Source organism: Euphorbia lathyris, chromosome 2 (genome assembly GCF_963576675.1).
Source record: "Euphorbia lathyris chromosome 2, ddEupLath1.1, whole genome shotgun sequence".
Classification (NCBI taxonomy): Eukaryota; Viridiplantae; Streptophyta; class Magnoliopsida; order Malpighiales; family Euphorbiaceae; genus Euphorbia; species Euphorbia lathyris.
In genome coordinates, this window is record NC_088911.1 from 111,598,255 (window position 1) to 111,740,064 (window position 141,810).

The 141,810-nt window shown below is 37.3% G+C and overlaps 11 protein-coding genes and 2 long non-coding RNA genes across 27 annotated transcripts in view; 7 read left to right on the plus strand and 6 right to left on the minus strand.

Annotated features, from left to right (window-relative positions):
- The first annotated feature begins 39,532 nt into the window (after nt 1-39,532).
- LOC136219455 (short-chain dehydrogenase TIC 32, chloroplastic-like) lies at nt 39,533-43,317 on the plus strand. Its single transcript, XM_066006867.1, has 8 exons — nt 39,533-39,926; nt 40,876-41,107; nt 41,279-41,358; nt 41,508-41,661; nt 41,796-41,874; nt 42,035-42,119; nt 42,188-42,234; nt 42,317-43,317. The coding sequence occupies exons 1-8, from the start codon at nt 39,821-39,823 to the stop codon at nt 42,479-42,481; spliced, it is 948 nt and encodes a 315-aa protein (XP_065862939.1). The 5' UTR covers nt 39,533-39,820; the 3' UTR covers nt 42,482-43,317.
- Nucleotides 43,318-44,710: 1,393 nt separating this feature from the next.
- LOC136219456 (short-chain dehydrogenase TIC 32, chloroplastic-like) lies at nt 44,711-46,595 on the plus strand. 2 transcript variants are annotated; one of them, XM_066006868.1, is made up of 8 exons: nt 44,711-44,827; nt 44,926-45,156; nt 45,287-45,366; nt 45,538-45,691; nt 45,836-45,914; nt 46,022-46,106; nt 46,180-46,229; nt 46,303-46,595. In XM_066006868.1, the coding sequence occupies exons 1-8, from the start codon at nt 44,718-44,720 to the stop codon at nt 46,465-46,467; spliced, it is 954 nt and encodes a 317-aa protein (XP_065862940.1). In that variant the 5' UTR covers nt 44,711-44,717; the 3' UTR covers nt 46,468-46,595. The 2 variants fall into 2 exon arrangements, with proteins under 2 accessions (XP_065862940.1, XP_065862941.1); XM_066006869.1 differs by having other exon boundaries at nt 46,022-46,094.
- A 4,569-nt stretch (nt 46,596-51,164) lies between these two features.
- LOC136219457 (uncharacterized) lies at nt 51,165-53,688 on the minus strand. The gene is made up of 4 exons (XM_066006870.1): nt 53,381-53,688; nt 52,228-52,298; nt 51,668-51,803; nt 51,165-51,449 (listed from the first exon to the last, which is right to left on the minus strand). Exons 1-4 carry the CDS (start codon nt 53,535-53,537, stop codon nt 51,373-51,375), a joined length of 441 nt encoding a protein of 146 aa, XP_065862942.1. The 5' UTR covers nt 53,538-53,688; the 3' UTR covers nt 51,165-51,372.
- Nucleotides 53,689-65,544: 11,856 nt separating this feature from the next.
- On the plus strand, nt 65,545-66,958 carry LOC136216477 (uncharacterized). Its single transcript, XM_066002988.1, has 2 exons — nt 65,545-66,075; nt 66,643-66,958. The coding sequence occupies exons 1-2, from the start codon at nt 65,626-65,628 to the stop codon at nt 66,730-66,732; spliced, it is 540 nt and encodes a 179-aa protein (XP_065859060.1). The 5' UTR covers nt 65,545-65,625; the 3' UTR covers nt 66,733-66,958.
- Nucleotides 66,959-74,362: 7,404 nt separating this feature from the next.
- LOC136216513 (uncharacterized) lies at nt 74,363-75,744 on the minus strand. The gene is made up of 3 exons (XM_066003047.1): nt 75,404-75,744; nt 75,136-75,315; nt 74,363-75,035 (listed from the first exon to the last, which is right to left on the minus strand). Exons 1-3 carry the CDS (start codon nt 75,665-75,667, stop codon nt 74,697-74,699), a joined length of 783 nt encoding a protein of 260 aa, XP_065859119.1. The 5' UTR covers nt 75,668-75,744; the 3' UTR covers nt 74,363-74,696.
- Nucleotides 75,745-78,316: 2,572 nt separating this feature from the next.
- Nucleotides 78,317-89,626, minus strand: LOC136219461 (uncharacterized). 8 transcript variants are annotated; one of them, XR_010684171.1, is made up of 7 exons: nt 89,480-89,626; nt 80,945-80,994; nt 80,740-80,833; nt 80,449-80,561; nt 79,736-79,795; nt 79,081-79,164; nt 78,317-78,581 (listed from the first exon to the last, which is right to left on the minus strand). It is a non-coding gene; the product is annotated as an uncharacterized lncRNA (long non-coding RNA). The 8 variants fall into 8 exon arrangements; XR_010684165.1 differs by having other exon boundaries at nt 78,317-79,164; nt 80,740-80,811; XR_010684167.1 differs by having other exon boundaries at nt 78,317-79,164; nt 80,740-80,826.
- LOC136219458 (short-chain dehydrogenase TIC 32, chloroplastic-like) lies at nt 81,862-83,670 on the plus strand. The gene is made up of 7 exons (XM_066006871.1): nt 81,862-82,026; nt 82,114-82,345; nt 82,443-82,676; nt 82,748-82,826; nt 82,901-82,982; nt 83,066-83,112; nt 83,184-83,670. Exons 1-7 carry the CDS (start codon nt 81,921-81,923, stop codon nt 83,346-83,348), a joined length of 945 nt encoding a protein of 314 aa, XP_065862943.1. The 5' UTR covers nt 81,862-81,920; the 3' UTR covers nt 83,349-83,670.
- Nucleotides 86,598-89,231, plus strand: LOC136219460 (short-chain dehydrogenase TIC 32, chloroplastic-like). The gene is made up of 8 exons (XM_066006872.1): nt 86,598-87,233; nt 87,440-87,671; nt 87,848-87,927; nt 88,046-88,199; nt 88,339-88,417; nt 88,568-88,649; nt 88,716-88,762; nt 88,834-89,231. Exons 1-8 carry the CDS (start codon nt 87,128-87,130, stop codon nt 88,996-88,998), a joined length of 945 nt encoding a protein of 314 aa, XP_065862944.1. The 5' UTR covers nt 86,598-87,127; the 3' UTR covers nt 88,999-89,231.
- A 1,785-nt stretch (nt 89,627-91,411) lies between the features above and the next one.
- LOC136219463 (uncharacterized) lies at nt 91,412-96,497 on the plus strand. 2 transcript variants are annotated; one of them, XM_066006878.1, is made up of 8 exons: nt 91,412-91,859; nt 91,994-92,063; nt 92,231-92,286; nt 92,610-92,685; nt 92,827-92,863; nt 93,735-93,849; nt 93,936-94,140; nt 96,270-96,497. In XM_066006878.1, exons 1-8 carry the CDS (start codon nt 91,561-91,563, stop codon nt 96,303-96,305), a joined length of 894 nt encoding a protein of 297 aa, XP_065862950.1. In that variant the 5' UTR covers nt 91,412-91,560; the 3' UTR covers nt 96,306-96,497. The 2 variants fall into 2 exon arrangements, with proteins under 2 accessions (XP_065862950.1, XP_065862949.1); XM_066006877.1 differs by lacking the exon at nt 96,270-96,497 and having other exon boundaries at nt 91,413-91,859; nt 93,936-94,328.
- Nucleotides 94,634-96,945, minus strand: LOC136219464 (uncharacterized). The gene is made up of 2 exons (XM_066006879.1): nt 96,327-96,945; nt 94,634-95,145 (listed from the first exon to the last, which is right to left on the minus strand). Exons 1-2 carry the CDS (start codon nt 96,755-96,757, stop codon nt 94,989-94,991), a joined length of 588 nt encoding a protein of 195 aa, XP_065862951.1. The 5' UTR covers nt 96,758-96,945; the 3' UTR covers nt 94,634-94,988.
- Nucleotides 96,946-98,419: 1,474 nt separating this feature from the next.
- On the minus strand, nt 98,420-104,054 carry LOC136219462 (glutamyl-tRNA(Gln) amidotransferase subunit B, chloroplastic/mitochondrial). Of its 4 annotated transcripts, XM_066006876.1 has the most exons (10): nt 103,881-104,033; nt 102,917-103,624; nt 102,454-102,662; nt 101,712-101,852; nt 101,400-101,603; nt 100,833-101,030; nt 100,265-100,333; nt 99,720-99,836; nt 99,546-99,635; nt 98,420-98,657 (listed from the first exon to the last, which is right to left on the minus strand). In XM_066006876.1, exons 2-9 carry the CDS (start codon nt 103,548-103,550, stop codon nt 99,555-99,557), a joined length of 1,653 nt encoding a protein of 550 aa, XP_065862948.1. In that variant the 5' UTR covers nt 103,551-103,624; nt 103,881-104,033; the 3' UTR covers nt 98,420-98,657; nt 99,546-99,554. The 4 variants fall into 4 exon arrangements, with proteins under 4 accessions (XP_065862948.1, XP_065862946.1, XP_065862945.1 ...); XM_066006874.1 differs by lacking the exon at nt 98,420-98,657 and having other exon boundaries at nt 99,365-99,635; nt 103,977-104,054; XM_066006873.1 differs by lacking the exon at nt 98,420-98,657 and having other exon boundaries at nt 99,365-99,635.
- A 20,488-nt stretch (nt 104,055-124,542) lies between these two features.
- On the plus strand, nt 124,543-125,749 carry LOC136216775 (uncharacterized). Its single transcript, XR_010683371.1, has 3 exons — nt 124,543-125,033; nt 125,276-125,354; nt 125,484-125,749. It is a non-coding gene; the product is annotated as an uncharacterized lncRNA (long non-coding RNA).
- Nucleotides 125,750-126,764: 1,015 nt separating this feature from the next.
- Nucleotides 126,765-141,810, minus strand: part of LOC136219465 (DNA mismatch repair protein MSH1, mitochondrial) — an 18,047-nt gene continuing 3,001 nt past the window's right edge. Inside the window, exons 7-23 of one of the 3 annotated variants that reach the window (XM_066006880.1) lie at nt 140,595-140,642; nt 138,984-139,048; nt 138,467-138,552; nt 138,169-138,333; nt 136,210-136,319; nt 135,942-136,047; nt 135,786-135,861; nt 135,259-135,317; nt 134,487-134,554; nt 133,278-133,451; nt 132,545-132,748; nt 130,572-130,828; nt 130,287-130,430; nt 129,752-129,809; nt 128,341-128,640; nt 127,489-128,208; nt 126,765-127,395 (exon numbers count right to left, since the gene is read on the minus strand). In XM_066006880.1, the coding sequence (XP_065862952.1) occupies nt 127,168-127,395; nt 127,489-128,208; nt 128,341-128,640; nt 129,752-129,809; nt 130,287-130,430; nt 130,572-130,828; nt 132,545-132,748; nt 133,278-133,451; nt 134,487-134,554; nt 135,259-135,317; nt 135,786-135,861; nt 135,942-136,047; nt 136,210-136,319; nt 138,169-138,333; nt 138,467-138,552; nt 138,984-139,048; nt 140,595-140,642 (2,868 nt within the window). In that variant the 3' untranslated portion in view covers nt 126,765-127,167. Of the gene's footprint in view, nt 127,396-127,488; nt 128,209-128,340; nt 128,641-129,751; nt 129,810-130,286; nt 130,431-130,571; nt 130,829-132,544; nt 132,749-133,277; nt 133,452-134,486; nt 134,555-135,258; nt 135,318-135,785; nt 135,862-135,941; nt 136,048-136,209; nt 136,320-138,168; nt 138,334-138,466; nt 138,560-138,983; nt 139,049-140,594; nt 140,643-141,810 lie in introns of those variants that run through there. The other 2 variants (XM_066006881.1, XM_066006882.1) reach the window with 2 other exon arrangements.

Genomic DNA, 141,810 nt, shown 5'->3' on the forward strand with positions numbered 1-141,810 from the left:
TCGAGCATGCGCTGTCAATATACCACATCTTTGACTTCTCAGCACACCTCAGGCTTACCTGCATTATAACTAGTTACTTTTAGGTACCCAATTCTTTTTGGGTCCTTGCTTGTTAGGTTCAACAGGTAAAACATCATATTTTATTTTATTTTATGGCGGCATACATGGATAGTATGGCCATTCTTTCCACAGAAGTCACAGCTGACCTTCCGTTTAGGATTTCTCACTAACTGATCAGTACCCCAGTGCTGAGCGTGCCAGCACACCTTTGTGGTGTGTCCTTTCTTCCCACAGAAGTCACACTGGACATTCCACTGGGGATTCCATCTCTGCTGACCAGTACTTCGGTACTTAGCATTCAGAGGAATATTTCTTTTGTTTTGAACCTTTAGTTGGTTCTGGATATTTGTGACATCCTTTCTCAGTTTCTTTGAATCTGATTGGACTTCAGAGACATACTTATGTATGATCTCCATATTATCATGCAAAGTTGAGTTGTCCTGAAGAAGGAATCTGAGGTCACTTAGCTTGACCTCTTCAACCTCGTCACAGCGCCTGCTGAGTGCTCTAATTTTCTTATTACACTTTCTGACAAGTGTATAGAGGTCACTCAGGGCATTACCCATTTCGTTTCTGAGCTGGGAAAGTGATATTACCTCATTTGATTGCTCCTCATCATCAGATGCAATAGAGGGGTCAGCATGCTCAGAGACGCACGGCTCAGCAAGTTCGTCAGCCATGAAGCATATCTTCGCTGACTCGGTGGCCTCAGCTTCTGTTGATGAAGACTCATCACTGTCGCTCCATGTTGCCACCATTGCCTTTTTGCCGTTCTTCTTTTCTTTCCTCAGCGTGGGGCAGCTTGACTTGATATGGCCAGTTTGATGACATTCAAAGCATGTAATGGGCTTTGAGTTGTCCTTCTTGTATTTGCTGTCGCTGGACTCAGCTTTATACTTATCAAACTTTCTGTAAGGGTTCTTAGAATATTTGTCATTATTTCTGAACAGCCTTTTCATCTTCCTTGTGAACATAGCCATCTCCTCATCATCTGTTGAGCTCCCATCAGTGGAGTCAGCTTTCATGACAAGAGATTTTTGCTTCTTGTCTTCAGACTTTTCCTTCACCTCGAAATTCTTCATCGAGATTTCATGGGTCAGCAGCGAGCCGATGAGCTCATCATATTTGTAGGTGGTTAAGTCCTGAGCTTCCTCAACAGCGGTCTTCTTTGCTTGCCAGTCTTTGGGAAGGCTCCTGAGTATTTTCTTGACTTGTTCTTCCTCAGTGAAGATCTTCCCAAGTCTCTTGAGCTCATTAATGATGTTTGTAAACCTTACATTCATGTCAAATATTCCCTCATCATTGTTCATTTCGAACAGCTCGTACAGTCTCATCTGCTGGTTCACCTTGGACTCCTTTACTTTATTGGTTCCTTCGTAGGTGACCTCCAGCTTCTTCCAGATCTCTTGCGCCGACTCACAACCTGAGATTTTATTATATTCTGCAGCATCGAGCGCACAGTGAAGCATGTTTATAGCCGAAGCATGATTTTGTAGCTTCTTGAGATCATCCTCTGTCCATTTGGCCTCAGCTTTAACAACTGTTTGGCCAGCCACAACTTCGACAGGTACAAATGGACCTTGGACTATGGATAGCTGATGCGGTTTCTGCGAAACCTCACTAAGGGATAAGTGTACCCCGTCGTTATCAAGTAATAAATTTCTGGTTTAAGTCCAGGTTATCGTCCACAGGATTTATTTCTGCAAGTATCAAGCTACTCGATCTCGGATGTTATCTAGGCTTAGGGGGTTTTGAGTTTGGTTTGTTTAATTAATCTACTCCTAGGTTGAATTATGCTAATCCTAGCTAAGTTATCTAATTCTAACTAAGTTATCTAATTCTAGCTAAGTTATTCTAACCCTAACTAAGTTACTCTACCCCTAATTGATCTTTTACCAAAGCAATTAACTGAATGAACATGAAGGAATACGATGATAACAATGATAGAATGTTTAAGCAATTGAATTGAAACTAAGTCGCTTGTGTCCAAGGCGATTAACCCGACCTATCCTCCTAAAGTCCCTAGTTCGTGATTCCCTTGTAAGGCCGAAACTAGCTCTAAGGCTCAGTAATTTGGGCTTAATCTTCTATAGGGTCGTCAATCCTATAGGCACTGACTAGGTCAGATTCAGCTCGCAATATGTGCCAACCTAATTTTGGGATTATCGAATGAGTTAAACCAATCAGACAAAGCGTGAGACAAAGATTAAAACATCAAAACAATTGAATGAACAAAAACTATATTATATATCAAAGATGAATGTATTGTCACGAAGTTACTATAAACCTAGAATTCATAGCATGTATCAGAGGCTAGACAGAATATAAAAGAAGAAAAATCCCTTTCAGGGAACCTGTCTACCAATGCAGGCGTCTTTCTAGGATTTAAGGATGGAGCTTGAGTAATCCTCGGTGAACGGAGCTTCGAAGGTATCTTCAATGGAGGTTTGAAGGATATGGAGGAGGTGGAGAGGATTTCTCAATGTGGAAGCTAAGCTAATTACAAAAGTAAAAGATTGATAATTTACAATGGAAAAATCCTATTTATAGACGCGTCTCGGGCCTCGTTTTGACCTATTTTCGTGTCCTTATTGGTGTAGGAAGACGTGGGGCCGAACGTGGCTTCGTGGGGGCGGAATTGGTCTTTTTGACCAATTCCCGCAGGGCTGCTCGCCGAGCAGGGAAGGCTGCTCGGCGAGCAGGGCTGCTCGCGTCGAACAGCCCCCTGCTCGCCGAGTAGGCGCCTGGTGGCCTTCTCGGTGAGCAGGCTCCTGCTCGCCGAGCAGGCCTCTGGCGGCCTGCTCGGCGAGCAGGCCACCAGGGGCCTGCTCGGTGAGCAGGCCTCCAGGGGCCTGCTCGGCGAGCAGAAATGGCCCGTGGGGCCCTGCTCGCCGAGCGTTTTCGCCCGAAGCGTGCTCGATTCATACCGAGTGACTTCTATGCCCTTTTTCGTCCAAACTTACACCTGCACACGCATAAAAACTCCAGAAAACATTAGTCCAAAAGCCAAATTGATCCGTCAATCGCCTATTTTGAGCAAACGCTTCGTTTGGTGCGACTTTTGACGGACCAATTGATCCGTCAATCGCCTATCTCCAGAAAACATTAGTCCAAAAGCCAAATTGATCCGTCAATCGCCTATTTTGAGCAAACGCTTCGTTTGGTGGGACTTTTGACGGACCAATTAGCTTCAAAAGATAACGGAATTCTATTATGCATGCTATTGCGGCCCTATTTGCCTAAATTGATCATAATACGAGGCTAAACGATGAAAAGTAAATAGAACGTTTCCAATTCCTAACTAACTCACACAAAAGCATTTAAATGCGAGAATTGCTCGCTTATTAACCAAATAACTCTAAAACCCGTCCTAAAACCGTACCCAAAGATAGGGGTTTTTGACCCCTATCAATAGCCAGGCACTCATATTTGTAGCCTGAATGAAATTTTTCATCCTATTCTTCCAGAAGGTGTAGTTAGACCCGAAGAATAGGGGAGGCCGAGTAATGGACAGCCCCTCAGGTAAGATCTGAGTTGTTTGGTTTCCTGGGAGAAACCGAGTGCTGTTTTTGCCCATAGTGGGGATCAGCTCAAGGTGGTTAAACCTTTTACAGTGAGATTTTAGGCTCTGATACCACTTGTTGGTCCCTTATAAGGTTACAAGTATAGTTCCTAGGGGGGGTTAGGAACTATTTAAAAATTTTAAGCTAGGGCATACTTCTTTTTCGTGAGAAAAAGGTTTGGACAGCGGCACTGAGTGAATAGCAAGATACTGGCTTAGTCAACTAGTGACTAGGTCAGTTTCTTTACTTGAGTTAGGAGATAGCACTTAGAGTCTATTCCTGAGCTCAGATATTCAATGCGCACAACTCAGCTTTGTTGGTCCCTTGTAAGGTTGCAAATATAGTTCCAAGGGGGGGGGGTTAGGAACTATTTGACCTTTTTAAAGAATTAGGGCAAACTTCTTTTTTCTTAAGAAAAGAGTATATGACAGCGGCGCTGAGTAATCAGCAAGACACTGGCTTAGTCAATTGGTGACTAGGTCAGTTTCGTTGCTTAAGTCAGGAAATAGCACTTTGAGTCTATTCCTGAACTAAGTCGTTTGCAGCGCACAACTCAGCTTGACCTCTTTACTTGGTCAGTTTTTAGTTTATATTAAGCAAGCAATATATTAAGGAGTTAAGGGTTAGAAATACTTCACTCAGTGGAGTTATCCAGGTTCGGCTTCTTCTAAGCCTACGTCCTGTCCCCGGAACACGTTCCGAGCTTTCAAATTCACTACTGAGCTCTTTAAAGGTGGAGACTCAAAAACCCTTTACAAATCAGAAGCTGAGTATAACAAGAGTACCTTCCTCTATACCTCTACTCACTTCTATTCTAATTCACTAAGTACTAAAACCGAGTACTCAGCTTCTCCTTTCTAATTCTAGAAATGATTAAGATTTGTCCTAAACAACAATTGCTAGAATACCTTAGATGATTGAAGATCAATCACTCTAGACTTTTACACAGATATGAAATTGTAGTGTAAGATTTGCTTTGCTTTTGGATGCAGAACTTTTTTATGCTTTTGGTCAGCGTAACGGCTTTTGCTTAAAGTTCTGTGTGTAATGAGGATTCTGAAAGCTTTATTTATAGAGAGCTGTGAGGGCATCTGGTTATTTCGAATTTCGAAATAACCGTTGGAGGGAAACGGCTTCATGTCGTTTTCACTCAGTCTGTTCAGCAGTTCTCTTAGCCAATCAGATTCCAGCATCTTCTGTTCTTCGGTCAGTATGGCAGTATGTTCCTCCAATTCAGGTAATGTCAAACAGACAGCTTCCTGCATCTTCTGTTCTTTACTGAAAGAGGAAATACTTTGTCTGGAAGTTGCCTTGTGCTCAGCGGCTGTCTTGTACATTTTGTCGAGACAGCTCAGCAGCTTCTTACCGAAGTTGTCTACGTGGATCTTCTGGATCCTTCTTTGCTCAGCTGCGTTTCAACACTCAACGGCAGCGTTTTGTAATACACGTGCTGAGTGGTCTTGGCCTTGTTTGACTTGGGCTTTGACTTTTATATAGGGCTTGGGCCTTATGATCTTTATGTCTTATAACAATTATAAACTCAACATTGAACAAACACATTAGTAACAATAAATCAAAGCATTTAGACTTAGTGTGTTACACAATATTTAATTGTACTTAAATAATTTTGTCAAATCAAAATCCTGTGGAAAGGTGTTTCAACAAACTCCCCCATTTTGATGTTGGCAAAACTATTCAGCAAGGAACTCAGCATTGAGCTCCCCCATGACAGTTGACCTATTTGACTAAGTAAACTCCCCCGTCAGGGCTGAGCTATTGACTTAGTTTTATTCTAAACATTTTAAGGTTTAATTGAATAAGTCTAAGGTCAGTTTTCAAGTATAGGTCAGCTTATGAGATATATTCTATTTTACTCAGTCTTTAGCGGAAGATTTGTATAGTAAAAGAGCACTGAGTAATTAATTTGTTCAATTGTTCATTTTAGACAAGTTCAAACATTGTTTTTACGCAGCATACATTTAACAGGTATTCTACTCATTTACTGAGTTTAATTTGTACTTAGAAGATGCATTCATAATACTTAGCATGGAAGGATAAATAACACAAGTTGAGTTAATAATGCAAGTATTGTATTAATAGCATAGAACAGTCAGCATACATAATACATATTACACGAAGAGAGAAATAAGCTAAGTGTAGACTAAGTTTTAATGGCTATCTATTTCTTCTTCTTTTGCTGACTGTTGCCTTCAGCTTGAGTTCTTCGCTGATCTTTCTTCTCCCCCGTTTTGCCAGCACCGGGTGGAGGCAGCTTGAAGGAGTCCAAAAGAACAGCTCTGGTGAGCTCAGCAGAGAAGGTCTTCAATCGATCAACACGTTCGTCTAACCCATCGAAAATAGGAGCACCGTTGCTAAGGACATCAGGATGAATACCAATGTCAGCAACGCTAAGCATACTGAGGACATAGGCTTGGCCTTTTCCCAGCCATGTGATTGTGTCTGTCAGCGCAGCAAAGGAGTTGTGGAAGGTTTTGAGAAGTGAAGTATCATAGTGCTCGTGCTGAAGATTAGTGTGTCTAACATGGTCAAATATCTTCTGGGAATTGGTCAGTATTTGATCCTGTTTGAGCTGGTCGGTGTCCATTTCTTCTTTATGCAGATTGAGTAGACGAACTGCCTCACTGAGTTGCTCCATCGAGCATGGAGATGTGTTTGCGAGCTGTGCATTGGTCTTGTTCTGTTCAGTGTGAAGCTGAGCAAACAGCATCTTTAACTCAGAGGAAGTGGTGAGATTTGGGTTCACAGCTGACAGATTCTGGATTTGGGAAGATAGTGAAGTGAGGCACTGTACCGTTGTCAGCTGGATCTCAGCCAGCTTAGCAATTGAATCCTGCCTAGCTTGCTGTGCTTGTGAAGATAGTAAAGTACTCAGCAGATCCTTGAGTTCCTTAACTTCATTGAGAAGTTGAGTTACTTGAGAAGGCTGAGTAGTTTCGACGTGTGGGATGGCAGCAGCAGGAGGAGTGGAGTGCTGAATATCTCTAATCAGAGCCTGTACTGAGTCAATGATTCATTGACTAGACTCAGTGACATTTACAGTGGCCTGAGAGATTGGATGGATAGTAGTTTGACCGGATAGAGAAGAAGTTGCTGGGTCAGTGACTGGAGTTATTATTGTGTTCTGCACATGTGTTGATTGTGTGGTTGTTGGGTCAGCAGGTACAGTCTCAGTTGTGCAGTCAGGTTGGATAAGGTCAGAATTGACTGGTACTGAGTTGTCTTCGAGATTTTGCTCGGTTTGGATTGGTGGGTTTGCAGAGAGAGTTTGTTCAGCTTGTTCCTGAGTAGAAACAGAGGCTTGTTTTTCTGCTGCTGGTGAAGGCTGAGTAGATGGTGCAGAAGGATTTGGCTTTCGGAAGAATGTCATTTTGACCTTTGAAGGATCATTCACTGAGGCGCTGACTGGTTGGTCTAGGATGCCTGCCTTTACCAGTCTTCTTCTTGTCTTCTGTACAAGAGGAGGCTCAGCTTGATTTACATTAGCTTGAGATGGAGAACCTTCTACATTCTGATCAGCAGTGTGCTGGTCAGATTGTTCTTGTTGTTGTTCAACTCCATCAGCTGACTCAGTGTGAGCTTGGTCAGCTTGATTATCTGCACTAGATGTCTCTTCAGAGTCAGCTTCTTCCTCTTGCTCTTGTGCATTCCCTTCATCCTCAGTATCGTCGTTCTCAAGCTCTTCCTCGAGCTGAGAGATGAAATGTTCATCTAGGTCCACTTCATCTTCCCGTTGTTCAGTTTCTTCAGCATGATGCTGAGCATAATGCGAGTCCGTGGTGACAATGAAGTCAAGTGGAAGGACATTGATGGGTGAAAGGGTAGAAGTCTTCTGCTTCTTTTGAGGAGGATCAGTTGTATCCTCAGTTGCAGGCTCATCTTGGCTGCTGCGTTTTTCGGCTGACTGCGTATGGTCTTAATTTGACTCAGCAGCCGATTTGGACTTCTTGGACTTAGGCTCAGCTTCCTTGGATGGGGTACCAGTAGGCTTCCTTTTTCGGATAGCTGGAGCTTTTGTCCTTTTTCCTTTGGCTGGAACAATTACCTCAGCAGGTAGCTCTTCTTCAGCTTGCTCTTCTGGCTACTCAATGAATTTTCCCTTCTTTAAAGGCTGATTGAACTTGAGAGCACGCAGTGATGCTGCTGTGATCTCAGATCCCTTTACACAAGTTTCTCCTTGTAGGTCAACCTTATGGTCAACTAAGATCTTAGTGATCAGTGAGCCTAGCCTAAGATTATTTGTGCTGCGCAGGAATCCAGCTACTCGAAACACTGGCATGTTGATCGGCTTGTAGGTCAGCATGTGCCATATGAAGCACATCTCGAAGTGGGACGCTGAGCTGGTGCAGTTGACCTTCTGGTAGATCAGGTGGACCAGCAGGAAGTGGGCCATCTTCTGATGCTGACCCATAGACGAGCTGGATACTTCTCCAATGTACCCAGCAGGCTTACAGAAGGTTTCATCATAATAGATGTCCTCCTGGTCACCATTCCTTCTTAACTCAGCACCTTCAGTCTTGAGGCTGAGTAGGGATCCCAAATAAGTTGGGTTGATGAAGATGGTCTTTCCCCTAACTTTAGTGACTGGATAGTCATGGTCTTTTGCATCAGCTTTGAGGTTATGGTAGAATTCCATAACCAAGTCAGGGTAGGTTGGGAACCGTAGGGAGAATAACTTAGTCCAGCCGTTGTTCTTGATCCACTCACAGAACGGTTTTTCTGAGTCGATGAAGGTCTGGGATACCCAGCGAGAAGGTTCCACTTTCCATTCTCGTACATTCTCGAATACTCGAATGTATTGTCTAGGTTTAGCTGGTTTCCTGATAGGGGTCAAAAACCCCTATCTTTGGGTACGGTTTTAGGACGGGTTTTAGAGTTATTTGGTTAATAAGCGAGCAATTCTCGCATTTAAATGCTTTTGTGTGAGTTAGTTAGGAATTGGAAATGTTCTATTTACTTTTCGTCGTTTAGGCTCGTATTATGATCAATTTAGGCAAATACGGCCGAAATAGCATGCATAGTAGAATTCCGTTATCTTTTGAATCTAATTGGTCCGTCAAAAGTCGCACCAAATGAAGCGTTTGCTCAAAATAGGCGATTGACGGATCAATTTGGCTTTTGGACTAATGTTTTCTGGAGTTTTTATGCGTGTGCAGGTGTAAGTTCGGACGAAAAAGGGCATAGAAGTCACTCGGCATGAATCGAGCACGCTTCGGGCGAAAACGCTCAGCGAGCAGGGCCCCACGGGCCATTTCTGCTCGCCGAGCAGGCCCCTAGAGGCCTGCTCGCCGAGCAGGCTATGCCTGCTCGCCGAGCAGGGCGCCAGGCGCCTGCTCGCCGAGCAGGGCGCCAGGCGCCTGCTCGGCGAGTAGGGGGCTGCTCGACGCGAGCAGCCCTGCTCGCCGAGCAGCCTTCCCTGCTCGGCGAGCAGCCCTGCGGGAATTGGTCAAAAAGACCAATTCCGCCCCCATGAAGCCACGTTCGGCCCCACGTCTTCCTACACCAACAAGGACACGAAAATAGGTCAAAACGAGGCCCGAGACGCGTCTATAAATAGGATTTTTCCATTGTAAATTATCAATCTTTTACTTTTGTAATTAGCTTAGCTTCCACCTTGAGAAATCATCTCCACCTCCTCCATATCCTTCAAACCTCCATTGAAGATACCTTCGAAGCTCTGTTCACCGAGGATTACTCAAGCTCTATCCTTAAATCCTAGAAAGACGCCTGCATTGGTAGACAGGTTCCCTGAAAGGGATTTTTCTTCTTTTATATTCTGTCTAGCCTCTGATACATGCTATGAATTCTAGGTTTATTGTAACTTCGTGACAATACATTCATCTTTGATATATAATATAGTTTTTGTTCATTCAATTGTTTTGATGTTTTAATCTTTGTCTCACGCTTTGTCTGATTGGTTTAACTCATTCGATAATCCCAAAATTAGGTTGGCACATATTGCGAGCTGAATCTGACCTAGTCAGTGCCTATAGGATTGACGACCCTATAGAAGATTAAGCCCAAATTACTGAGCCTTAGAGCTAGTTTCGGCCTTACAAGGGAATCACGAACTAGGGACTTTAGGAGGATAGGTCGGGTTAATCGCCTTGGACACAAGCGACTTAGTTTCAATTCAATTGCTTAAACATTCTATCATTGTTATCATCGTATTCCTTCATGTTCATTCAGTTAATTGCTTTGGTAAAAGATCAATTAGGGGTAGAGTAACTTAGTTAGGGTTAGAATAACTTAGCTAGAATTAGATAACTTAGTTAGAATTAGATAACTTAGCTAGGATTAGCATAATTCAACCTAGGAGTAGATTAATTAAACAAACCAAACTCAAAACCCCCTAAGCCTAGATAACATCCGAGATCGAGTAGCTTTATACTTGCAGAAATAAATCCTGTGGACGATAACCTGGACTTAAACCAGAAATTTATTACTTGATAACGACGGGGTACACTTATCCCTTAGTGAGGTTTCGCAGAAACCGCATCATTTCCCTTGAGCTTGAATGGCTTTTTCTTTGCCATGACCAGCAGCTTTGGAGGGTGAAAGCTGAGTTGAGGGATTGTTGGTTGTTTGTTCATCGGTGGTGGTCTTGGACCGACCGGCACCGGAGATGTTGAAGGAGGCTTTAGTCATTTTGGGAGAGAAGTGTTGTGAATTTTGGACTTACGTTCTTAAGGAATTCTGAAGCTTTTGAAAGTTCAGTACGCTTAAAGAGAAAGTAGTGGGGAAATACCCACTATTTATAGACTTTACAATTAGGGTTTCCGTTTGAATTTAGGTCGGTTTTACCCTTGGGTTGTCCAATCGGCAGAATTCCTGACATTTATGACACTTTATGACATATACGGCGCATGCGTTGTACAAGTGTCATTACGCGTGCGTTTGTATTGAATGCTAATGATTACTTTTACTCAGCATTTGTTGTTACAAACGTTCCATATTCTGAGTAGTCAGTTTTGTGCAACTGATAGTGAGAGTAATTAGTTACTCGGTCTGAGATAACTTACTCAGTGTGCATTAGTTACTTGGCATGTGATAATCTTTAAACACTCAGCATGTTAACATTCAACATGCATTATATCACATTTGTACTTAGGAATTTAAGACAGTGGATTAAACATACCAATGGCTTCTCTCAGTATGCTGAATTGCTCTCGTGCTAGAGGCTTTGTAAAGATATCAGCAAGCTGCTCATCTGTTGGCACATAGGTCAGCTTGATTTCTTCCTTGAGTACATGATCTCTGATGAAGTGATGTCTTATGCTGACATGCTTCATCCTGCTGTGCTGGATTGGGTTCTTTGAGAGGTCAATTGCACTTTTGTTGTCGCATTTAACTTCAATTCTCTTTGTTTGAACACCATAATCTTCAAGTTGTTGCTTAATCCATAGGACTTGAGCAACACAGCTTCCAGCAGCAATGTACTCAGCTTCAGTGGTAGACAGGGCTACTGACGCCTGCTTCTTGCTGAACCAAGATACAAGACAGCTTCCTAAGGAATGGCATCCTCCAGAGGTGCTTTTTCTTTCCAGCTTGTCCCGTCCATAGTCAGCGTCAGTGTATCCGATGAGTGTAAAGTCATGAGTATTTGGATACCACAAGCCTGCATTCACTGAGCTTTGCAAATATCTAAGGATCCTTTTTACAGCTATGTAATGGGATTCCTTAGGGTTAGCCTGATATCTAGCACAATAACATACTGAGAACTGAATGTCCGGCCTACTTGCTGTTAAGTAAAGTAAAGAGCCAATCATACCTCGGTACAACTTGCTGTCTACTGACTTACCATTTTCGTCAGCGCAGAGGACAGTGTCAGTGCCCATAGGAGTGGATATTGGCTTGCAGTGTTCTAGTTCATATTTCTTCAATATCTCCTTGGCATATTTGGTTTGACTGATGAAGATGCCATTCTTTCCTTGTTTGATTTGAAGTCCAAGGAAGAAGTTGAGTTCTCCCATCATTGACATTTCGAACTCAGTCTGCATTTGCTTACTAAATTCCTTGCACATAGATTCATTAGTAGCACCAAATATAATGTCATCTACATATATTTGAGCCAGCAGGGTATCTTTACCCTTTCTCTTAATGAATAAGGTTGTATCAGCTTGACCCCTGACATAGTTTCTAGTCAATAAGAAGTTGGTCAGCCTCTCATACCAAGCACGTGGTGCTTGCTTGAGGCCATACAGAGCCTTTTTGAGTTTATAAACGTAGTTTGGGAACTTAGGATCCTCAAACCCTGGAGGCTGATTGACATAGACTTCCTCGTTTATCACTCCATTAAGAAATGCACTCTTAACATCCATTTGAAACAGTTTAAAATTCATATAAGATGCATATGCACATAAAATCCTAATTGCTTATAGCCTTGCCACTGGGGCAAAGGTCTCACCGTAGTCAATACCTTCTTGCTAACTGTAGCCCTGAGCTACAAGTCTTGCTTTGTTTCTGACCACGTTTCCCTGTTCATCCAGCTTATTCCTGAAGACCCATCTTGTTCCATGGTCTTTTGGCTCCTTGGATGTGGCACTAGCTCCCATACATTATTCCTCCTGAATTGGTCGAGTTCCTCTTGCATGGCATTCATCCAGAATTCGTCATGCTCAGGTTCAGCAAAGTTCTTCGGCTCCTAAACTGAGACGAAGGCTACATTGCCGAGATACTTCTTGAGTTGATTCCTTGTTATAAGGGTATTTCCAGTAGAGTCAAGAATTGCATTTTCTGAATGCCCTCTTGGGACTCTTATCTCCTTGGGTAGATTCGTGTCTTGTTCTATTCGTGTTTCAACATTCTCTGCAGAAGTAGATTGGTCAGTGAAAACAATTTTAGGTTCACTCTTACTCTTGGTCAGCCGTTTTGTGAAGGACTCAGTAGCTGGTTCTTGATCAGCAGGTGCTGAGTTTGGTTCATCTTCTATCAGCGGCTGGTATCTTCTTGCAGGGTCAGTTTCATCGAATTGCACATGTATAGACTCTTCTAATACTTGGGTTCTCTTATTAAAAACTCTGTATGCTTTGCTGTTTGTTGAGTAGCCTAGAAAGATAACCTCATCAGCTTTTGAATCAAATTTGGCTAAGCTATCTTTGGTATTTAAAATGAAACATCTACAGCCAAAGGCACGAAAGTATCCAATATTGGGCTTTCGTCCTTTCCAAAGTTCATAAGGGGTTTTCTTAAGTATAGGTCTAACTAGAGCCCTATTGAGAATATAGCATGCTATGTTAACAGCTTCTCCCCAAAAATACTTTGGAAGCCTATGCTCATCCAGCATTGTCCTGGCTATTTCAACCAGAGTTCTGTTCTTCCTTTCTACAACCCCATTTTGCTGAGGTGTTCTAGGAGCAGAAAAATTGTGGTCAATGCCGCTGGCTTCACAGAATTCAACAAACTTTTGGTTTTTGAATTCTCCACCGTTATCACTACGGATATGAGCTAATTTTAGGTCTTTTTCATTTTCAATTTTTCTAACCAAATTTGAAAATGTCTCAAAGGTCTCATCCTTGCTGGTCAGCAAGATAACCCACGTATACCGAGAGAAGTCATCTACAATGACCAGGGAAAATCTTCTTCCACCCAGACTCAGCGGCTGGACTGGACCAAAGAGATCCAAGTGTAGTAACTCTAACGGACGTTTAGTTGAGACAATGTTTTTACTATGAAAAGATTGTTTGGTTTGTTTTCCAGCTTGGCAAGCGTGACATAGTTGATCTTTTTGAAATTTAAGTTCAGGCAGTCCCTCAACCAATTGCTTTCTTGCTAATTTGGCCAGGAGGTCCATGCTTACATGACCAAGTCTCCTGTGCCATAGCCAGGAATTTTCTTCCTTTGTGACTAAGCATACAGTTTTTGAAAATTTCTTTTCTAGGTTCAGCATAAAGACGTTATCTATCCGAGGGGCAGTTAAAATCAACTCATTTGTTTTTCCCTCATATATTTTACATCCAGTATCATCAAATATAACTTTTCTCCCATTGTCACATAGCTGAGCTACGCTGAGTAAGTTATATTTGAGTCCGCTGACTAGGGAGACAGATTCAATAGTGGGATTACCTCCAACGGTGCCTGATCCTACTATCTTACCCTTTCTGTTGTCTCCAAAACTTACGCTTCCTCCTCGTTTACGTTCAAACGTGATGAACTGAGTTTCATCACCCGTCATATGCCTTGAGCATGCGCTGTCAATATACCACATTTTTTACTTCTCGGCACATCTCAGGCTTACCTGCATTGTGATCAGTTTCCTTTAGGTACCCAATTCTTTTTGGGTCCTGGCTTGTTAGGTTCAATAGGTAAAGCATCATATTTTATTTTGTGGCGACATATATTGATAGTATGGCCACTTTTTCCATAGAAGTCACAACTGACCTTCTGTTTAGGATTCTTTACTGACTTGTCAGCACCCCAGTGCTGAGCGTGCCAGCACACCTTAGTGGTGTGTCCTAACTTCCCACAAAAGTCACACTGGACTCTACGCTGGGGATTTCGTCTCTGCTGAGTACCTGGGTACTGAGTACCTTGATACTGAGTTCTCAGAGGAGAATTGTTTTTGTTTGGAACCTTTAATTGGTTCTGGATGGTTGTGACGTCCTTCCTCAGTTTCTTTGAAACTGACTGGACTTCAGAGACAGACTCATGAATGACTTTCATATTTTCATGCAGAACTGAGTTGTCCTGAAGAAGGTATCTGAGGTCACTTAGTTTGACCTCTTCTACTTCATCACAGCGCCGGCTGAGTGCTTTAATCTTCTTGTTACACTTTTTGACAAGTCTATAGAGATCACTCAGGGCATTACCCATTTCATTTCTGAGTTGAGAGGGTGAGATTACCTCCTTAGATTGCTCTTCATTATCTAACTCATCAGATTGGTCAGCATGCTCAGAAATGCATGGCTCAGCAAGTTCGTCAGCCATGAAGCATATCTTCGCTGACTCTGTGGCCTCAGCTTCAGTTGATGAAGAATCATCACTGTCACTCCAGGTTGCCACCATTGCCTTCTTGCCATTCTTTTTGTCTTTCCTCAGCGTTGGGCAGCTTGACTTGATGTGGCCAGTTTGATGGCACTCAAAGCATGTAATGGGCTTTGAGCTGTCCTTTTTGTATTTACTGTCGCTTGAGTCAGCCTTATACTTATCAAAATTTCTATAAGGCTTTTTGGAGTATTTGTCATTTCTTTTGAATAGCCTCTTCATTTTTCTTGTGAACATAGCCATCTCCTCATCGTCAGTTGAGCCATCATCAGTTGAGTCAGCTTTCATGACAAGTGACTTTTGCTTCTTGTCTTCGGATTTTTCCTTCACCTCGAAATTCTTCATAGATATCTCATGGGTCAGCAGTGAGCCGATGAGTTCATCATATTTGTAGGTGGTTAAATCCTGAGCTTCTTCAACGGCTGTCTTCTTGGCTTGCCAGTCTTTAGGAAGACTCTTGAGTATCTTTTTGACTTGTTCTTCCTCAGTGAAGATTTTTCCAAGTCTTTTGAGCTCATTTATGATGTTGGTGAATCTTGCATTCATTTCAGAAATCCCCTCATCATTGTTCATTTCGAACAGCTCGTACAGTCTCATCTGCTGGTTCACCTTGGACTCCTTCACCTTGTTGGTTCCTTCGTAGGTGACCTCCAGCTTCTTCCAGATCTCCTGTGCTGACTCACAACCTGATATTTTGTTGTATTCTGCAGCATCCAGCGCACAGTGAAGCATATTTATAGCCGAAGCATGATTTTGTAGCTTCTTGAGATCATCCTCTGTCCATTCAACCTCAGCTTTTAAAACTGACTGGCCAGCAACAACTTTCACAGGTACAAACGGGCCTTGGACTATAGATAGCCAGGCACTCATGTTTGTAGCTTGAATGAAGTTCTTCATCCTATTCTTCCAAAAGGTATAGTTTGACCCGAAGAATAGGGGAGGCCTAGTAATGGACAGCCCCTCAGGTAATATCTGAGTTGTCTGGTTTCCAGGGAGAAACCGAGTGCTGTTTTCGCCCATGGTATGGATCAACTCAAGGTTGTTAGACCTTTAGCAATGAGATTTTTGGCTCTGATACCACTTGTTGGTCCCTTGTAAGGTTGCAAATATAGTTCCAAGGGGGGGGGGGTTAGGAACTATTTGACCTTTTTAAAGAATTAGGGCAAACTTCTTTTTTCTTAAGAAAAGAGTATATGACAGCGGCGCTGAGTAATCAGCAAGACACTGGCTTAGTCAATTGGTGACTAGGTCAGTTTCGTTGCTTAAGTCAGGAAATAGCACTTTGAGTCTATTCCTGAACTAAGTCGTTTGCAGCGCACAACTCAGCTTGACCTCTTTACTTGGTCAGTTTTTAGTTTATATTAAGCAAGCAATATATTAAGGAGTTAAGGGTTAGAAATACTTCACTCAGTGGAGTTATCCAGGTTCGGCTTCTTCTAAGCCTACGTCCTGTCCCCGGAACACGTTCCGAGCTTTCAAATTCACTACTGAGCTCTTTAAAGGTGGAGACTCAAAAACCCTTTACAAATCAGAAGCTGAGTATAACAAGAGTACCTTCCTCTATACCTCTACTCACTTCTATTCTAATTCACTAAGTACTAAAACCGAGTACTCAGCTTCTCCTTTCTAATTCTAGAAATGATTAAGATTTGTCCTAAACAACAATTGCTAGAACACCTTAGATGATTGAAGATCAATCACTCTAGACTTTTACACAGATATGAAATTATAGTGTAAGATTTGCTTTGCTTTTGGATGCAGAACTTTTGTATGCTTTTAGTCAGCGTAACGGCTTTTGCTCAAAGTTCTGTGTGTAATGAGGATTCTGAAAGCTTTATTTATAGAGAGCTGTGAGGGCATCTGGTTATTTCGAATTTCGAAATAACCGTTGGAGGGAAACGGCTTCATGTCGTTTTCACTCAGTCTGTTCAGCAGTTCTCTTAGCCAATCAGATTCCAGCATCTTCTGTTCTTCGGTCAGTGTGGCAGTATGTTCCTCCAATTCAGGTAATGTCAAACAGACAGCTTCCTGCATCTTCTGTTCTTTACTGAAAGAGGAAATACTTTGTCTGGAAGTTGCCTTGTGCTCAGCGGCTGTCTTGTACATTTTGTCGAGACAGCTCAGCAGCTTCTTACCGAAGTTGTCTACGTGGATCTTCTGGATCCTTCTTTGCTCAGCTGCGTTTCAACACTCAACGACATTGTTTTGTAATACACGGGCTGAGTGGTCTTGGCCTTGTTTGACTTGGGCTTTGACTTTTATATAGGGCTTGGGCCTTATGATCTTTATGTCTTATAACAATTATAAACTTAACATTGAACAAACACATTAGTAACAATAAATCAAAGCATTTAGACTTAGTGTGTTACACAATATTTAATTGTACTTAAATAATTTTGTCAAATCAAAATCCTGTGGAAAGGTGTTTCAACAAGCTTGACCTCTTTACTTGGTCAGTTTTTTTGTTTAAGAAAGTAATAAATATATAAAGGAGTTAAAGGTTAGAAATATGTTACTCAGCAGATTTATTCAGGTTCGGCCTCCAAGCCTACGTCCTGTCCCCGGAACACGTTCCGAGATTTCGAATTCTCTACTGAGCTCTTTAACGGTAGAGCATCAAACCTTTTACAATCTTAGCAATTGAGTATAACAAGAGTACCTTCCTCTATACCTCTACTCAATCCTAATCTCTCGTTGAGTACTATAACCGAGTACTCAGCCTCTCCTTTTTAATCTCTAGAAATGATAAGTGTTTGTCCTAAACAACGATTGCTAAGACACCTTAGATGATTAAATAATCACTCTAGACTTTTACACAAAAGATATGAAATTTAGTGTAAGATTGCTTTGCTTTTTCTTGCAGAACTTTGCGTAGAAATTTGGTCAGCGTAATGGCTTGATCAAGTTCTGTGTTGAATGAAGCAACTGAAGGGCTCTATTTATAGAGACGTCTGAGGTGTCGGTCATTTCGAATTTCGAAATAACCGTTGGAGGGAAACGGCTTCCTGTCGTTGTCATCCTGTCTTGCTCAGAGCTCTCGGCCAATCAGATTTGAGTATCTTCTGTCCTCGGTCAGCTTTTGGTCAGCTCGACAGAATGTCTCTCCATTTATGGTAAGGTCAACTGGACAACATACTGTGTCTTCTGAACTTTACCCAAAGTGGAAACACTTTGTCTGGAAGTTGTTCTTAGCCAGCTGCTGTCTTGTACTCTTTGTCGAATCAACTCAGCAGCTTCGTCCTGAAGTTGTTCCACGAAGGTCTACTAGATCCTTCTTCCGCTGAGTTGCGTTTTGAACATAACGACAGCGTTTTGACATACGCAGGCCGAGTTGCCTTAAACTGTTTGACTTGGGCTTTGACTTCTGTATTGGGCTTTGGGCCTTTTAATCTTTGTGTCTTATAAACAATTTAACTCAACATTGAACAAACACTTTAGTAGAATAAATCAAAGCATTTAAACTTAGTGTGTTTAGAATATGTTTTTAATTATACTTAAACAATTTTGTCAAATCAAAATTATGTGGAAAGGTGTTTCAACACATCTCTCTGGTCCACTTTCTTCATTGGTAAGGCCTCCACCCATTTCGTGAAGTAGTCTGTTGCCACAATCATAAAGTTGTGCCCTTTTGATGATGCAGGATAAATTTTCCCTATCAAATCAATTGCTCATCCTCTGAAGGGCCATGGTTTGACGACTGCGTACATCTCATCTGCAGGAACTCTTTGAATCTGCCCATATCTTTGACATTGGCGGCATCCTTTTGCATAAGACATACAATCCTTCAGCATAGATGGCCAGAAGTACCCATGTCTCCTGATGAGCCACTTCATCTTGATGCCTGCCTGATGAGCTCCACATACTCCTTCGTGGACTTGTTTCATAACTTCCATGCTGTCTGGAAATCCTAAGAATTTCAACAAAAGTCCATCTACATTTTTGCGGTACAAGTCACCTTCCATCAATAAGAAGTTCAATGCTCTAATCTTGAGGGAATAAGGTACTCGTCTTCCTGGGTTCGACAAATACTCCTTGATGGGACTCCTCCAGTCACTAGCTAGATTGACATCTGTATTGAATGTCTCCACTTGAATTCCCCTCTCCATGATGGAAGGATGTCTGAGCTTCTTGATCATTATCAACTTATGGGTGAGTTCTTCTGACATTTTCAAACCAAAGGCTATTTGAGCTAGCTTATTAGCCTCCCAGTTCATCTCTCTTGGAACATGAAGAAAGGAGAAGTCATTGAATTCCTGCAGTAGTTGAACAGCGGCTGTATAATATGGAGCCAAGCTGAGACTAGTGCATTGGTATTCTCCTGATAGTTGCCTCAGCACGAGTTGGGAATCCCCTTGGATCAAGACTTCATCTGCTCCTAACTCCCTCAATATCTCTAGGCCAATGACCGCAGCTTCATATTCAGCCTGATTGTTCATACATTTGAAATCCAGGTTGAAAGACATTGTTGTTTTGGTTCCCACGGGGGATATAATGACTATTCCTGCTCCTGCAGAAATCTCGGTGCTAGATCCATCAAATTTCAAAATCCAGCGGGATTTTTCAACACTGAAGATTGGTAGATCTTGATCTATTTCATCCTTCACATCAAGACATGGGTGATCTACAAGGAAATCTGCAAGTGCTTGGCCTTTCACAGATTTTTGAGGATAGTACACCAGAGTAAACTCTGCCAAAGCCAGCGACCACTTTCCAATCCTCCCAGTTATGAGCGGCTTATTCAATATGTACTTGATCAAGTCAGTCTGAGATACCACCAACACCCTTGCCCCAATCATATAATGCCGCAGTTTGGTACAAGCAAAATACAATGTAAGGCAGAGTTTCTCAATTGGTGAATATTTTACCTCAGTTGCATTCAAGAATCTACTCAAATAATATATTGCCTGCTCATATCCTTTGGAATTGTTTTGTGCTAACAAGCATCCAATGGAATCATGAGCGGCAGATAGATAAAGTTTCAGAGGTACACCTAGCCTTGGCGGCATAAGTACAAGAGGTTTGCATAGATACTCTTTGATACTCTGGAAGGCTTGCTGATGGTGTTCCTCCCATTTGAATTCATCTTCTTTCTTTAACCGCAGCAAATCAGAAAATGTCTTAGATTTTCCAGCCAAGTTGGAGATGAACCTCCTGAGATAATTCACTTTCCCCAAGAACCGCTGAAGCTCCTTTTTTGTTTGAGGGGATTTGGACTCCATGATCGCCTTGGCTTTGTTCTGATCTATCTCCACGCCTCTTTGGTGCACCAAGAACCCAAGGAAGTTTCCAGCTTTCACCCCAAAAGCACACTTGAGGGGATTAAGTTTTAGTTGATGCTCCCTCATCCTTTGAAAACCACATCTCAAGTGATCTATGTGCTCCATTTCTTTTTTGGACTTTATGACGATGTCATCGATGTAAACCTCAAGATTTTTTCCAATCATATCATGGAAAATGGCATTCATTGCTCTTTGGTAGGTAGCACCTGCATTCTTCAAGCCAAAAGGCATGACCAGCCACTCAAATGTCCCAATAGCTCCTGGACATCGAAAGGTGGTCTTTGAAGTATCTTCTTCAGCAATGGCAATTTGATTATATCCTGCCACACAATCTAAAAAAGATAAAAGCTCATTGTTAGCTACTGCATCCACCAACATGTCTGCCATGGGCATCACATACACATCCTTCGGAGTTGCTGTATTAAGGTCTCTAAAGTCCACACAAACTCGTAGCTTGCCATTCTTCTTTACCACCGGTACAATATTAGATAACCATTGAGCATACCTGATGGGTCTTATGAATCCAGCTTTCAGCAACTTTTCAATTTCTTCCTTCACCTTCAATTCTACCTCTTTGGACATTCTTCTGGGAGGTTGTTTATAAGGTTTGAATTCTGGCTTCATTGGCAGACGATGCTCCACCAACTTTCTACTGAGTCCAGGCATCTCATGATACTCCCATGCAAAGCAATCCTTGTACTTTTGCAACAATGCAATGAGTCTCTCTTTGATGTGTGGATCCAAAAGACTACTGATGTATGTACATCTTGGGTTCTCAGAAGTTCCCAAGTTCACTTCCTCCAATGGATCTCTGGCCAATGATCTGTCATCCTCTAGTGGTGAAGGAGCTGGTTTCAATTCATCTATCTGGATGACGTTTTCACTTTCTTCTTCCAGAGGCTCTTCTTCATAGATTACTTCAGCACCTAGAGCCTTCAGACCTTCTTCCTTCTGCAATTCCTCCAACACCTGCTGCACTTGGGCTTTTTGTATGGCAGCGGTAGCTACTGCCATTTCTTTCTCATTATGCTTACTAATCATCGATTTCTTTGATGATCGGTTCTCCCAACGCTCCCCAAGCTTTGGATGGAACGATGGCTGATGGTTGGAGGATAGCTTTCCCTTTGTTCTGACATTGCTTCTTCCAGGTGATACTTTTGGGTCCTCCTCTCTTGCTTTCACCTCTGAACTCTATTGGACCCACAGCTCCATCATAGTACCTTACCTCCACAGAATCAGCTTGAGTTGTAAATGGTTTCCCATCTGCCCAGACAACTTCTACTTCATTTCCTTTCCAAAAAAGCAAGAATTGATGGAGTGAGGACGGCACACACCAATTGGCATGAATCCAGTCTCTCCCTAGCAAGATTTGATAGCTTGATGTTGAATCAACAACGAAGAATGCTGCCATAGATGTGTTGCTTCCCACAGTAATATCTACTGGAAGAACTCCTAAGGTTTTGGTGGTTTCCCCTGTGAAAGCTGACACCATAACCTCTGTGGCAATTAGATCTTCTATTGACTTCCCCAGGGTCTTCATCATCCTAAATGGCATGATATTCACTGCAGAGCCATTATCGATCAGTACTTTTGATACTGGCTTGCCATTTAGATGTGCCTTGATGTAAAGAGGCCTGATGTGTTTGGTCATGCTATCTGCAGGTTTCTCAAAAACCACTCTTTTTGGTTCTCCCGGGCCACTCGATTGAATTGAGACCCCACTGGTGAATGAATCTCTCTTCTCAGGAATAGGTGAACTTTTCTCCTCTTTAACATGATGATCCCTTGAATTTCCTAGGAAATCAGCTGGCAATGTCACTGATGCCGTTGCACACCTGATCGTATCACCATGTCACCTATTCGCACATTTTGAATGATTTCCTCTGGCTCCTCCTCTGAAACTATTGGTTCTGGCTCACCAGCTTTCACTTCTTCTTTTTCTGCCGGTTCCCCTACTTCCTCTTTCTCATCATGGTGTCTTTCAACAGCTACCCTCTTACGTTGCATCCTTCTCTTCTGTGTTCTTGTAAGAGGTTGGGGGAACTTTTTATGGCGCACCACGCGCCACTTACCAGAAGTTTCTGCTTGAGGCACCACAAAATGAGGCCTCCTCTGATTGGCAGTTGGGGAATACTTCTCTCGGTGAAATTCACTTCTTAGAGGTTTTTGATCCCTCTCAGTCTGAACTCTTCTTTCATAATGATTCCCTCCGATGCTCTTCACTTCTACTCGAATTTTTGACTTCTGCCCCCCTTGCTCACTAGTGTTAGCTTGAAGTTCATCAGGACCTCTGAGATACTCCTTTGGGATCCAAGTATGGTAACTTCTGCCTTTCCCCTTCTTGGACTCTCTAAGTTTCAAACGAAGGTCTCCCTTCTTCCTATTAAGGACATCTCACATATCCACTGCCACCATGTTCATAGTCACCACCGGTGGAAAAGGATCTTCATCAACCAACATTGCTTCTTTCTTCTCTGGGAACTGATGCGGGTTCCGCGAAGAACCCGATCTGAGGGATAAGTGTACCCCGTCGTTATCAAGTAATAAATTTCTGGTTTAAGTCCAGGTTATCGTCCACAGGATTTATTTCTGCAAGTACCGAGCTACTCGATCTCGGATGTTATCTAGGCTTAGGGGGTTTTGAGTTTGTTTGATTAAATTAGTCTACTCCTAGGTTGAATTACGCTACTCCTAGCTAAGTTATCCAATTCTAACTAAGTTACTCTACCCCTAATTAAGTTAAACTACTCCTAAGTGATCTTTTACCAATGCAATTAACCGAAGGAACATGAAGGGATACGATGATAATGAAAATAGAATGTTTAAACAATTGAATTGAAACCTAAGTCACTTGTGTCCAAGGCGATTAACCCGACCTATCCTCCTAAAGTCCCTAGTTCGTGATTCCCTTGTAAGGCCGAAACTAGCTCTAAGGCTCAGTAATTTGGGCTTAATCTTCTATAGGGTCGTCAATCCTATAGGCACTGACTAGGTCAGATTCAGCTCGCAATATGTGCCAACCTAATTTTGGGATTATCGAATGAGTTAAACCAATCAGACAAAGCGTAAGACAAAGATTAAAACATCAAAACAATTGAATAAACAAGAACTATAATATATATCAAAGATGGAAACATTTTCACGAAGTTACAATAAACCTAGAATTCATAGCATGTATCAGAGGCTAGACATAATGTAAAAGAAGAAAAATCCCTTTCAGGGAACCTGTCTACCAATGCAGGCGTCTTTCTAGGATTTAAGGATGAAGCTTGAGCAATCCTCGGTGAATGGAGCTTCGGAGGTGTCTTCAATGGAGGTTTGAAGGATATGGAGGAGGTGGAGAGGATTTCTCAAGGTGAAAAGCTAAGAAAATTACAAAGGAAAAAGATATCTAATTTACAATGGAAAAATCCTATTTATAGACGCGTCTCGGGCCTCGTTTTGACCTATTTTCGTGTCCTTGTTGGTGTAGGAAGACGTGGGGCCGAATGTGGCTTCGTGGGGGCGGAATTGGTCTTTTTGACCAATTCCCGCAGGGCTGCTCGCCGAGCAGGGAAGGCTGCTCGGCGAGCAGGGCTGCTCGCGCCGAGCAGCCCCCTGCTCACCGAGCAGGCGCCTGGTGGCCTGTTCGGTGAGCAAGCCTCTAGCGGCCTGCTCGGCGAGCAGAAATGGCCCATGGGACCCTGCTCGCCGAGCGTTTTCGCCCGAAGCGTGCTCGATTCATGCCGAGTGACTTCTATGCCCTTTTTCGTCCGAACTTACACCTGCACACGCATAAAAACTCCAGAAAACATTAGTCCAAAAGCCAAATTGATCCGTCAATCGCCTATTTTGAGCAAACGCTTCGTTTGGTGCGACTTTTGACGGACCAATTAGCTTCAAAAGATAACGGAATTCTACTATGCATGCTATTTCGGCCGTATTTGCCTAAATTGGTCATAAAACGAGCCTAAACGACGAAAAGTAAATAGAACGTTTCCAATTCCTAACTAACTCACACAAAAGCATTTAAATGCGAGAATTGCTCGCTTATTAACCAAATAACTCTAAAACCCGTCCTAAAACCGTACCCAAAGATAGGGGTTTTTGACCCCTATCAAACCTCCTCGCACTTAAAACTTTACTTGTCCCCAAGTAAACTAAAAACTAAACCCGCCATCACAAGCAAGCTAGAAAACCTCCCGGTTTGACTAGGTGCTTGACACAACTTCGAGCATCTGTAATTACATGCATTCGGAAATACAAAGTAGAGACACGATATCCAAAAGCCGCATTTCAATTATCATGGGTCATAGTTTTAAGCAAATGGACACATGTTCAATTAAACGAGTTTAAGGGGATCGCTAAGTAAAACACCTCACCATAGGTAGTTCACTCATTTAACACAATTTTTGGTGGCTAAGGTGTTTACTCTCGGCTTATGTCCTTGCTTAGGATTACGTTGATCTTGCACGTTCATCCGCGTTCCTCTACTATGCTATATGATTCCGATGATATCAAAAACAGCCTCTAATCGGGGTTGTAATGTGGTTAGAGGGTTAAAGGTACAACAAGGGTTATTAGTTCTAGCGCTATAAAAACAAAGTTTAAATGGCTTTAGCAAATATGAAGTGACTGAGCTTTTTATTCATCCCTTATTATTTTCTTTTTGGGATGTTTCCTTGAGACGTTTTTTATTTTTTTAAGAACTGGGGAATGAAGTTCTTCCCTTTTGTTCGTCTCTTTTCTTTTCTTTTTTTCTTTTTCTGTTTTTCTGTTTTTCTTTTTGGGATAGATGCTCATTCACTTCTTAGCCTTTTGGCTTGCTACTGTAATGCCATAAACAAAGATAAAGCGCTAGAAGAAAACAAAGGCTCTATTTGAGCTTTGCAAAAGAAATTGGGTTAAATAGCAAACCAAGTTGTGGTTTGCAAAAACAAGTTAGAACGAAAGAAAAATCTATAAACTACAAAAAACGTAGGCTCAAAGGGGCTTCCTAGAGTGGATGAAAAAGAAGAAATAAGGTAAAGAAAAGGGTTAATTCTAATGAGGCTGATTCATCGTTTATCATCTCAAATCATTGCATGTAGGTTCAACACAGTATTAGGTGCAAAATCTGTAATCTTTCCACAAGTCAAAGCATTCACACAAAAATGTCAAGAAAAAGAGCTTTTTGATGTTCGCTCTTAGGCTCAAATTCAACTCACAATTCTTTGGGTTTCAATTTTGTGTTTACTAGTTCTCCCCAAACTCAAGTTTAACATCACATGCCTTCAATTCTTAAGTTATCTACCTAAGTAATGATTTTAGCATTTCTTCAAAAGTAGGGTCTAAATGCAAACTTTAGCTCATGCTTTTACAGATACAAGGATTGTGTCCTACACCTAAACTAGTTGTCATGCAATCTTAGATTCGGTTCTCAGCCCTCAAGGACAAATAACGAAGTTTAGATTCGAAGGAGGTTCACGGTTTTAGGTCCTAAACATGCAAAAACATAAATAAAACCCGAAAACGCTAAACTAAACTAGACACGATGCCACAAAAATTTAAAAATTATACAAATTTTTGGAAGTTTGTCTACCCCTCCTCCTCACACTTAAAATATGCAATAAGTTCCAATATTGCATCTAAAACCATCAAGCGCATGTGCAAAAAGTTAGGGTGGAGAAGACAACTTACTAACCAAAGTTAAAAACAGAAATCTATAATTGAATTAAAAAGAAAAACAAACCTAGAAAAAGTTTAATCCAAACTTGGGTTGCCTCCCAAGAAGCGCTACTTTATAGTCGGTTAGCTCGACATGGAGTTCTTTCCTAGGTGTAAGCTTCTACTCTCGAACTCCTTGAGAAATAACCCGTACCTACAAAACGGATTAAGAGCCTCTAATAAGTTTAATGAAAGCAGGAGGTCGAATTTAAACATATTATGAAAAAGTTTGGTTTGCTCCCTTTTGGATTCTCTTGGTAGGTCGAAGAGAATGAAAACTTCTGAGCATGAAGCAAACCTAAACTTTTCTAATTTTTGAGGAAAAGGTAGTTGAGATACACAAGTTTTGATTTGATCTTTATCTCTATCACATGATTTAGAATTTCAGATTTTGAACCGGGGTTGCTTACCGCTTCCGGTTCCTCACTTACCTCGAGTGATGCATGTGATAGTGGACTTGGTTCTACCTTTTTGTCATTCCTCAAGGAGATGGCTTGAGCTGATTCCCTTTGTGGGATTTCTATGTTTTCCTTTATGCCTGAGAGAGCATCTCGGGATTGCTCTTGCATCTCATGGTTTATTTGAGCCAATTGGTTGCTCAAGTCCTTGCAAACCTCCTCGTTGATTGTAAGTCGGGCTGATATTCCTTTCAAAAGGGACAGCACCTCATCTCGTGAGCTAGAGGGTTGTGGAGGAACTTGGCTTGCTTGTTCGTAAGGGAACATTCCCAATTCGTTTTCCCTGTGCTCATTAACAAACCTATTTGGAGGCCTCAACATGTTAGGGTTCCCGTAGGACAGATTTGAGTGTTGAGGTCTCCTCCAATCACTACCATAAAAGCTGTAAGAATTGGGGTTAGAATTATACCTTTGGTGATTACCCACAAAACTTACACTTTCATTGGTGTCGAGGCTCAGATTTGCCATCAAGATATCCATTTTCTCATTTAAGTCGGCCATGGAGGGATTGGGAGCCTCATTCTCCAGGGTATGAATGTATTGTCTTGATGGGATAGTAAACTTTTGAGCTTGCCACTCGACTTTTTCTTGCCAATTCATTGATCAGAGAATGCTGAGAAAAAGTGAAGTTCTAGCACAAAAGTTGATAAGTAACAGTATACAGATATGAACAAGTATAGAAAAGTATAAAGAAATCATATATCAACAAGTATAAACGATATAAACAAAGATATTCACAATGAATGCCTAAACTAACAAATCAACCTTTGGTTCGATATTGCAGAAGAAATAAATCCCTGGCAACGGCGCCAAAAACTTGATGCGGGTTCCGCGAAGAACCCGATCTGAGGGATAAGTGTACCCCGTCGTTATCAAGTAATAAATTTCTGGTTTAAGTCCAGGTTATCGTCCACAGGATTTATTTCTGCAAGTACCGAGCTACTCGATCTCGGATGTTATCTAGGCTTAGGGGGTTTTGAGTTTGTTTGATTAAATTAGTCTACTCCTAGGTTGAATTACGCTACTCCTAGCTAAGTTATCCAATTCTAACTAAGTTACTCTACCCCTAATTAAGTTAAACTACTCCTAAGTGATCTTTTACCAATGCAATTAACCGAAGGAACATGAAGGGATACGATGATAATGAAAATAGAATGTTTAAACAATTGAATTGAAACCTAAGTCACTTGTGTCCAAGGCGATTAACCCGACCTATCCTCCTAAAGTCCCTAGTTCGTGATTCCCTTGTAAGGCCGAAACTAGCTCTAAGGCTCAGTAATTTGGGCTTAATCTTCTATAGGGTCGTCAATCCTATAGGCACTGACTAGGTCAGATTCAGCTCGCAATATGTGCCAACCTAATTTTGGGATTATCGAATGAGTTAAACCAATCAGACAAAGCGTAAGACAAAGATTAAAACATCAAAACAATTGAATAAACAAGAACTATAATATATATCAAAGATGGAAACATTGTCACGAAGTTACAATAAACCTAGAATTCATAGCATGTATCAGAGGCTAGACAGAATGTAAAAGAAGAAAAATCCCTTTCAGGGAACCTGTCTACCAATGCAGGCGTCTTTCTAGGATTTAAGGATGAAGCTTGAGCAATCCTCGGTGAATGGAGCTTCGGAGGTGTCTTCAATGGAGGTTTGAAGGATATGGAGGAGGTGGAGAGGATTTCTCAAGGTGAAAAGCTAAGAAAATTACAAAGGAAAAAGATATCTAATTTACAATGGAAAAATCCTATTTATAGACGCGTCTCGGGCCTCGTTTTGACCTATTTTTGTGTCCTTATTGGTGTAGGAAGACGTGGAGCCGAACGTGGCTTCGTGGGGGCGGAATTGGTCTTTTTGACCAATTCCCGCAGGGCTGCTCGCGCCGAGCAGCCCCCTGCTCGCCGAGCAGGCCTCTGGCGGCCTGCTCGGCGAGTAGGCCTCCAGGGGCCTGCTCGGTGAGCAGAAATGGCCCGTGGGGCCCTGCTCGCCGAGCGTTTTCGCCCGCAGCGTGCTCGATTCATGCCGAGTGACTTCTATGCCCTTTTTCGTCCGAACTTACACCTGCACACGCATAAAAACTCCAGAAAACATTAGTCCAAAAGCCAAATTGATCCGTCAATCGCCTATTTTAAGCAAACGCTTCGTTTGGTGCGACTTTTGACGGACCAATTAGCTTCAAAAGATAACGGAATTCTACTATGCATGCTATTTCGGCCGTATTTGCCTAAATTGGTCATAAAACGAGCCTAAACGACGAAAAGTAAATAGAACGTTTCCAATTCCTAACTAACTCACACAAAAGCATTTAAATGCGAGAATTGCTCGCTTATTAACCAAATAACTCTAAAACCCGTCCTAAAACCATACCCAAAGATAGGGGTTTTTGACCCCTATCAGGAACTTAAGAATTCCCTTGTTGATTCTTTCCTGAACTGCATTCTTGAACCCCCAACAATTGTTGGTTGCATGATTCCAGGAATCGTGATACTTGCAATATGTCTTCCCTTTGATTTCCTCTTTTGTTGGCAATTTATGACCTGCAGGAAAAGTAATAAACTTCTCCTTTAAGAGAAAGTCAAAGAGAGCATCACTCTTGGACACATCAAAGCTGAATTGCGGAGGTTTATCATTGAAAGATATCTTTGCTACATCATGTCCTCCGGTGGAGTGGAGTAAGGGGCAAACATGAGTCCCTGTACTTTTAAGATCTGCCACTGCAACCTCGTGGTATATTTCTTGGCAATAAGTTCCCATGGCACTCTTCTTTCTATGACTCCCTTCCCTCAATAGATCTTCGTACTCTGTCACCTTGGCAGCTAACTCATAAAAGTCTCTGAACTCCATTCCTTGGAACTTCTTCCTCAGCTTGATGTCAAGTCCCCTCTGGGCCATCTTCACGTACTCCACCTCTGGGAGATAGACATTGCATCTGTTCCTCATCTTCTTGAAACGAGAAATGAATTGGTCTGCTCTTTCACCTCCCTTCTGAGTAAGCCTAGAAAGTTCTGCAACACATACTTCTGGCTCTGCTCGGAAGAATTGAGTGTGAAACTGCCTCTCCATATCTTGCCAACCGTGGATGGAGTCCCTAGGGAGAGTAGCATACCAAGTGAAGGCTGGTCCCATCAGAGAATTTGGGAAGAGCCTCAACTTGAGATGGTTGAAGTTAGGGTAGTTGGCAAGTTCCCCATATTGGATCGTGAACCTTGCTACGTGCTCCAAAGTTGACAAGCCATCTTCCCCAGAGAATAGGGAGAAGTCAGGTACTCTGTATCCCCTTGGGTAAGGATTCTCCATGTCAATCGCATGAGGGTAAGGCTTGTGGAACTCAGGACGGCCAACTTGACGAAGGCCAGGCCCATACAGCTCTTGGACAACTTCTCTCACAGCCTCGATATTGAATGCTGGAACTTGTTGAGGCATGCCATTCTGATGGTGACCATAAGGCATATGAAGAAATCCAGTGTTCCTTCCATTGCCTCTATAGTTGCCCCCCATGTCCCCAGTGATATGGTGGCCTCCTGCCTCCTCATGATATAAAGCTGTGTGGGAGGTAGGACTAGTGTTTCCAAAATATTGAGAAACGGGTGACTTACCAGTATTTTCTCGGCCTGCTGAACTAGCGGCCTTCTGCAAGACAACGTCGTCCCTCAAGGGTGGAATTTGATACTTCTCAGCGCCGGACGACCCACGTCCCCCATTGGAATCTGGGGAACCTTGAGGACCATGGTTTTCTCCATTCTTGATTACCCCTGGTTCTGACAGCTTCTGGAGTATTTTATCCATCTTCAAATCTATGTCACTCCGCAGAGCTTCCATATTCTTCTCGATGGAACTGAAACGCCTCTCCAAGAATGGTGAATTTTGGATCTCTGTAGAGATCCATGATTCTCCTCTGGGGTTAGCAACCTTTTCCGCTTCAATTCGTTCCACCATATGCGGAACATTGCCTGTTGCCATGACCTCCTCTTCTTCAGAACTTGCAACTACAGGATCTTTGTTGCTCTTATCACTTTTCTTCGACGGCATTGTGATTGTGTCCCACTGGGCGTGCCAATTTTTGTTTGGCTCTTTCGTGGGAAATTGCGGGTGTGCCAGATAATTATAGTATTATCAAACTGTGGAGTGAAATTTAGTGCGCTTGCTAACTTCTAATTATCAAAACGATTGTAAGGAATAAAGAGACCGTAAAATTCCTAAGATTCGATTATCAAAACGATACCGACCTTACAGAAAATGGTTGAACAACAAATAAAATAAAAATGTACTGGAAGCTGGAATGAACTTTGCACTTGAAAATTAAATCTAAGGAAACAATCGAGAATTGTAAAAATGCTGAAGTCTAGAGACAATTTGCTAGAGTTTTGGGTAGTTGTTGTTGAGTTGATTGATCCCTTTTTCCATCATGATTTCTTCCTTTAATAGACGTTGGAGGTAACTTCCACTAATCCATGTTCTCCACCATATTGAGTAACCGCTCCACTTTGAGTTCCACGATGAAATTGATTTTCACGCTTTCTATTTTTCTTGCTTTTCAATTGGCTCAAAAATACACGTTAAACTATTAATTGGCTATTAGTTCCCTTAAGTTTACTTCAAGTTTTTCCAGATATCCACTTTAGAAAAATATACCTAGACGTAGCCAATTAATATATTAAAAATAATTAAAAGCTAAAAAATTAAATTATGGTGCAAACACATGCTTTCAAGATTTGTTGTTCATTCAATATTGGAAACAATAAATAGCATGTCTATATCTAAATTAGATTTTTCAAATCTTTACATTAAATTCTATATTTCATTTGCATGTTCGAAAAATAAATGCTATTAAGATTTATAGCGTCTTTTCGCTCATTGCCAAATCTTGACTTTAATTTCTACATTTGAAAGTCTTTGCAATAAATGGGATGATCGGCAAATGTTATTTACTATTCAATATTTTAAAAAGATTTTATAACATCTTTTCATTCATTGACTCAATCTCAAACAGATTCTCTAAATCTTGACATTAATTTCTACATCTGAAAAAAATATTTCATCCATATTTGAAATCAATACTTAACTTACAACCATTTCTTATTTTTAAAGATTTCAAAAAGACTTTATAACATTTTTTCATTCATTATCAAATCTTAACATTAATTTTTACATCTAAAAATATATACTACAAAATTGCAAACAATGATTTGAAAATCTTTGTAATAAATGGGCTCATTTATAAACTATTTATTATTCAAGATTTCAAAAAGATTTTATGACATCTTTTCATTCATTGCCTCAATGTTAAACAGATCGATATCTAAACATCAATTTCCTCATCTGGAAAAGATCTACAAATTTGAAATCAATGTTTAACCTTTATATTAATTATCATGCTTTCAAGATTTGTGTGCATTAAATGTTAGAAACAATAAATGCTATTTATTGTTTATATCTAAACTAGATTTTTCACATCCTTACATTAAATTCTATATTTCATTTTGTATGTTCGAAAATAAATGTTGTTTATGATGAAACTATGTTACTCACAAAAAGCATCAATAAAAGTCACAAAGTAAGGATAACTAAGTTTAGACGTGATAGGACAAGGACCCCACACATCAATGCGTAGTAAATTAAAAGCAGACTCAACATGTTTATTTATTCTAGAGGAATATGACAATGGGTGTTGTTTAGCAAACTGATAAGCTTCCCATTTCGAAGTAGAATCCCACTGAAGACTAGGACATAATTTCTACACACATGAAGGCACAGATGACAAAACTGATAATGAAGTTGTATCAGAGAGGAGTTTGTGCATGCAATTGATTTTGACATCACTATAAAAGAGTCAAGAACATACACGCCGTTCACTAGTTTCCCTATACCAATAGTCTATCTCGTCCTAAGATCCTAAAAGAGGCAATAAGTGGGAAAGAAAACAATACAACAATAAGGGTTTTAGTGAGTTGGCTAACAGATAGTAGATTAAAAGGAAATTGAGATAAACACAAAACAATGGATAAAGAATTATGGAGGTTGAATGAGTTGTTCCATGTCCATTTGATGGGGATGTTGCTCCATTAGCTAAAGTAACAGATGTTAGATTGGCAGAAGTATGAACAAAAGAAATAATACATGTGTTGCTAGTCATATGATCTATAAAACCAAAATTAATAACCCAACTACGTGATGATATGTAGAGGAATGTAGCATGATTACCTATGTCAGCTAGGGTAGTAGTGGAAGATTGTGGTACACCATGATCAAGAGAGAGTTGTTGAAGTCTAGCATATTCATTTGCTAAAATCGTGATAGTTGGAGCAGAAGATTGAGGAGATGGTAGGATACCATCATGAGTAGCCATGTTGGAAAATTTCTTGATAGTATCATATTAGGAGTGCTGCGAAGTCCTACGTCTAACTTCCAACAGTTTTTCTTTATCAAACACTTTGCTATTTCCATTGAAATGGTTTGCATATTTAATTTAGAACTTAATTTATACCCTATTTATAACTTACCAAAAATAAATAAATTATTGAATGGATAAAGGAGATTGGGTAAGTTAATTAAATGGCTCGGTGAATATTTGACATGATTTGGCGAGATATTGATAGATTTTCAAGGGATTTTAGCAATCAGGGAAGGTTTGACTAAAGAGCGAAGTCAGTCCAGCATGCTAGCAGCCATTCTGGCCTCCAGCTCGATGAGCTAGAGGGAAACAACTTCCTCCCAACAATTATAATGGCCAGCTCGCCAACTGGCCTTGAAAACTGCTCATCTTTAACTGATTCTTCCTATTTCAAATATGTAAATCAATCAGAACATCTCATAACTGATTTTTAGTTTTTAATTTTCTATTGAAAGACCTTGAATGTTCATTTCCAAAGCATTCTGGAATTAATTCGATTCATTCAGAAAGGTATCTAGGATTCATTTCCAGTATTCGGTATTCATCTAGAATCTAGTATGCAGAGATAAATCCATTTATCACCAGCAATCAAGGTTCATCCTCATATTCATCCATTGTAACTCTAAATAAAAAATAGCTATTGCGAAGAATAAAGTGGGAAATAGCCATGAATTATACAATGATTCTCCAGCTTTGTTAAAGATGAAAAAAGACCCTCCGTATATATCAAAAACAAGTATAGAAAGATGGGACTCTCTAACAGAGGCCATATTAAGGGAAATAGGACCAGCTATGTGATTCACATTGACAATATGAATCACTTTACTAACGCATTGCATCACCATACGAATCAGACTTTTCACAAACCCGAGCTTCTGAATCATCCTTCTTAGAAACTCCCACTCCACTATGCCATAGGCTTTCGACATATCAAGCTTGAAAGACACATACCTATATTTGCCTTACTTTTCATGTGAAGATAGTGGTTAACTTTAAAGGCTAGCATCACATTATTAGAAATCAACCTACATGGGATCAAAGCACTTTGATCAAGAGAAATAATTAAGTGGAGGACCTCTCTATTAGCAAGAGTTTTTGATATAATATCTCATAGATGACATTACAGAGGAGAGCTATTGGCTTTAAATTATATTTCAATTCTGGTTTGGATTTCTTAGGGATTAAGACCAAAACTATATCATCAATTTTATCAGGTAAAGATTTTGAATTTAGCGAAGAAAGACATGAAGAAGTAACGTGATTCCCAACCACATCTTAGTGTTTTTTATAGAAGAAATGATTGAAGCCATCCGAACCAGGATTTTATCCGGATTCATAGAGAAAATAAGTGATTTGATTTCATTAGTAGTAAATGACTTTACAAGCTCTTACTTGACATCCTAATTAATCTTAGAATCCACATTATTAATGACATTATCAAGCAAACAACTGTATATATTGTTAAAGTAATGCAGTAAAACAAAGTCAAGACATGAATCCTAATTCTGCCATTCACCAGACTTATCCTTTAGCTACACAATCTGGTTCTTCCTCTTGCGGGTTGTGGCTGACATGTGGAAATAGTTATAATTGAGATCACCTACCTAGTCGAAGCCAGAGTTTCTTTTGACGTCAGTAAATTTCTCATTGAAAGAGTAAAGTGTCTAACCTTTCACAAGTTTCTAAGAGCATTTCCAATAGAGATTGTTTTAAAGAATGCCAATACTTAACACATGATACTAAAGTATAATACTTTATTTCCTCAATCATCCATACCAATTTTGACAACTTTTGTTAAAAAATGATCTAATAGTAAGCAACTTTAAAAGTTGATACAATGGTCCCATAAATTATTATTTTATATATAGATTATTTTAATTATAAATATTGTCATAAATGTACACCAGTAGTAAGCAACTAAATCACTTGTTTATTTTTTTTTAAAAATTGGCAACCTTGAGCAATGTTATAAAAAAGTGGCAACATTGCTTCAAATTTTTAAGCAACCACCCTTACTCAAATAGATGACAACCCTCAAAAGTTGTCAAAGTCATTATCACCTTACAAAACACTCAATCAAATACCCTCTATTAGAGATGCCCTAAAAACAGCAACTGAGAATTAATATCCAATCTATTATTCCATTGATTTAAAGCTTCTTTACAACTTCGAATTTGATCCTTAAAAGGATTTTTCTAACTAAGCCCGAAAATCATTGAAGTCACCTTTGATATTCTAAGGTAAGGAGTCAACGTGCATAATAATAAAATATTTAGTGAGACTTAGACTTGTTCTTTATTACTTAATTTGAGTATTAATCAGTTCAGTTTAATAGCATTCAGTTTATTTGAGTAATTTATCATTACTTATTATAATTATAATTATTTTTTCTTTATTATTTTTATAAGATTTTTATTTTAATTATTACTATTTTTAAAGGATTATATTATTATGGGTAAATTACAAAACTAGGTCAAATGGGAGATCCATTTACATATTTAACCCATTTACTCAATCTACCTCATATCTAGACTGTTTTTGTGTGATTTTCCTACAATACCCTCAATATTTACGCGCGTCTCCGTCCCTCCCATCTGACTTCGCAGATTCGATCATATGTGAAGCCTGCGAAGCTAACCGATGGGTTTACTTGATGAATTTAATTAGCATATGCGAAGCCTGTGAAGCTAATGTTTGGTTTACTTGATGAATTTAATTAGTATATGCGAAGCCCGGATGTGTTTTGAAGCTAATTCATGAAGTGGTATGTAACAAAAAATGCCAAACAACAACAGATTCTAACATTAAAATCATAACATTATCAAAATTTACAACAAGATTGCCACAATAACAACATTAAAATCATAACATTATCAAAATTTACAACAAGATTACCACAATAAACTCCTAACAAATCACTTCAAAGTGAACCTGACTAATCTGGATGAAAATTTCTCTCTCTACAGGAAGTCCAGACCTTTTGGGATGGACGTGTCCCATGGTGCACACCAAGATTGGCACAATCTCTCCTAACCAATCATTTCAAAGTGAATGTGCCAATCTTGAGGGAAATTTCTCCCTATACAGGAAGGAAAGTCATCTCCTTTGCAGCCCAATATGGCATCTTCCAGAAAGGGATGTTATGTAATCAACCACCTTCAGGAAAAATTAATCGTGTTAGGCAGGGAAAAAAATGATTTTGGCTTCGCGAAATGAGGATTAGCGAAGCATGCGAATGTAAATGTGCAGGAAAAGAGATGATTTTACTTCGCTAACCGATGTTTTTGCAAAGTATGCGAGGTCTGAAACGTGACAATCTACGTCGCATATCGATGCTTTTGCGAATTCTGCGAGTGAAATCATGAACTTTTCTACTCGCAGACTTCGCGAACTAATCGATTCGCGAAGTAGATCGTCACGTTTCAGGCTCTTTCTCTTCGCAGATCTTCGCGAAATCATCAACTACGCGAAGTGTATTCATTGAAAAACACAGAAAAAATAGCAGATACTTACATTTTTCATGCCTTTCACCCTTAAAAGCGACAATAACAATATGATAAACTGGGAAAAACGATGGAAATAACGTAGAATAACCATTTCTTTGATGGTAACAAGAAGAAAGAAACCAAGTAACGAGCAGGAACAGGAAGATGAAGAACCATGACTTCGTTTTCTAGGATTAGGAAGTTGCAGAATCAAGAGATGAAGAGAGAAAAAAGAGAAATATACTGTGATTTGGAGAAATGCTGCAGATTTCTTGCAATTTAAAGGAAAATAGGAAGATCAAAAGTCTTGGAATCATTAATGGAGGAGCCAACAACCGTTTCGCGCACCCAAGGAAAAGAGGGGAGAGAACGTTCACGTAAGGGGAAGTGAGAAGGTTAGGGGTATTATGGGAAAGTCATACAAAAACAGTCTAGATATGTAGTAGGTTGAGTAAATTGGTTAAATATGTAAATGAGCCTCCCATTTGACCCATTTTTATAATTTTTATTATTATTATTTCAGTTTCAGTTTCAGTTTAATAATATTCAGTTCAGTTCAGTTCAATTTTTTTGAGTAAAAAAGAACAGAGCCTTATTACTGAATTTAAGCATATAATATGAAGAAAAAATGTTAATGAGGTGAGAAGAAAAAATAGGTTTAACTTTTCTCCAAAAAGAAAAAATATAGGTTCAATTTTTCTTGGGTTAAGGTGCAAAAATACCCCAAACATTTTGGTTCAGGAGCAATTTTACCTCTAACGTCTAAAATGGTGCAATTTTACCCATAACGTTGGGAGCCAAGAGCAATTTTACCCCTAACGTTAATAAATTGGATCAATTTGAGAAATAATTCATCAAACTGTCTTCTCGGTCATGAATCTCGTTATCTACACTTCATACGTATGTCATTTTATCAGTAACAAATAACAAACATTCGTTGGGATGTGAAAAAAATAAAAAAAATATATTGTCTTTTTGTACGGATTAGACAAAAAGAATTCAAAAAATCCACCGAATTTATAAATATTAATCTCAAATTATATTATTAAATTATAAATAACATGAAATCCTTTTTTTAGAACGAATTATTATGCAATTGGCGTAGAATAATGAACAAAAATATATGTGTTTTATAATATTAGTGTCTGAAATTGATCCAATTTATCAATGTTAGGGGTAAAATTGCTCTTGGCTTCCAACGTTAGGAGTAAAATTGCATCATTTTAGACGTTAAGGATAAAATTGCTCATGGCCCAAAACGTTAGGGGTATTTTTACACCTCTAACTCATTTTTCTTTCAATGAGAGTCAGCAAAACCAAATTGGAAATAATAATAAAAAATTTGAAAAACAAAATTGAATTAACCCACATTAATCGAATACTACATTTGTTCCATTTTCAATTTTATGATATTTTCGGCCGTTTTTTCAATTATTATAAAAATTGGAAAATAGTGAAATGTATGAACTTTTTTATATGTTTATCTGATTGTTCGGTTCGAAGTTTGTCAGACACTCTTTAAATGAATTTTTTTTCAATTAAAGCTTTCTGCATTCGTTGTGATTAAAATTCGAGATTCAACTTAAACAATTTATTATCCTTAACCTCTCAAGCAAACCTTAATTAATAACTACATCATTCTCTTAATCAGTAAACTTTATTATCTATTAATTATATTATTATATATTTATTATATATGATTGTATAATTTATGTATTTGGTTGGTAACTCTCTCTTTTTTTCTTTCCTTATGGTTGGAGTAGTTAGGAATGTCGCCTAAACTAATTTAACTACTCTCATACTAGCTACAACCCTTTTAATGATTAGCTACAAATGCTCATAATTTAGATGAGTCCTACATGTTAATCGATTTTTTTATCCTCTTTATTTTATTCAATTAACTATTTTTTTTATTAATAAAATAATTGATTAATGGACAAAAAGTTATTGATGAAATAATAAGTATTAATTGAATAATAATTATTAATTAAATAAATATTTTTAATTGAAAAGTACTCAAACTCAAATTTCTTTACGTATTTAACTCAAATTTCTTTACGTATTTAAAATTAAAAAATATGATAAATAAATATATATGGAGTTGAAAAAAACATAAACATACTTTCTTGTCCAAATTTTATCCAAATTTTCTTCAAGAATAAGGTAATACCTAACATGCATAATTCAAAGAATGAGACTACCTATGGAAAAATAAACATGATATTCAACGATGATCAATTATTAGGGTCTAGGACTCTGAAAAGTGTCCAAATGTGCTTCACCGGATCCGCTTTTGAGTTGACGATACATCGTTCTATCGCGAATGCTTACATCTTTTACGAGATATGCCTAAAAATCTAGAGCATATCCTTGTCGAAGGTCTCCATTAACTCTTCGTTGAAATTCTTCGTTAAGCAAGTTTTTCAATTATGTTTGCCGGTCAACTTTAATAACCATGTTATACAATATCACACAATCTTTCATAATATCGTGGAGTTTTCTTTTATGCCAACTCGTGCTAGTTTACGCTTAACTTTCAAAGACATGCAAGTTCGGTTTCAGTTCAGTTATCAATTATTAGTCATTTCTGCTCATCCTAACTTCTACTCCAGTTGCCACCTTTATACTTACACTTTGCACAAGATCTCTAAAAAAATATATATATTGGATAATTACGTGAATTCATAATGTCCAAAGTTGTAAAATGCGTTAATCGCTAGTCGGATGGACAATATCCTCAAAGATTAATTAGAGATTAGTTGGAGATTAATCTAATCAGATTTGTACTTTTATGTTTTTTATTTGTTAATCAACAAATTGTTATATATAAATTCAATTAAAATCCGTATTATACTATCTAAAAATAATAATAATAAATTATTTAATATAGAAAAAAACATATATTTGTAATATGTAGTTTTTAAAAATATGCAAATATTTCTAATACAATATTATTGAAACAACTCAAAACCAAATTATAATAAAGCAAAAAATATCATAATAAAAAATGTTTTTATATGCAGCTAAAAAAACAATATGCACCATCATTACTTGCGCTTCTTGTCAAGAGTGATATGCGCCCTCCACACCGCGGGGATGTGTAATTTCACAAGTCTGAAAAATGAAATTGAGCCTTTGGCTTAGTTCTTTCTACTCTAACAGAGTCATTCCTAAGATTCACATTATCCAAAACTACTGGGTTTCTTGTAAAGAAAAAGCACCTCTTTTATTTATTCAATATCAAATCATGCCATAGATGTTCTCGTATTTCTTTTTGTTTTTACATTATAAAAAATTATAACTTTTTTCATTCCTGAACTGATCATTAGTATTTTTTGAATTTGATAAATAGTATCCTCAGCTGTTCAAATTTGAATGAAAGATTAGAATATTAAACTAGTCAAAATTCCCATATTTGTAAAACCCACACATCAAACTTCTGGAAACTGAAAAGGTTTAAATATTAAACTAGTCCAAACTCTCATATTCTTTTTTCTCAAATTGTTACTTGGTTTTGAAACAAAGAAAAGTAAAACAATTTATAGTTTATATTTTATTATTTGTGATTCACAAACTTTACCAAACCTATGAAATCTCTGTGTTTCACAAACTTGGCATGCTATATATTTCTGCAGTCCCCATATAATTAGAATATAAATTTAATTAGAAAGTAAAATCTAATGCTATAATATTGAATTGATGCATCAGAAATCAAGGAGTTGATATAAGCAAAGAAACAAACAAATAATTAATAATTTAATATTCATCACAAGACAAAAAGATTAACTCCAAGGTCAAACAACAGAGGCTGGCTGTGGCCAGTTGAAAGAGGTTTAAATTCTTGATTCCAAATCATATTTGGAAGAGGTTTTGTTAAGAGTTATCAGAATCTAAAAAATGTGGATTTTTGGGTGGAAAGGGGCATCTGGGTTTTCAGCAACTTCCACCGCTGAACAAGTTACTCAAGGGATTGATGGAACTGCTCTCACCGCCATAGTCACAGGTCTTAATTTCTTCTTTTCTACTTTCAGCTTTTGTTATAGAGCAAATTAGAAGTGGTTGACTCGAGTTTTGTTCCTCTTAATCTTTATGTAAACAGTCACTGCTGATTTCAGTTTTTGGGGAAATGTCAAAATCAGTTTTTTTTATAGTTAGGAATTGGATCATTGGTTATATAATATGGGGAAAGTAAATTGTAAGCTAATTCAATATTAGATAATATGTACTTGATTCGGTTAATTTTGCCTAGAGAAGAAATATATTATGTCTGTAGTTCAAGATTACAAGATTAAAGAACACATGCCAAATCTAAAACCCCTTTGAATGTTCAAGATCTCTTTCTAACTTTTTTATCTCTCCAAAATCCTACTAATGCTCATACAATTTCTTCTCATACCTTAAGCACGCTTTAGAATCCCTTTTATAGGCTTAAATCACGAGCTAAATTCAATCCTATACTATTATAAAAGACTTCAGAAAAAAGGGGGAAAAACCTAATCTGCCTGTAAGTCCTTCTCGCCAAGCTGCTTGGCATGGTAGTAGGAAGCTCTGTGCACGGAAACTCTTTTTCATTAACATTTCCGCGTTTCGTGTCCATTTCGGTTTCCATTACCGTTTCCCTAGCTATATTTTTTAGAAATAACATTTCCAGGTATCAGTTTCAGTTTCCGTTTCCGTTTCCATGCAACATAGGTAGGAACAAGACACTGCCTTGCTAGCACTTTGAGCTAGCTCGACATGCTAGTCCTATCAACATTGCAGAAATTGTTTCTTCATATTTTTGTGGTCCTGTTGAGTTTCTTCTATGTCCGTGTGTGTTTTCCCATAATACAATTGTTCCATCTGAAATGAGTTTTTGACTTCAAATCCTTTAAATTTCTTTAGAATTGGAGTCATTCTCAACATTTATTACTTCAATTGAATCTAATTGTTATTTTGAATCCTAAATTCAGGAGCATCAAGTGGGATTGGAGCTGAGACAGCAAGAGTTCTTGCACTGAGAGGTGTGTATGTGATAATGGCAGTAAGGAATGTAGAAGCTGGTACAAAAATCAAAGAAACAATACTCAAAGAAAACCCTTCTGCCAAAGTTGAAGTTATGCAGATAGATCTCAGCTCAATGGCATCCGTTAGGAAATTTGCATCTGAATATATTTCATCGGGTCGTCCGCTAAATATTCTTATGTAAGAAACTGAACTTGATAAGTCTTGCATATGTTCATGTTCCTGTGATTATATTAATGTTTTCTTGTTGATTTTGTGGTGATTGTTCTTGTCTAATGTGCATCCAATTTACAAGTCTCTTGAACTTGATTTGTGAGAAATGAACTTACTTTTCTTTGTTTCAAAACCAAGTAACAATGCAGCCGTCGCCATACCTCCTTTCACGCTTTCCGAAGACAATATAGAATTACAATTTGCGACGAACCATGTAGGTGAGTGGTGCTTTTCTATTACAAAATGAAGTTGAATAGCTAATTCTGAAAATGGTCTCCTAAGTCTTGAGGCTGCAAGTGTTGTTCTCAAGCTTTTCTACATTTACATAAGTGGAGGGAAACTCTTATGGAATTTCATAATCTAACAGGACATTTTCTGTTGACGGACCTTTTGCTGGAGACCATGAAAAACACAGCACAGGAAAGCAATCACGAGGGGAGAATCGTTATTGTATCGTCAGTAGGTCACCGCCATGGATATCAGGAAGGAATTCGTTTTGATAAAATCAATGACCAATCAGGGTAACTTTCTGCTCAACTTCTTGTCAGTCATATCTATGTAATCTACTGCATACAAGGTGTACTTGTATAATCTCAAATGCATAATGCTCATAAATTCTCAGTGCTTCTTAACATGGCCTTGTGATGTTTTACAGATATAAAAAATTTCTTGCTTATGGACAATCAAAGCTGGCTAATATTTTGCATGCTAATGAGCTTGCAAGACGCCTCAAGGTACAGCTCATTAGCTTCAGATTTGCAGAAATTGTCAAGTCTCATTTAAAAGATATGACAATTGATGTTTGAATTTCTAAACGTGGTGTTTTTGCTTACCTACCAAATCAAAGTTTGGTTGTTCCTTGGATGGTTGATAGGTAGATGTTTTTATTAACAGGAAGATGGAGTGAATATAACTGCTAATTCACTTCATCCTGGAGCAATTGCGACAAATATTGCACGCCATGACAGTATTCTTGATGGTAATTATCTGAGGTCTTAACTCCGTAGGATTACGTTCTTGATTCTAAATATCTTTGGCTTGACGCAGGCTTTGTGTCTATATTTTGCAAATATGTGCTAAAGAACCACCAGCAGGTATGTTCGGCGACATTAATTCGAACAAATATTCCAAATAATTTATGTTGATACATTGAAATGAGTTGATTAATGGTGGCAGGGAGCAGCAACTACATGTTACGTAGCATTGCATCCACAAGTTAAGGGGATAAGTGGTCAGTACTTTATGGACAGTAACCTAGCTAAACCAGATAAAGTTGCTACAGATGCAGAATTGGGGAAGAAACTATGGGATTTCAGCCTCAGACTGATCAATCCCAACTAGCCAAAGTAATTTCCTGTATCAGCAACCTCTTGTTTAAGGGTATTGTTGTGTGTTATAGATTGGCCTTTCCGGGTATTGTTGTGTGTTGTAGATTGGCCTTTCCTGTTGGTTTGTGTATTCTGGTGATCAGGCAACAAAAATTCCACATCTACTTTCCATGCTCATGGTTTGTTAGTTTATTGTACAAAATAAGTTGAAATTGTTGCTTCCTGTTCATCAAATTGTACTACTTTGACCAATCAGTTGCAGCTACCAAAAAAAGAGTTTGTAGGGCATAAAATACACTTGGATTTTCGTGTGTTAAAACTTTGGCTCATAAACACAAGCGCTTTTCTTAAAAGATTAGGTTCAGAATTATTTTTAATGAATTTTTTTCGAGGAAGAAGAGATTCTTTCTTTAATCTTTCCAAAAGTTTTTTCTATTTCGCTCAATTTGAAGGTTGCAGATCTAACCGAAGATTGACACATATCCGATAAGTCATTAGAGTTTCAAATCTAACCGAAGATTGACACATATCCGATAAGTCATTAGAGCATAGTTTGAGGATTACGAAGGCAATGTAAATAGAAACCATGTGTATTCCACAAGAGGTATGTGAATACTACATAGTTAATAATATTTCTATTATCTTTAACCACCCTTCAACCTTTGTTAACTTAAGCATCGAACGGGTTTGCTGGACGTCGACCATAGTCCATGCATCAGGAGGCAAAGTAATGATCTGCAATAGGCCCGTGCTCAGGCTTCAAGCTTCAAGGTGACCACTATAGAGATTTGACACCAGAAAGTCCCAGAAGATGAGCCAGAGAGGTGGCGAAGGGAGGAGCCTAGACATGACTCTGGAGACCGTGATGATGGGGAGAAAATTGAGCCTCAAAGGCACCGCCCAGTTCGAGAAATGTTAGGACTCCAATCGGTGTGCCAATTACCTGTCCATCTATGACTTTTTTTTTTCTTTTTTCAGGTTCTCCCTCATAGACATCAGCAATCTACTACCTCTGTTATATATCACTAATTTCTATTATATAATATATTCATATATATAAATTAAAGATAAAATATAAAATAAACCATGTGGTTTTATCGATTTGCAAAGACAGTTCCGTAGTTTAAAAGTGTTTGCGAATATAATTCTATGGTTTATGCAATATGTAAATTTAGACATTATGTAGAAAACTTATTATAATGACTATTTACCCTTTGGGAGCGATCCAGTAATTAAACATAGATAGATGATGGTGTTTTTGTAGGTGTGTTTGCTTATCTACCAAACCAAATTTGGTTCTTCCTTGGATGGTCGACCACTCCACTTTAAATCATCATCGAGGTTTGTGGTTTGTCGTGACTTTGGAAGTGGACTACCCTTACCTAATTGTAACAAAAAAAAAAAGTAAAATTTGTAACTAAATAATCAATTAGCTACAACATTTTTATCTAATTAAAAGATTGTAAGCTAATGGATTACGTACTACTACAAAGATATACTTACAGAAGCAAAAAAAAGGTTAACAGCTACAGAATTAATTTTCGGAGCTAACTTTTGTAGTTATTGATAACATTTGTTGTACTTGATTCTTAAAGCCCTTAACCATTAAAGCCAATCTTTTTTTTGGTTTATATTATGCTATTAATTTGTAGTTTATATCAAAAAAAGTTCATGATTCGTTTTGAGGTCTTTTAAGTGATCCATCCCTTAATTAGAATGGAAATGTACCTATTCAAAAAGTAAATAGGTACATTTTACTTTATTTCAATATAATCAAATAATTGAATGGATGCATTAAGAAGAACGACATGATCGTTTTCTACAGCATCAGGATGCATCAAAGAACTGACTGGATTTTCAAAGTGGTAGTGCTGTTGGTCAAGGAAGTGACACCGATGAGACATCAGTATTATTGGCTCATTGATCATGTGTTTCTAGAGGGTAATCGTGTAGCAGATTGGATGGGGTTTCTCGAATCATTACGATTGTGACTTGACTATCCAAAAATTACTATTCGTTGATTTGTGTGGCTCTAATCTGCCCAGGGGTTTTAGCCCCCACCTGTATAACAAAGCAGAAATTAGCTGGCAGCACATATAAGCAAAGAAAAAAAAGATAATTAATAATTGAATATATAACGATCATAACTCCAAAGTTCAAAAGAGAGGCTGTGGGTTACAATTCTTCATTCCGTATATATCATATTTGGTAGAGTTGAGGTTTGATTAAGAGCTATCAGAATCATAAAAATGTGGATTTTTGGGTGGAAAGGGCCATCTGGGTTTTCAGCACGTTCTACTGCTGAACAAGTTACTCAAGGGATTGATGGAACTGCCCTCACAGCCATAGTCATTGGTCTGCTTTTGCTCCTTCATTTCTTCAGAATTGTCTTCAGCATCTATTACTTCAATTGGATCTAGTTTTTTTTGTGAATCTTTTATTGGGTGCAAATTCAAGAGCATCAAGTGGGATTGGAGTGGAGACAGCAAGAGTTCTTGCAATGAGAGGTGTGTATGTTGTAATGGCAGTAAGGAATGTAGAAGCTGCTACAAAAATCAAACAAACAATACTCAAAGAAAACCCTTCTGCCAAACTTGAAGTTATGCAGATAGATCTCAGCTCTATGGCATCCATTAGAAAATTTGCATCTCAATATATTTCATCCGGTCTTCCACTAAATATTCTTATGTAAGAAACTCAACTAAATATGCTTTCTAGTTGATTTTGGGGTGACTGTTGTCCAATGTGCACCCTATTTACAAGTCTTTTTATTTGTGGGAAATGAACTTACTTTTCTTTGTTCCAAATTCAAACCAAGTAACAACGCAGCCGTCGTGATACCTCCTTTCACGCTTTCCGAAGACAATATAGAACTACAATTTGCGACGAACCATGTAGGTATGGGGTGTGTTTCTCTTATAACTTCATGAAGTTTTTTATTACATTTTCTCATTACAAAATTAAGTTGAAGAGCTAAATTCTGAAAATGGTCTCCCAAGTCTTGAGGCTGCAAGCGTTTACATTTATATAAGTGGAGGGAAACTCTTATGAAATTTCATAATCTAACAGGACATTTTCTGCTGACGGACCTTTTGCTGGAGATTATGAAAAACACAGCACGGGAAAGCAATCAAGAGGGGAGAATTTTTAATGTATCATCAATTGGTCACCACGTTGTATATCGTGAAGGAATTCGTTTTGATAAAATCAATGACCAATCAGTGTAACTTTCTACTGAACTTCTTGTGAGCCATATCTATGTAATCTATTGACAAATTATTGCGGACAAGGTTTTATTTGTATAATCTCAAAGGCATAATGGTTAGCAGTTCAGTGCTTCTTCATATGGCCTTGTGATGTTTTACAGATATAACAAATATATTGCTTATGGACAGTCAAAGCTGGCTAACATTTTACATGCTAATGAGCTGGCAAGACGCCTCAAGGTACATATACAGCTCAACAATTACTAGTTTCATTAGCTTCAGAATTGCAGAAATCCACCAAGCCTCGTTGAAAAGATACGATAGTTGATGTTTGAATTTCTGAACAGGAAGATGGAGTGGATATAACTGCTAATTCACTTCATCCCGGAGGGATTGCGACAAATCTTGCACGCCATCATAGTACTCTTTATGGTAATTTAATTCATTGAGGTTATACCTCCCTTGGAATATGTTGTTGATTCTAAATATATTTGGCTTGATGCAGGCTTTGTGTCTCTATTGAGCAATTTCTTTTTGCTAAAGAACCACCAACAGGTACATCATTAATCGAACAAGTTTTCAATTAATTTCTGTTGATGCAGTGAAGTGAGTTTATTAATGATAGCAGGGAGCAGCAACTACATGTTATGTAGCATTACATCCACAGGTTAAAGGGGTAACCGGCCAATATTTTGCGGACAGTAACCTAGCAAAACCAAGTTCTCTTGCTACGAATTCTGAATTGGGGAACAAACTATGGGATTTCAGCTTCAAATTGACCTTTCCCAATTAGCTAGACCAATTCCAACTAGCTAAGCAGGGAAGGATTTAGGAGGTCGAGAGAGGGCTTGAACACCCATAGGTCGTTGGAAAACTCCGTATGAAGCTTTAATTCAGTTTTATTCTTAGCTCATCTTTCAGATTCTGTTCCCTGAGATATTGATTTGTTATTATTGTATTAAATAAGTGGAAGTTGTTGGTTGCTGTTCATCAAATAACAAATCTACTTTGACCAGTTCCAGCTGCTAAACTAAAACAAAGGTATATTATTATTATCAGTATTTGGTAATACACAAGAACCAAGTTCACAATACAAAACCATAAAGATAAATACGGCGGAATCAGCTCTTTTCTTTTTCTTCATAAAATCAAGGTAGCCATATATACATGTGTACATTATGAGATAAATTGATGTTGTAGATGGTTCGGTGTTCACATAGCCCTGGAAACGTCTTATCTATGGAAGATGATCAAGTCCCTGTTCCATTTTTCTCGGCACTCCACTTCCATTTGGATGAGTACGGCAGTGCCGTTGGAGCACTTCAGTACCTGAGATTAACTCGTCCAGATATTGCCTTCTCCATCAACAAAGCTTTGTCAATTCCTACACTGTCCCACTGTCCCATAGTCGAACATTGGAAAGGAGTTAAATGTGTTCTTCTATACCTTCATGGCACTAGTGATCATGGCATTATTTTTTCATCTAAACTGATTTGTGCCATACATTGATACTCTGACATCGATTGGTGTGGGTGTCCGGATGATCGTCGCTCAAGAGGTGCCTTATGTGTTTATCTTGGCCCCAGTCTTATCTCCTGGCACACTCTGACCAAGCATCTCTCGAGCACTCACTTTGCACTTCTTCGGGATCGTCTTCAGATGCGACATCGACATTGATTTGAGGGGGGCTGTTAGTACATATCTACATCTCAGAATTCTACTCTGACAATTACACTCTATATTTATCTCTTAGCTAGATATTACCTGTTTTTAATTAGGGTTTCCTGCTGATAGAGTTTCAGTCAAATGTATATATTAAACTCTTGTTTCATAATATAATATAGAATCAGACTTTACAAGCCCCAGGTGTGTAACAAAAGTAAAAATTAGCTGGCAGCACATGTAAGCAACGAGAAAAAAAGATAATTAATAATTGAATATAGATCGATCATAACTCCAAAGTCAATAAGAGAGGTTGTGGCCTGTTCATTTCATATCATATTTGGTAGAGCTGAGGTTTGATTAAGAGTTATCAGAATCTTTAAAATGTGGACTTTTGGGTGGAAAGGACCATCTGGGTTTTCAGCACGTTCTACTGCCGAACAAGTTACTCAAGGGATTGATGGAACTGCCCTCAAAACCATAGTCACTGGTCTGCTTTAGCTCCTTCATTTCTTCAGAATTGTCTTCAGCATCTATTACTTCAATTGAATCTAGTTTTTTTTTTGTGAATCTTTTATTGGGTGTAACTTCAGGAGCATCAAGTGGAATTGGAGTGGAGACAGCAAGAGTTCTTGCAGTGAGAGGTGTGTATGTTGTAATGGCAGTAAGGAATGTAGAAGCTGGTACAAAAATCAAAGAAACAATACAACAACAACAAAGCCTTAGTCCCGAATGATTCGGGATCAGCTAACATGAACCATCATATAAAACCGTGAAATCAAGTCGTGTGAGCGACACAAATTCGCTCCCTCCACGCCGTCCTATCCACTACCATATTTTCCTCAATTCCCAGTAAACTCATATCACTCTCGATCACCCTCCTCCAAGTTTGCTTAGGTCTTCCCCTACCCCTCACCACTACATCCCTTTGCCACTCTTCGGTTCTCCTAACTGGCGCATCAAGCGCTCTACGTCTCACATGGCCAAACCACCTTAGTCGGTTTTCTCTCATTTTATTCTCAATAGATGTGACTCCTACTTTTGTCCTAATTATTTCATTACTCACCTGATCCTTTCTCGTATGACCACACATCCATCTCAACATACGCATCTCCGCCACCGACATCTTATGGATGTGGCAGTGTTTCACTGCCCAACACTCCGTACCATATAACAATGCTGGTCTAATTGCTGTCCGATAGAATTTTTCCTTCAATCTATTAGGCATGCCGGGGTCACAAAGGAAACCCGTAGCACTCTTCCACTTCGACCAACCAGCTTTAATCCTATGAGCAACATCTCCATCTACTTCTCCATCTGTTTGGATAATAGATCCTAAATACCGGAAGCAATCCGAGGCCTGAACAACTCTCCAATCTAGGGTGATTGTCCCTGCCTCCCTACTCCTATGGCCGCTAAACTTACACTCCAAATATTTTGTCTTACTTCGGCTCAACTTAAAGCCTCTAGATTCTAGAGTTTGTCTCCATAGTTCCAACTTCCTCTCCACTCCTTCTTTCGTCTCATCAACCAACACAATATCATTTGCAAACAGCATGCACCATGGTATACCATCTTGAAGTGAACTTGTTAGTTCATCCATAACGATGGCAAAAAGAAATGGGCTTAGTGCGGAACTTTGATGCACTCCAATCGTAATAGGAAACTCTTCAGTCTTCCCAGCACTAGTACGTACACTCGTGCATGCTCCCTCATACATGTCCTTTATGATGTCAATATATTTCCGCGAAATGTCTTTCCTTATCAAGGATCACCAAAGTACTTCCATTGGTACCTTATAATATGTTTTCTCCAAGTCAATGAAAACCATATGCAAGTCTTTCTTCTTATTTCGATAGTGCTCCATTAATTGTCTCATTAGATGGATGGCTTCCATAGTTGATCTTACCGGCATAAAGCCAAACTGGTTTTCCGAGATCTTCACCGTCCTCCTTAGCCTTTGTTCGATCACTCGCTCCCAAAGTTTCATAGTGTGACTCATTAATTTGATTCTCCGATAGTTGGCACAATCTTGGACATCGCCTTTGTTCTTATACAAAAGGATTAAGATACTTTTCCTCCATTCTGATGGCATCTTATTGTTTCTCCAAATTTTGTTAAAGAACGTCGTCAACCATTCGATTCCTCTTTCTCCCAAACATCTCCAAATCAAAGAAACAATACTCAAAGAAAACCCTTCTGCCAAAGTTGAAGTTATGCAGCTCAATGGCATCCGTTAGGAAATTTGCATCTGAATATATTTCATCCGGTCGTCCGCTAAATATTCTTATGTAAGAAACTCAACTTAATAAGTCTTGCATATGTTCATATCAATGTTCATGTTGCTGTGATTATTCTTGTCTAATGTGCACCCTATTTACAAGTCTCTTGAACTTGATTTGTGAGAAATGAACTTACTTTTCTTTGTTTCAAACTAAGTAACAATGCAGCCGTCGCGATACCTCCTTTCACGCTTTCCAAAGACAATATAGAATTACAATTTGCGACGAACCATGTAGGTGAGGGGTGTGTTTCTCTTATAACTTCATGAAGTTTGACTACATTTTTTCATTACAAAATTAAGTTGAAGAGCTAAATTCTGAAAATGGTCTACTCAGTCTTGAGGTTGCAAGTGTTGTTCTCGAGCTTTTCTATATTTATATAAGTGGAGGTAGACTCTTATGGAATTTCATAATCTAATAGGACATTTTCTGCTGACTGACCTTTTGCCGGAGACCATGAAAAACACAGCACGGGAAAGCAATCAAGAGGGGGGAATTGTTAATGTATCATCAATTGGTCACCACCTTGTATATCGTGAAGGAATTTGTTTTGATAAAATCAATGACCAATCAGGGTAACTTTCTACTGAACTTGTGAGCCATATCTATGTGATATATTGACAAACTATTGCGGACAAGGTGTATTTGTATAATCTCAAATGCATAATAGTTAGCAGTTCTCAGTGCTTCGTCATATGGCCTCGTGATGTTTTACAGATATAACAAATTTCTTGCTTATGGACAGTCAAAGCTGGCTAACATTTTACATGCTAATGAGCTCGCAAGAGGGGTCAAGGTAAGTATACAGCTCAACAATTACTAGTATCTTTAGCTTCAGATTTGCAAAAATCCACTTAGCCTAGTTGAAAAGATAGGATAATTGATGTTTGAATTTCTGAACAGGAAGATGGAGTGGATATAACTGCTAATTCAGTTCATTCTGGAGCGATTGCGACAAATCTTGCACGCCATCATAGTACTCTTTATGGTAATTTAATTAGTTTAGGTTATAACTCCCTTGGATTATGCTATTGATTCTAAATATCTTTGGCTTGATGCAGGCTTTTTGTCTCTATTGAGCAATTTCTTTTTGCTAAAGAACCACCAACAGGTACATTATTAATCGAACAAGTTTTCTATCAGTTCCTGTTGATGTCGTGAAATGAGTTGATTAATGATGGCAGGGAGCAGCAACTACATGTTATGTAGCATTGCATCCACAGGTTAAGGGGGTAAGCGGCCAGTATTTTGCAGACACTAACCTAGCAAAACCAAGTTCTCTTGCTACAGATTCTGAATTGGGGAACAAACTATGGGGTTTCAGCTTCAAATTGACCAATTCCAACTAAGTATGGACGGATTTAGGGGGTCGAGATAGGGCTTGAGCACCCACTGATCGTCGGAAAACTACATTAAACCTGTGTATGGAGCTTTAATTTTTCAGATTCTGTCTCCTAAGGTGTTGGTTTGTTATTATTGTACTAAATAAGTGGAAGTTGTTGGTTGCTGTTCATCAAATAATAAATCTACTTTGACCAGTTCCAGCTGCTAAAACAAAGACATTATTATCAGTAACTGGTAATACACGAGAACCAAGTTTGCCATACAAAAACATAAATATGGCGGAATCAGCTCTGTTCTTTTTCTTCATAAAATCACGGTAAGCATATATACATGTGTACATTATGAGATAAATTGATGTTGTAGATGGTTCAGTGTTGACATAGAACCTGGAAAAATCTTACGGAAGATGATCAAGTCCCTGTTCCATTTTTCTCCAGTTCTCGTAGTCTAGCTCTCTCCATCTTCCTTTTGCGCCATTCTTCAAGAGCTGAGGAATTCGTTAACGTTAGTCACTATGATCATCATACGATTAGCAAAATGCAATATTCAAAAGAAGATCTCACAGCTGAATGGCAAGAGTGCATTTATGAGTTACATGAGAATCTATGAATATCAACTAATTACATAACTGCACAATCTCAGTGTTGCTAAGGTTCATTTTTAGAAATTTCACTAGCAAAGTGAGAGAATCAGGAGGAGGATTACCTTTCAAGCTGCTTCCATCATTAATAGACCGGAAATCCTTTAACCTTTTAGAAAGATCAACAGCAGCAGTTTGCTTGATTTCTTTCTGTTGGACTGTCTCGGGTTCTGCAACTGCTTCTTGCTCAATTTCTTTCACCTGCAAATAGTTTATAGAGCTAAAACTCCTTCATGGAACCAGGAAAAAAAAAAAACCTACGAACTTGCACCACTTCCACTGGTTATATTGTTTACAAATATATATATATATATAAGAGGGTTAAGGTCCAAATTTTCCTCTACGATTTTGGGGAAGTGTAGACGTACGAAATGGGAATTTTTTTATCCCTAACATTTCTAAGAAAGATCAATTTTACCCCTATCGAACAAAAAATTTAAACAGACTGGTTTACCGTTATTTGAACAAACATAGTCCGTTCAAATTTTCTAATAGGCAGGGGTAATTGAACTTGGTATAAATTTCACCATTTCATACATTAGGGATAAATCTGCAATTCCCCAAAAACGATTAAGACACTCACGCATACAAAAGCATGTTTACAAGTTTCAAGCCATTGGCATACTCTTTTTATGAGTTCCCATGGTTGCATTGCAAGGCGTATCTCTTCAGACTCCTTGATGTAGCTTTGCTGAACTGCATTTCATTTTGTTCAAACACAGTCAATTACATGCCATTGCTCATTGAGTGACACAAACATTGATAAACTTGACAACGAACCAACAAATATGATAAATAAGTCCAATGTTGCACATAACGACCACCTCTAAGCATTATGTCACACCTTATTGACATTTAGTTCCATATGATTCCAGATGCTTTTACCTATACAAGAAAAACTATATCTTGAAAAAGGCATTTTCGAAGTTGTGAATCAAGTAAAACTAATGCTCACCAAAAGGGTTAATTTGACCAAATCAATGCTCATGGACATGTTCTCAATCAAGAAACGATACAACTCTTTTGTAAACTTAATGATAATATACTGTCGTTCACTTAATTAACTTGTGTAAGACTATGATCACAAATACAGAAGTTCATTAACAAATGTATCAAGCATTAAAAATGTTATGCTGAACTACTTCTGAAGGGATCACCAAGTTGAAAGAAAGAAAGTCTTGTGAACTACTTATCACTGCTATGCTGATTAAATAACTGATATGCTTTGATCTCCACATTAAATTGTGAAAATCTTAATCAATCATATAAAGTATAAAATGACTATACACAAGTTTACAGAAGAGTAAACAAATCAGGTTTAAAGCAGAACAAAAGGATTTCATTTTTTAATCAAGGAAATGATTCAATGAATTAAAAAGTGAAAATCATCTCATTCTTCAATTAATCAACCCAATCATAAAACTACCCAATATTTTCCCCATACAAGGGAGACTTAACAAAATCAGATCTTAACAAGTCGGTGCCAAATTCGTCAATTGAATTTCAAAACGCATGAACGAGCATATAAAAAAGAATGAACTTCAGATCAAAATAATCACAATCAAATTAGGCAGATATCAGAAAACGGGTCAGAGTTAACTGTAAGAGAATAATTGGCTCATTAGTTCATAGACAATGAAATCATCCAAAGGAAAGTACTTTGTATTCGATTCAAGCAAAACCCATAATCTAAATACCCCAATAATGTGAGTATGACAAGAAAGATCACAGAAATCCCATTTGAGTATTAATATTCAAAGAGAGGGAGCGAGAATTGCCTGAATTGAATTGATTAGATGAGGTTCCAGTGCTGCGAGAAAAGGCAGAGGAGAAAAAGCCCTGGAGCAAGAAAAGGGCAGTGATGAGGTTTAGTATTGTTAGAACTATCGTGGCGTTTTTGAACGATAATCTCATCCTCCACGCTTGTATCTCCATTTCATTAATTGAGGATCGTCGACATTCACAAGCTTGCGCCGATGGTTTTAAAAGGAGTTGTTCATCTTCCGCAGTTTCAACTCCATCGACAGAGCATTTTTCAGTCTTCACTGTGTTGACCTCTTTTTCATCCTAGGCCATTTTTTGGGTTAGGAGGGTGTTTGGTAACCGCATAAATGGGGTGGGTACGGAAGGGAAAAAAAAGTTTAGGTGCTAATTTGGCAAATAGAACGTTTTCGAGGATTAATTCAGAAATTAATTGGTATTATCTAAAATTAATAATTTAAAATAATTTAATAAAAAAAATATGAATATTTATAATATATATTTTAAAAAATATACCAACATTGACCTTTCAACTAATATAATTCACTAAAATCTATCTATCATGAAAACAACGAAAAACTTAATTAAACTAAAATATCTGAAAATAATAAACACAATTTATAAATAATTACAAGATAATATTCCAAATAAATTATAATAAATAAAATAATAATAATAATAATAATAATAATAAACACTTTTCTTCATTGATATTTAGACGACGTCCATGTGGCTTAGGCGATTAAAAAACGCTTAGAGAACTAAAAAATACCAAGAGAAACTAATCGGAGACAGTCAGAATGGATTCTCGATTTTAAGCACATAAACGGTCCACGCGGCTTTGTTTTTTAACACGGTAAAAAATGTAAGGCTTTTATATCTTATCTTTGTTTTAAAGATAAGGGACGGATGATAGTCTTATCCTCAAATCGTATAACAAAAGAGTGGTATAAAGGAGTGAAATAATTTTAATACCATGAAAAAGTTCATTTATCTCTAACCAAAATTGTTATGTAATTTAAGTATGGATAATACAGTAAAAATATATTATTTTATTTCTCTTCCTATCCAACATATATAGAAATAGTAATTCTCAATTGTATTATTTTTATTCTTATATCAACCATTTATTATTTATTTTTGGGTTAAGGTGCAAAAATACCCCTAACGTTTTGGGTTAGGAGCAATTTTACCCCTGACGTCTAAAATGGTGCAATTTTACCCCTAACGTTGGAAACCAAGAGCAATTTTACCCCTAACGTTAATAAATTGGGTCAATTTGAGAAATAATTCATCAAACTGTCTTCTCGGTCATGAATCTTGTTATCTACACTTCATACATGTGTCATTTTATCAGTAACAAATCACAAACATTTGTTAGGATGTGAAAAAAATAAAAAAATATACTGTCTTTTTGTACGGATTAGACAAAAAAATTCAAAAAATCTACCGAATTTATAAATATTAATCTCAAATTCTATTATTAAATTATAAAAAACATGAAATTCTTTTTTTTAGAACGAATTGTTATGGAATTGGTGCAGAATAATGAATAAAAATTTATGTGTTTTATAATAGTGTCTAAAATTGATCCAATTTATCAACGTTAGGGGTAAAATTGCTCTTGGCTTCCAACGTTAGGGGTAAAATTGCACCATTTTAGACGTTAGGGGTAAAATTGCTCCTAGCCCAAAACGTTAGGGGTATTTTTGCACCTTAACCCTTTATTTTTATTCTAACATTTATCTATATTCATATCTCTATCTCTATTTCCATCAAATAACAAACACCCGTAATGAGAAAAAGAAAGAAATGAATTTTAATATGAATTTTGGTTTTTCAAAGTCAAAGAGTGAAAAAAAAATGCTGAAAATACTCTAAATTTTAATGATGTTAGAGAAAAATGTTTGATTTTGCAAAAAAAAAAAAAAAAAAAAAAACACAAGAATGCATCTGCGAAATTGTAAAACCACATAGTTTTAATTAATCCTAAAGTTTATTAGAAATTTAAAAGAAAAATCAGTTTTACAATTTTATATAGGATAAGACATTTGGGCGTCGGGTTCAATATCATACGCTTAGAATCTATCTAGTGGCTAACATGACCCAGGGCTAAAAACCAAGCAATCCTAATTTGTGAGACCAAATCGAACCATCCTTTGAGCCCTAACTAATAAGGTAACTAAAGACCATAGACTTTACAGATTTTAGAATGGAGGACCAAATCCTATATAAATGACTCAAATATAGAGGAAGGATCATCTTTCTCTATACATTATCATTATCATTATTGATCTACTCGTCGGAACTTACAGAGAACCGTTCCGACTCCGGTACACTCATCACTATTATCTCTGGTGTAGTTTAGCTTAAAGATAAAAGGTATATAATGTGATTCCTGTATATGTGATCTATATATTTTTTTCTTTATTCCAAATTATTCTCTCGCAATTATAGATTGTTTAGCTTAAAGATAAAGATAAAGGGTATATCATAGAAATGAAGTGGATCTCATTTGGTATATCAATAAAATAATAATGTTTACATTGACTTTGAATGAATTTGGTCATCACTTATTAAATTTAAGGGCGGATAAACAAATTAGATTTAATAAACTTAAATCTAACGGTTAATGAATAAATTCATTTAATCATTTCAATATTTACGTGACACTACTGATCAATAAAAACCTCAAGATAAAGATTTAATTAAATTGTAGCTTTTAGAATGGTTCCTGAATTTGGAAAAACAACAAGGTCATAAAATAAAGGGTAAATAATTTATTAGTCCCCATTTTTTCACATAACACACTATTTAGTCCTCTTATTTAAGATCTTATAATGTGTTTTTCAAAATAGGAGGACTAAACAGTATGTTATGTGAAAAAATAGGGACTAATAAATTATTCACCCTAAAATAAAAAATAAAAAGTAGAAAACAAATCAAGTTAGATTATAATTTCCACTGATTAAGCATATTATGTTTTTGAATAATAAAAGCAAGCAACTTGGAAGAATTAGAGGAACTTTATGTACTGCATATAATCATGCAATTAAAAAGAAATTCGCCAAAGAAACATTGAGTAATTGTAGATGAATTTGTACAAGGATACCAACGAGTTCATAAAAAAGAAAGAATGAATGAAGAGAAAAAAGAAATGACTAAGAGTTATATATAAAGAGTATTTTGGAAAAGTTCATATTGAAATAGTTAGATATGTAAAGGGTGTTGTAATGGGTGTTGTAATGAATCTAAATATGTAAATAGATCTCAAAATTGGACCAGTTTTGTAATTTACCCGTAAAAAAATTGGTTATATACATAATCAGAATTGACTTGATAATAGGAGGAAAACTAACTCAAAAAGAAATTTGAACAGGAGGAATAGAAGGAGGCTTGCTACTTGTAAAAAAAAAAAGTACCTCTTCTACTTGAAAAATATAAAAATGAAAGACAACTTCTTGAAACCTTCTTTGATATGATTTGCACATGGGCATCTGATGCATTCCCACAACAATCAAGTTGGTGATGACACAAAATTTAGTGCCACTCAACTAACTATTTAATGTGTATGGATAAATTGAAAGGGAGATATATATAAATACGGTTTTCATCACATGGATCTTAATGGGTATGTAATATTTAATTATTCACCGTTAGATCTAGGATTATTAGAATCCTAAGGTGGAGATTCGAAGCAGCATGCGGTTTACATTTAATAAGTTTAGATCTAACAGTGAATGAACAAATTCACTTGGTTATTAAGGTCAATGTGAATATTGATGTATATTAAATATACGAGAGATATTGGTTAGTGTTAAGAAATAATAGAAGTGATTTTTATTAATTAATAAAATATATGTTTTGTGAATAAGCTAGCAACACTTATGTATTATATATATAGGTTATGTTTGGTAAAGCGTTTTTTGGGATAAAATTAGAGGTTTTGACTAGTCAAACCTTTAACAGTACTGTTTGGTAAAAAAAGGTTTGAAAGAGCTTATAGCGTCTAAAAAGCTAATTCCGAAAAAAACTGGTTTTTTTGAGCTTTTTCAATTAGCTTATTGTGCTATCTATTTTGAATGACATTTTTACCCATAATTACTATCATTTAACTCCAAATAAAGGTTCTATCATGTTTTTATTTGTCATTTTACACAAACAATTATTAGCAGTCATCTAAGTTTTACCAAAAAAAGTTTACACAATCAGTTAGTCAAATCTGCTAACCAAAAAGGTAATTAGCTAACAGTTAATGTAATCTGCTATAAAAAAATGTAATCCGCTATCGGCTAACAGCTATTTGCCAAGCAGAGTTATAACATTTTCAATGCACGTCTATATATTTACTTAATATAAAAAAAGGGATAATTACAAAACTAGCACCTATTAAGGGGTTAGTTTTCTTTTCTAACTCCTTTTGAAAAACTCACCAAAATTAACACATCCTCTCTAACCTTATTATAACGTTGTCTTCTCCCCTCTTTCTCTTTTTCTCGCGCGCGCGCTCTCTCTTTCTCTCTAAAGAACAAATCAAATTACAGACTACGAACAATAATCAATCCAACCCACAGTTTGTGCTTCAAGATTTTATACAATCATGTAAGTTTTTCATTTATTTATAATATTTAAAGTTTCGTCCATTCATGGTTAAGATGTAGCATTTTGTTTCTCTAAAACCCAATGTATATTGTTGATGTTGCCTTTTCATGTTATTCCTGGTCGTGCGAATCCCTAAAAACAGTGACATTGTTGTAGGAAGATGCATTTGGTTTGGAACATCACTCTGCGATTTTTTCCCGAAAGGGTCGATATCTGTCGATATCTTATGAATATCGACAGACATATCTGCGTCGATAGCTGATGAATATCGACATATATCGACCTCGGTTAAATGTGATTTTCTATTCTAAATCATAAGATTCAAACACAAAACACATAAAACATAGATAAGAACAATATTTTTATATTATAATAAAGAAAAAAGTACATAAAACATCAAAAAACGAACAAAAACACAATAAAAAAGTGCATAAAACATAAGAGACAAACACAAAACACATAAACAAAAGAGACACAAACACAAAACACATAATAACAAAAGTACATAAACATTAAAAACAAAAAAAAAAACATAAACTAAACATTTAGATACTCAGGACCCAAAAGGGCGTCAGCGTAGTCCATCTTGGACTTCTCCAACTGCATTTTGAGGCGCCTAATTATCCTCTTCAGCCGCCTATTTTTTTCCTTAACTAACTCCAGATGGTCAGTCATGGCATCTGCAGCGAAAGACATGGTGTTCGCCATGCCCCTCATGAAGCGGATTATTTCGTCTGTGTCCCCTTCACGGAACGAATCGCTGAATGAAGCTATTAGTGCTTCGAATTCAGGCAGAGGAGGTGGTGGAGGTGGCGCTTCCATTTTTGGCTCTAGAGTGTTTAAGAGTTTACTAGAATGAATAAACTATGAACAGACAAAGCATAAATTTATAGGAGAAAGAACCGTAATGTTCATAGGGAATCTCAACAGACAAGACTCATATTTAATTGATAGAGTGATATTCGAAAAAGAGTGAAAGTCAAAGTAATCATTAAGTGCATTTAATGCTCATTAACAGATCATTCTAGAAAAATGTCTCTTGATCTTCCGTCGATATCTGTCGATATATGATCAATATTGACAGCTATCACGAGAATGCATCGTAGATATATGACAGATATCGACAGAGGAGTTAGTCTTATGTGTCGATATGTGTCGATAGGTATCGATATATATGTTATATCGACGTATATCGACGGATCTTATAGTTTGAAATGTGTATACCATGATATGTTTCGGTAGCTTTCTTCGTTAATTTACAAATAATATATAATGTACTTCTGTTTTTATGATAATGCAGAAATATGTCCACCCCGAATACTTGTTTGTGTATGCTTTCGTGGGATGGAGAATGGAAAAAAGAGGGGCCCATGGACACAATGATATACGTTGGTGGTCAATCGAAGGTGCTCCATTTTTCAACGCCAACTGATTATCAAAATTTGAGAGATAGAATTCACGCTTCATTGAACGTTGATGCAAACTGTTTTGACATACAAATGGCAATCCACACAACATACGGTCCAAATAAACTTTTTGGAAGATTAACAGACATAGTGGATGACAGTGATATTGCTGGATTCGTTGAGTTTTGTCGATGGAATAAACCCGATGTGATGCCATTATATGTTTCTATGACACCGCGAACAAGTGTTGCGGAAGTAAGACGACCAATTGTTGCCGAAGTAAGACGACCAATTATTGTTGAAGTATGGCCACAAAATGTTGCTGAAGTAGAGGCAACCAGAATAAGTTCTTATGTTCCCAACATAGCAATTGAGACTCGTGCTCCGGCAAAACATGTCATGAATCCATATACCCAATCTCCTCTTGGGCTAGACGATATTACATTGGATCATAATTGTGGGTATGAGAATGTAGTGAACGGGGATGATCAAGGATATGATAATGGATGTGATAACGATGATCATGGATATGATAACGATTACAATGGATATGACAATGATGATCACGTATATGATAACGATTTTTTAGAATCTTTTACATACTTTACATAGGTTAATTAGTATTCTAGAAGGGAAAATTACAAAACTAGGTCAAATGGGAGGCCCATTTACATATTTAACCCATTTACTCAACCTACTACATATCTAGACTGATTTTGTGTGACTTTTCCATAATACCCTTAACCTTCCCACTTCCCCAAACGCGAACGGTCTCTCCCCTCTCCTCCTTGGTTGCGCGAAACGGTGGCAGCTCCTTTATTAATGATTTCAAGACTTTTGATCTTCCTATCTTCCTTTAAATTGCACGGAATCTGTACCATTTCTCCAAATCACAATGTATTTCTCTTCTTCCTCTCTTCATCTCTTGATTCTGCAACTTCCTAATCATAGAAAACGAAGCCATGGTTCTTCATCTTCCATTTCCTGCTCGTTCGAGGAAATGGTGATTCTATGTTATTTTCATCATTTTTCCCAGTTTATCATATTGGGTTCATCGAAAAATATAAGTATATACTGTTTTTTCTGCGTTTTCCCCATACATCCACTTAGCATATGCGGTTTTCACGAAGTCTGCGGGGAGAAATTTATCGATTTCACTTCGCGAAATGATGATTACGCGAAGTTTGCAAGGTAATTCGATAAATTTCTCTCGCAGACTCCGCGAAATCGTCGTTTCGCGAAGTCAGAGCGTCACATTCCTCATCGCAGACGTCGCAAAATCATTGTTTCGCTAAGTAAAATCACCCTCTTCCTTGCACATTTACGTTCGCATACTTAGCGAATCATCATTTCGCGAAGCCAAATCTTCCTTTTTTCTGACCAACACAATTAAATTTTTCTAAAGGTGGTTGAATACATAATATTCATTCCTGGAAGCCGGCGTGTTAGGGTGCCATGAGAGACATCCATTAAAAAACGTCTGGACTTCCAACCATCGGTCGTGAATGAGAGCTTACACCGTGGGATACATCCATCCCTGTGGTGAATAGTAGCCTATGTATCGTGAGACATCCATCCATCGGTGGTGAATAGGAGTCTATGTATAATGAAGTGATTTATTAGGAGTTTATTGTGGCAATCTTGTTCTGTATCGTGAGAAACATCCATCCATCGGTATTGAGTAGGAGTCTATGTATAATGAAGTGATTTGTTAGGAGTTTATTGTGGCAATCTTGTTGTAAATTTTGATAATGTTATGATTTTAATGTTATAATCCGTTGTTGTTTGGCATTTTTTGTTACATACCACTTCGTGAATTAGCTTCAAAATACATCCAGGCTTCGCATATGCTAATTAAATTCATCAACTAAACCAAACATTAGCTTCGCAGGCTTCGCATATGCTAATTAAATTCATCAAGTAAACTCAAACATTAGCTTCGCAGGCTTCGCATAATATCGAATCTACGAAGTCAGACGGGAGGGAGACAGACGCGCGTAAATATTGAGGGTATTATGGGAAAGTCACACAAAATCAGTCTAGATATGTAGTAGGTTGAGTAAATGGGTTAAATATGTAAATGGGCCTCCCATTTGACCTAGTTTTGTAATTTTCCCATTCTAGAATATATTAATAGAATTTACTATAGTTCCATTTTCAATATGTGTATTAAATTCTAGGACTTCCCAGTCATTGTAATCCACAAAAATATGCAGCTATTAATAATTGATCCACCATCTAATGCACTATATATAGAAATTAGTCGTTTTGTAATATATACAACAAATAAGGTGTGTAAAATATGTGTCTATAAATGAGTGTGTAGTCAGCTTGTGTGGGAGTGAGTTGAAGTTTATTTAATTTAAGTCTTCCATATTTAATAAGTGGTATCAAAGTCAGGTCGTCAGGGACCGACAATCAAGTCAAAATGAGCGGTTAAGGATCGGTACGTGGTTGAGTGTAAGCAGACGGTCAGAGACCGATAGTTAAGTACGAGTAAGCGGTTGGGGACTAATAGTCGAGTACGAGTAGACGGCCGGGGATCGGTTACTAAGTGCTAGGAGTTCACGATCCGAGATCGTGGTGGTACGAGGTATTCCTAGCGTGCAGTCCGGGACTATGAAAATTATTCTATGACCAACCATATTTGGTTGATTAAAGGAGATAATCAAGTCATCATGGCTGACATGTCTACCTCGGTAAACAGTCTGGAAAAACTCAATAATAATATTTATTGTACTTGGAGTACTCGTATGCAATTTTATCTGCTCGGTTAAGATTTATAGGAGACTGTTGGAGGTAATGACACAATACTTCCGACGGAACAAAATGACCTTAAAAAGTGGAAGGTCAAGTGTGGCAAAGCAATATATGTTTTATCAATTTCGATAGAGGATGATTTGCTACAACGTATCAAGGATGTCAAAACCCCTAAAGAAAGATGAGACACTCTTGTCAAAGTATTTGCAAGAACAAACAATGTCAAGCTCCAACAACACAAGAATGAGTTACTGCCAGTCTCGCAAAACGACATGACGGTGAGTCCATACTTTAGTAAAGTTAAAACTTTATGTAAAGAAACATCAAAATTGGATCCTGAAAATAAAATTACTGAAACGAGAATAATTGCGTCCCGAATTTAATGTGCTTGTCACAACAACTAGTGGATGGGCTAACGAGCCAAATTTAAATGAATTAGAAATTATTTTGGCTAATCAAGAGGCTCTAAATAAACAAATGTCTAAAGTCTCAGTTAATGATGAAGATAAAGCACCTTTTAGTAATAAGAATAACATCCAGACACCGCGAGATCAAGAAATGGCGGAAAATTCAAACAACAAGGCTGACAGCAAACTCCACAAGGAGGGAGTTGGCAACAAGGGGGCTTACCACATTCACAACCATATGAAGAAGATGAGAAGACGTATTGACGAAAAAACAATCAGTACTATGTTTGCGGCAAAAGAGATCATTATGCACGAGATTATTAGTACAAGAAAGTATAAGGAAACATCATTACTTCCACACACACTCAAGAAAGAAAGCGAAGACGAATAAGATTTTCAAGATTCAAGTCCCATGCTAAATCCGGCGATATATGATTCAGTCACATCATATATAGCAGATGGAAAGAAAGAGCAAGCACGTGCTACTAGAAAGCAAAATGAGGAGGAGCTAATAAGGCAATTAGGATGCCTTCAACTTCTCAACTTTGTACTGATGATTGAAGATCAGAGTGGCGATGAGAAACCACTTGAGGAGCCTTCAAATGGAGAAAAGGACAAGACAGATTTTCAAAAAGAGCCACTAGCTTCGTGTGAAATGCTACAAGCCAAGGGAGAGATGAAGCGTAAAGGAATTACTAAGATATTACCACCTAAGGAAGAGGTAAATTGTAAACAACAAGTAATGACTGAGATACTGCCACTAAGGAGGAAAGTCAGACGTGAAAATCAAAATTTTCTGAGACATCGCCACCGAAGATGAAGGTGGAGCCTAAGTCAATAGGTCCGTCAAAAGGGTCGTCACCTAAGGTGCAGAAGCTAGAGGAGAAAGTGGAGCACAAGGTGAACATAGCTAAAGGTGGAGTCGTTACATCGAGGAAATATAAGCAAGATGCTTACAACCAACAAAGGTTCGCCAAGAAGGAATCATCAAGGAGGTGGTGTTGTTGGAAGCTCTAGTCAAGAGTTTGAGAGAATTGGTTAAGCTAGAAAAAGCTTGCCAATATTGATTAGAGAACCAATAACGAAAAATGAAGAGATATTGTAATCATACATCAAGGTGGCGTGGGTTGAGGGAGACCAACAAGGAGTAGTGTTGCGGTCCCAACAGGATGGAAAAACCTAAGCTTGCCATAAGCATGAAAGAGGAGCATCAATCACAAATGTGAAGGTCAACAAGTCAAAATAAACCAAATCCTAAGTACGATTATGGAGCATTGATCGAATAAGCTATAATAGAGGAGTCTGTGATATATGAAGAAACATCTTCAAATAAGGAGTTGAATACAAAAGAATATTTGAAAAAAGCAACTTCGAATGACTAAAAATACGGAGTACTAAAAATTGGTGTTGCGGGGAGTATTTAAAAATATTCATCACCAATTTTTAGAATTCTCTAGATACTTAGGTTAATTAGTATTCTAGAATGGGTTAAGGTGCAAAAATATCCCTAACGTTTTGGACCAGGAGCAATTTTACCCCTAACGTCTAAAATGGTGCAATTTTACCCCTAATGTTGGAAGTCAGGAGCAATTTTACCCCCTAACGTTGATAAATTGGTTCAATTTGAGAAATAATTGATCAAACTGTCTTCTCGATCATGAATTTTGTCATTTACATTTCACTTGTGCGTCATTTTATCAGTAACAGATCGCAAGCACATATTGGCATGTGAAAAAAAATAAAAAAAAATATACTGTCTTTTTGTATGAACTAGACAAAAAAAATTCAAAAAATTCACCGAATTTATAAATATTAATCTCCAATTCTATTATTAAATTATAAAAAATATGAAATCTTTTTCTTTTTAAAACGAATTGTTATACAATTGATGCAGAATAAGAAACTAAAATATCTGTGTTTTATAATAGTGTCTGAAATTGGTCCAATTTATCAACGTTAGGGGTAAAATTGCTCCTGGCTTCCAACGTTAGAGGTAAAATTGCTCCGGCCCAAAACGTTAGGAGTATTTTTACACCTTAACCCATTCTAGAATATATAATCTTGAATTTACTATTTCTAGGTCATCTTCAATATTTCTAGTTAGTCATTGTAACCCACAAAAATATGTGTTCATAAATGAGTGTGTAGTCAATTTGTGTGTAAATGAGTTCGAATAAATAAAGTTTATTTAATTTAAGTTTTCCATATTTAACATCAATTTGTTTTTCTTATATATAGTTTGTATGGATCCTCTCCCTACTAAAACTTTTTATTTTAAAAAGCTCTGTATGCATTAGAATCATATTTTACTAATAAAGCACAACTTTTTCTCCATTTCTGATGTGCGATTCAGCATGGTCACTTCTTGCTCAACCTTTCTATTTTAGTGTCCCTCACTCTAGAATAAGTCGTGATAGACCCATCAATTTCTACTTGGTTCATTCCCGAACCAACATGTTGAGAATCAGATTCTGCTACCAATTATAATAGCTTGGCCCAACATCATTCAGATATTTTTTACTTTGATTCGAATCAAACTTATGAGCTTTAAAGCACGCCTATATGTATTTGAAATACATTTTATAAAAGCATAATGATTTTCTCTTCATTTCCAATTTAGCATTCAGTTAATTCCGCTCTCATTACATTCTTTAAGATCATAACTTTCTCAAGCCTTCTACTCTGTTGACCACCTATAAAAAAGCGCGGATGGTTGTAAATTATTCAGTCTACATATTGCCATTTTTTACGCAAATATTTTTTTATACCATAGCCCAAAGGTTACAGAAACAACTGGACCTCTTAGATTGAAGTCAAAGATGGAGAAAATGACAATTGAATTTGAACCGGCCGGCATTGATTTTAATTAATTAGTTGTCCCAGTTTGTACGCAAATCTATCTTAATTAAGATAATGTTATTAATTTTCACTTAATTAGCATTTGAATGTAGAATAAAATTAAAAAATAATTAAGGAAACTTCCATGTAACTAAAACATATTATTATACTCTTCCATGTAATAATCTTTATTTTGTGGCAAGCACATAGACATCATAGGATTGATCAAAAGAGTAATTCCCAAATTCCATGGAGGAGATAACAAAGATAGCAAGAGCTTATTATGCAAATTTATCAGACAAGCAGAAGCAATCAGCGACTGATCTTTTCAAAACACTCGATAAAGATGGAGACGGAAAGATCAGTTTCGAAGAGTATGAGCAATACGTTAAGAAGAAGTTCAAATCAATTTCTTCTACTCAATTCTTTAAGAAGCTGGACAAAGATGAAGACGGGACGTTAGATTTCGAAGAGTTCATCACAGTTCAATACTTGTACACTACCGAAAGAGTTTATTTTTGCGACGGATGCAAAGTGTTTTTAGATGGAACGTATTTCACATGTGTTCACTGCTTTAATAACGTTTCTGGTAATACTTATGATTTGTGTTGTGATTGTTATGGCAGTAGAATTCATCATCAGCATTCTGTGTTTCTCGATAATTACACCTTGCTTCACGCTATCAGAAACAAAAATCAGGTAATTAATTATCTATTGGAGGTTTTATTTTATTTTATAAAGTGCAAAAATATTTTAATCGTTGACAATAATGAATAATTTTATCTCTAACATCTTGAGAATCCACTGTTGCGAATAAGAAACAAAATATTAGAATTTTATAATGTTTAAACAGGGGCGGAGCCAGTCCAGGGCTCGGGAGGGCTCCGCCAGCTCCACCCTTGACTAAAATATGTTCAGTAATTATAGTATATTAATGCGCGTTTGTAGTGTTATAATAGTATGTTGAGATGGTTGAGTTGGTTAAGAGACTTATTTTATTGTAAAAAGTTATGGGTTCAAACCCTTGGAACCTCCTTTGGACTTTAAAAAATTACCACAAACTACGCAATAAAAAATTACCGACAAACTACACAACTAAAAGTAGCCTCCTCAAACCTCAAATCATAGCTCCGCCACTGCATCTAAAATTGATTTAATTTGTTAATGTTATAATAAAATTACACGATTTTAAACATTAAAAGTAAAATTGCTACTGTTTTAAATGCGACGTTATGGATTATTATTGATTGAATGTAAATTTTGCAGAGGAAAGGTGGAGCTTCAGATGTAGTTGCGCTTGCAGATTTCGGCATTAGTACTACATCTGATGTTGTCAGCTTATGTACCCAAATGTAAATCATATATGTTTGTGGTTAATTATTCAATATTGTACCTTGTAAGATTTATATTTTGGAATACTATTTTGTTCTTCGATTAGCTTGGGTAAAGGATATAGATATGTGGCAATTGACACGGATTCGAGGATGGTTTCGGGTTTTATAGGCATTTTTTAGGTTATTTTAGTGTGTCGAGAGTTAAGAGATTAGAATTGAGAGGTGAATATTTTTCATTTCTATGTTGATGGTTAGGTGAATACTTAACGTTTAAAATAATACAATTTTACCTTTAACGTTGATTGTTAAGAGCAATTTTATTTCTAACGTTAACAAATTTTATAAATTTGAAAAATAATTCATCCAATTGTGTCTCAACCACGAAGCTTGATATCTTTACTTTACATATACCTAATTTTATTATTCATTAGTAACAAATTACAAACATATGAATATAGATATGAAACAAATTAAAATTAAAAAAAAAAACTATATTGTATTTTGTACGATTTTGACAAAAGAAAATCTAAATATTTTATTAAACTTAAAAATATTAATCTCCAATTTTATTATTAAATCACAAAAAAAATGTGATTTTTTAAAACTAACTAGTAGTATGCAATTAGTGCAAAATAAGAAATAATTTTTTTGTATTTTATAATGATGTATGAAATCGGCCCAACTTACCAACATTAAGGTAAAATTGCTATTGGTTGCCATTATTAAGGATAAAATCACACTATTTTAGACGTATTTATCAATGTTAGAGGTATTTCTGCATATTATCTATTTTTTATAACCCGCGAAGCCCAAAACGGGTTATATTCATTTCGCAAGCCCAGCCCATATTAAAGCCCCATGGGCTAAGATTGGACGGGACCCGAATGAAGGAAGCGGCGCAGCGAGTAAACCGCCCCGAATTCCTAAACGGAGCGTCAAGACTCCCACTCAGAACCACGTTCGTTGCCATGAAAGCCACGAAAGGGAGATGGCCTAAAAAGGAGTATGGGCCCTCGGAACGTGGCCCACTAAGGAGTAACCGCCCTCGGCAGTTACCCAAAAAACACCTATAAAAGGCCTTAAGAATAAGGGGGGAGGTACGTTCACATTTTTTCCCACAAAGCTATTGCTAAATTATAGACTCATTTTTACAAAAACTGACTTGATCGTCGGAGAGTTTTCCCGGAGATCCTGTCTCCGGTTTTGTTTTGCAGGTAACTCCGGCAAAGAATATCAAAGCGGATCCAGCAAGTTATCATTGGTGCGGTGAACGTGGACCTTTTTTACCAACACTTGGTTAAAGGTACACGAAGAACATGTCAGAACCATCACGAACGACCGGTGTTACGACCAGATCCACTAGCATGAACTCACGAGGTTCACGGATTGCAAATTCGCAGCCTGCAGGTACTCAGCCTGTGGTGCCTAGCTCGTCAGGCCCCTCGGGACAATTGGGTCCCTTATTGGAAGTGCAGGTGCAAAATGAAATGGAGATGTCCAATAGCGATTTCGTGCAGATGGCAGGACAGGTCTTGGCTTCGAATATGAGCCAGGCGGCTGGCGATCGAATGATTAATTTATTAACCGCCCTCGCCGAACGCGATACCGCCATGGCGCTTGCCCCTCAGGAACCTGTGGTTATCTCAACACAATCACCGACTATTCCTGTCATACCTGTCCTTCCGCAGCCATCTCAGGTGCCAAATCAAGTGGGCTAGAATAGTCGCACGAATCCACACAGTCACCCGAGCAACTACTCGCACCCAGATCTCATTACGACGACACCTCCAACCTGGCAGCCATCCCAACCGTTGCCAGGAATGCAAGGCACTCTTCCGCTACAACAACTGGACCCTTTTCCTCACAGACGTTCAGAATTGATGACGCCTAACACAACTATGTCTGGGCGTGAGCACACATGGAACTTTGATCCTATAACGGGACGGCGATTGGTCCACCAACAGGCACCCGTCTCAACACCGATGGGCGAGTGGATGCCATCCAGAATTCACCAGCAGCGGATGGAAGAGGTCCGGTGAGTACCCGATATTGACTTAGAAGATCAATTATGGAGCATGATGGAGCGAATGGGGTACTCACCTCGGCCGAGAGCAGAGGTCCAGAGCGATTCACCTTTTGCCCCTTCGTTGCGGGAATTCATTCCAGATCACAGAATCAAAGCACCTGCCATACCAAAATACTATGGGGATCCAAATTCTGACCCTGAGGCTCATGTCAGGAACTACAGAGAGTTAATGGATGTTGCAGGGGCAAGTGAAAGCATAATTTGCAGGTTATTCTCGACAACTTTGGGCGGTGCGGCATCTGATTGGTTTCGATCTTTACCGGCAGAATCTATTCACAATTGGCAACAATATAGTCGGGATTTCTGTGCGAAGTTCGTGGGCTGTAAAGCGGCAGATGTGACAGATAGGCAGCTGAAGGAGATCAAACAGAGAAACTATAATCCCCTAAGGGAATTTGTTGTCGCCTTTAACGATATCCTGGTGCGATTGCAGAACCCAGATATCGTGAGTATTCGCAACATCATGGCGGATGGAACCACAGATTGGAGCATGCGGGAAGAAATCATCCGTAACAAACCACGCACTGTAGCCGAGCTCATGAAGATAGCAAAGGAATTCATGGAAGTGGATGATGTCAACAGGGAACATAGGGCCCAAACTCGGCGAGAAAGAGATGCCGCTAGAACCACTTCGGACAGTTGGCGTCAGACCCAGTCCAAAAGTAATTTTGTTCGAAGAGGCGATCGTCCCTTTCAAGGTGGAGGATATCACACACCACTAAACACGACTCGCCAAGAGGTGTTACTTTGGATCGAAAAGAGCCCCTTGAAGAAGGATGTGCGGTTCCCCGAGGTGAAAGGCCGAACCAGTTTGGGGCGCTATCCCAGGAAGTATTGCAGGTTCCACAGGTTGAATGGCCATGACACAGATGATTGCTACGAACTGAAGAAGGAAATAGAAAAACTGATCGAGAGAGGCAAGCTGAGTCAATTTGTAAGAAAAGAAACAGCTGATGAGAAAACAACGCTCCCGCATGAGGGAGAAACACGGCCAGAAAAGAAGCAGAAGAAAGGGGTGATAAACGTGATAGCAGGCGGAATCTACGAGCCTCCAACAAAAAGAACTCGCCGTGAACGGCGAAAGAGCAACACACATAGGGGGGATGCCCTCAATTACTCATTTGCGAGAATCACGGAGCCACATGCGGATGCCCTGGTGATCACGATGGCCATTGAAGGATGGGACGTCAAGCGGGTCCTTATCGACACAGGCAGTTCTTGCAACGTCATTACCCGGACAGCATTCAACAAGTTGGGAATCAATGACGAGCGGGTGGAACACACCTTCATGGATGTAACTGGTTTTAGGGGTCAATCCTCCCAAACAAGTGGGCAGGTGGTGTTGGAGGCAGAAATGGGCGATAAGAATCTAAAATGGCGAGGTGATTTAGAATTCGCAATTGTTGATCTCCCACTGGCCTACAACATAATTCTGGGACGGCCATTCCTGTCGGAGACGGAGTCGCTCATCTCAATGAAGCATTTAACGTTACATTTGCCAACACACCAAGGGCGAGTCATAGTTGAAGGTGATCAACTTGTATCTCAACAGGCCTATACATTATCACTTGAACCAAAACCGGAAGAGGAGGATAAAGTCGAAGAGAAGCTGCCGGCGGAAGCATTGGGAGAAACGGAACTATTCGCCATCTCGAATGACAAGAACGTGCGAATAGCGGCTGGACTCTCAGAAGAAACAAAGAAGGCCATTACCGAGGTATTGATCCAATGTGAGTCGGCATTTGCCGCCCCAAATGAAGTGTTAAAAGGAATAAGCCCAGACGTAGCAACCCATCGATTGAATGTAGACAAAGGGGCAACCCCAGTGCGGCAAAAGAAGAGGGGACATGCTCCTGAGCGGCAAAAGGCGATTGAAAAAGCAGTGGCGGACTTGCTAAGGTCGGATGCGATTCGAGAAGTCACCTATCCGGAATGGCTAGCCAATGTGGTGCTAGTCAAAAAGCCGAATGGAACGTACAGAATGTGCGTCGACTTCAACGACTTGAATAAGGCATGTCCGAAAGATATGTATCCACTTCCTAACATTGATATATTGGTAGATGGAACTGCAGGATATGAAGCTTTATCATTCACCGACGTGAAATCCAGTTACCATCAGATACCCATGGAGAAGGCGGATGAAATCAAAACATCATTCATAACTCACCAGGCGACTTATTGCTTCAAGGTGATGCCCTTTGGATTGAAAAATGCGGGAGCAACATACCAGAGGATGATGAACAAGATATTTTCAGACAAATCCGGCGAGAACTTCTCGATCTATGTTGATGACATGATCATCAAAAGCAAGAAAATGCAAGACCACCCGCGGGATATCAAAGAAATCCTAGAAGTGTTGATCAAATATGGCCTCAAATTGAACCCAGAGAAATGCACATTCGGAGCAAGAGCGGGAAAGTTCCTGGGTTTCATTGTTAGCGGCAAAGGGGTTGGGGCGAATCCTGAGAAGGTTAAAGCAGTAATGGAGATGAAGACGCCAAGGAACATAAGGGAAGTACAGAGACTGAACGGGCGGTTGGTGGCATTAGGGCGATTCATATTATGCTCAGCTAGGCGATGTCTACCTTTCTACAATGCCATCAAAAAATCCAAGTCCTTTGAATGGACGCCGGATTGTCAAGAAGCATTTGAGGGGATAAAGCGATTACTATGTTATCCGCCCTTAATGAGCAGGCCGGAAGACGGAGAAGATCTGTTTCTTTATGTATCCGTCACCAGCATGGCGATATGCACTGTGATGGTGCGAGAAGAAGAAGGGCAACAATATCCAGTATACTACGTGAGCAAAGTCTTGAAGGACGCAGAACTCCGGTATTCGAAGTTGGACAAAATGGCCCTCGCGGTGATAACCACGGCGACTAGATTGAAACCATATTTTCAGGCGCATACTGTCATTGTGAGAACTGGCATCCCAATGCGAAAGGTACTGCAGAAACCTGACGCATCCGGCCGGTTGATGGAATGGTCAATTCGCCTGGGCGAATTCGATATCCGCTATGAAGGAAGACCAGCGCTAAAGAGCCAAGTGCTCGCCGACTTCGTGAACGAATTCACCTGGGATGATGATGAATGTCCAAAGGCACAAAAAGAAGAGTGGAGCATGTACACAGATGGGGCCTTATCTGCAGACGGAGCTAGGCTAGGAATCGTCATCAAAGGTCCGGAGGTTATCCGCCTGTACTATGCAGCAAAATTAACTTTCAAAACTACCAATAATGCCGCAGAATATGAGGCTATGATATGTGGATTGAGGTTGCTCAATGAACTCACCCCAGAAAGAGTGGTAATCTACAGCGATTCCAAACTCATAATAAACCAGATCACAAAAAATTATCTGGTGAAACAGGAGGAGCTAGTAAAATACCATCAGGTGGTCAGCCGATTGACACAAGAGTTAACGCACAAGGGAGTCATTTTGGAGATGGTGCATGTTCCACGAGGCCAAAATGCAAAAGCTGACGAATTGGCAAAAGCAGCGGCAAGTAGAGAACCATGGAGTCAAAAAGCATGCAGCTTGGAAATAAAATCGGCACCAGCATTCGAGGTTGATCAGATTATGATCATCGAGGAACTGGAAGACGATGAAGATTGGTGGATGCCAATCCGTCAATATCTGGAGCAGGGAGATTTGCCGGTTGATAAGAGCTTAGCCAGAAAAATAATTGGGCAGTCGGCACGATACTCAATACGGGATGGAACTTTGTATCGGAAATCGTACACATGTCCATGGTTGAAATGCGTTAGTCGCAATGAAGGAGACTATGTGCTGCGAGAACTACACGAAGGAATTTGTGGCGCGCACGAAGCTTCGGCGGCATTGGCAAGAAAGGTCAAACTGATGGGATACTACTGGCCCGAGGTGGTGGAAGATTCCCAGAAGATGGTTGCAGAATGTCACAACTGTCAAATCCATGCGAATGAAAAGCATGTTCCCGGAGCTGAACAAATCACTATAATGACGGCGTGGCCATTCGCAACATGGGGAATTGATATAGTAGGTCCATTCCCAGAAACAACAAAGAAAAGGAAGTATTTGATAGTCGCAGTGGACCACTTCAGCAAATGGGTAGAAGCGGAGGCAGTAACCGCACAAACACCTGAGCGAATGATCGAGTTCTTACGAGAGAACATTATCATGCGATTTGGGATCCCGCAGAAGCTTATAACCGACAATGGCACCCAGTTCAACTGTGCCAAGTTCAAAACATACTGCGAAAGCATGGGAATCAAGAATCATTTTTCTTCTCTAAACCATCCCCAATCAAATGGTATGACGGAGGTTACCAACAGGGCCATGGTTCAAGGCATCAAGAAGCGGCTAGGTGACAAAAAAACAGGTTGGGCGGATGAGATACCCCATATGTTGTGGGCATACAGAACCTCTGTAAAGGCAGCAACAGGCGAAACACCTTTCTCGCTAGTTTATGGAGCCGAAGCAGTCCTACCTGTTGAAATCAAGTCGCCCACAGATCGGATAATTTATTATTGCGACACACAAAATCCTATCAACATCAGAGATGCTTTGGATTCTGTGGAGGAACGAAGAGAAAAAGCTTACATCCGAATGGCAATGTACCGCAATAGAATCAAGAAATACCATGACAGAAGAGTGCGAAAAGTAATGATCAACGAAAACGACTTGGTCTTGAAAAAAGCAGATAAAATACAGTCTAGAGATGGCAAAGGCAAGCTAGGCGTCAACTGGATCGGGCCATACAAAGTATCCAAGAAGATGGGACCGGCCACTTTCGAAATAGAAGAAATGAGTGGAAAGAAGCTCCCGCGCACCTGGAATCTAGAGAATCTACGCCTATATAGAAAGGCCGAGTAGTTCGAGGAAATGACGAGTACTCTTTTTCCTTTTATGAGTTTTTCCCACTGGGTTTTCTGATAAAAGGTTTTAATGAGGCTTCGATCCCGCACAATTGGTGTACATATGTAATAAAATTTTTCTCGTCATCAATAAAAGTTATTACATTCACTCAGTATGTTACAACAAAATGCGGATTCTTTACAAAAACACATAAATGTGTTGCCTCTTAAAGAAAGGCGGATGCATGATTACGCATCACTCGCAAAAAACCTTAGGGTTAAAATCAAAAACACATAAATGTGTTGCCTGTTAAAGAAAGGCGGATGCTTGATTACGCATCACTCGTAAAAAACCTTAGGGTTAAAATCAAAAACACATAAATGTGTTGCCTGTTAAAGAAAGGCGGATGCATGATTACGCATCACTCGCAAAACCTTATGATCAAAACTTATGATTATTTTCGAAAGAAGAATTATAAGTTAAGGCATAAAATTAAGCGAATAAACGAGTACTCAAAATTGCAAAAAAGGGTCTGGCCACCCTAGCTATGAAGAAACACAAATATGGAGTCGGCAAAAGGACAAAGGGCACATATAAAGGGCAAAAAAGTGACAATCACACACATATGAAAAGCAACAACCGAAAGAAAATATATATATCAGAGCGGTTTGTTACATGGTTTTTACATACAAAAGTCCAAATATAAGTTAAGCTATGCTACAGCTTCCTCTCCTTCGCCCCTAATGCCCTCCTGGACTGCGGCGACTCCCTCATCTCCTCCGGTAGGAGGATCTACTTCAAGCGAATCCTCAACCCTTGAATCGGTAACCGCTTCAGTAACCTCTTCGGCAAGAGGTACCTCTTGCACAGGTTGAGAAACGGCTTGGGGTGTCTCTCCTTCCGCGGGCTGAATAGGGATCTCGCAGCTAATCGGAGGATCCTGAAGACTCTTCCAATCTAAGAAGAATACCTCATCCATATCAGCATCCTCGGCTTCCAGCTTATCCCACTCCCCAGTTAAATCCTTTTCAGGGATGGGAACTTTGGGGCGGTTAAGTACTAGACCCTAATGCCCGTGCTCATAAGCGGCATGAATCCGCTCCCCATACCAGTAGATGCGGGCGCCATCTTCAGCCAAAATCTCCTCAACCCTCTTCTTTTGGGCCTCCTTGAAAGCAGCTAGGTCGTCGAGGGCTTTTTGCAGTTCATCGGACTTGGCCTGAAGGGATTTAAGGGCCTCCTCCTTCTCGCCCACGGCCTTCTGACAGGTGCCCTCTAAGACCTTCACCTTCCCTTGGACATCATCATAAAGCGACTTCTGAGTCGCCAATTCCGTACCAAGACTTTCCAACTCCTTGGCTCGCTCTGCATCCCTTCGGAGAATGCCCTCAGCGAAATTGATAATCTGCATATAACACGTCTCACAAATAAAAATGGGCGAATAGAAATATGCGGTTACAATGAACACAAGATATTTGAAAGCGAAGGACAAAGCAATAATATACCTCTACAGAACGCTTCTCGATCCCTTCCACAGCAGTATGGAGCGGTACTTGCTCGCGCACACGGGAGGCAGAGGGAAGTCGCCCAAGGACATTGCATATGGAAGATACAATATCCTTGCAAGAGAAGTTCACGGCCAGGCCGAAAGTCCTAGTCCACCATCCGCTAATATCGGGGATTGGCTGCAAAAGCATAAAGAAAAATATCAAGAGAACGGCAGATAGCTCATGAGGAAAAAGTAGCAATACGAGAGGGAGTAGATCAAGATACCTCGTGAATGGGGGTACTGCTCTTTCCTTTAGACGAGGCGGATACAGGTGCGCCGCCAACAGTAAGGGACACAGAAGTGTTCTTCTTTTTAGAACGAGAAGACTCTGTATCCGCACTTATCTTCCGCTTCCTGGTTAAAGGAAGATCCTCGGAGGCAGAAGCGGGACCTTGTGAAGCGGAAGCCCTAACCGGGGAAGCCGCCCCAATAGAAGGAATCGTCCCTCCAGAAGGATCCGCCCCTACAACGGAAGCGGTTTCCATCATCCGCTTCTTTCTTCTCGCCAGGGCTTTAGCCTCCCGATCTGCAGCGATTTGAGATAAAGGATCACCCCTGCAAAGGGTTAAAAGAAACCATCAACTTGGAAATAAAAAGTACCTTGCACAAAAACGCGATAAGGAATATAGACAACGCGATCCCCCTCGCGGTACGCAATCGCTACTCGGCTCCTTAGCATATGAAAGGCCTGATCGTATGTCCATACAAAAGGAGGAGTGCTCTTCAGGAACTTGATAACGGCGGATTCTTCCTTGTTGGGATACCCGAAGTTCAAACTCTTTACGTTGGGTCGGCTCCAGCAACGAAGGAAGTTCAGGTTTTCCTCATTAAACTTGATAAAAAAAGTAAGATCGATCCCACTCGCGGATCTTATTCAGCTTCTCGTCAAAACCATAGTATCCGCTCTGACGGATGAAAGTGAAATACCCAGCCGAGCTTTTGAAATGGTGGAGCTTGGAGAAGATTTTGGGCGAAAAGGGAACCTCCAAACAATCCGCCAAGAATTTGTCCAGAGTCAAATCGGCCCAGCCGTTAGGATGCAATTGCCCGGGCGCGATTCCGTAACCGCCTAGGACGGAAGCAATCTCATCCGCCAGCGGATAAGTGAAGCCGCAGATAATCTGGGCCACGAAAATAGTGAAGTACCCCTTTGGAAAATCGCCCGGTCCCCTATCCTCCCCAGGAATGATAGTCTCGAGACCTCGGAGCCAGGGATAATGCTCCCGCAAATCATCGATTGTCTCTTGACAAACCAGACTTCCCGACATGTCCTTCTTTGGTAACAAACGAGGGGTTGGGACAGGTGGCGGAATCAACTTTTTGGGGTCAAAACCTAAACCCTCGTCGGTTGTATTCGCCAGATGAAGGAAGTCGGCAGGATGAGAATTACACCCAGGAGAGCTGGTTGAAGCTTCCTCAACCATCTCTTCGACCTCGTTAGAGACCTCGCGGACATAATCGTCGTCAAACGGCGCGAAGTCGAGGTCTGACATGATCGATAAAAGGAAAACAGAAGCAAAAAGCCGAACAAGGAACAAATGTGAAAAGAAAAACTTACATGAAAAAGACAACACAGTGAAGTGACGGGATTAAGAGGTCAACGCCGGAAAAGAAGTAACGAAATTAAAAGGTCGACGCCGGAGAAAACGAAAGAGGGGAAATGCACAAATTCAAAACTTTGAAATAATCGGACAAAGACGAAGCGTCCCCTATAAAAAGACCCTAAAAGGGCTCTTGCTAGACCAAGGGGGAGGCATGTGATAACCCGCGAAGCCCAAAACGGGTTATATTCATTTCGCAAGCCCAGTCCATATTAAAGCCCCATGGGCTAAGATTGGACGGGACCCGAATGAAGGAAGCGGGCGCAGCGAGTAAACCGCCCCGAATTCCTAAACGGAGCGTCAAGACTCCCACTCAGAACCACGTTCGTTGCCATGAAAACCACGAAAGGGACATGGCCTAAAAAGGGGTAACCGCCCTCGGAACGTGGCCCACTAAGGAGTAACCGCCCTCGGCGGTTACCCAAAAAACATCTATAAAAGGCCTTAAGAATAAGGGGGGAGGTACGTTCACATTTTTTCCCACAAAGCTATTGCTAAATTATAGACTCATTTTTACAAAAACTGACTTGATCGTCGGAGAGTTTTCTCGGAGATCCTGTCTCCGGTTTTGTTTTGCAGGTAACTCCGGCAAAGAATATCAAAGCGGATCCAGCAAGTTATCAATTTTATTTGAAGGTTGCAATGAAGCTAACGGTATATTATCTCTATACTCCTTCAAAACAAAAGAAAATGTATTTCTTTATATATACTTGTGTATACTTGAAGAACAAAAAATATTTTGACGTAATAGAGTTAAGGTAAACCCATAGTTTTGGAAACCAGACCGGTTCGATCGAGAATTGACCATATTTTTGGTCTGGTTATACTATTTAATGGTCAATACCCCATTGGAACCGGGAAAAACTGGCGTATTGGGAACAATCCGATGAACCTGTTTTACTCTGGTTTATATTTAAAAGAATTACATAAAATTTCACATTTATTTTATCAATTTACTAAGTTAGACTCTAATTAAAAGAAAGTTTACAACAGTATTAAGCTAAACACAAAGAAATGGAGTGAAAAAAATTAAATAAAAATTAAAACAAAATATAGTTTACTTTCCCTAAATCCCATTCTTCCGTTGTGGTTTTTCTTTCTCTTTTTCTTTCTACCCCCACCACATATCACGAAGAGTTTTTTTTCTCTTTTTGTGTAATAAGTGTTGAAAACATATGTATTGAATTTTAAGTGATAAATATTATAAGTGCTGAAAATATTAAATGATGTAATTGTTATAAAAATATTAGTTGATATTGTTTAATTTAAAATGTTAACACTACAAAAAAAAATCCTTTAGCGACGGTTTTAACCGCCTTTACAAAAGTTTTCAAAACTGTCGCAAAAGTGTTGTTAATGCTACTGTTGCGGTTTTTTAGGACGTTGGGGTAAGATTTTTAATAGCGACGCTCAACTACCCACAGTTTTAACCGTCAATATTCAAAAACACTTATAATGGATGTTACTGACTGCAGAATCCGTGTAATTCTGCCAGTAACGTTTTAGCTACCATATTTTAAATTTTACAGACGCCGTTAAATTCCTGATCATTAATACTATATAATTATTTTTTCACTTATACGAAAGATTTCATACGCTTATATTATAGCTAACAAATATCAAAATTAAAAATACTCTAAAAGGTACAGAATTTTCCCATTTTCTTTTAAAGGTCCATTTTCAGATAATGCTCCTACACTCAAAGAAGTGGACCCTGGACCTGTAACTAATCAATTAGAGCAACAAATATTAGTTGAGCAAATATTTGATTTTGTACCTCATTGATCCAAATCATATTAATCTGCAAAATGCAAAAACTAAAGCTGTCGTTAGATATGAGGATGCGACCACCCAAATAATCCCTTAATGAATATGGGTTGACAAAAGAAATGCATCTATTATATTGTTGAACAACAAGTAAATGAACAATATACCTCGTAGCCAGTGTTATATAAATTTTTTCCCGGTAAGTATGCAATTCATAGCCAAAAGTGGAAGCATATGAAAAATAGAGACATAAAACGGAATAAATTTGAAACAGCGAAATCGGCAGTGCGGTCAAACCATAGCCTGAACTGTTGCACCATTAATACTATCCATCGGCATAGTTATCACAAGTACCAAAAAGTTGGTAATTGACGAAAGAGGGAACAAATTATCACCGGAACTAAAATGATTAATATGGTATTCAACTATTTAGGTACCTCTAGTGATATATTCAACAACAAATTTGGAGAAATTGTGGAGGAAACAAAGGGCTATCCCTATTACTTTAGAAAAGCATGGAATTTTAATTTCACCTGAGAAAGTTCATGGCTCTGATGCTTCAGGTAATGCCGACTCTCTTAACTACTGGAGCCTCGGCTGCAACAGCTACATTGTACCTGGCACACAAAGGGAATACTCAGGCAAACTGGTTGTGAAACAGCGATATGATATCCAATGTTTTGATGGTAGGCGAATAAGACTCCGGAAAAAGCTCCAATGCAAGCAAGAAAATCTAACTTATCAACCTTCCAATCCAAATTTAAATTAGAATCAACATATCATCACTGTTAAAAAAAAAAAAGACGGCCTGGTCGCACTACGTGTCCCCGCTGAGCGAGGGTCCGGGGAGGGGTCCCACCACAAGGGTGTACTAAGGGCAAGCCTTCCCCTACCAATTTATTTGGCAAGAGGCCGCTCCTAAGACTCGAACCCGTGACCTCTTGGTCACACGACAACGTTACGCCAAGGCTTGCCCTCCCCCTACCAACATATGATCACTGTTATCACCATATATTCTTAAATTGATTGCTCTTATAATAGCTAGTAAGAACAGGTCTAGCCACAAGTCCACCAGGTGTTTTAGCTTCAGATTTAATGAACAAAAAGTACATTCCTTTCCCTTTTTCAAGACCTGGAACAAACTGATTCATTACAGGCATCAATAAGCTATAAGTTATAAGCTGTGACCTTCCTCCTAGCTCTTCTTCAATTGTTGGCATCAACTTTCCATCACTAGAGGTCCCAGAGCTGCATTAAATCAAAACTCATTTAGCCAAAACATTCAAAAAATCAACCCAACAAAAAAAAAAATAGAAACTTTGAGAGAACCCAATGAACAAACCCTGTCAAGAACTCATAAATGGGGTTAGAGCAAAGGATGGGAGAGGTATCACCATTGGCAATACGATCAATATGAGGTTGAATATCCTCATAGGTAATTACAGGCATCCTTTTTCGTTAAAGAGTCACGGTCAGTAAGACCATTAAGGCCATGTGTTTGCAAATACTCAACATGAGCATTGCAAGATAAGATTTCTTCGAGGACTTTCCTTTGAACCTCATCGAGGTTCCAAGTCACATCTTCAAGGAACACTAAGTTGACAATATTTCTAGGAATATAAAAACTTTGGTAATAATTAAACCTTATTTCTTTCTGCATTAATTATTCAAATGGTCAGTTCGATTTTTAATATGTACTACTATTGACAACTTGACCTCAATTATATTCTTTTAAAATCTTAAGTCATCCAACATTAAAACTGCCAAAAATTTATCAAATGACCAACATCAGAATAAAAAGAGAGATAAGGACATTACTGATTGTTGAATCAACCGCATACCAAAGACTAACATTTCTGTTATTACCATTATTTTATATGCCGAAGAAGTCTGTAGTATACCTGGTCCAAATCTGAGAAGAGTTCTAAGTTGATCACAGCAATGTCAGACTTAGGATCAACTTTGCCATTCACATGAACAATCTCATGTCATTATCTTCCAAACACCTCACAACCTGAAACAAGAATTTTAACAAGAATTTTAGGCTGTTGCAAAATATTGAGAAATCAATCACAAAGAAATACTTTCCCATCAATGATATGCAAAATTTCTAAAATCCAAGGACCTATTGGAATATCTTCTACAATAAAATTCCTTTAAATAGACTTGAGTCAAATGTGGTCATTAATTACCTCTTCCTCCGATCAGATCAAAGCGGATTTAATCTCCAAATCAAAGGTGGATTCTATCTCTGCAGCTCGATCCTAAACAAATTCAGACTACAGACTGATCAACAGAAAAGGCAACACTAAGGTTTGGTAAAAACAGAAAGAGCAAATATGTACAACACTCTATGGAGAACATAGATTAAGCAGAGATGGCATGATTTCAGTGTACCTCAGGTGAAAGTGGAATTCAAGTAAAAGGTCACTTTGTTTAAGGTGCTCCTAAACAAATGCAAAACAAGTTAGATAATTGTTTGTGAAATTTTCAATTCTTTATAGGGTAAAAGTGAGTAAGAATGTTCCCCGTCCAGTAAATCTAGTGAGACGAGCTGGTTTACTTAGCTTCAACTAACAAAAGGCATACTCGATTAACAAAAACAACCTTAATAAGGCAAAAAATCACACAATGCTAACAAATTAATTACATGTATTAACATCTCCTTTATCTTTTCCCAGGAAAGGAAAGGAGGAAAAATGTTCTTTGCTAAGCATGGAACAAAATGTAAAAAAGGAAAATAACAATTTATATTCAACATAAGATTCCAAAGAAACATTAATTACGGCTGAAGCTTAACCCAGGAGTATATATGCAGATCATACAAGCTCAAAACAGAAAAACTCAAAATCACATACTACATGACAGATCATTGACCCCCTGAACCCTTTGTCAATAGGTTCGATATCTGGTCCAGTTTCTAAAACCTTGAGTAAAACTTAATCATATGATTTTTACAGGGAGCTAATTTAACCTTACCGTATGAAACAATACAATCATAATGTTTGTCAAATAGTGTAATTTTAAACCTCAATAGCTAAAAATGATTTTTTTTTTCCACGTGCTATTTCATTTCATGTCTGTTGTTCAACTCTCTACTTACTCGAATTGTACTTTATATTGGTAGACAATCGTACTGTTGTTAAATTCTGAGTACGATAAAATTAATTTCATAACAAGAAAACTGAAAAAAGTTCAGTTCTCTTTAAAATGCTGCCGTCCCTGGATTGAATGCCAACTTCCAACAACATCAACCACCTCAGTATTTATTGTGACCAAATCTCCTGATATTTAAGTCTTCTGAAATTGGCTTATTTTTCATATCATATTTGGTAGAGCTTTCATTAAGAATTCCGAAATCAGAATCATAGAAATGTGGATTTTTGGGTGGAAAGGACCATCTGGGTTTTCAGCAATCTCCACTGCTGAACAAGTTACTCAAGGGATTGATGGAACTTCCCTCACTGCCATAGTCACAGGTCTGCTTGACATTCGTTTCATTGTTCATTCTCAATATTTATTACTTCAATAGAATCTAATTGTTATTTTGTGAATCCTAAATTCAGGAGCATCAAGTGGGATTGGAGTGGAGACAGCAAGAGTTCTTGCAATGAGAGGTGTCTATGTTGTAATGGCAGTAAGAAATGTACAAGCTGCTACAAAAATCAAACAAACAATACTAAAAAAAAAACCTTCTGCTAAAGTTGAAATTATGCAGTTAGATCTCAGCTCAATGGCATCCGTTAGGAAGTTTGCATCTCAATATATTGCATCCGGTCGTCCCCTAAATATTCTTATGTAAGAAACTCAACTGATAATAACTCTTGTTGTTGTGATCATAAGTCTAATGTGATTTGTGAGAAATGGACTTATTCTTTTTTTATTCCAAACCAAGTAACAATGCAGGTGTCGCGATGTCTCCTTTCACGCTTTCTCAAGACAATATAGAAATACAATTCGCGACAAACCATCTAGGACATTTTCTGCTGACGGACCTTTTGCTGGAGACCATGAAAAACACAGCCCGAGAAAGCAATCAAGAGGGGAGAATTGTAAATGTATCATCAGAAGCTCACCGCCATGGATATCGTGAAGGAATTCGTTTTGATAAAATCAATGACCAATCAGGGTAACTTTCTGCTTAACTTCTCGTCAATCATATCTATGTAATGCTTAACTTGGCCTTGTGATGTTTTGCAGATATAGCAAATATATTGCTTATGGACAGTCAAAGTTGGCTAACATTTTGCATGCTAATGAGCTCGCAAGACGCCTCAAGGTACGTAACTTAGTTTGGTTGATATGCAGATGTTTTTATTAACAGTTGCAACTTAGTTTTGTCTTTCTGAACAGGAAGATGGAGTGAATATAACTGCTAATTCACTTCATCCTGGTGCAATTGGGACAAATATTACACGCCATCATTGTATTCTAGGTGGTAATTTGATCTCAGTGAATTTAACTATCTTGGATTAATTATGTCGTTGATTCTAAATATCTTTGGCTTGATTGATGCAGGCTCTGCGGCTATATTGGGTAAATTTGTTGTAAAGAACCAAAAGCAGGTATGTGCCGCGACATTAACTCAAACAAGTTTCGGAATATTTTGTGTTGATGAGTTGATTAATGGTGGCAGGGAGCAGCAACTACATGTTATGTAGCATTGCATCCACAGGTTAAGGGGATAAGTGGCCGGTATTTTGCAGACAGTAACCTATCAAAACCAAGTTCTCTTGCTAGAGATGCAGAATTGGGAACCAAACTATGGGATTTCAGTTTTACAATGACCAATCCCAACTAGCTAAGCAGGGACGGATTTAAGAAAAGGACAACTTCATTTATAACCTAATAAGAATGGAAAACTCCATTTAAAACTTGTGTATGATTCTGATCAGTTGATCTCCACATTAATAAATTGTGAAAATCTTAAGCAAACATATGAAGTATAGTATAGTATAGACGATACACAGGTTTAAAGCAGAACAAAATGATTTGGCAGGCGCTAGTTAGGCGGACAGGGTCCTCGAGAATTAATCGGCGATTAGTCGGGGATTAATCGGATTTGTATTTTTGTATTTTTTATTTATTAATCAACAAATTATTATATAAATTCAATTAAAATATGTATTATACTATTGAAAAACTATTATAAAATTATTTAATATAGAAAAATACGTATATTTGGAACATATGTTTTTAAAAATGTGCAAATATCAACATTTTAACAACAATATCATGGAAACAACTCAAAAGTACAGTAAAACCTCTATAAATTAATACTCGATAAATTAATAAACTCTTTAAAATAATAATTTCTTCTGGTCCCGACTTGGGCCAGTTCAAAAAATGATCAATTTTAATAAATTAATAAGATAATAATTTTCTAGAACAACCCCTTATAAATACATTGTATTATTACCTCTATAAATTAATAATTTCTCAAATACATATGCGAAATATATATAGATATACATATTTGGGATAATTTAGCAAAATATGAATCTATAGTATTTTGTTTTTTCTTGAAATTTAAATCTAGTTGAATTTCATCTCTAACTATTCCCAGTGCATTCAAAAGTTTCGGTTTATCCTTGTCAAATTTTATCAAAAAATTGTAAAGAGTGGATGATGCTATAATTGTTTCCTTTCTTTCTTGTGACTGGTTTTAAAGGTACCAAATCATCTTCAGCTTCATCCTCAATTGAATTTTGCATAACAGCTTGATACAATTTTTTCTAAACTTTGGACTTGTGAGTATTCATTGTTTTCACCTAGATAATCCAATATTTGATTGACATTCATTTGATTGCGGTAACTAAGCTGACCAATCATTCCCTCAAGTTCATGAATGTCTTCTTCCGTGATTGCTTCCTCTAAATTCGTTGTGACATATTCATCCCATGTACGAATTTTGCAATGTTTGAAACAATTAATAATTTAAAATTTATTTTTAAAAAATTTAAAATCACTCTATAAATTAATAATTATTAATTTATCGATTAATTAATATCTCTCTAAATTAATAAAATTTCATGGTCCCAACATTATTTTTTTGATTAAAGATTGGTTAGCGAGGAAGGGTAATCGGCGGACATCCCAGCTATGCTGGCACCATGGTCCCAACATTATTAATTTATAGAGGTTTTACTGTAAATTATAATAAAGAAAAAAAAATAAATTAACAATATTAAATGATTTTCTTCATCGTCGATTAGGCGGTGTCTAAGCAGTCTAGGCGGTCTAGGCGGCGTCTAGGCGGCCTAGGTGGAGCCCAAGCGACTAAAAAATGCCTAGAAGAACTAATTGAAAAAAATCAAGGCAGATTCTCGATTTCGAACATCTAGACAGAACCTAGACAGTTAAGACGGCCTTCGTTTTAAACAGTGCCGGAGAGAACTAGATGTGCTAGGACATACTAAAATGAGCATGGCATAAAGAGAGAACTTAAGTAAAATCCAGAGATACATTATAAAAACACCTGTATCCGAGATTATAACTTCCGGACACAAAAATTACTTATTAACCTATGGAGACTTAAGCCGGGACTTTTAAGTCCCAAACAATGAATGGAGAGGGATTTTGTCTCTGCATGCATATGCTAGACAACACACCTGCCGGGACTTAAAATTCCGGACAGATAATTAAATGTAAAATAAGGCTTTATGTAATTAAATATAAATATATCTGTTCCACTAGAAAATGTCAAAGGCTTAGGTTGTGTCTTTTTTAACTTAATTTTTTTTAAGTAAAGATTGGGACCGAATAAGATATCATATGTCCCAACTAGGTTGGCACTCCTAACACACTTAGATAACCCGTAATATTATTAAAATAAAGGAAAAGATTACAATGGGAGAGAAAATTAAAGAAAACGAATGTATGCAACATTACAAAGGTCGTCAAAAACAAAAGATTGACAAAAATGTGGAGCAGAAGACCACCAATTAAGCGTAATTGAAGATTTGCCAAAACAGGCAAGCCGATCAGCTGCTTGATTACCTTCTCTGAAAATATGAGTGATGCGACAGCGCATAGCCGAGTAACGGGATAAACAACCAAGCCAATCTTGCCTAATCTTCCATGGAACCTCCGAAGATTTGTCAGTTAACATTTTTACTGCATAGCTCGAGTCCGATTCAATCCACAAGCTATGCCAACCCCTTTCCCAAGCAGTTTCAATTACAAATATGATTGCCATTAACTCCGCGATATGTGCATATGACTCAGGGATTTTAAAGGCGAAGCAACCCATGACAAAACCTCGACTATTTCTAAAAATGCCTCCAGCGCCGGCAACTCCAGGCGCTCCGTCCGCTGCACCATCTGTATTAACCTTTACCCAATACGGCGGCGACGGATTCCAGCGGACTATCACGTAATCCGGCTCTGGTGGGAGCCTCGGTTGATTCGTAGAGGAGAGAGACCACTTAGGCTCGTTAATGAAATACAAAAACCTGGCACAAAAGACACGACCTAAGCCTTCGGTTTGAGTAATTTCAGGTTTGTTGAGTTGCATTCGGTTCAGTTAATTTAATTTTTAATCCAGTAATTTATCATTATTTATTATAATTATAATTATTTATATACAATTTATAATTTATTTATTTATTTAGAAAAAAAAGGTCATGCATTAAATAGAATCATAATACAGGGCTTGAACGATGAAATCTGGAGGATTAGTATGTCACTCCATTATCAGTATGGTTGTATGGAATATGTGGCTGAATAGAAACAATGGTTGATTCATTAAAAATGATATCATTAAGCGAATGAGTCAACCATTGTTTCTATTCAGCCACATATTTCACACAACCATACCCCACGAACAGCAATTCTCAGCACTAAAATTCGCAAGAATGAATTCCAACTTGGAGCTCAATATGGTAGTGGGTAGGACACAGTGGAGGGAGAGAATTTATGTCGCGGACACGACTTGATTTCACCGTTTCGTCTGACGGTTCATGTTAGCCGATCCCAAATCATTTCAGGACTAAGGCTTTGTTATTGTTGTTGTTGTTGTTTTATGTCATCCGGTTCAACCAATCTGAGTCAACCGGTTGAACTCATTGACCCATAAACCCTTTATCAACTAGTTCGATGTCAGATCCGATTTCTAATACTTTAGTTAAACCTTAATCATATGGTTTTTGTGGATAGCTGATTTAGACTTTATGTACAACACAATAGAATCTTAAGCCTAATGTTTCCCGCAATTTTAAACCTCAATAACTAAAATTGAATTTTTTTTCTTCACATGCTATTTCATGTTTGTTGTTCAATTCTCTACTTACTCGAATTGTAAGTATTTTTATTGGTAGACAATCATACTGTTGTTAAATTCTTAGTACGATTAAAATTAATTTCATAACAAGAAAAAAGAAAAAAAGTTTAGTTCTCTTTAAAATGCTGCCGGCCCTGGATTGAATGCCAACTACCAACAACACCAACCAGTGCCTCAGTATTTATTGTGAAACAATGAGACCACAAATCTCCTGATTTTGAAGTCTTTTGAAATTGACTTATTTTTCATATCATATTTGATAGATTTTTATTAAGAATTTCGAAATCAGAATCATAAAAATGTGGATTTTTGGGTGGAAAGGACCATCAGGGTTTTCAGCAATCTCCACTGCTGAACAAGTTACTCAAGGGATTGATGGAACTGCCCTCACTGCCATAGTTACAGGTCTGCTTTTGTTCATTTTTCATCATGCTGAGTTTCTTCTCATCTGTATGTTTCCCAAAACTGATGTCTTTTAGTGTCCAAACTCAAAACTCTTTTATTCTAATACAATTGTTCCACACCTGGAATAAATTTCTTTAGAATTCGAGTCATTCTCAACATTTATTACTTCAATTGAATCTAATTGTTATTGTGAATCCTAAATTCAGGAGCATCAAGTGGGATTGGAGTGGAGACAGCAAGAGTTCTTGCAATGAGAGGTGTGTATGTTGTAATGGCAGTAAGAAATGTAGAAGCTGCTACAAAAATCAAACAAACAATACTCAAAGAAAACCCTTCTGCCAAACTTGAAGTTATGCAGTTAGATCTCAGCTCAATGGCGTCCATTAGGAAATTTGCATCTCAATATATTTCATCCGGTCTTCCACTAAATATTCTTATGTAAGAAACTGAACTTGATAAGTTACATTATCCGCCTTGCATATGTTCATGTTCATCATGTTGTTGTGATCATATTAATGCTTTCTTGTTGATCTTGTCTAATGTGCATCCTATTTAGAAGTCTTTTGAAATTGATTTGTGAGAAATGGACTCATTTTTCTTTGTTCCAAACCAAGTAACAATGCAGGCGTCGCGATGTCTCCTTTCATGCTTTCTCAAGACAATATAGAAATACAATTTGCGACAAACCATCTAGGTGAGTGCTCCATGAAGTTGAGGCTGCAACTGACTGACTGCCCGCAAGTGTTGTTCTCAAGCTTTTCTACATTTATATACGTGGAGGGAAACTCTTATGGAATTCCATAATCTAATAGGACATTTTCTGCTGACGGACCTTTTGCTGGAGACCATGAAAAACACAGCACGAGAAAGCAATCAAGAGGGGAGAATTGTTATTGTATCATCAGATAGTCACCACTATGGATATCGTGAAGGAATTCGTTTTGATAAAATCAATGACCAAACAGGGTAACTTTCTGCTCAACTTCTAGTGAGTCATATTTATGTAATCTAATCTACTGAATACAAATGTGTGCTTGTATAACCTCAAATGCATAGTGCATAGCAATTCTTAGTGCTTTCTTAACATGGCCTTGTGATTTTACAGATATAACAAATATTTTGCTTATGCACAGTCAAAGCTGGCTAACATTTTGCATGCTAATGAGCTCGCAAGACGCCTCAAGGTATGCACGTATACAGCTCAACAATCACTACTTCTATTAGCTTCAGATTTGCTGTTTGCATATTCCAAAGTTTGGTTGTTCCTTGGATGGTTGATATGTATGTAGATGTTTTTATTAACATTTGTAACTTAGTTTTGTCTTCCTGAACAGGAAGATGGAGTGAATATAACTGCTAATTCACTTCATCCTGGAGCAATTGTGACAAATATTACACGCCATCACAGTATTCTAGGTGGTAATTTTTAACTCCCTTGGATTATGTTGTTGATTCTAAATATCTTTGGCTTGATTGATGCAGGCTTTGTGTCTATATTGGGTAAATTTGTCGTAAAGAACCACCATCAGGTATGTGCCGCCACATTAACTCAAACAAGTTTCCGAATATTTTCTGTTGATGAGTTGATTAATGGCGGCAGGGAGCAGCAACTACATGTTATGTAGCATTGCATCCACAGGTTAAGGGGATAAGTGGCCAGTATTTTGCAGACAGTAACCTATCAAAACCAAGTTCCCTTGCTACGGATGCAGAATTGGGGACCAAACTATGGGATTTCAGCTTCAAATTGACCAATCCCAACTAGCTAAGCGGGGACAGATTTAAGGAGTCGTGAGAGGGCTTGAGCACCATTCAGTCGACGGAACTTATTATAGTTATAAAGGATGATTTTTCGAAAGGATAGCCTCTTAAGTGAACACATCGAGCAGAAATGTTCATTTAATGATAGACACTGTCGTCTCCTTATTTAACTTGTGTATGATTCTGATCAGAAATTCATAAGGTAATTAATAAATGTATCTAGTAGTAACAATGTTATACTGAACTACTTGATCTCCGCATTAAATTGTGAAAATATTAAGCAATCATATGAAGCATAGACAATACACAAGTTTAAAGCAGAACAATATGATGATTTGGTGGAGAGGACTAATCTTGAGATCAAAATAATCATAATTAAATTAAGCAGTATCACACAGCACTTTAATTCTGAAATAGAAACACATCATCATTTAAGTTTTTGTTTTTAAATAAAATTAAAAATTCGTCTGAAACAAGAAACTCACATATCGAAATCGACGGCTTTGCATCGTGCAACCAACAATTGAGATTCTTTGTAATCGCGCTTTGCTCCTCCCTTCTCGTTTTCAAGCAGTAGTCTCGCAATACCCAGGAGATCGTGATTCCTAACTTTTCTGCACTAATGCCTTCTCTTCCATTAAATATACGAATAAAAATCAATTACTTCAACGATTAAAATCAAAGAACCATAAATAGACTAAACTGAAATAAAATAAGGATTAATTACAAAAATGGGTCAAATGAGAGGTCCATTTAACCCATTTACATATTTAACCCATTTACTTAACCTACTACATATCTAGATTGATTTTGTATGACTTTCTCATAATACCCTCAATATTTACGCGCGTATGTCTTCCTCCCGTCTGACTTAGCAGAGGTTAGCATAATGCGAACCCAGGTTAGCATAATGCGAACCCAGGTTAGCATAATGCGAACCCTGCGAAGTCTGCGAAGCTAATGTTTGGTTTAGTTGATGATTTTAGTTAGCATAATGCGAACCCTGCGAAGTGTGCGAAGCTAATGTTTGGTTTAGTTGATGATTTTAGTTAGCATATGCGAAGTCTGCGAAGCTAATGTTTGGTTTAGTTGATGATTTTAGTTAGCATAAGCGAAGCTTGCGAAGCTAATGTTTGGTTTAGTTGATGATTTTAGTTAGCATATGCGAAGTCTGGATGTGTTTTTAACAAAATTCGCTAAGTGGTATATAACAAAAAATGGCAAACAACAACGGATTCTAACATTATTTAACAACAAAATCAGAACATAAATGAATTAGGCATTTTCTCTGCGTTCTCAATCTTCCACCTCACCGAACGAGGTTGCTGTTCGCTCTAAAATCGCCATCTTTCTTCCCTTTTCTCTGTTGTTCGTCTTCTTCCTCGTCTTTTCTCTCACTGTTCACATTCTTCTACCGTCTGTTCGCATTCTTCCTCTTCTTTGCTCTCACTGTTCACCTTCTTCTACCGCCGTTCACCTTCTCTCACCGTCGTTCGCCCTAAAATCACCCACCTTCTCTCACCGTCGTTCGGCCTAAAATCGTCCTCTCGTTTTTCCTCTACTGCCGTTCGCTTCCCTTTTCTCTCACCGGAGTAGGAGTTTTGAAGAATGTCGTCAAACAACAACGGATTTTGCAGGTTAGATCCTTGTGGAAGGAGGATGAGCCATTTTTGGTGAAGAGGAAACCGTAAGGAAGAAAGAGAGGAAGAGGAAGATGAAAGATTGGGGGTATTATGGGAAAGTCACACAAAACAGTCTAAATATGTAATAGGTTGAGTAAATGGGTTAAATATGTAAATAGAATTCCCATTTGACCTAGTTTTATAATTTTCCCATAAAATAAATCAATGTATAAATATTTCATTTAAAAAAAAATTATTTTATAATAATTAAAAATAAATATTAAAACTGAATAATATAATAAAAGCAAAATATTTTTCAAAATATTTTTCAAAATAAAAAAGTAAAATCAAATAATAGAATATCAAAAATAAAATTAGTCTAAGATAAACCTAAACAAAATTAAATATAAACATCAAAATAAAATTTAAAAAGTAAAATTTAATTAAAAATATTTTTTACGAATAAAAAACAAAAATATATTAAAAAATTATTTTAAAATTAAAAAAATAAAAATAAATAAATATATAGATTAAAGTCGAGTTTTACACAGAATATGAAATAGATGTTCAACTAGTAACAAATTAGTAAGAGATAGAAAAGGTAATTTAAAAAACTTAGGTAGTTGGAAAATGAGAGTAAAGTAGTTTACACCCAAAACTAAGAATGTTCTTTACCATTGCTGAAACCTCAAAAAAAGGCACCTTAAAGTGGTGGTGCATTTCTGTTACTTTTCTAATAGTTGGAGGACCATAATTGTTATTAACCCCTAGTATAAACGACCCAAGCTCTGGGCGATCCATTTCCCCAAACCATTATAACATCTGAAATTCGATGTTTTTCTTGCAGCAAACTTATCAATCCTCAACTCATTAATTTTCCCGGCAACCAAACACGTTGATTTGAGGGATTCTTCTGAAACTAACAATTAGGATCTTGAATTAATATGGATGAGGTAGAGGAGGCAGTGGAGAAGGCGAAGAAGGAATGGGACGAAGCATATGCTAAAACACAAGAACGGATCAAGGAAATTCAAGAATATGGCAAATCGAGAAGAGGGGAAGAATTTGGAATCACCCAGGAGAAGAATTCTCTTCCTAGATTAAATGGCTTAGCACAAGACGGCTTGGCTTTGCTACAGTCTTTGCAATTTCAGCTCGATCTTCTTGCCCCCCAGTTGCCGACTGATGACAAAGTGAAATCCGCACAAACCTTGCTCGAATTGTGGAAGAGTCAATGCCAAAGGTACAAAATCCACACGCTTGAATTGATTTTCTACTTAATTTCTGGTTTCTTGTCTTCTGTCCTTTTTAATTCTTTCTCCAAGAGACTAGTGCTAACTGCTTATTTTAATTTTGTAACTCTCATTTTGGAATTAGTTTGCGCTTGAACTTGAGAAATGCTAATTTGCAAGCCAAGGCTAACATGAGGAAAACTGCTCAGGAAGAGGTAAATTAGCTGTTTTGCCTTGAATTTTTGCTTTTTGATCTAATGTGTGTCCTTTAGCTTGTTTTTATCATTATTGTAATTTATTTTCATTATCACATCTTCCATGCATCACAAGAAAGAATGAAAAAAAATTGTTTACTTTTCTCTTATGGTTATTTTGATTGTAGAGAGAGCTTCTACTGGGTGGCGGAGAGGAGTCCACAATTCGCAGACGCAATTTGCAGTATGTATTATACTTCATTGCTTTTTCCAGTAATATTAGTGTTTTAATGATTTACAATGCTCTTGGAATGAAGAATGAGTGACAAGCTGGTGGCTATTTTGGAGTGGGTTTAAGTTTAGGTTCAAAATATACTAGTAGTAGTGATTTTATGGTAATTGCTTAACTAAAGGGGAAAAGAAATTTTTGCTAAAGCTTTAATTCTATCTTTAAAGCTCTTGCATAGGGTAATATTAGTTTGGAAAGTTATCTGAATACGGCCTTGTATGCTAGTTCTTGGCTCTTTTTTGTCATTATGGTGAGTAATTTTAGTGTTTGTTTTATAGGACGAAGGCTGGGATGACATCTGCTGCAGAAAGCATCACAGAGAGCCTTCGTCGCACTCGTCAGTTAATGGTTCAGGTTAGCTCCTTATTTGTGTTATAGTCTATGCATGCATGTATCACTCATTATTTTAAGGACTGGTCTTTGTATCACGCATTATTCTAAGGACTGATCTCTGTTTGATGCTCATTTGGTTTTGTATCAAAATTCTAATTGCAGGAGGTGGAAAGAAGTGCTACCACCCTAATGACTTTTGGTAGGTTTTTTTCTGGCCCTGTTCTAGTAAAAACCTTCCCTTTTCTCACTTTTCATTTGGTTTAAGGATAAGAAATTAAGAACAAGGTGAAATCCAAAAAACTTTCTTCTGTGAAACTTAAGGTAAACCAAAATTTAGGATAGGGCACTTTTAGCTTGAAAAAGATCAAAGCTATAACTATCTCTTAGTGACCTTATTGACCTTTATGCCAAAATTGTTAAACAATCTAGTTCGCACCCATTAATAAATTTAATTCTTTTGTGTCATTGCAAATATTCTCAATTCGATAGACTTGGCCAAAACATGAAACCTAATGAACAGTGCATAATTTGGTGATTGTGCATCCGATATTTGACCTTAAGTCCTTTTATTCCTTTGAAAAGCTGTTTCAATGCACATACTCATAAAAGTTGAACTGTTTGTTTTATTTTTCTGCAAGGAAATGCTGTTGTGAGAAACAACATTGTCAAACTGTTGTACTATTGGTTATAGATAGACCATTGTGGTAGAATTTGCTTACGAGAATAATTGTTCTTAGCCTATCAATCAAACTTCAATATCATTATGTTATCAGTTTAGTGGACTACCTCTCACTTCACATGGGCCTCTAGATGATTAATTTAGAGCTTATCCGTACAGTTTTCAATCAGCCCGACATTTAAAAAGAATGAAAATTCAGGTGGATGCATGGTACATATTCTCAACTGTTACAGTTGTGACCTGATCTACATGTTGCAACTTATGACATTAATTTGAATTTTCTTAGTTTTTCCCAGAGTTAAATACTTTCGAGTTCTATTCTGAGATAAGGTATCTGTTTTGTTTGCTTATCCATAAATGGTTCTGAAGAATGTATGTGGTGGTTTTACAGAGGAATCGACGGGGGTATTAAAGAAGGCTGAAAGTGAATACAAGGGCCATCGGTCATTGTTGGGGCGGACCCGAAATCTACTCTCCACCATGCAACGCCAGGATGTACTTGACAGGTAAGGAGAAAATGTGTTTTTTTCTCCGTCCTGTTAGCAACTGATTGTAGCTTCACAAGAGCTAATTCTGAGCTATATGTGGGCAGATTGATCCTTGCAGTAGGATTTTTGTTGTTCACCTGTGCTGTTCTTTATGTGGTCTCAAAGCGCATTGGCCTGCTGAGGTTGCAGAGAGAGGTTACTTCTCTAATAAAAGCCGGCATGGTTGGACAAGGTGAGATCAGAGGAAGAGGTGCTGAAAATGGTGTTCGCATAGCTCAGGTTCATCAAAATGCAGTTCCTAACGTCGAGGTACCTTTAGAACGACTTATGCATGATGAACTTTAAGGTCATAGGTTCGTGACACCATGGATACTCTTTTTTTTCACTTCAAAAACAGTAAAATTGTAGAAAAATCACATTGAATGTATTCACATATGTTTTTTTCTGGGCTTGTTTCGGAAATTGCATTGGGGTAATCTATAATCATTTTATTTTCATTGATGGGTTGAATTGAATGTCTGAATTTTATTGGGAAAATACAAGGAGAAAATATAATACAAAACAGGAGAAGTAGAAGTTGGACCCCTTTTAGATTTTTTCCAATTAAAGTATCTGCATTATATTTCGAATTCGGAAATTTTTAACTTGAGCGAAATGAGGTTTTTAACTACTCAAACCAACTTGGTAAAATTGTCACCTCTTTAATCAAAATAACATATTGACAAATCATCCTGCAGTCTCGGATGTATTCATTTACTAATTATAGAAACCCTTATAACATAAAACTCAAATATAATATTTGATGTATACAAATAGATTTTAGTTTCAATCCAATCTGGTCTAATTCAATTTGATATTCAATCTACCCAGGCCAAGCTTTTTTATGCCCGAAATCAATTATTTTTTAATAATTGTTGTATTTCGTAAGTCGCATTAATTTATTGAGCGACAGTATTTCTACCTATAACTGCTATAGGGTTTTAAATATTAGGCATCTTGTCGGAAAAGGACCGAAATGCCTCGGGTTCTTTTTTCAAGCACGGAAACTCCCGTGAATTGATTCTCATATAATAATAAGAAAAAGAAAAAAAGAGAATGTGACCTTCATCCTTTAAAAGAAGTGAATACAATAACTGGATGGGTGGGTCTGATATGAATTAAGCAAGTAGCCAAAAATTCCTATGAGTTTTAGAATTCAAGACATAGCCAGCATTTTGTCCCTTTTTCTGAACAGCAACACATGTACATTTGCTTTTCTCTATTAAATACTCTGTTGTGTCAAACGCCTTCAACCCTGAACTTGACCTCTTGTATCTGTTCATTTACATTCACACAAATAACAAATACATTAGAGGACATAAGATCATCAATTTTAGAGTTAGAATCTCAAAATGGTACTCCACTTCTATAATATTTGTCTTTTAAGAATAAAATACAAGAATTAAGAAATATAATTAATTTTAACTAAAAAAAACTTTGTTACCCATATATTAATTGCATCCGTTAATTAATTTTTATCTATTTTCGAAATAAAAATGCAACTTAAATAGGAGTATATTTGGTAAAAGTCAATTAATGTGCATGGATTGAATCAAAACGTCATGTATTATAGAAGAAAAAAATCTCTAGAGAGGCAAATATTATGGAACTAGAGCTCGAGCTTAACATCATGTTTGTGAGCTACTCGTGAGCAGCTTATTAATTCTGTTCATGAATTTCTTTTGTGAACAACTCATTAATTATGTAATCGAGCCGAGCCGAGCCGAGATTTGGTCTGTTTATGCTCGACTCGTTAGAAAATTGATGAGCTCTAACCCAAACTCAATGTCCTGTTCGTGAGCTGTTCACATGTTTATTCATGAGCTTTGTTTGCCCGTAGTTCATTGTTAATGAACTTCACTCACGACCAGCTTATTAATTATGTTCATTTGAAATTTCTTTAATACAAAATTATATTGTTTTCCATTTCTCCCTTATAGAAATATTATTACTAAAAAAAAATCGAACTAAGCTTGCTCACGAACGTATTTATAAATATTATAATCAAGCTTGTTCATGAGTTTATCCATGAACGTATAACCGAGGTGACCCTTCGAGCCGAGTTTCGTCAAGCTCAAACAAACTCAACTCGTTTATAAATCAAGCACAAAGTCTAGCTTTGAAAGGCTCGGCTCATTTACGGCCATAGTTATAACACATCATTAAGCCAACCTATCCATCATCAAAAGTCAATAATTGTTTACCACATCAATAAAATCAACATATTCAAAGTGATCAAAAACTACCAGATTAATCAAATTGCTTTTTTTTTCTAGCTATAGAACACAACCTCTTCTGTTGCGAAAATAAAAAACACATTTCTATATTTGCTAATTCATGAAACGGCATTATGTACTTTTCTTTATTATCTATAGAACAATGTTCTATGTGATTATCAGGTAAATGCAAGAATTCTTATTATCATTATGATATGAGAAATTGGGAGGGAGACTGACCCTAATAAAGCAGTGGAGATGCTTCTCTTTTGGCCAATAATGATGATATCAGCACCCAACTTGTCACTTTTATCAAGAATAGCATTAGCTCTATCCTTTTCCTTTCCTTTGTTATCCATATCGATCCATTCTGTACGGATACTTAGTTTAGGATGAGCAATTTCACACACATTTATCATCGCTTCCAGAAAATTTTCTTCTCCTTCTATATTCAGATTCGAAGAAGAAGAAGGAGAAGGCAAGCTCGATCTCCGATGAAGGAATGAAAATGTGTTCCGCCATGAATGAGGATTTTCAACATGAAGAAGAATCAATTCATCCTTCTCTAAAACGACATGAGAAATTGCATATTGAAAAGCACCTGCTGATTCTCTGGTAGGTTCAGCTACAAGCATAACCTTCCTTGTTGTCGGCGAGGTTCCACTTTCCATGGCTCTTTAACCATGAAAAGGGGATGCCTGCTGCCAGTGCCACCACCGCCGAACCAAGGTTTTTTTCAGGTGGGACTTTTTATGGGAATGGAATAGTGGTTTATTTTTCATATTGTTAGGGCTTAATTTTTGTTTTGTTTCAAGTTGTTGGCTGTGATTTTTGTTCTGTTTCTTTCCCAAATTTGGCAGAGACGTTCATCTCATTGTTTTCTTATGCTAAATCTAGACCAACCCTTTGACTCGGTCAATTGGGGAAAAGTTTAATTGAATTTTCAATCCAAGTTATTTTGCTATTAAAATACATATGGATTGAAATTTAATTTTACAGCTCATCTCATAAGTAAGAATTTTTATTTATAATTAATAGGGTTAAGTTAAAAAAAAAAAAAATCAATGTGTCAAAATAGGTAAGAGGGAATAAGGGTTTTTTTTTTTTTTTGGTTTTTGTGACCAAGAGGTCTGCTAATAACAAATTAAAATGATTGTTGTTAATCTGAAAATTTATAATATTCTAAGCAACTTTAATTCTTTAACTTAATTTAAATATTGTTTAGTGGGAGAGAAAGCAAATATTTAGAGAGAAATCTCCAAGAATAATGATTTTGGAAAAAAATAAAAATTGATTTCATAATAAATGTGGTACTAATCAACATTAATTCTTGAAAATTTCCATTTTGATCTTTAACTGTTATTTTTATAGTGTTAATCTAAAATATTTTTGTTTTGAGGAAAATGAAAATCTCAATTTTTGTTATAAAAAAATCCCATAAATAGTTGTTTGACAAAATGTAAAAGTACATATGATTTTTTTATTTTACCCTAATTAATAAGAAATTTTGAGTTAAAAAATAATTGAAAAGAAATACTTCATTTGAAGTAATTAATAAGATTAATATGCATATAATATCAAAAATAAAAAGATTAATATGCATATTTGATTTGTATTTAACAATAAATATTCTCAAAATGATCGGAGTCTGTGACAAAATTAAAAATTAGTTCTGCAAAACATGGAGAGACATCTCAAAAGTTTAAAATTATGAAATTTGGATGTTTTTCTGTAGATATATATGTTTTATTATTGTTTTATGTTTTTTATATTTTTATGGTCTTTTCTCTACCCTTTGTAGTTATTTTTATCCCTTGGTAGATTTGTATTAGCTTTATCCTATATAATGTTTTGTTCCTCACTTTTTGACTTGTTGTATTTCTTCTTCTTTTTTCATAACAAGTATTTTTCTCCAAAAAAAAAAGAAAAGTCATGTTTAGCAATTAACTACTATCTGATTATAGTAACTGTTAGCTGATTACCTTTTTTATTAATAGCTATTTGGCCAAATGACAAATAAAGACATGATAAAATATTTATTTGGGGTTAAAGAGTAATATGTAGGGATAAAAATGTTCTAAGATGGAACAATAAGCTAATTGAAAAAACTCCTAAAATGAGCTTTTTCAAAATTAGTTTTTTACACCCAATATACTCTTTCAAACCTCTCTCCACCAAACACCACAATTAGAGGTTTAACTAGTCAAAACCTCTAAAGTGGTCTAAAACTTCTAATTTTACCCCAAAAAGTTATTTACCAAACAGAACCAAAAATCTTTAAAATAAAAGGCATTTTATTTCTCAAAAAAAAAAAAAAATTCGTTGCAGTTGCCTTTCACGCAATGTGGCTAGTGCTACGAGAGATCAATGGTGGAACAGTTATCCAACAATACAGTGTTTAAAGATTTCAATAGAACATCGGATAGGAGATATTGCTAAGCTTCGGTTGGCACATGTCCATTTCTTTCATTCTTTATTTTTGCAATTTGTAATTCTTTTCTTTTCATCTAATAAAAGGGAGGGGCTTGGGCTGAGTGGTCTTGCCTCTCAATCCCCTTCTTCCTGCCATTACTTTAAAAGACAAAAATTGTTAAACTGATTCACTTGCAAAAAGATGGGGAAAAGATTAAAGAAGGAAAGAATGCTAAGTTAGTTGGCATGAACTATTGAGCATATAATAACAAGATGAAGTTGCAGCAGAATAATGACACTTATTAAAGAAAAATAACCAAATGCTTCTTCATGCCTGTAGACATGCATTTCTGCAAGGTTGTTAAAACTGGATTAAACGGGTTCAACCAGACCCGGAAACCATACCAATTTGGAAGAGAAACGAAAAAAAGGTTCACAAAAACCCGGCAAAAAACTAGTGCTCCCTCCGGGTCAATCCACGACTCACTGAACCGGTCACGGTTTGACGAATCAAATATATATTTTTCAAATTGAAAGATACATAGATATATATATATATATAAAAAGGGCGGCCCGGTGCACTACGCGTCCCCGCTTAAGCGAGGGTCCGGGGAGGGGTCCCACCACAAGGATGTACTGGGAGCAAACCTTCCCTTGCCAATTTTTTGGTAAGAGGCCGCTCCTAAGACTCGAACCCGTGACCTCTCAGTCACACGACAACAACGTTTACCGTTGCGTCAAGGCTCGCCCTCATAGATATATAGATATATAATAACAAAAAATAATTAGTATAGATGGGAGTAAATGGTAGAGAGCTGAAAGGAAATGAGAATAAATTGATGAATGAAGAAAGAACAAAAAAAAAAAACAAGAAAAACCTAAGCTTATTTGAGAGAGAAGGTATAAAAGATTCAATTCATCCAGGCTGCTGAATCCATGCATCAGCAGTGACATTTCAAAATAATTAGTGTATCTTCATTTCATCATCTTGTCTTACATCAACAAGTTTTGTCATTAAATGACCAGCTTAATAAGAACTTAAACTACCTGCAACTTTCAGCTTTGGGCATTTAACTTTTCGACAAGGATCTTGTTCAGAAGCCCTGGATTTGCTTTACCTTTTGATACTTTCATCACCTGCAAATATAAATTCAAATCTCCACCTTCTAGTTCACAAGAGTCTAAAGAGAGAGATTAGGAAATGGACTGATTATATAATACCTGGCCAGCAAAAAAGCCTTGCAGCTTAGTTTTTCCTGCACGGTATTGCTCCAACTGCTTTGGATTCTCCGACAGAACTTTATCCACCATTTTCTCAATCTCAGCAGGATCCACAATCTGCTAGTTCGAAACATGTAAGATACAAATGAGTATGACCAGGCTCGGGTAACCCTTATATAGTGATATTAGATACTCAGTAACTGAAATTCTGCACATAGACCACCTCTTCCATAGCTCCATACCAGTACCGGAACAACATGTCTCAAAGTTTCAGAGATGCCAAATTCAACTGAATCCAATTCCAAACTGCTCATACAAGCTTTGGTTGAATTACCCTAAACATCATATATGCTTTTGCTAAATTATGATACCCGTACTTAAAAATGTTACAAGGTCCAATTGTTCCACCATTAATGTCATGCAGCTGAGCTTCCAGTGTATGCTTTTATTAGTTATAGAACAGGGGAAAAAAAGTGACATTTTATTCTACAGAACTCGTTCAAATATGTGTTGGAAAATAGTGACTGTATCAGAGAATGACTCGCCTGAACAAGATCCTTTTCTTTTATTAGTCCCTTGACAGTTCCACCTTTGGCTATGAGCTCAAACAATATCTGCAATTGGTAAGGGAGAAAATTCTTGTGAATAAGGAATCACATCAGATGTCAAGAGAAGAAGTTCTAAATTTAGAATGCTAAAAGGTGCAATTCCCCATTATGTAATTAATTATCACTAATCCCCTAGAATGCCATAATGCGGCAACCTGCAGATAATGAAAAAATAAAAAGCTAAAGAAAAATAGTATTAGATATTAATGCAGAATTATTTTGAATTAAGAGTCACAAATTTAGTTAAACTCTTTGAAAGGGACTAAAACATGAATCTATTTTTAATTTTCTATCGAATTAAAAGTAAATTTTGTTATTTTGCTTTCCCTGCCTATTTTCTTAGAAGGTTTAATAACATATAAAACATAGGATCTATGTTTTTCTGCCATAATTTCTTTCTTTATTCTTTTGCCATGTTTATTCAATTTTCCCAACAAATAGTAGGGTACATATGAGATGGATAATAGAATTGACATAAAGCCACAGAACTGAAGCAAACTTTTACCTCTTTCCCTATCTTTCCGCTGATAGTACCACCTTTAATTGAAGCAATCAGCTCAGCTAACTCCACGGGAGTAAGTTTGATCTCATTTATAGTCACCTTTTCATTTTTCATATACGCAGCAATATCACCCATTATCCAGTTTGCAGCTAGCTTCACTTCAGCACCCTTGGCAATGGTTGCATCAAAAAATTCTGCAACCTAAGGCATTTATTCAATGAATTATAATCCTCATCGGGTTATTCCTACATGATGCATTATCAGAAAATACAGTAATTCAATAACCACGAGAATTGAGAAGGAAACAACCATTTACCAAGGGGTTACTTCCTTCTGTGTAAACATTCTATCCTTTCTCACTCTCGTAGAGGAGATGAGTGAAATATGTAAAATAATTCAAGTCGCACGTTGCCTGACTAGGATGCATATGAGAGTTTAGGACGGAAGTAAATATATTATCAAGGCCCAAAAGCATTGCTTTTTGTCATAACTTCTAAACAATAGTTTTAAGCAATACGAATTTCATAGAATATAAATAGTCAGGCACTTTGCACTACAGCGAGGACTTACAGCCATGTCATTTGCAAGGAATAGAACATCCTGCATGCTTAAACCCATGTTCTCATACCTCCTGCGCTTCATTTCTGGAAGTTCTGGCAAGGAATTTTTTATACCATCAACAAAATCTTCTGTAAGACTAACTTCGGGAAGGTCTGGTTCGGGAAAATATCTATAATCAGCCAGCCCTTCCTTTTTCCTCATTGTAACTGTTTTCTAAACAGGGATAAGGAAACAGTGTGAGTATTGAAAGTCCAGTGTACATTTTTCTTGCTATTGGTTGCCAAGACAGTTCTATAAATATATAGAGAGAGAGAGTATAACCTGAGCGCCTTCCTCCCAAAGACGAGTTTCTTGTACAATTAAATCACCTTGTCCTTGACTATGGAGAAGTGCTTGCCTTGTTATCTCAAAATCTATGGCCCTACTCATAGATGAAAATGAGTTCAAATTCTTTACCTCAACCTGCCCAACAAAAAAAAAAATCACATTTAGCAGCAGCCAGTTATCTTTCACCAGGTGTAATACAATTCTAAGTTGATAACAACGACTCCGTCAATATTTTTATCTTTTACGGAGTGTTTGGAAATTCTTGTATATCAAAAATGTTTTCCAGTCAGGAAATGGTTTGTTAAATGAATTGGATTGAATTCTAGTCAGGAAAATCAAATCTTTTCTTGGAAGAATTTGTTTAAAACTAGGGGTTAGAGAAAAGAAACTATAAGAAGAAATGGACAACAGTCCTCTAAAATAAGCAAAGTAAGGTGGAAAAAGAAGCAACAATATTGAAGCAATTTCCAAAATAGATATATGTACATTGATTGCACAATCATACATATAAATAAAACATATTGAATGCAAGTTCCAACCAAAATTATTTGTGATCAAAGGACACACGAAAACTTTATAACGCGGCTAAAAAGTTTCGGAATCACTTCATAGACATATGACATGCAATTGCCAATTCATAAAGAACGTCCAAAACAAAGTTGTGGAATTATGATTTTGACCACTGAACGAATAGAGAGTTACCAAGTCGCAGATTTCTTAAATAGCAATAGCTTACCTTCGTCCCAAACTCTGATTGCCCAATTGGTCGAATTGAGACATTCACATCACAACGAAGAGAACCTTCTTGCATATTGCCATTGCCTACTCCCAAATACCTAACTACCCTCTGAAGTTCTGCTGCATATTCTGCAGCTTCAATACCATTCCTCATATCAGGTTCAGAAACAATCTCAAGCAATGGTACCCCAGCTCTATTCAGATCAACCTACAAATGATGAAAAACATTGTATAAATACATAGATTACATTCTGCTACTGGAATACTAATGCATTTAATAAAAATTCGCAAGTAAGGCTTAGTCTCTAAGACAGAACTAATACATGAAATGTAGGAGTAAATAAATAGTAATACTAGGGAAGCAGATATAAAAAATGATTCAAGACAAATCAAACCAATTATCAGTGATGACACAGTATGATGTCAAGCATGTTTGGGGAAACTAAGAGAGCAAGTAATTTCCTGTGAGTAACTCCCATTTCCTGTATGAAGCAGCTTCCCTGCATCCTCTTCCATGTGCACTCTGGTAATGCCAAACCTCCTGTGTCCACCGCCATATTCAAGAGGGAGATCCAAATCAAGGTAACCCCCAGTTGCAATTGGTATATCAAACTGAGATATTTGGTATCCTTTTGGAAGGTCAGGGTAAAAGTACTGTTTTCTATCAAACTTTGAGTTCAATGAGAGCTTGCAATTCAAAGCAAGGCCCAATTTCACAGCAAATTCAATAACTTTGGAATTCAAAACGGGTAAAGCACCAGGCAAACCCATGCAAATGGGACAAATTGTGGAGTTTGGTTGAGCCCCGTAGCTATATGGGCAGCTGCAAAAGGCCTTGGTTAAAGTAGAGAGCTGGACATGGGTTTCTATACCAATGATTGCCTCATAGTCTTTCGTTAGGTTATCAAGCCTTTTGGGGTGAGATTTTGGCGAAATTTTGATGGGCGGAGTCTGATGTTTTTCTTGAATTGTTGTTTGAGTTTGTGCGGAGTTTCTGGTGGTGCAGTAGAAGACATGATTCTTTCTTCTGAAGAATGTAGTAGTATATAGCAATAAAGAATTGGCATGAATATTTCTACACAATGTAGAAGCCATGTTTCATCAATTATCTACTCCAATCAATCAAGAACCAAACAACTCTACAGCTCTCTCTCTCTCTCTTTCTCTGTCTGCAAAACATCAAACAGGTTATAAGCAAAGCTGCAGTGCTCAATAACAAAAACAGTTGAGGAAACTGACTTGTACAAAGTATGAAATTTTGAATTGAAATTTAGCATTAGAGCTAAAATTATTAGATTCCAGAAGTTGGAAAGCTCGCGGACGGAAGTGAATTGAAAGGCTAAACATTAGAAACAGGTAAAAGAAACGCAAAAAGATAAGGTGAATTGAAGGCCAAATGTAGAAGAAGTTAGAGGCTATACATACAGGTTACATGTAGATGGAGGTCAAGCATAAAATTACTTTGAAAGAAGAGAATAGCAAGACACCAGAGAGAAATACGAACAAGAGTGAAGAGCCTACCAACGTAACTCATCCGCACTCGTACCATGACCGGTTCAAGATGCTCGGCCCATCCGGTTCAGTTTCACTATCTTCACTCTATCCGGATAAAATTAAGCTAAATTTTTAGCATAGAAAACATATATTATATTTTAGAAAAAAAAAAGTAAATAAATAAATTCACCACCATATCATTTCTGGTTAGAATTTGTAGAGTGGGTACTATCCCTCCAGATTTTATTTTACGTTCCGTATATATTTATTTTACATTCCGTATATATTGATTCCTTTTAATGAAATTTATTTTTCTTCAAAGAAACAACCTGATAATTATAATTTTAGTGGATATGCGTTGAAAAAAATTTACATTTATTATATATATAATGTGACTACAAACCTTATTTTGAAGTAATGTTATAAAATCAAGAGTGAAACAAATGAAGGAAAACAAATAGAGTTATTGCAAGTTAAATAAGGAAGACGATGATGATTAACTATGTTGCATGGAAACTCCTTTTAAATAGCGTTTCGTGTTTGTTTTCGTTTGAGTTATAATGTCATTTTCGTTTCCATTTCTGTTCTCTTACTAAGTTTTGTAGAAATAATGTTTCCATCTGTTCGTTTTCGTGCAACGTAGATGATTACTCTCAGAGAAAAAGGCTAAATTAATCGATAAATTTGTCGAACCTCGAAAGGAGACCAATGCTAAGATTTTTCGCCATTCTAGTAACCGTTGATGGTGAGGATGAGGCGCATGGACGCATGACAAAAGAACATGTGAGACTGAGCCACCGATGTTCATTGTTTAGGTATACAAAAAGTACAAGTCAACAAATGAAAATCTTATCTCGGAAATTTACGTGAGAAATTAATAATAGTGCAAAGACTAAAAATTTGATTGGGAGCACTAGGTCCTCCCAATACCTCCATTATGATGTTGACATGTATCCCTCACAGTAGTATTTATGACACGTGTCAATATCTCGATGGGAGTCTGATACAAAGAGAGATTGAGATAAGAAATTGTGAAAGTCTTAACCCAAAAACCAATAAAGGATGAGATTATCAAGCTAAACTTGTATGAGCTAAAACCCTCAAATGTTAAAGGGATAATCCTAGCCTCCATTAGATCAAGATGTATTTGATTCATAAAAGCAGCTCAAATGGAAAAATAAAGACTACATGGCAAACTTGTAAATAGGTAAGTGGCAGATTTATAAATAAGATAGTGGCAGAAAAGATAAATAAAAAGGAGGAAAAAGAGGTGGTCCACAACATTTGAAGTTGGCATTCAAATAACCTTTTTAAATCAGCAAAAGCTAGGTGTCTGAAATGCCCAACAAGTTCGCGGGTCATCGACCCTAGGCTGGAGGTCGGTGACTTGCGGACATTCTGGCTGAATGGATGGCAGTTGGGTCAGCGACTCCCCCCTCCTCCCGAAATGTTCCCTTTGTCCGCTTCTAACCTCCCAACGTCATCCCGTTATCACTTGATGACCCTCGAATCATCTAAAACATCTAGAACACCTTTATTGCGCTTTCTCATGAACTTGGTGACATCGTCATTCTCTTCATCTTGAAAAGAGTTGGACCCTAAATCTTGGATAGGGTAGCCAAGAGACGCATCCAATTTGAAAGAGCCCAAATATCTCACGTTGAATGATAGGGACGTCTTTTCCAACCAATTTGGGACTGCCACATGATACGCATTCGCACTCAACTTCTTCATAATCTTGAAATGGCCAATCTGTTGGGTCGGAGCTTGCTACTCGGTGCACTTGTTAGGCGCTCCTTGCTCAAGTAAACCAAAACTTCATCTCCCACCTTGAATTGCACGTCCCTTTGATGTTCATCTACCTTGGCTTTCAATATGGCATTCCTTTCCTTAAGTCTCGTTTTGACTTCTTCGTGCATTTGTTGAATCTTGTGGGTTAGGTTATAGGCGGGGACACTTAACCTTTCTCTTCTCGGGAGGTTCATGAGGTCAAAATTATGATTAGGAGACTTGGTGTAAACTATCTCAAAAGATGACTTCCCGAATCCCGAGTGATTGGCCTCATTGTATGCAAACTCCACTTGAGCAACAACGAAATCCCACATCTTCGGGTTGTCTTTGCATTTTCTTCTCAAGATATTACCCAAATTTTGGTTCACAGCTTTCATTTGGCCACCAGTTTGTGGACGTGCGGTGGTGCTAAACTTTAAGGATCTATCAAATAATGCCCAAAGAGTCCTCCAAAAATGACTAAGAAACTTAGTATCACGATCGGAGATGATGCTCTTAGGAAACCCATGTAGTCTCACAATTTCCCAAAAATAAAGCTTAGCAATAGACGAGGCGTCATTTGTTTTCCTACATGGGAGGAAGTGTTCCATCCTGGAAAAACGATCAACTATCATAGAAATAGAATCCATTCCCCTTTGAGTTTTTGGTAGCCCTCCCCCTTACACACACAAAATCCATAAGGAGATCCTTTAAAATGGTGTCTGGAACCAGCAACGACATGTAGAGACCTAAAATTATTAGTATGTCCTTTGGGGTTTTGACACACATAACACCTCTCCACCAAGTAAGTTGCATCCCTCCTCATATTGGGCCAATAATAACGTGAGCTCACGGCTTCATAAGTCTTGTCTTTATCAAAGTGTCCAACTAGGCTACCTCCATGCAAATCCTAAATTACCTTTTCCTGAACGTAAGTACAAGGTAAGCACAATTGATTCCCCTTCATTAAATAAACATCAAACAATAAGTAATCACTCTCCCCTCCTTGGTCGGAACATCTTGTGTAAACAGCTCTGAAATTCGGATCTTCCTTATAATTGCCCATCACATGCTCAAACGTGTCCACCTCAAGTCTTATTGTCTTTAGCAATTCCACCTTCTGACTTAAAGCATCTGCTACCCGATTTTGTTGTACGAACTTGTGAATAAGCTTGTAGGGGAACTTATCCACAAATGCAGAGCACCTAGCATACATGGCACTTCGAAGTTGCTTTTGACTCGCTAAATACTTCAAATTTTGATGATTCATGTACAATATGAAATCTTTCCCTATGAGGTAATGCTCCCAAGTTTTCATGGCTCTCACTATTGCATAGAACTCCTTGTCATAAGTATCTCACATTTTCCTTGACTCACACAACTTCTCACTAAAATAAACGATCGACATCGTGCTCGGTTTCTCATTGATAAGTGAAAAACTAATATTTCTCATCTTCCCATTTGCACTCGTACCTTTCGCCAAACATTCAATGAGATGAGTTGCAATAGTGCTGAAGTTTCGAATGAATCTTTAGTAGAATGTAGCTAGCCCATGAAAACTCTAGATATCTCCAGCATTACAAGGCGTAGGCCACTCACAGATATGTCTCACTTTTTCTTCATCAACCCAGATATCATCTCCATTCACAATATAACCCAAGAATACCAAGCTCTCCGTCATAAAATCACACTTCTTTGGGTTGGCATGAAGTTGGTGCTTCCTCAACAAGTCAAACACAATACATAAATGCACAATATGCTCTTCTAAAGCTTGACTATAAATAAGAATAACATCAAAATACACAACAACAAACTTACCAATCAGTGGGTGGAGGACTTGGTTCTAGGAGAATTGGTCATTCTAAACGGCATCACAAGTCATCCCGTGTTTTGAAAGTCGTATTCCGCTTTTATATAAATTTGGTGGTAGTCACTCCTCAAATCAACCTTGGAACCACTCAATTGATCTAGCATATCATCAAGGCATGGACTGGAGAATTTGTACCAGATGATGATTTTGTTAATAACCTTACTATCCACACACATCCTCCAATAGACATCAATCAAGGCTGGAACCGCACAAAGGCATATACTTTCTCGAACATACCCATCTCAAGTAGTTATTCTACCTTCTCCTTCATAATCTCACTCTCTTTGGGACTCATCGGTTATGAGGAAAACTAGGTAAACTAGCTCTGGGTAACAAGTCAATATGGTGTTGTATCTCCCTCAAGGGTGATAATCCATGTGGAAGTTCTTCAGGAAAAAGATTTTGGTACTTCTCAAGCATAGAGCTCACTTCCATGGGTAATTCCTGCTCTTTTTCATCCTTCCTGCTACTAGCCATTACCATCATGACATACACTAGTTGACTCTCTTCATACTCCTCCATGAAGGCCTTGCGGGTTGGGCATACACTAAGGTAGCTTTCTTCTTCTTGCTAGGTTCCCTCATTATAGCAGTGAGTATGGATTTCACCATATCTTTCATGAACTTGTAAGTATTCCACCTTCCTACATGTGCAACATCCATATCATATTTCCATGGCCTCCCCAAACAACATATGTCACGCATCCATATCTACCACATCACAATAAACTACATCTTCATAGTCCCCAATGTCAATGGGTACCTTGCATCTTTGGTTGACTCTAAGCTCTCCCACATTCTTGATCCACCACACACTATATGAGCTAGGATGTGCCTCAATAGTCCAACCAAATTTCTTTACGACAGCTTGGCTAATAATAGTCTCTTGACTCCCACTATCAATGATAATTTTACACCTCTCACCTTATACTAAGCACCTTGTTTGGAACAATTAGTGCCTTTAATCCTCTTCAACTCGATTGGACACAAACAACCTTCTCACAACATGCATGACATGAGTATCCTCCAACTCTACATTCTCATCACCTTCAAGAGGCTCACAATAGACACCATCATCCTCCTCATAGTCATTATCATACCTTTCCACCATATTCTCATTCCTCCTTTTCAAACACTCATTAGAACGACGCCCTATCTCATTACAACAGAAACACTTGAACGGAGCCGACTTAGCACAGAGATTATTGTTGTTCCTATGAGGTGGTGGAGCTCCCCTTATTTGCCTTCCATCACCCGAAGATGCCTTCACAACACTATGACTTTTAACCCCACTTGTGCTCACCACTTTCTTCTCTTTATCCATAGGCTTCGGTTGTTCTCTAACCATAAAAGAGTCTTCCCCCACCATTCCACTATAACTCTACCTACTTCTTCTGCTCAATTGTGACTCCATCTTTAGTGCCAAATTTCTTGCATCTTGCACCCTAATCAACATTTAAGTCCTGATTTTATCTCGAATGGTGTACTCAACCTTTCCAATACCTAGATGCCTTTTGACTCTCTAATCCCACCAATTGGGCTTTAGCCGACAACCTCATGAATTCTAAAGTATACCCATGCACACTCCTCCTTTGTGTACATCTTTTATAGGAACTATAAATGTATTGTTCGTAGTTCGATGGTAAGAATGTCTCTCTTAACATCGCCCTCATCTACGGCCAAGACTGAAGTGGTTCCCTTCCATATTATCTTCGTTCTTTCCCAATTTGATCCCATCAAACGAAGCCCCTTCTTTTAAACGATAGACAACTAATCTTACCTTCTTATGGTCGGGTATACCCGCATATTGAAAGAACCTCTCCACTTCCGACAACCAATCAAGAAACCTCTCAATGTCTAAATTTCCTCTAAATACGGGTAAATCCACTTTCAATTTAAAATCATCATCCCTATTGAAATTTTCCCTAAGTGAATTTCTCTCATTCACATTTCCACCATAGAGGTTCCTCCTCACAAAACTCAATCCTTATCTCTTCTAGATTCATTATGCCCATACACGTTATCATACTAAACTTCCCCATTTTCACTATCAAATTCATTCACTAGAATGAAATTAGATCCTCTAACCTCATGATTTCTGGGCCTCTAGGGTTTGGAGGTGGTTTAAATGGATTCCTTATTAGTGGAGGTGATGATGGTGGAGGTGGTGGTGGTAGGGGATTTTTGTTTTCTCCTATTTGGTTTTGCTCCAAGGCTTGGTGAAGCATGTTTTGAAATTTCACCCTCATTTGCTTTATTGAAGCCCTCATTTGCTCATTTAAATCCTTCATCTCTTGCCTCAAATATTCAAACGTCTTTTCATAAGCCTCCATGTGTTCTTGAGAAATTCTAGATTGAACCAAAGAAGTTTCAGGTCAGGAAACTATTAGTTCTGATACCAACTGATACATGGAGGGATTAAGAGAAGAAATTGTGAAAGTTTTAACCTAAAACCCAACAAAGGATGAGATTATCAAGCTAAACTTGAAGGAGTTAAAAACCCCAAACGTTAAAGGGATGAACTTTAGCCTCCATTATAGAAAGATGTATTTGATTCATAAAAGTTGCTCGTACAATTTTAAATGGGCTATTTATATGAGATTACATGTTTTAAAATTGGTTCGCTTCCTTTTTCTTACCTTGGTGTTCCTCTGTTTCGAGGAACCCCGAGAGATATGCTGTTGAAACCAATTGCAGACAGAATTGTTTTAAAATTCAGTAACTGAAAAGGGAAGTTACTCTCGATGGCTGGGCGGTTAACTCTGATTAAATCAGTGATTTCTGATAGGGGTCAAAAACCCCTATCTTTGGGTACGATTTTAGGACGGTTTTTAGCGTTATTTTATGAATAAGCGAGCAATTCTCGCATTTACATGCTTTTGCGTGAGTTAGTTAGGAATTGTATATGTTTTATTTACTTTTCGTTGTTTAGGCTCGTTTTCTGATTATTTTAGGCAAATACGGACGAATTAGCATGTATGTTAAAATTCCATTACCTTTTATAGCTAATTGATTCGCCAAAAGTCGCACCAAACGGAGTATTTACTCAAAATGAGCGATTGGCGGGTCAATTTAGCCTCGGAACTAATGTTATTTGGAGTTTTCGTGCATGCGCAGTGGTGTCCTCTGAACAGACTCTAGCAAGTGCACTAGATACAAGTAATAAAGTGATAAATAGAGTATCGTCTCCATAGGGATTGATGACCAAATTTTATTAAAAAAAACCTTGCAGAACAGGGTGTTCGTGGTGTGTGAATTCTTTATCTTGAGAGATATTGTGAAATGGTATCAAAGTCAATGATTTAACTTATGAAAAAGAGTATTTAAAGATGATAAAAGGTAGAACAGGCTAGGCACAGCGGAACATGTTACTTTCAGTCTCTAAACATCCTATTTATTCATGAATGACATAAACTGAAGTTAAGGTTTCTGCTTTAATGCTCACTTAAGTCAACTCTCGTGTGTTCTTAAGATTCTAAGACTTACTACAACCATAAGTGTCCCTAAGGTTGGTTCTTTCTTGCATTACGATCGAAACAACATTTCAATAAAGAAAACTCTTGATACAACCTCCTAACATTCTTGCTTCGGGGTTGGACGTTTGATAAAAAGTTCCGTGAAGATGAAAGCGGTTCTCTATCATTCATCTAACACTAACATACATGCATACAACAATAGAGTAAAAGCTTTATCAAACACATCATAATGTATCAACATTCATTCATAAATAAGAAAATAGAAGACTTACATAACAGTCCCTAACTGGCCAAACAAGTTCAAAACGACTACTCACTCATACTACCGAGTGAACAGTCTGCATTGTATCTACAGGACTCCATCAATGGAGTCATCATCTTCTTAGAGAGCTTTTCTCTCTACCAAAAACTTCTATCTTCTGTTCTCAAAAAGGTACTTTTCCTTTCCCTCCACTACGTCTATAAATAGGAGGAAAAAGCTATCGGTACAAAAGTATTTAATAAAATATTACAAAAAAAAAATAGATTGTTCAACTGATCCTGGATATTACTAGAAGTGGTTAAGATATTTTGACCCTTGAACACTCAAGGGTCGAACACTCTTGTCATCTTGTTACTTTAGCCGCTCCTTCCTGCCGCTCCTGCTGCTTGTCACGTCGCTATCCATCATCAGACACACAGCATTTAATCGCTGGATCAAAGGTTGATCATCTCTTCATGGTTTCTGCAAAACAGGCTGCTTACAGTTTGTTCGACTTAATCTTTTCAAATCTGCATAAAAGCACTTATAAGTCCTTCTTTTAAGTAACATTACTCCTAAAACACCCTAAATTCATCACAAATAGTATGTTTAATTATAGTCATTTTCATGCCTAACACGCAGGCTAAAACAGGAACGAGTTTGGGTGAAAGTTGCGTTTCGAGACATCCAGCAGTCGCGCAAGGTGTTCTGGGCATTCCCGCTTGTCGAAATGGCCTTTTTTGGGCTAGATCGGCGCCAGCTCACGTCGAGCTGGCCTTTATATGCCAGCTCACCGAGCTGGCCCTCAGGGGCCAACTCGGGCGAGCTGGAGGCCAGCTCGCGTCGAACTGGCCTGCAAAGGCCAGCTCGCCGAGCTGGCTCGCCCAGCTCGGCGAGCTGCCCTGTGGGAATCAGTCAAAAGACTGATTCCCGATCCCACGATGCCACGATCGACCCCACGTCTTTCCACTTACAAAAGGATACGAATTAGGTCAGAAAGAGGGCCCGAACCGCGTCTATAAATAGGATTTTCCAATTGTAAAATAGAGATCTTTCATTCTTGTAATTATTTTAGCTTTCACCCTTGAAGAATCCTCTTCACCTCCTCCGTCTCCTTCAACCTCCATTGAAGCACCTTCGAAGCTCCATTCACCGAGGATTATTCAAGGTCCATCCTTAAATCCTAGGAAGCCAGCTGCAGGGTAGACAGGTTCCCTGAAAGGGATTTTCTTATCTCTTTTCATCTAATTATGTTTTTATCCCTTGATACAGTCTATGAATCCTAGGCTAATTGTATCCCATGACAATGTTCTTCATCTTTAATAATATCTTAGCTCTTATTTTGTTCAATGATTTATTTGTTTAATCTTTGTCTTACGAGATATTTAATTGGTTTAACTCATTCAAAAGCCCCAAAATCTAGTTGGCACATATTGTGAGCTGAATCTGACCTAGTCAGAGCTAGGAGATTGACAACCTCTTAGTTGATTAAGACCAAATTGCTGAGCCTTAGACCTAGTTTCGGCCTTACAAGGGAATCACGCACTAGGGACTTCAGGAGGGTAAGTGGGGTTAATCGCCTTGAATACAAGTGACTTAGATTAGATTTTTAATCAATTGACCTAATAATCTATCTTCATTATTATCGTTCATACCATGTTCCTTCGGGTAATTGCATTAGTGAAAGATCACCTAGGAGTAGTTTAACTTAATTAGGAGTAGAATAACTTAATTAGGCGTAGAATAGCTTAGCTAGGAGTAGAATAATTCAACTAGGAGTAGATTAACTTAAACAAAACAAACTCAAAACTCACACAGCCTAGATAACACTTGAGACCAAGTAGCTCGATACTTGCAGGAATAAATCCTGTGGATTCGATACCTGGACTTTCCAGATTTTATTACTTGATAACGACGGGGTACACTTATCCCTTACTGAGCCTTGCGGTGCGATTGTCGTGAGGCGCATCAAGTTTTTGGCACTGTTGCCGGGGAAAGTAGATTAATTCTATAAATACCCGACAAGCGCCAATCATCAAGTTTTTGGCGCCGTTGCCGGGGATTTATTTCTTCTGCAATATCGAACCAAAGGTCGATTTGTTAGTTTAGGCATTCCTTTGTGAATATCCTTTGTTTATATCGTTTATAGCTGTTTATATATAATTCTTTATACCTTCTATACTTGTTCATATCTTTTGTATTTGTTCATAACTGTATACTTTTACTTATCAACTTTTGTGCTAGAACTTCACTTTTTCCCAACATTCTCTGATCAATGAATTGGCAAGAAAGAGTCGGGTGGCAAGCTCAAAATGTTAATATCCCATCAAGACAATACATTCATGCCATGGATAATGAGGCTCCCAATCCCTCCATGATCGAGTTAAATAAGAAAATGGATATCTTGATGGCGAAACTGAGCCTCAACACCAATGAAAGTGTAAGTTTTATGGGTAATCACCAAAGGTACAATTCTAACCCCAATTCTTACAACTTTTATGATAGTGATTGGAGGAGACCTCAACACTCAAATCTGTCCTACGGGAACCCTAACATGTTGAGGCCTCCAAATAGGTTTGTTAATGAGCACAGGGAAAACGAATTGGGAATGTTTCCTTACGAACAAGCAAGCCAAGTTCCTCCACAACCCTCTAGCTCACGAGATGAGGTGTTGTCCCTTTTGAAAGGAATATCAGCCCGACTTACAATCAATGAGGAGGTTTGCAAGGACTTGAGCAACCAATTGGCTCAAATAAACCATGAGATGCAAAAGCAATCCCGAGATGCTCTCCCAGGCATGAAGGAAAACATAGAAATCCCACAAAGGGTATCAGCTCAAGTCATCTCCTTGAGGAACGACAAAAAGGTAGAACCAAGTCCACTGTCACATGCATCACTCAAGGTAAGTGAGGAACCGAAAGCGGTAAGCAACCCCGGTTTAGAATCTGAAATTCTAAATCATGTGATAGAGATAAAAGAGCAAATCAAAACTTGTGTATCTCAACTACCTTTTTGGCAAAAGTTAGAAAAGTTTAGGTTCACTTCATGCTCAGAAGTTTTCATTCTCTTCGACCTACCAAGAGAATCCAAAAGGGAGCAAACCAAACTTTTTCATAATATGTTTAAATTCGGCCTCCTACTTTCATTAAACTTATTTGAGGCTCTTAATCCGTTTTGTAGGTACGGGTTATTTGTTAAGGAGTTCGAGTTCCTAACGCGGATAGAAGCCTATACTTAGGAAGGAACTCTATGTCGAGCTAACCGACTATAAAAGTAGTGCTTCTTGGGAGGCAACCCAAGTTTGGATTAAACTTTTTCTAGGTTTGTTTTTCTTTTTAATTCAATTATAGATTTCTGTTTTTAACTTTGGTTAGTAAGTTGTATTCTCCACCCTAACTTCTTTCACATGTGTTTTATTGTTTTATATGCAATGTTGGAACTTATTGTATGATTTAAGTGTGAGGAGGAGGGGTAGACAAACTTATAAAAATTGTGCAAATTTTTTTAAATTTTTGTTGCATCGTGTCTAGTATAGTTTAGCGTTTTTGGGTTTCATTTATGCCTTGTTTATGTTTTTGCATGTTTAGGACCTAAAACCGTGAACTTCCTTCGAATTTAAACTTCGTTATTTGTTTCTGAGGACTGAAAACCGAATCTAAAATTGCATGACAACTAGTTTAGGTGTAGGACATAATCCTTGTATCTGTAAAAGCATGAGCTAAAGATTGCATTTAGACCATACTTTTAAAGAAATGCTAAAATCAGTACTTAGGTAGATAACTTAAGAATTGAAGGCATGTGATATTGAATTTGAGCTGAGGAGAACTAATAAACACAAAATTGAAACCCAAGAATTGTGAGTTGAATTTGAGCCCAAGAGCGAACATCAAAAAGCTCTTTTTCTTAACATTTTTGTGTGAATGCTTTGACTTGTGGAAAGATTACAGATTTTGCACCTAATACTTAGTTGAACCTGCATGTAATGATTTGAGATGATAAACGATGAATCAGCCTCATTAGAACTAACCTTTTTCTTTACCTTATTTTTTCTTTTTCATCCACTCTAGGAAGCCCCTTTGAGCCTGTATTTTGTAACTTATAGTTTTTCTTTCGTTCTAACCCTATTTTTACAAACTATCACTTAGTTTGTTACCTAACCCGAGTATTTGCAAAGCTCATATTGAGTCTTTGTTTTTCTTCTAGCGCTTTCTCTTTGTTTATGGCATTATAGTAGCAAGACAAAAGGCTAAGAAGTGAATGAGCATCACTATCCAAAAGAAAAAGGAAAACATAAAAGGAAAAGAAAAACAGAAAAGGAAAAAAAAAACGAACAAAAATGGGAGAACTTCATTCCCCAGTTCTTAAATTCAGAACGTCAAAAAAATATATAAAGAGATAAAAAGCTCAATCACTTCATATTTGCTAAAGCCACTTTAAACTTTGTTTTTCTAGCGCTAGAACTCCTAAACTTTTGTACCTTTAACCCTCTAACCACATTACAACCCCAATTCGAGGCTGTTTTTGATATCATCAGAGTCATGTAGCATAGTAGAGGAACTCGGATGAACGTGCAAAGTCAATGTAATCCTAAGCAAGAACATAAGCCGAGAGTAAACACTTTAGTCACTAAAATTGTGTGAATCGAGTGAACTACCTATGGTGAGGTGTTTTACTTAACTATCCCCTTAAGCTCGTTTAATTGAACATGTGTCATTTTTCTTAAACATATGACATGTGATAATTGAAATGCAGCTTTTGGATATCGTATCTCTATTTTGTAATTCCAAATGCATATAACTACAGATGCTCGAAATTGTGTCAAACACCTAGTAAAACCAGGAGGTGTCCTAGCTTGCTTGTGATTGCGGGTTTAGTTCTTTAGTTTACTTGGGGACAGGTAAAGTTTTAAGTGCGAGGCGGTTTGATAGGGGTCAAAAACCCTTATATTTAGGTACGGTTTTAGGACGGTTTTTAGCGTTATTTTATGAATAAGCGAGAAATTCTCGCATTTATATGCTTTTGTGTGAGTTAGTTAGAAATTGTATATGTTCTATTTACTTTTCGTTGTTTAGGCTTGTTTTCTGATTATTTTAGGCAAATACGGCCGAATTAGCATGTACGTTAAAATTCCATTACCTTTTATAGCTAATTGATCTGCCAAAAGTCGCACCAAACGAAGTGTTTACTCAAAATGAGCGATTGGCGGGTCAATTTAGCCTCGAAACTAATGTTATTTGGAGTTTTTGTGCATGTGCAGGCTAAAACAGGAACGAGTTCGGGTGAAAGTTGCGTTTCGGGACATCCAGCAGTCGCGCAAGGCGTTCTGGGCATTCCCACTCATCGAAATGGCCTTTTTGGGGCCAGATCGGCGAGCTGGCACTGCCAGCCCGTCGAGTAGGCCCTTAAGGGGCCACATAGCCAGCTCGCCGAGCTGGCCCTCAGGGGCCTGCTCGGGCGAGCTGGCCTCCATAGGCCAGCTCGTCCAGCTCGGTGAGCTGCCCTGCGGGAATCAGTCAAAAGACTGATTCCCAGTCCCACGACGCCACAATCGACCCCACGTCTTCCCACCTGTAAAAGGATACGAATTAGGTCAGCAAGAGGGCCCGAACCGCGTCTATAAATAGGATTTTCCAATTGTAAAATAGAGATCTTTCATTCTTGTAATTATTTTAGCTTTCACCCTTGAAGAATCCTCTCCACCTCCTCTGTCTCCTTCAACCTCCATTGAAGCACCTTCGAAGCTCCATTCACCGAGGATTATTCAAGGTCCATCCTTAAGTCCTAGGAAGCCAGCTGCATGGTAGAAAGGTTCCCTGAAAGGGATTTTCTTATCTCCTTTCATCTAATTATGTTTTTATCCCTTGATACAGTCTATGAATCCTAGGCTAATTATATCCCGTGACAATGTTCTTCATCTTTAATAATATCTTAGCTCTTATTTTGTTCAATGATTTATTTATTTAATCTTTGTCATACGCTTTATTTAATTGGTTTAACTCATTCAAAATCCCCAAAATCTAGTTGGCACATATTGTGAGCTGAATCTAACCTAGTCAGAGCCTAGGAGATTGCCGACCTCTTAGTTGATTAAGCCCAAATTGCTGAGCCTTAGACCTAGTTTCGGCCTTACAAGGGAATCACGCACTAGGGACTTCAGGAGGGTAAGTAGGATTAATCACCTTGAATACAAGTGACTTAGATTAGGTTTTTAATCAATTGACCTAATAATCTATCTTCATTATTATCGTTCATACCATGTTCCTTCGGGTAATTGCATTAGTGAAAGATCACCTAGGAGTAGTTTAACTTAATTAGCAGTAGAATAACTTAATTAGGCGTAGAATAACTTAGCTAGGAGTAGAATAATTCAACTAGGAGTAGATTAATTTAAACAAAACAAACTCAAAACCCATACAGCCTAGATAACACCTGAGACCAAGTAGCTCGATACTTGCAACCTGGACTTTCCAAATTTTATTACTTGATAACGACGGGGTACACTTATTCCTTAGTGAGCCTTGCGGTGCGATTGTCGTGAGTCGCATCAATTTCCAGTTCAGTTCTGCATTCTTTTTCAATTTATAAATGGCCTCCTGACCTGCTGAACTTTTTAAAAAGATGCACTTTGAATTTCCTTTGGTCGGGCTCGGTGAATGAAAAGAAGCATGTCATCCCCTCTTGGAATTTATGTTGTAAACCCATTGCTGAAGGAGGTTTGGGTGTAAAAGACTTTGCAGATATGAACATTGCCATGCTGGGCAAATTTTGTTGGGATTTAATCTCCTTAGATAATTTTCCAATGGGGATTTTGAAAAAACGTTTTCTAAGTAAGATGGGGGGTCCTCGGTCCATACCTATTGGCTTCTCGGTTTGGTCATCCTCCAGGAGTTGTTTTTATTTTGTCTTGCAAAATTATTCTTGGTGGATTGGCGTACACTCAAAGCTCAAATTCTGGTTTAGTTCTTGGATCTCCCCAACGATTGCTGAACGTTTGAATATTTATGATGATACTGAGCTTAGTGGAGATTCAGTTTTAAATTATTATGGCAGCTCTGGTTGGTCGAATCTCCCGACTAAGGTGGAAGATTTTAGGGTTAATATTGAAGATATCAAGGGAGGTTTTGACTTCGAAGATGTGTGCTTCTGGAAGGCTGATCGAAAGGGCGTTTTTTCGGTCAGAAGTCTTTACAAATTGATTCGGGGGGTTTAACCTGAGGTGTCTTGGAAAAGCTTCTTGCCACCATCTCGTTCTCTTATCTGTTGGAGAGCAATTTTGAACAAGTTCCCAACTCATGATTTAATCAGTGCAAGAGGTTTGATTTTAATTTCACGGTGCGAACTCTGTCGTCTTAATTTAGAAAGTCATGACCATGTTTCTGTGAGCTGTATCTTCACGACCCAGATCTAGAATGCTATTTTTTCTTTGTTTGGTCTGCGACTTGGAGTTTTTGACAGTCTCAACTCTCTTTTGGCGTGTTTTCATTGACAAAAATTCAGTCCTCAACTCTTAGACATCTGGACGTCTGCATTTGTAAACACAATTTGGTTAATCTGGAAGGCCAGAAATCGGGCCATCTTTGATTCAATTTAACCAAATATAGATGTCATTTTGCGGAACCTTAGGATCGCTCTTCGTGAGGTGCAATTTGGAAGCAAGGGAATTATGTTTCATTCAGCTAAGGATCGCCATGTTTTGTCGCAACTCTCTTTACTTGGTCGCCCTCCTCCCGCACCCTCCTGCGTGGAAGTTATTTAGCGTCCTCCATTGCCAGGTTGGATCAAAGTAAATTCAGATGGATCTGTGGCTGATAATTTAGCGGGGGCAGGTGGAATTTTCAGAAACTGCAGAGGCTTTTCGCATGGTGCTTTTGCGATGCCGTTTAGCATTTGTCTCCCTTTTGAGGCGGAATTACAGGGTGTTATACAGTCCATTCGTATGGCTTGAGATAAAGGCTGGAAGAAGCTTTGGATTGAATCAAATTCAAGCTATGTTGTTAATTTGTTAAAATCAAGATCCAAGACTGTTCCTTGGCGTTTCCGACAAGAGTGGATGCTTTGCCTTTCCCTTGTGTCCCAAATGACAATTTTTGTTTCGCATATTTTTAGAGAAGGAAATAGGGTGGCAGATTCCTTAGCTAACTATGGTCGATCTGTTTCTTCGTTGATTTTATGGAATTCCTCGCCTTCCTTCTTCTCACATCTTGTGTCTGATGACTTGGCGGGACTGCCACAGTTTCGATTTCGCTAGTTTGTATGTATTTTATTTCGCTTTTTTGTTTGTCCTTTATTATTTATTTTGTACGGATCTTCTCTTTTAATAATATTTTGGGCTCGGCTCCATTTGATTCGAAGTGTGCTAACCATGTTAGGATGCTTTGGTTCTTTTGGGTTGACCTCCAAGCCTTCAATTAAAAAAAGAAATTACAATAGCACTTTAAGAAACAAACTAACTAAACATAAGTTAAAGGTTTAAAATGGAGAATAAAAATTACATGGCAAACTTGTAAATAAGTAAGTGGCAAGCTTGTAAATAAGATAGTGGCAGAAATGGTAAATAAAGAAGAGCGGGAAAAATAAAGGACCCATAACACTTAAAATTGGCTCTCAAAGAGAGCATGATAACTTGGGAAAAATCCTTGATCGGAGCACTTTCCTGTGAGGCGCCGTTGGGATCGGCCGGGGACACTCCGATGCCAAAGTCAGTAATATTTCTGAGAATAAACTGTAAGCACAAAAGTAGAGAATCAGTAAGTGTACCTTTGATCCTAGGAAGCTGGGGTATTTATATAGGTTTCTGTAACCTTCAGCATTTAATGGGAAAGCAGGTGAAGAGTCGTGTCATTACTTATCTTTGATTGCTATCAATTCTCCATTAATCCCAGCATTTATGATTGAAACCCTCAGAGTTGAGGTATTCGAACAGTCAAGTCTTTATTCCCCTTTAATGGCTATTAATTGCCATTTAATTGTATTTATTCCCATTCATGGATGGTAATAAAGGCGCCTTTTGGTATTCTTAGATCCGTCAAGGCGTATGTACGCTCTCCTTGAGAGCTATGGCGGGTCTCCACTACTCGCTCTCATCGGGCGTATCTCGTTATGGCGTATCTCGCCATGGTCCACGTGGTGTGGCATATTGCTAGAAACTCCTTCCTTTTCTTCATTATTTGCATATTCACCCCTTCATTAATCCTGCAATAATTGTCATTAATTCTATATTAATCATGCATAAATCTCTTTTTTAGAAGGAATAATGGTTAGCCATTATTTCTATTAATTTTCCCTTATTCCTGATTCTAGAATAATTTGGGTTGTTATCATTTTTAAATCAGCAAAAGTTGGTAGTATGAATATTCACAAGTTTGCAGGTCGCCAACCCTAAGATGGAGGTCGATGACCTGCGAACATTCTATCTGAAATGGATGTGGTGGGTCGCAGACCTCAGCCCCTCATCAGTGATCTAGCCCTCAAAATGCTCCCTTTTTATGCGCTTCAAGCTTCCTAACATCATCCCATTGCCTCTCGAATCATCTGAAACATCTGGAACACGGGATTTTATAGAGGGGTCCCGGACTTCCAACTCAATAAAGCACCTTCCATACAAAGAATGACACGTGTATCACATTTAATTAAAAAAATCATTTTATTTAATTAGAGTCCTTCTTCTTCCTTATTTCTTTAGACACAACACAACCCCTCTCATCAGTCCGTCCTTCTCCATGCGATCTCCGACAGTGATCTTCGACCCCAATTTCCACCGCTGATTTATGATAACACAACATACTGCTATTATACATCTTTTTCATTAATAATCTTTACTCCTTAATTAACAAAGCTAATAATCTCAGATGCACTTCTTTCCCTTTCTCATTTGATTGGAGAAATTCATCAGGTATAGATCAATTTAACATCCAATTTATCTAATTTTAGTTCTGTAGATATTAAACTTCCACAATATGTAGCCTCTAGATTCACTTCGGGCAAGGGAGATTGGTACACAAAAACGCAAATCCCATTTGCCAATTGAACCATATAGATTTCATTGCCAATTCTTACAGGTTTGGGATAATATTTTAACCGAAACAAATGAAGGGAGATTCTACAACTCCAATACAGTTAATTCACAACATCTCTTCTTTTTTGTTTATGGGTTATTACACATATTTGCCCTTGTATTATCACCGATAAACAGATATACCCTTACATCAAATAAACTCACAAAACTCTCCTTGAATTTTCCACCAACCTGCAATAATGCCCTAATCTAACAGAACTGCTTATTTGGCATTAACAGCGTTTGTAAGTTCTCTCTAAACCTCTTTCTCTTTCACGCTCTCTCTCTCTCTCTCTCTCTCTCTTTCTCTCTCAACCTCTTTCTATCTGATATGGTAATTCATTAGCAGCTACCTCATCCATTGAGGTAAATCCAAAAGAAGAAAATAGGGAAAGAAAAACACCAATAATCATATATTAACAGAAATTGCTCCATTGACATACAAATTGGAAGTAGGAGCATTGTAATAGAGAAATTGATGAGTGATTGAAGAGTCTAGTTCGATCACCCAATTGGTGTTCAGTTGAAAACTCAAACAAGCCACCGACGTATTTTAATGGCTGGATAGGAATAGTAGACTTTGCTTGTAAGCAGCAAGGTATTTTGCTCCGTCTCGCAAGGATTTTTACTTTACATTTGCTATCCCTAGACTCGACCCCTGTATGTAGATGCCTTTGTAGACTCTTGCTTTTAATCAAGGAATCTGGACCTCTTTTCTCAGACAAAAGTTGGCAATTTGGAATTTCTGAATAAGAAAAGAAAAAAGCTTGAAAGCCAGCAAGATAAGAGTAGGCTTCATATCTCATTCACTCAACAGAAGTCAAAACCACAAATCCGAACACGATTCCGTGTGAAATTAATAAGAAGAAATTGCAATTTATAGTTTCAATAGAGAAAATAAAAAAGAAGCAGAACTTGAAATCATCAGACAAATAAAAATGGAAGAAAAAGAAATGAGATGGAAATCAGCAAAGAAGGCGAGAATAATTAGGAAAGTAAGATTAAAGAGAAGAAAGAAAACAAAACAAAATTAGAGATGAAAATACAAACAACGGAGAATAACAGTTGAATAGAGATTGGAGGTGATAAGAATGAGGGTTAGAGAAAGAGAGCGTGAAATTCTTTTACATAAATAAATAGATAATATATTTAATTATTTTTAATTCTGTAAATAGGGATGTGTAAACACTGTTAATGCCAAATAAGCAGTTCTGTTAGATTGGGGCATTATTGCAGGTTGGTGGAAAATTCAATGATAGTTTTGTGAATTTATTTGATGTGAGGGTATATCTGTTTATCGGTGATAATACAAGGGCAAATATGTATATTAACCCTTTGTTTATTTCAAATAGTAATACAATATAATTTCACGGTGAATGTTCAGATGTAGTTCGAAGATGGAAGATTTGTAGTCGGAATCGGTGTCGAAGATTGGCGTCGGAGATTGAATTGAGAATGGCGACAGAAGATGATCGCTGGAAGGTTGGAGAAGAAGAGACCTGTTATTTTTACTCTACAATTAAATAAAAGGCTTTTAATTAATAATGATTTGTACTAAGTGGGATACGTGTCATTCTTTGTATGGAAGGTGTTTTACCCGTCGGGACTCCTCTATAAAATCCCCTGGAACACCCAAATTACTCTTTTCTCATGAACTTGATAACCTGATCAGAGTCTTTGGAAGGAGTTAGTTCTCCCAATAAAATCCCCAAAACTAACTAATTAAAATGATATTTACCTATTAATTAATTATTAAAGGATGTAGAGATTTGAAACTTTTAACTTATATCTACGGAAAATTATATGCATGGTATACAACATTTACACCATTTCACTTCTTGTTGGACAACTTTCAATTTTACACAGTAAAATGTACAACCTTATAGTAAATCGTGACATATCAGGATAAATTACATACATGGTATAACATTTTTACACTACTTCACACTTTGCTATACAACCTTCATTTTTGCACATCAAATGACTTATCAATGCTCCACATCATCATTTTTCAACTTCCAAAAAAAATATAAGTGAGACCCATCCAAAATCATATTATTTTCATGCCCATTTTTTCCCTTCTTCCTTAATTTTTTTTCTCTTTTAATCATCTATCTATCTATATCTATATCTATTCTGAATCTGTAGAAATTTTGATGAAGTGTGGCATTTTTAATATAGCAAATGCTGACATGTCATGCTATCAATTAATCAATTTTTATTATTTTTAGTCTGATTATATTACGAAGTTTTGCTTTTTCTTTTCTTTATCCAAAGCTATTTACATTTTATACTTTCACCACAACTGCTTCCCTCTCCACGTTCATTTTTTAAACTGATTTTCTCCTAACTTCTGTACAACTTCTCCTCCATAATCCTTCAATCATATCTTCATTTCCCGATCTCACTCTCTGGATCTGCCTTTCTCTCTCTCTTTCCTCTCTTCCTCTCTTCAAAGGCAAGAGATTGTATTCCTAAATCAGCTTTTCTCTAGATTGCTTTTAGTTACTGGTAAGGAATATTGCACTTTTTTCCCTCATTCAACAGGAATAGATTAAGTTTTTTGTACATGCTGAAGTATTTTCTTGGATTTTTCATTTTGGAGATTAATATGTACTGAAGTATATGCCTCTGTATATGTAAGTAAATAATAATCTATGTGATTGGTATTTGATTTATATATATGTTATTTGACAGATGCTTGAGACTCCTTTTTTAAGAAGGAAACTGTAGGTTTGGTTATAAGAGAGTAGGGCTGTGCATTATGCGGTTTGAAACCGCAAAACCGAACCGAACCGACACTGTTCGGTTTTTTGGTTCGGTTTTATTATTATACGGTTCGGATTTGGTATGTTATTTTGGTGAATATCGGTTTTCGGTTCGGTTTCTAATAAAAACCGAAATAACCGAACCGTACCGATTAGTTGCTACTATGTTGTATAAATCATGTATAGTTGGAAAAAAAATTATAATCCTTCCTAAATTTATACACACCACCTATCTAATTTTTGAATTTATGATTCTAAAAAAAACATTTAATATAACCATTAAATTCTAATCTAACATCTATTTACCTTAAGTTTGAATTTAATATAACCATTAAATTCTAATCTAACACCTATTTACCTTAACAAAACATTTAATATAACTATTAGTATATGAATTAAAGCTTTGTGCTTTTTAGATTATTTGTAAAGTTTTATATAATTCGGTTAATTCGGGAAAAACCGAACCGAATCAAAAAAAAATCGGTTCGGTTCGATTTATGTTCTTACGTCGGTTCAGTTCGGTACAAGATTTTTAGATATTTCGGTATTCGATAAATTCGGTTCGGTTCGGTTTTAAACCGATGCACAGCCCTATAAGAGAGCAATATGTTGAGAAGATAACAAGGTTTTAGTCCTCTCTTCTATTTTTCTATGGTTTTTGTTATACTAGCTACAACTGTGCCTAACTAATGTTAATGTGTATTCTAGAGAGTTAATATTCAAATTAAATTTGAAAACTCTAAAAGCTACACCAAGAGTACGTTTAATGCGTCCTCCAATTTTTTTAAGAAACAATAGAAATGTCACTTTGGTTATATGTTTGATTGTTAATAAATTTGGTGGGAGGAGGAGCTCCAGCTAGCAAAGCATAAAAAGGAAAAGATTAAGGGGAATCTCGATTATCCCGTAAGACATATTCTATTTTTATTCTTTCTTTTGTTTTTAATTTATAAAGGCCTTCAAAGATTTTGATTATTACTACCTGTTTTGGTGTTAAAGAGCATGGGTTTTTCATGAACAATTCAATGCTGTTAATTTGGATATTAAATTCATTAGGATACTATTATGTGAAGGTTTGCTCAAGGTATATTTCATCTCATATTTGTTTTTCTTTGTTCTTCATTTCTTTCTTTTGATTCAATTGGAAGAAATTACTATCAATTTCATCATGAGTTTCAAGCTTGGAAGATTAGCTTTGATGGTTTGGCTCCCAAATTTATTCAATTGGTACTTTATCTTTTCTTCTATTGCATTTTGTTGGGGTGTGTATAATTCATGCCCGATCTAACATTTTCTTTTGTTTTTTCTCTTACTTTGCCATAGATTCTAATTCCATTTTCTTTTTGGATTTTGCAGGTTGGTATTTGATGGTTAGTTTTCCTATAACATTTTCAAACCTTTCCTTACGGAATTTTGCCTTTATGTTGTGATTTCTTTCCTTTTTCATTTCCATGTCCTTTTAGACTTATTTTTTTACTCTGGCTGATGTAGAATATCAAGGATCTACAATTTAGCTGTATATTTTGGAATTACTTATTCAAAAGTGCCAAATATTAAAAATGAATTTTGATGCTAAAAAAATGTGCATTAGGTATGATATATTGGGAGAGGTGCTTATGCAACTTTTGGTACTGCAAGGGATGGTTGCGTCAAAGGTTAATAACCTTTATGTTGTGATTTGGATAAATGTTACTATTCCTAAGGCTATTATTGGTTAATAAGTAACTTTGGATTCAAAATGTGGGGTTCAAATTATATTTGATGCTTATAATGTGAATCATTTTTAAATTGTTGTTTGTAGGTTCTTATTGTCTATACATGTGCTTTTTAACTTTTATTTCTCCTCACCAATTTTGAAGTTTCTTTTCTTCTTATTCTTTAGTGTTTTTAAATTGATATTAGTGTGCAGGTATATTTAACTTTATATTTTCATATATGTTAAGAAAATAATAATCATATATATAAAACTAGAATATTCTACTAAATGAAATCGAAAATCGACAATAATATCACACATTTTTTTAGGATAGTATGGATATGAAATTGTATATGAAAGAAAATACTTTATTATTTTATTAATGAGGCTTGAAATTGCATTGTTTTCTACATAGAGTTAAATTTATTTGTTCATAATAATCATATGGATAAATTTGTACCTTATCTAATAAGTCAATAATTATATATATATATATAATTTAGACCTATATATTAGGAACATCTAGACTTCTCACCTCTAAAAAACCATAAAGAGTTCAAATTGAAAATAAGAATTTTAAGAGTTACCAATAAAACATGTATTGTACTCTCAATATGTAGATTTTAAATTTTAAAGAAATGGTTAATAATATTAATTGAATTATTATTATTATTCAATATTTTAATATGTTATAAATAAACTTAGTTTCCTTTCTATTTCTATTGTAATTTACCCATTCTTCAACCTTTTCTCTTTATGTTACTTTCCCTCTTATTTTTATATTTGCATAAGTTTTATTTAATTTTATGATTGATGTATTTTTTATATCAAGCATAGCAATGTTTTATAGTTTATATTTATAATACAGCAAAAATAATTAACTAAAAAAAGATATTATTTAACATTTAAGACATGGCAAATGAGGATCTCATGAGACAAGAATAACCATTTTATAACTAGAGAAAAATTCTTATCTAAACTGGGATAATCTCCATGTGATTTGGAACCCTATTCGCATAATTAAGTCTTTAAACAATAAGCATAGTAGCATGATTAAATAGTAAATACATGACGAAAAACATAATCAGAATTCAGAAACAATTTTGCCCAAAAAATAACAAAACTTGGTCTGTTGAGCGACTTTTCACATTCTGGAAGTGGAGCAACTGGCATCAATACAAAACTGTTGCTTCTATTCCACATCACTTCAACCTGTTATACAATAGGAGAATTCACACCCCACCTCACTCCCCTGCTCCGACGCTGTTTCTTATATACATATGCCGCAAAATCATATTTCCTAATCAAACCAGTTTTTACAAAACGAGGATGGTTGTAGATGCATTAATGTACAGGCAAACTTTCAAGAGGCAGATTGGTTGCGCCAAAATTCCGGTGCTTGCCATCAGCCACATTGGTCAACTGAAAGCCTTTCTTCGGAAGCTGGTTGATGAGAAGAGTTTCCAGTTGGCAAGCAATGCTCTTTCCTTGAACTATAAAATAAAGAAAGGAGGCATTATGCAACCCCTCCCTTGATCTGTGAGAACGAACTCGCCCTTCAAGATCATCCGTCTGTGCACGTATTCCACATTGAAAATTAGTTACAGAAAGATGCATGTATTAGTATTAACTAAAACCAAATCAAGCATATAGTATAGCAAGTACCACTCCAACATATAGCCGCTTATCTGGTCTCAACATTACATAGACACATGAAGCACCTATTGTTGATGGAGGTGGCTGTTCCCTAGCACCAATGGCAACGCAGTGCACGACTACAAGTTCCGATATGTCTTTTTGTTTGTACAGCTCAATCAGCTTTCTCTGGCATATTATTGTAACAACATGTTCAACATCCTTGTCTACGATTTCTACGTTCACCGAATTGACACGAGGATGGATAACTTGTTCTGTAGTTCCCCTTCGAGCACTACTAGGGCCATTAATAGTTTCACCGAAGCAAAGGTGTTTTATGTTGTCCTCAGCCCTCTCTGGAGGAACTTGTTTAGCATTGGCTGTAAAATACAACTCTTGAGCTCTTTGGACTATTGAATCCGGGACCCCTTCCCTCTTTGCGGTTTCAAAAGCAAGGCTTTCCCTACAGATCCCGTCTATCAACTGCCAAGTTGGTTTTGTTTGTCCATCAACATATTCTGTTCCCATTGCTTTATAAATTGTTTTCTTGGTAGCAAGTGGCAAATCAAATATTGCATGCAAGTGAGTAGATACAATACCCAGACAACCAATCTTATCAAGAGATTCAACAATGCTTCCAGCAATACAAGCCCCTTTTGCGGTTTCTGTCCCTCGGCATATTTCATCAATAAGCACAAGACTCCTTGATGATGCTCCAGTTATAAGAGACCGCATTTCAGACATTTCGACCTAAGTCAATGAAACTTAGTCAGATGATTAATGGGTTGACTACAAGAAATTTTAGATAGTAAAAAATAGACTAATAGAGCAAAGATTACAAAGACGTGAAGAAATCCAGCAAATCAAAAAACAATTGAATACCTGGAATGAACTCTTGCCGTCAGCAGGGCTGTCATAAGATTTCATATGAAGCATAATGGAATCAAAATGAGGAATTATGGCTGATTCTGCAGGTACCATGAATCCACATATTCCGAGCAACGTAGAAGCACAAATTGATCGAAGCAAACTAGATTTACCACCTCCATTTGGTCCTGTCAAAAGAACTAAGGACTGCATATCAACTGTATTACGTACAGCACTGCCTTCTGCCGCATCTAGCCAATATGGAGAGAGGCCAATTAACTTCATCCCATTAGTACCATTCAGTGATTTGTTGTCCTACACTCAAAACAAACAAGATGTCAGAACTTATATCTAAACCATGATAATCAAATTCTATAACATATGAGAACCATAGGGCTCGGGCTTCTACCTAAGCTGGTTCAAGATCAAGTGCAACACTAGTATGGTTGAAAATGGTGGATTTGAGTATAAATATATGAATACATTAGTACTTACTGTAATTCCAATACTTCAAAAACTGAAAGGTCAAAGTTCAGATTTTTAGCAAAAGTATTACAAATATAATAATTTACCAAAACGACAGGAAAATCACTAGAGAATAAAAAGTGCACCATTCCAATATCTACAACTACATCATGCACTTCAACTTTAGCATGCATCCGTTCACCAAGCTAAAGAAGCATTCCTGATTTCACAAATGCAAAAATAAAAATACTAATAAAAGAACCTCCTGTTCTCATTTAAATATAACAAAGCAAGCAACCCACTATACACCAATCATCAATGCAATTTCTCACATTTAGATAAATTCCAAGCTCACGATATACTTTGTATGGAAATACTGCATCTAGACAACTTGGATAACTGTATACTTTGTATTTACACACTAATAAAAAAAATTGCCTTTATCCTCTCCAAGTATATGGTGATCCATTCTACTACTAACACATAGCCCATCTTCTAAGACTAACCTATTGTAGGACATCAGCGGATTGTGTAGTCTATCATTGTAACCCACATGTGTGATACACCAAATAACAAGAAAAAAAAAAAAAAAAAAAAGAATCCTAAAGCCCGAGCTGATAGTTAAGGCACAATCATATATCTTATATTAATATCTGACAAACCCCCATAAATTAATGAGGTTGCCAGGACTCGAACCCCCGACCGTATGTCATGAAACCAATTGAACTAAAAGCTCGAGCGGATAGTTAAGGCTCAATCATATATCTTATATTAATCTCTCACAAACACAAATAAAAAAAGCTGGTGAATGGATTCAATATGCAAAATTAGTCAGCCCAGAAAACCTTGAGAATGTCAAAAGAACAAAAATTAGACGAGTTGAATTGAATACACGCAATTAGTAAGCCCATAAAATCTTGAGCATGTTAAAAGAACAAGAATTAGACAAGTGGTATGCTACCTTTGAATTATCAAGCCCAACAAGAGTAGGGAAAACCCATTTCCTTCTTCTCCCTTCACTGTCACAAAACAATAAAGACAAAATTAAAATACGGTAGTGTATACAGAAAGTTATGTAATTGACTAGACTACTCAAACATGATTAAAATTGCAGCGATGCAACATGCCAGTTTCGTAGTATAAGTCAATAAACTAGGAACGATGCCAGTAATGGATCAAATCCTAGGGAAAATACGCCTTGCCCAATTATAGTATCTCTAAACAGTAGATTGCACTAAGCTTCAATGCTACAAGACATGAATGAACGCAAATATAATTTTAGCAACAGAGCATCTTTAAATAAGCTCACTCAGATTAATCACTACTATGCACGAAACAAACATTAAATTCAGTATGTGAATGTGCCCTAGGATGTCACTCAGATTGATCATAATCAAACTTGTACGAGTGAGCAAGAAGGATAGGGCACAACAAACATGCATTAAAATTCAAGTTCTCTTAGCTAGCGGATTTACTTAAGATATTTCAAAACTGACCTCACATGAGCAAACAGCGCCTTTGCAATCACAAGCAACATTGATGCAAAGACAAGGATATTGATCTTCATCTGCAATTCAGTAGAAAGTCCTCTCAACAACTCCAAAACCCTTGCTTTTACTTTATCACTTGCATCATGATATCTGAATAAAGGTATTATAATTTTATCAAGCAAAAACAAATTGAATAATAGGCCATTGCAATAATGTTAAGCAGGTCAGTTGCAAAACCTGTTCATTGATTTATTCAGAAAAAATATGAAAAGGACGAAACAAGAAACAAACCTCGCTAGAGCATGATCCACCTTGACGGTAGTAAACCATTCCTCACCAACTTTTCTACCTTTAGAATCTAGAGCAGGTTTAAGCTGCTTAATTTGTTCTTCCCCAGGGGTACCAGCCCAAACTGATGGGGCAAACCGTTTTCCCTTAAACCAAACAGCATCATGCTCCCGAGCATATAGTATTTCTCCCTTGGGGCCACCGAGGGGAGCTGTGGTGGCTTTTATTCTTGAAATGATTGGGAGAAAGTCTTCGGAGACCTACAAGATTTGTTATAGCATAGATACATAAATAGTATGACCAAAACCAGTTCAGAACAGGAATAAAAACAGCAATAAATGGAGCCATGCAATCTAGATGAGAAAGATAATTAAGGACTTGAGTTAGATTTTAAGATTGATGGAAATGTTTCAATCCAAGAAAAGAAGAATATCTATTATCTGATAGTATGAACTTGTGAAGTTAAGGAATAGTTGCTGAGAAAGCCAACATAAAGAAGAGAGCCCATCTTCTTTCTATAGTAGTCATACACTCGACTAATAAAGCAACAATCATTTTTACACATTTCACAAAAAGAAAAATTCATTGTAGATAGATGTAGGGCAGTTTGGCATTGTTGTGGCCAACTGAACCTGGTGTGGGGGAAAGTGTTGTGGGAAAAAGCTGATAAGTTTCGTAACTACATGATAAAAGTTCTAAAAGTCAGGAAATAAGAAATATATATATATATATATATATTGTCATGGAACCATTTGAACTAAAAACCCAAGCTGATAGTTAAATATCCACTTCATATTAATATCTAACACACCCCCACACGCGAATGCCCACTGGGCTTGAAGCGTGCAACACAACACATGCTCATATTACCATGTCCTGCAATTAAATCAACAAATGGGGCTGCCAGGGATGGAAACCCTGGACCACTTGGTCAAACTGACTTTGATACCATGTCATGGAACCATTTGAACTAAAAGCTAAAGCTGATAGTTAAAGGTCCACTTCATATTAATATCTAATATCTGACATATATATATATATTAGGTTATTTTGAAATTAAGTTGAAAGTTAGAGCTATTTTTGCCCAACCAAAATCTAACATCAGCTTTCCCAGTTTTTAAGGAAAGCAATTTTGCATTTAACAAACGTTTCTTTTCGTTGGAAAAGCTTGGAAAGCTAGTTTTAGGGTCTAGGAAAGCAATGTCAAACACATACATAGCAATTGTTTTTAGTATTCTGTAAGATATTTCATAATTATTATTCACCGATGTCAAATTACAAGCTAATTAAACTCACATTGTATAGTCTAATTCCATGTCTATTGTTTAGAAGGGTTAGCTTCCCTTGGATAACTGAGCTAAGGATTGTTATCCAAAAAGTCATTAGCTGTTGGCTTTAACGTGGAACAAAATACCTTTCCATCCAGTAGCTAGAGTTGAACAGCTAACAACAACTTGAAACTGAACCAAACAACTTCAATTTAGTTTGATATAGTCTATCATATGTACCATATTACTATTATTATTCATGTCAAAGATTATAATAAAAGCTATTCTTAGGTCTTAACTATCAGCTTAATCTTTTAGGTCAATTAGTTCCTTGACATCATATCAGACCTCTTAGACCATGTGGTCGAGAGTTCAAATCTTGGCAACTCCATTTTGCTAATGGAATTTCAACACATGGTATACGCTTTACGTCCAAGGGGCATTCGAATGTAAGGATGTGACAAAAATAATAATAAAAGCTATTCTTGACCCTTACCTATCAACTTAAGCTTTTCGATCAATTGGTTCCTTGACAATTCAAATCCTTATCAACAAGAACTTGTTTGGATTGAGGGGATTAGATACTGGATAGCTTTTACATGTTTGATAGTGGCTTGTAAAAGAAATTGCAAATGAAATTCTATAATATCTATTATCAGTAGCAAGGAATCAAATCATAACAGGAAAGGTTCAGATATAAAGACATACTGCTACATACAATGCCTCCGCTGCCTTTTCTACTTGTGCAAATTCTTCCTCTATATGGATTACTTTTACGCGAGATTTCCATGATTCCATATCCTCAAAAAAATCGCTAGGAATAACAGAATAAGAACTTAGCTTTCGGTCACTTTCACCATCTAGAGAGATCATTTCGCTAATTCTACCCGAAGCCCACTCACAATCTCTGACCTGCACACACACAAAAAAAAGGAAAAAAAAAATAGCATATTAAATATGAAAAAAGGTAGGTGGAAGAAAAAAAGGGACACTAAAAGCTGTACATTTGGCTCATTAATAACTAATAAGTATCTCTCAGCTGCAATGTGAACTTCCATATAACAACTTGAAAAGGGTGCCAAACTAATTGATAAAAGTACTTCACCAGTCCAATAAATATGTAAGAATTAATCTATGTAGACCTAGTAAATACCAGCTTAACATGTTGATTTCTTTATAAACCATTGCCCAGCATTCCAGAGGCATAATGGCACTAAACCGGCACATTGATGTGCTCAAGAGAGATAGAGGGGAAGCATCAAAGAGTCAGCTTAGCGTCAAATAATGAGATCAAAAATCAAAGAATCTTCAACAATAAATTATATACGAATTTCAATTTTTAATTGCTGGCTGAATATTAAGAAATAAGACCTATTATTTGCACTTGAAAGACATAGTTGAGTATATATTTTCTTTTATAAGGCGGGATGCTTCAACTTACTAGTGTCTCAAAGTCAATTTTCAAACCAGTTGCCACCCATGTAGGATCCATTAGTAATCTCAGGATTTCATTCAGGTCAGAATTTTTATACATGTGCAATATTTCATCAAGCACATGTTTTATTCTGCAAAACTCAATATGATTTGTCTCCTTCAGTTCAAGCAACTTCACCAGCTGTAGGACATAGAAAACACAGAAATTACAGCCTGTAGCATAATTCAAAAGGGTATGCTTGAAAAAGCAAGAATAACCAAACCTGGATATTAATTAAATTTCATAAAATGCAAATAAAAATAAGAATAAAAATAAAGGAAATCACCAGAGAAATATTTACAGAAAGTTCTTTTCATTTCAGAGTTAATAAAAAGGAACACCATTGCAGCAGGAATACAGCATGCAACTAAACAGATTTTCTTGAAAAAGTCCAGCCTCCACTTATATGGAGTTGTTAATAATCAAATAACTTCTATCAAAATTTGGCAACAATAATATAATTTATAGAAATCCATCAAAATATTATGTCCTGCATCGTGTATGTCAGTTAAAATTAATTAGCGCTCTGAATTTAACTAAACAATCTAAACTCTCTTAATTGAATAATAAGAAAATTGCAGAATTATGCAATTGAAACCAGTCCTCAAGTTCAAGTAGCTGGATTTTAATTTTTCCAATTTGGTCATCAGCTTTTGTTTTGCCTACAATCTTCAGACACATACTAAATTTCCTTTAAATCAGAATACAGAAGCGGATGAAAATCCAATACAGCCACATGGAACCTGACTTGGATATAGTTCACACATATTTTAAGAAAGATGAACATCGACTGTAAATGACTATACCGTTTTTTACAAGAGGTAGAGGACAAGGAAAGGAAGCCCGGGACATCCTAACTACGGTGGCACCCCCAGACGACCACCCCCGAACTCAAATCAATAAGTAAATGACTATACAGTAGATTAACTGAAACTAAATGGGGAAAAAATAAAACAAATAGAGAGGACAGAACTAAAATCAAATACCAAGTTGTACAACTGCCATGCAATATACATATTATTTTGTATTATGGTTCCAGAAGTGTAGTAAGGTGTATATCCTCCAGTTACAACAAGGAAATTAATTTAGTTAGAAAGAGATTATTTGAACCAAATATGGGTGACAAATGAGAATTTTTAATTGGAATTTGTAATTCTTTTTATGTCAAATGCATACCTTTGCAGAAGAAAGACAGGTAAAATCCGGGATGGAGCATTTTATATTGCTCATATATTTACATGTTGCTGCAACCAAAAAAAGGGTACTCATTTGAGCAAATGTTGCTGATAATTGTCTAAAATGTGAAACAACAAATATTTTTCAGAAGAAACAATTGACAGTCAGTAAAGATGAGCAAACTTAAAGGGAAATATTTGAACTCTAGTCTACACGATCACACCTCAATAAACAGTATCCCATGACTGCATTTGCTTCCATAAGCATTTTGATATGATAGGTAAGGTTTGATCAGTCCTTTCCCATTAAAGTCCTTAAGCTTACATCAAAGATCTACTTTTTATTTTACCATATTGTGGAAGCAGAAACCAGATCTAGACAAGGGGAGATGCAGCCTAATTTACCCTTTTGAGATTTTATCTTCATTAACACAACCTAATATGCATCTCATTCACTTCACTTTCATTCACAAGCAAGCAAACACAAATGCACTTCTGAGAACTGAACAGGATAATACCAAGCAATATAAACATACATTTTTTTTAAAAGAGTCACTGATTGGTTACAGCAAGAGAAAAAGTAGTGAGAGGAGAATGAGAGATTTAAGTAAACAACTCTGCCCCATACCATGATTTATATCAATAAACACCATAGCAATCACCAAAGGGGCTTTAAGACATGTTACACTTAAATCATGTAACTTCACCTACTTCAAATTCATGTATCAAATGGACAATATATGTACACTATGCATCACAAGTTCACACCTGACCTTGAATAGTGGATGCTATTTCATAAGCAGGAGGGTTCAGCAGAAGATCCCTCACATACCTGAAAAATTATATATTACTAGAACTGGTTGGCAACAATCATGTGGCAAAGAGGAAAGTAAAAGTCATAAAGCATGCCCACAACAATCAAAAACTGCAACTTAAAAACAGTATGAACACGAAGCAGTAAGAAAAGAAACTTAAAGTAAAAACTCTATGGAAGAAAATTGGAAATGGTGAACAGAACATTTTGATTTGGAAGGAAAACCCAAAGCCATGTTGTTATAACTATATCCAAGAACCAAAGGAAATCAATTAAAACTATATACAAATCAAGAATTGCATAAGCTCAAATACTGACAATCCCCAGCTATCATTCTATAAGAGAAAGAAACACACATTTAGAATAGAAAGAAACTTACTGATTTGTCAACTTGCCAGTAAACAGAAAGAGAAAAAGAATAAACAAATCAAAACAGTAGATTCACAATTTCCTACGGAAACAGGAAGATGGAATCTTTTCACTTACAATACAGGTAAACCTGTGCAAGTTGATGGGAGTAGCACCTTCAATAAACAAGGTATTCCTTCTGTTGGTATAGCACCTGAAAATATGAAATTATAACATCAGCCATCACAAAATAAAACAATTGAACATTACAACGTACAAGTGAAGTTAACAAACCAATTTGTGTTGCTGTTCCAAGGTGCAATGACCGAGGCCTGTTTTCTGATGGTACATTAACATTTCTGAATACAGCTGCATCATCAAGACCAAAAAGCTCCCTGACCTAAGAGTGTTACAAAATATTACAAGCATTAATGTTATTAAAGATAATAAAAATGTGAAAGAGCATGCAACAGTAGCTGAATAAGAAATGTTTTCTGAACCTTAAGAAGAAATATTGAGAAAACACAGAACAGTACAAGAAAGACAAAATGTTTGAACAAACCTTAAACAGAAGCTCAGTAACAGGATTGCCTTCAAACCATTCAAAATGTCTGGCAGTGCATTCTCCCCACAAAAGGCCACCCTCACCGAATTCCCCCCAATGGCAAGTTCCTGTAGTAAAAGAAAAAGAAGCTCAATCCATGCTCAAAATCCTCAGCATGACATAAAAATTAAAGAGAACAGAAAAAAGAGGGGGTCAAGAGGGGGACGTTGACACAATCTAAAATTTCACATTGTAATATGAAAAATCAGAAAAGAATGGTGCAATAGATAGTCTGTGAATAATTGTCAGTAGGAGAAACTGAGGAACCTAAATGCACCCTTACACAAATTATTATTGAGAAGTGTCATGGAACCAATTGAACAAAAAGCTTAAGGTGATAGTTAAGGCCCAATTCATATTAATATCTGACACACCCCGCACCCAAATGCCCATTGGGCTTGAAGCACGTACAACACAGGCCCATCTTACCATGTGTTGAAATTAAATCAACAAATGGACTAATCAGGAACTGGACCCTTGATCACTTGGTCTAAGAGACTCTGGTACCGTATCATGGAACCAATTGAACTAAAAGCTTAAGCCGATGTTAAGGCCCACTTCATATTAAGATCTGATAAAAAGGAACACCTGATCCTCAAAAACCAACATTTATCCCTTAAATGGTTGTCTGACAACAAAAGGTGGTGTTAGACAATGCTTATGTAGTTATGTGGCCTACAACTTGTTTACTAGAAAAGCAAACATAGAAAATGGGCATCCCTTATAATTTCATATCAAGAATTGAAAATCTTATTTTGTTTTCCTCAGATCAAATGCTGAGGGAAAATGGCACGTTCAAATAGGATACACACAGCTTTGCAGGATACATCTATCGTTGAGCTAATCAGATATTTTACTTTATGTATATAAAGATGAGTGGGCAGTTATTTCCAAGCCCATCAATCCATAATTTTTTCCAACACCATACAGGCACAAATCATTGATTAGTCAAGAGGGAATAATCTACCTTCAAAAATAGTTTATTTGGACAATTATCACAAGAAGACAAATTGAGTGGCTAGGATTAGAATGGACCTGTTATAGTATGATGTTATACTACTATACCTCAGATATTAATATGAATTGGGCCTTTAACTATCAGCTTAAGCTTTTCGTTCAATTGGTTCCTTGACGTAGTATCAGAGCCAAGTGGTCGAGGGTTCGAATCCTGACAACCTCATTAATTGGTGAAATTAAAAACACGTGGTAAGATGGGCATCTGTTGTACACGCTTCAAGCCCAGAGAGCATTAGCGTACGGGGGGTGTCAAAAATTAATATGAATTGGGCATTTAACTGTCAGCTTAAGTAATTCAGCCATAGAGGCCTACAGGCTACATCCACCACATAACAATCAGTCAAAAGGAATACACATAACGCTGTATTTATAAGAGAGTCTGACAGCATCATAGGAAAGTAAATCAACCAATTGACTCTTGATTGATTGTGTGATTTTGAGTTTTGATTTGATTTAATATCTTCAAAATATTGCAAGTATATACATTCTCCGAAGGCAAAGAAACAAGATGCCAAAGATAAAACATGCATTATGGATGTTTAAGTTTCTTGATGACCCTTAAAGATAAATGAAATGGCAATGGAACAAAGAAACAAGCTGACAAAGAAAAATATGAGGCAGAAACAAAGATGGAGGTAACATAGGAACAAAAATGGAGGACTCAAAAAGAAAAAGGGGGCAAAGTACCATTAGCCCCTCAAATACTGCAAAAATATGATTTATCCCTAATACTTACCTTCATTCATGGACTCTACATTATAGGGTTCTAAATGTATGGATGTAATTAAATACCAAAAAAGCAAATGACTGCACACAGGGTGGCAATGAGACTCAGGTTTGTAAAACGATCCCTTTTTTGTATCTACTATGAAAAAATAAAAAATAAAATAGTATACGAACCTGTTGTGCTGCATCTTAAAGATCTATGAACAAATAGATGATGGTAGCGACAAGTACGGAGCTTAGTAACCAAAGCCTCCTCAGTAAGACCATCCTCTGACAAATAGGTTTTCATAGTCTCTAACACGGAAACTATGCAATAACCTTTTGCAGAACGAGATATCCCTGTAAAAATGCCACAGATATTTTACAACTATGAGATCCACAAGCTCGTGTTTTTTTTTTTCATAATTTTCTTTTTGCAATAAAACCTACTAAAGCAAGTGATTAATTAAATTGACAATTTTTCTTCTCATACCAACTACCGGCATTGGTTCTGGAAAGTCAAGATCATGATCAACCCCAACAAGTCCAAATACATATGGACTACCCGGATGTGCATGTCTGAACACTTGAAGAAACAAGTCAGAACAAGATGTGAATATAAGAATAATAAATAAAATAGTAGCTGTAGTAGTGACGCACATATATTTAGAACTGCAGTAAATAGCTCTTTAATTATGAGGAGCAAGCAACAATAGAATTCAGAACAAGTTGCATGAGACAAAAAAACAGAACTAGATTTAAATTTGGTGTACTTTTTAATATTAAGTCTTTAATTCCAATAGTTACTATTGTGTGATCTGCATAATGAACAATATGGTAATTGCTGCACACAACACGCAATATCTGACTATTTTATGAATGTAACAGGAGATGTTATTTCAATAAATAACTTCAGTGTTATACCACCATCAATAATATATCAAACTAATAATGAAAAGATAAAAAATAAGAAGATAAAAGATAATACTAAGTTATTCAAATGCAATTACCCAGATATAAACCGGCCTTTACGAGAGCGAGCTTGTATTGGACCCTGAATTTCCTCCACTATGCACTATGAACCACAATACAAATATCAGTGACAATTATCAGATTAAAGTTAATAAATTCGCATATTAGTGTTGGTTAAGAATGCAGGAAATGGAAAAAAAGCATTATAAGGAAGCCATGTTTGCTGAACAATAACTAGAAAACATGTTCTATTAAGGAGACTGAAGAAGCATGTCTCAAATAGAAGTACAGGGGTCGCTCATTACCATGTCGAGATGCTCGGCTCCCATGAAATATCCAAATCACTACATAATTTGCAGAATTTTATAGTCGAATGCCCAAAATATAAAGGTTAGAGATTTTGACTCTCAGGTAAGCTTGTAATCTTCTAATGGGCAACATAGGTTTCATTAGAGGCAATAAAGAAAAAAAGTTAAAATCAAACTACTGAAACTAAATCCTAGTTCCAAATGAAACGAAAAGTATATGCATAGAAGAAAAGCAGAAAAGTTGATGAATTGTGCAAAACATAGATGATTATCTGCATTACAAAAACTAATTTTGGAGGATGCTTCGAATTTCCTATTTCCTATAAGCATCCTCAGTTATCACTACCATAATTAAGTTCCGAAAAGATAAAACATGTCATCTCCACTTGATGTGACAAGAATCCCAATCCTAACCACCGAAGTTCTCAGTAATTGTTGTTAGGTGGTGAAGATAAGATTGAGAACTGTAAACTATATTCCTGGGAGGTCCTACAATCATACTTATGAGAATTTTCAAGTTAAAGTAGAATCATAATATGAAAAAACTGTCATGTTGATACGGACGCCCTTGTTGGAAGGCATTACCAAAGAAAGAAGAAATCTTCAGCCTAATTACTTTCCTATTAAATACTTTCCTATTAATTACTTTCCTATTCCAGAATTTAAATTTATTTCCTTTTGTTATTTTAGACATTATTTTGTTTCCTTTAATTGTTAGTCTTGATTCCTATAATTTAGGGGGTGATATAATTATCCCTATAACTTAGGATCTAGAATTCTCTTGTATCTGCAGCCTATAAATTAAGGCTTTTCTACTGAATAATATATGAATTTTCATTCTCTCAAATTCAGAATTAGAAAGGGGCTCTGTCAAGGACGAGTCTGCTTTTGTCAATTCAAAATAGATTCGAAGAAGAGTTCTTTTGTGTCTAGACCTGTGACTAGATCCTATGCGAAGGTTCATAACACATGTCTAACTTTTAATGTTTATTGACCAGTGCAAAAGTAAATCAATCTAATTTGTAGTATTTGCAGCTGCAAAACGAGCACAAGTAAGCAAATGTACATCTAATTTATTTCAATTGTTGATAAGTGATAACAACAAACACTAAATAGGGCATATTACAAAATTAGCTGACTAAAAGAAGTCAACAGACCATAAATGATTCGTAATCATGAACTAACCAAAAGGTCATCATACAACATGGACCCAGCTATTCTATCTGCTTTCTCATGTGAAGGAAATACATCTAAATGCTGAAAAAGGCTCCAACTTTCTGAAGTTGTGCATGTACATTCAATGAAAAAAAAATAATACAGCCAGATAATTACTGTGCTTACCACAGAATACCCATTTCGCGTCAAGTCATCCAATGTCTGCCGAAGATTCTGCAGAAGATTTAGGATACCAGAGTAAAACATTGGCCAAATGATGTGATGAACAGTATAAGTAGAATGTTTCTATGATTATATTTTATACTACAAACAGCTGGCGAAGATTCCATCAAGAGAATTGCACATGAATAGTGATTAAAAGAAAATTAGCGATTCCTTTTCCAGAAGAAAAATCCAAGGAATATAGAAAGAGAAACTAAAGAGACATAAAAATGTCTGCCCAAGTGCACAGCCCTGACATCGACCTAAGAAGTACAGCAACAAAAATGCATGCATGGACACACAAAATAATGAAGGGTTATATATACTGTCAGAACTTAAAGTTCTGACATCAGGAATAGAATAGAATTTAGGATAGAAGATAGGAATTAGGAGAGAGGAGAAATAATCTAGGACGAAGAAGGAACAAGTTCATTCATTTTCCCTAAACGTACAAGCATGACCTCTTAAAGTAGGAAGGAGGTCAGTACGTGTACGGTTACAAGGACAGCTGTAATTCTACACAGCTGTATAACAGGCTACACTAGTGGCCAAAATAGCATAGCTAACTAGCTATAGCTGATACAGCCTTGGGGAAAACACAAAATAATAACAGAAATAACTAATTAACTGTTTAACTGCTAACTAAAAGAAAGGACCAAATATCCTAATTAATCCTTAGACTTCTTTCCCTTACGATGATATGTAACATATACAGCCAACTATAAATGCATAGAGTCATTTGAAAATAAATGTTCCCATACATTCATAGGTAGAGACAAGAAGTAATTGTGCCTAGATACCTGTGTGAATTTGTTTCAGAGGATACACTACAGTGATTGGTCTATGATAGAGCAATAAACCACAATTGGGCCTAAGGCACGTGCACATACAAGGACCAAGGAGTATAAAGCAGACTAGAAAGTAATTGTTCTTACCATAGAATCTCAGTACCGCTAGAGGACAATATACTACTGGGTTTTTTAAAGCCTCAACATGATTGAATCAGGTCATAGAAAAGATTATATTCAAGTGGATCCGTCTATCAACTAATTAAAAGATAAATAAATAACTTTGAACATCTCAACATTCACTGATAATTGAATGGTACAGACCAAATTAACACCTATCCTACAGGATACAAGGACACTATTTGCTGGTTTGGAAGTAAAATAACTTTCTA

What these genes read in the sequence shown, in the direction of transcription:
- LOC136219455 (XM_066006867.1), top strand. Translation starts at nt 39,821, where the DNA reads ATGTGGATTTTTGGGTGGAAAGGGGCATCTGGGTTTTCAGCAACTTCC. An exon ending in CGTCCGCTAAATATTCTTAT is followed by an intron (nt 41,108 to 41,278) that starts GTAAGAAACTGA and finishes TTCAAAACCAAG; the next exon opens with TAACAATGCAGCCGTCGCCA. An exon ending in AAAATCAATGACCAATCAGG is followed by an intron (nt 41,662 to 41,795) that starts GTAACTTTCTGC and finishes GATGTTTTACAG; the next exon opens with ATATAAAAAATTTCTTGCTT.
- LOC136219464 (XM_066006879.1), bottom strand. Translation starts at nt 96,757, where the DNA reads ATGGAAAGTGGAACCTCGCCGACAACAAGGAAGGTTATGCTTGTAGCT. An exon ending in ATCTCCACTGCTTTATTAGG is followed by an intron (nt 95,146 to 96,326) that starts GTCAGTCTCCCT and finishes GTAAATGAACAG; the next exon opens with ATACAAGAGGTCAAGTTCAG.
- LOC136219457 (XM_066006870.1), bottom strand. Translation starts at nt 53,537, where the DNA reads ATGGAGATACAAGCGTGGAGGATGAGATTATCGTTCAAAAACGCCACG. An exon ending in ATCTAATCAATTCAATTCAG is followed by an intron (nt 52,299 to 53,380) that starts GCAATTCTCGCT and finishes AATGAAATGCAG; the next exon opens with TTCAGCAAAGCTACATCAAG. An exon ending in TGATGGAAGCAGCTTGAAAG is followed by an intron (nt 51,450 to 51,667) that starts GTAATCCTCCTC and finishes CGAATTCCTCAG; the next exon opens with CTCTTGAAGAATGGCGCAAA.
- LOC136216513 (XM_066003047.1), bottom strand. Translation starts at nt 75,667, where the DNA reads ATGATGGAAACCGCTTCCGTTGTAGGGGCGGATCCTTCTGGAGGGACG. An exon ending in GCAGTACCCCCATTCACGAG is followed by an intron (nt 75,316 to 75,403) that starts GTATCTTGATCT and finishes ATGCTTTTGCAG; the next exon opens with CCAATCCCCGATATTAGCGG. An exon ending in TCGAGAAGCGTTCTGTAGAG is followed by an intron (nt 75,036 to 75,135) that starts GTATATTATTGC and finishes TGTTATATGCAG; the next exon opens with ATTATCAATTTCGCTGAGGG.
- LOC136219462 (XM_066006876.1), bottom strand. Translation starts at nt 103,550, where the DNA reads ATGGCTTCTACATTGTGTAGAAATATTCATGCCAATTCTTTATTGCTA. An exon ending in AATCAGAGTTTGGGACGAAG is followed by an intron (nt 101,853 to 102,453) that starts GTAAGCTATTGC and finishes TTTGTTGGGCAG; the next exon opens with GTTGAGGTAAAGAATTTGAA. An exon ending in GCGGAAAGATAGGGAAAGAG is followed by an intron (nt 100,334 to 100,832) that starts GTAAAAGTTTGC and finishes TACCAATTGCAG; the next exon opens with ATATTGTTTGAGCTCATAGC.
- LOC136219458 (XM_066006871.1), top strand. Translation starts at nt 81,921, where the DNA reads ATGTGGATTTTTGGGTGGAAAGGACCATCTGGGTTTTCAGCAATCTCC. An exon ending in CCTCACTGCCATAGTCACAG is followed by an intron (nt 82,027 to 82,113) that starts GTCTGCTTGACA and finishes TCCTAAATTCAG; the next exon opens with GAGCATCAAGTGGGATTGGA. An exon ending in TTGTAAAGAACCAAAAGCAG is followed by an intron (nt 83,113 to 83,183) that starts GTATGTGCCGCG and finishes TAATGGTGGCAG; the next exon opens with GGAGCAGCAACTACATGTTA.
- LOC136219463 (XM_066006878.1), top strand. Translation starts at nt 91,561, where the DNA reads ATGGATGAGGTAGAGGAGGCAGTGGAGAAGGCGAAGAAGGAATGGGAC. An exon ending in GGAAAACTGCTCAGGAAGAG is followed by an intron (nt 92,064 to 92,230) that starts GTAAATTAGCTG and finishes TTTTGATTGTAG; the next exon opens with AGAGAGCTTCTACTGGGTGG. An exon ending in ATTCGCAGACGCAATTTGCA is followed by an intron (nt 92,287 to 92,609) that starts GTATGTATTATA and finishes TTTGTTTTATAG; the next exon opens with GACGAAGGCTGGGATGACAT.
- LOC136216477 (XM_066002988.1), top strand. Translation starts at nt 65,626, where the DNA reads ATGGAGGAGATAACAAAGATAGCAAGAGCTTATTATGCAAATTTATCA. An exon ending in CTATCAGAAACAAAAATCAG is followed by an intron (nt 66,076 to 66,642) that starts GTAATTAATTAT and finishes TAAATTTTGCAG; the next exon opens with AGGAAAGGTGGAGCTTCAGA.
- LOC136219456 (XM_066006868.1), top strand. Translation starts at nt 44,718, where the DNA reads ATGTGGATTTTTGGGTGGAAAGGGCCATCTGGGTTTTCAGCACGTTCT. An exon ending in CTTCCACTAAATATTCTTAT is followed by an intron (nt 45,157 to 45,286) that starts GTAAGAAACTCA and finishes ATTCAAACCAAG; the next exon opens with TAACAACGCAGCCGTCGTGA. An exon ending in CCATCATAGTACTCTTTATG is followed by an intron (nt 46,107 to 46,179) that starts GTAATTTAATTC and finishes GGCTTGATGCAG; the next exon opens with GCTTTGTGTCTCTATTGAGC.
- LOC136219460 (XM_066006872.1), top strand. Translation starts at nt 87,128, where the DNA reads ATGTGGATTTTTGGGTGGAAAGGACCATCAGGGTTTTCAGCAATCTCC. An exon ending in AAAATCAATGACCAAACAGG is followed by an intron (nt 88,200 to 88,338) that starts GTAACTTTCTGC and finishes GTGATTTTACAG; the next exon opens with ATATAACAAATATTTTGCTT. An exon ending in ACGCCATCACAGTATTCTAG is followed by an intron (nt 88,650 to 88,715) that starts GTGGTAATTTTT and finishes TGATTGATGCAG; the next exon opens with GCTTTGTGTCTATATTGGGT.